General features: G+C 40.2%; 1 protein-coding gene across 4 annotated transcripts; it reads left to right on the top strand.

Moving 5' to 3' along the window:
* The first annotated feature begins 32,090 nt into the window (after positions 1 to 32,090).
* FBLN1 (fibulin 1) lies at positions 32,091 to 116,344 on the top strand. Of its 4 annotated transcripts, none has more exons than XM_074590407.1 (17): positions 32,091 to 32,876; positions 47,823 to 47,922; positions 55,742 to 55,877; positions 61,911 to 62,082; positions 64,768 to 64,827; positions 67,037 to 67,138; positions 68,451 to 68,588; positions 70,846 to 70,983; positions 73,280 to 73,423; positions 74,235 to 74,363; positions 74,862 to 74,987; positions 75,569 to 75,688; positions 76,535 to 76,666; positions 77,215 to 77,338; positions 90,683 to 90,825; positions 92,833 to 92,964; positions 113,909 to 116,344. In XM_074590407.1, exons 1-17 carry the CDS (start codon positions 32,801 to 32,803, stop codon positions 114,046 to 114,048), a joined length of 2,112 nt encoding a protein of 703 aa, XP_074446508.1. In that variant the 5' UTR covers positions 32,091 to 32,800; the 3' UTR covers positions 114,049 to 116,344. The 4 variants fall into 4 exon arrangements, with proteins under 4 accessions (XP_074446508.1, XP_074446518.1, XP_074446538.1 ...); XM_074590427.1 differs by lacking the exon at positions 32,091 to 32,876 and adding an exon at positions 33,105 to 33,232; XM_074590417.1 differs by lacking the exons at positions 90,683 to 90,825; positions 92,833 to 92,964; positions 113,909 to 116,344 and adding an exon at positions 85,191 to 85,637 and having other exon boundaries at positions 32,467 to 32,876.
* Positions 116,345 to 129,851: the final 13,507 nt, after the last annotated feature.

The raw sequence follows: 129,851 nt of genomic DNA, 5'->3' as shown, positions 1-129,851 counted from the left end.
GTGGGATTTTTTTTTTTTTGCTTCCACTGCTTCCGACACCAACCATTGGAGGTAGGACGGCATCCTTGAAAAAGTTTATTTTGTTGCCTAATGATACTTGGGGAAGTTTTGTTCTCTCTAAAGTCTTGGTAATTTTAATTTTACTTACGTTTCTTTTTTAATAGTTCTTTTCTTAACTAGGTATTTTCAAAATCTCTAGCAAATTATTTTAAAAGATCATGTTGTTAAAAAATATTTCCATTGGTTTTATTTTACTATATAGGTGAGAGAGACAAAATAAATGAAACAAACAAACAAAACCCCCTCATTCTCATGCCAATGGGCAGTTTATTTTCTTCCAAGAACATAAGAATTTTCTGGGTTTATCAGTTAATTAAAAGCTCAAAGAAAAAAAAGCCTGCTGTTTTATTTGCTATTTTACAAGAAGGAATGTCTGAGTTACTAAATTGTGATAATGTAATGCCATTTCTTTCTCCAACTTCTAAAACTCAGAAAAGCCTAGTAAGAGTTTTGCAGATATTAGTGAGCTTTGGATCAGAAGTGAGTAGGTAAGGTTCAGCTCTTTTGTGTTCAAAAATCAGAAATTACTGCAATTAAACATCACAGTACGTAGTGAAAGACAGCTTTGAAGTAAAATGCAGTACTTCTGTTAAGGTTAGGATATTTGCACGGAACAAGAACGGCGTTTAAAGTGTGCATCCAACTTAATCTAAACATGCTGAGAAACAAAGCAATTTTTCAGTTAAACCCAAGAGAACATCATAAATACAAAAGGAGTAAAAAGACCTTATAAAATAATTTCTTAGTGTTATTCTAGCTCAAGTTTGATCCTTCATTAAATTTTTCACCTTTTGAGTAAAATTAACCTCTGAATTGAACTAATCAGAATTGAGCCTATTATATCACTAAATTTTGTATGTGGATGGGTAAATGGCATTCTATTTATGTCATCACAAGTCATTAAATTCTACACAAGTGGAAGAAATGCCTACTGGAAGAGTGCAAATCCTTGTAAAATTGGTACGCTATATATGGATTTGAAGGAGTTCACAGTAAATTGCTGCTGTTATTTTGGCAAGCTGCATGAGCAAGTAGTGGAGACTCAAGTTACTGATATTGAAGTGATTTCTGCTCGTGTAAACTTAGCCATTTCAAATACTGAAATTTTATTATTGAATGAGAAAAAGGAATAATTCTCTTTATTCTGTTTCATATTTCTGTGAGGATCTTGATATTTCTCTTTTCAAATAATATTTTTAGAACACTTTCTCAGAGCTAGTTTTTAGCTACTTGTTTTAAATGGAAGATAGTGTTTAGTATCCAATTCAGAGGACATTAACCTCAAAACTTGGTAGCGTAGACAGATATGTTACATAATCACAAATTTAGTTTACAAATTAACAAGGTAAACTATTCATTGACAAAGAGCATATAGGTTTTAAAACTGGAAAAAAAATAGTCTCTGAATGGGGAGAAAAAAATCAATTTCTGAACAGATAAATACATTTTACTAAAATTTCCTGGGTTTCCTGCGTGCAAGTGCAAAGTTAAGTTCTATTTGCAGCTTTTAGTGACATGTTATTAGTATTTTCTTCTTATCTAATGTTGCTTTAGTAATGCTAATACACAAATAAAAGCATTTAATGAGGGAAGCCAGGTCAGTTCTGATTTTCCTACTGTAATTTTACTGTTCTTTATCTGATTCTTTTATACCTCCACACTTATTTCCTGAGGATACTATGTTTATTCCCAGCCCTGTAATATAAGAAAGCTGTACTTCAAATTCTTGAAGCAAGGAAATATTCTCTATAAATGAGGGAGATATTTGGTGTTAAGTCTGTTCCAGTAAATTGTATGTGTGATTTCTGCCATACCATGTTGCAGTTATTAATGGAGTGAAATCCTTTTCAGATGACAGCACACGGAACCACGAAAAACTGAATACCTAGCAGACGTTCTACTCAATTAAAGGCTGATGATGTATTAGGAGTATGAGGTGATCATTTAATCAGGACAGATATTGCTATTTGGAAGCAGAGTTTTATCTAAACATGAATTTATTTAAGGGTTGGTTTAGCTTATTGGTTTTTAGTTAACTTTATTAAATAGATTATCGCTACTGTTCTGTAAGTTTCTGTTGCTACAGATACATATGTGTGCCTATTTTTGCATGAATCTTTAAATATTTTTTTAGGTTTTTAGCATACTTTTTGTTGGTTTAAATACATCTTCAAATATATCGTCCTCCTCTTTTCTAGATTTATTACAAGATTTAGTAAATGGGACTGCATTACACAGCCAGACACCTTCCTGATAGTATGTACTACCTGCGTTTTATGCAGTCAGCTTCAGAAAGATACTCCTTACTGCAGTTCAAAGCCATAGTTGTTCTTGACTAACTACAAGCCAGGAGAATTGATCAAAATATACGCAGCAGACTAGACATGAAAAGTGAGTGCCATATGAATGTATATTTGTCCCAGGTCTAGAGAAAAGTGCACTAGTTACTTTGCTGATGAAGTATTTGCCAGTCAGGAGAGGAGGACGTTGCTGTTAGAATTTTTCTTGCTATTGATCCTCTAACTCGCAAATGTAGTGCTGCTTAGCAAAACTATAATGAACTCTGACCCTGAGAAATCTAATTCCTGTGGCTTCTTATTAGCAATCCTAATTCTTCACAGAAGAAACCACAAAAATCTTGTCTGTAGAAGAAACCACAGAAAACAAACAGCAGCCACTAGACGTCATAGCAGAAATTGCAAAACTGCAGTTAACACAGCAAAAATACTCATGCTAAGCTCCAGAAACTAATAGGCCCCTTCTTTCTATCCTTAGAAAAGATGGATAAGGGCAAGTAATTCTTTTGTAATAATACATGATCTAATCTAATTATGCCATTTTGCAACAATACAAGACAGTGGAAATACTGAGCATGTAGATACATCATCATCACACTAGCTTGAAACAAAACAGCACACTAATATGTGCTCTGGTTTTCTTAACAGAATATTTGCTATTACAGTGGTGGTGTTTGAAAAGTTAAAAAGAAAGAGTACTGTAAGTACTATCTATCTATGACACAGCATGTACAAATGAAAATTATTTAGCTTTGAGCTTTATTAAATTTTCTATGACCTTTTTCCATCAATACAATTAAAGAGTTAATTCATACTACTTCCTTAATTGAAAATGCGAGAAAGGAAGGGAGGATTGGAAAATACTGCATATACAGGAAAAATGACCAAAAGAAAGAGACAACTACATAAAGATACTACCATTTTTTAAAGCAAAAGATTTAATTGGTGGTATTAAAATATTAGTTGTTGTTTTAATGCTGTCACTGGCAATGAAGTGGTGAGATTAAAACATAGATATCACAAAAATTGGTTAAAATACTTGAAACCAATGACACTGCTCTGGAATCAGGATGGGTGAGGAAATTAGTGACAAGATAGATGAGAAAAGAGTAAAACTGGTGAATAGTTTAATGCTGTAGTACATGAGAAAACTCAGTTAAAAGAAACCGTGCAGACACGTAGTCATTGGAGTTGTATTATTTTACATATTTGCTACTCAGCAGTCTCCAGCAAATCCTCTAGCTGGAAAATGCTGTCTTCCTGATCACATGCAGAAGTATCCACTGTCATTTCCCAGGTTCATGCTCCTGCTGGGCCAATAGTCGGTCTGAGGCAATTAAAAGTCTGAGTTGTGAATTCCTGGGAGATTCAGGTCTCCCTGTATCTGTAGTTACCTGAGTCTAGCTCAGAGATCTGAGTACTAAGTCCGGGCTCAGGATAACTGAAATTGCAGTGGATCAATTTTTTAGCGTACCACTGCATATATGAGCATGTAATGTGTAAGCGTAGATGTATATACATAAATGAAAGTGCAATTTTCAAAGCCATCTGTTTAGCTCCTGCTGAGTTTAACAACAACAACAACAAAAAAAAAAGTAAAAAAACCTGGGCTCCTGGAAGGATGGCCAGCAACAGAGTTCATTCCAACAGAGATCATAAGCTTTTTTTCTAGAACGAAAATGTTTTTCATTGAAAGCTTAAATGACTGAAGAATGAGAGATTCTCCCAAGGATAGCCAAGTGTTATGCAGCTGGTGTAGAGCTGAGAAATACCTTGTTTCTTCACTAAACTGCATTAAGGCAGGGTCTAAAGGCTCTTAGCTTTTCTGTTGTTGAGACCTTAGAAGGACATATAACAGTTCTTGCAAAACTGAGAGCATTAATCATGTATGGTTCAAACACGTGAGCTCTGGTGGTGTATACCTGTGTATGTTTAAAAGGTATATAATATCTGAAAACCTAACCCGAGTGGAACCAAAATTTCATCCAGTATCTCCCTGTTATTTTTTGTTTTGTTTCTGCCCCCCCACACCCCCCCACCCCCTCCCCCACCAATATGCTCTAGGTAAGGCCTTCGGTAATATGTTTTATATAAATAAAAAGGAGGAGATGACATTACTAGAACCTCATTTATAAGACTGTCCATATCAAATGATGGAAGAAAACATAAAGAGTTAAAGACACGCACAGAGGGAAAAGGTTGTAAAGTCTTTTCTTTCCAGACCTATGTGACATTCTAAGATCTGGAAAGAATAGGAAACAGATCTAAACAATCAATAAATGGCAGTACAGTAAAAATGCAAGGATGTCTTGTAGCAGATTTGAAATGAAAAGTAAATGAAAAATCTCTAAAGCTTTCAAAATGCCACCAAATTAACATGAGCACTAATATTGTTAGTAGTAAGAGGTTTCTGTTACATAATGTGTACTTTAATTTTAAAAGCTCAAGAACACTTCATTCTCATTTAAAAAGTGTTTGCTTACTGCACATTTTTAGTTAGCAAAATTGTGTGCAGACATGAAAAGTATACATAAAGGACTTGCGTTTCCTGAAAAATACTAACGTACGCTGTGGAGTTAATGAAATAACAGGGTTATTCTCATTCCTGCTTGCCACCCAGTACTAGGATGATAAGCCATTGTTAGCATCTCATATAGAATATAACTATAGTTTTCTGCAAGAAGGTGGGATAGAATTTCACTCATACAAGGGTTAGCAGCAAGGTTTGTCTTAGTTAACCAAATCATCTGTGTTTTCAGCTATCTAACCAAGAAACAGAGTGGAAAAAAAATAGAAAAAGAATTAAGTAAATAATAATTAATGAAAAAACCAGAAACAGCAAACTATAGCTGTATGAAAATCTGAGTAAATTATGAAAGTAACAATTGATACTTCTAATTTTTGCACTTTTGAGCCTCTTGAGAAGTAATTTATGAACAAAATAGAGCAGAGGTCACTAAGGTTCTGGTCATGATTATGGACACTGTTGCTCACACCGCCCCATAAGCAAGTAGGCTGGGGGTGCACAAGAAGTTGGGAGGGGATACAGCCAGGACAGCTGACCCCAACTGACCAAAGGGATATCCCATAGCATATGACGTCATGCTCAGCATATATAGCTGGGGGAGGAAGGAGGAAGGGAGTGACGCTCAGAGTGATGGTGTTTGTCTTCCCAAGTAACCATTGTGTGTGACGGAGCCCTGCTTTCCTGGAGATGGCTGAACACCTGCCTGCTGATGGCAAGCAGTGAAAGAATTCCTTGTTTTGCTTTGCTTGTGTGCGTGGCTTTTGCTCTACCTATTAAACTGTCTTTATCTCAGCCCATAAGTTTACTCTTCTGAGTCTCTCCCCCATCCCAGCAGGAGGAGAGTGAATGAGCGGCTGTGTGGTGCTTAGTTGCCAGCTTGAGTTAAACCATGACAATGATCCAATACCTTATGCTTGGCTCTGATTGTCCTCTGTCAAAAAATCCTAAAGTAGAGAGAAGGGCATTTTGGAGATGAGAAAGGAAAAAAAAAAAAAAAGTTTGAATCTCAGAAAAAAAGCTAGTTTCTGCAATAGTTTAGAACAGTGGGAGACGATGATCGTGTATCCTTGGTCTGCCACACATTTCATGTCTGACCACAAGAGCATTCTTTAAGCTTTCTCCACTTTAGTTTCCAGTCTGCAAAATGAGAATAATTATGTAGAAAATAATATAAACAAATACTTAAATTGGATCTACTTCTACTTCCTATGCTCACTTGAAATTTGAAGAGACTATTTCACAGCACTTTCTGTCAAATTGTAAGATTACATAATTGCATCAAATTATAAAGATAGCTAAAATGGGAAAACTGAATAAAACAAGATAAATATACTTAAGATTTTATGTCACTAGATGAAGTCCATTGTACCTATCAAATTATTTTAAGTTGTAGTGGTCAACTGGTAGGCCTGAATGTCTCAGCTAATACATCCAGTCAATTACAGGTCTCGTATTCTTGGACTTACTAGTTTTGTAGTTCTTGTGGGCATCTTCTCAGGTTTGCTTATAATAAAGCTCCTAAATAAGAGATTTATTTACCTGACTTCTATGCCATGTGGTGACACGAACTGCTTCTGAAATGCAGCCAACCTTGAAAGTAGAGCAGTTGCATTCATGTAGAACTGCCATCTAAATCAGTCCTGGTTTGGGCTAGCTCAGGACATAGACAAAGTGAATGGGCCACTTTATTTATTTTCTGATAACATAGGACAATGAAACTGGAAGGCAATATGCTTAAAATTGTAGAAGGAAATGTCTGAAAGCAACACATAATGTAAGGAAATACAATCTTTGAGACAGTTTAATAAAATCTAAAATAATTTGTTTATATGGTAATGAGAATCTATTGAACTACTCTGGGGTATGAAAATTATTGTGTAAACAGTCATGTTTCAGGGCTTAAGCCAATTATTGAGACCACCACTTGATAAATCACTAAAGCATGTTAACAACATGTATGGTTTAATTCGAGGCAATGGCATTCATGCTTAGAGATGGTGTGCACTTAAGTGCTTTACTGGCTCAGGAGCTAGTAGTTCATTGTCAGAAAGATAATACAACTATGGGCACGTTCTTTTAAAGGTGTCTGTGATGTCTTTCTTTTACTTTCCCCTAAAACAAATAGTATAGGTTACTGCCAAAGGCAGGATCTTAGGACAGAGAGACTGATAGATGGTCTGATCCAATAGTTAGTTCATGTTCTTATTTTCCTGTAACAAGCAATTTTTTAATGCTAGGGTTGTTTTTGTTTTCCTTCTTCTGTGATGCATAGTGGAAAAAAAGAATTATGAGCCTTGTCTTCTGCATGACCTATCTGACCTCTCTAAAAATAGAAGAGGCGTACCCACTAGGAAATGTAAATTATTAGAAATGTACCTACTAGGAACAGATAATGGAGATTACCTTTTTTAAACATTATATAGCATCCAGGTTTTTTAAGTAGATGGGAAAATCATTTCATTCTTCAGCAATGATGTCACTAAGCTTGTAGCCCAAATCCTGCTCTCATTCTTGGCAAGTAACGTTAAACAAAGAATGTATGGTTTTTAAATGCTGCTCAGATTCAGTAAAAAGCATTTATGCAAACAAAAGCTGTTGTTGTGTCTAGAAACCATTGTTTATCTTTAGAATGGAGCCATGTTAATAGTTTTAATATGCTAAAACACGAGGTCCTAGATGTACAGAATAGTTAAAATCTGATCATCTGACTAAATAGCACCATCATACTGTGATCTGAATTAGGACTTTGTGCAAGAGAAAGAGAAGATTTGAATGCTGAAGCCTCAGGCCCTGAGTAAGTTGTGCACAAATTAGATACCATAGAAGTCTTTTTTGATTAATACTTTCCATGGAAAGTATATCTGTGTTTCTAAGTTTTAGACGTGTTTTCTTGAATGTCTAGAGAAAATATATGTATAATACATACAATAATCATTATGCTGCATCAACATACAAGGTTACTAATCTGATTAAACTGATGTCTTTCTTTTCTGCAATCTTGAAAAAGATGTACTTTGAAAAGACATTGTGAGTTTTGGTTCAAAGTGGTTAATGTCCACATCCAAAATCAGTAAATTCAATAGTGGGATCTCAGTGCTTTTGGTATCCTCTATTTTCTGATGAGTTCTTATAATTTTATCAAAGGATATGATGGTACCGAGTGTGAATGTATAATCTTCATATTCATTTTAGAGCGAATAACCAAGGACTGAAACTTTTTATTTGAGAATAGTATCCCTAATAGTAGATACGAATATACAAATAGATATAAAGTTGAATAAGCAGTGTATTCTTGTGATGATTTACTTGACTGCCAACACGAATTTTCAGTTTTAGCTTTTCTGGTTTTATCTAAACATTTACATTTCATTATAAAACAGCATATAGTGCCATTTTTGCATGGGCATGCCCATTTGTACTTGGGATGGAAGTCATTCCCATGAAGATGACAAACAACTGGAACAGGTTGCCCAGAGCAGTTGTTGAGTATATCCTTGGAGACATTCAAAAGCTGTCTGGACATGGTCCTGGGCAACCAGCTGTAGGTGTCCATGCTTCAATTAGGGAGTCTCCAGATGGTCTCCAGAGGTCCCTTCAGACCCTAATCATTCTGTGATTCTGTGATTTCATTTCTTGCCTCTACAAAAAGAAGGGAATACACGTGTTGGTGTGTAGATGAAGAATTTTGTTTATAGTAGCATTCAGAGCTATCTTTGTGAAGGTACTCAGCATGTGACAGCGAAAAGCTTTTAAAGTTTCCAATGTAGAAAAGTTAATATGGTTCTCAATTTTCTTCATTGTCCTTCAGTTCTTCTCTACCTATTAGTTGTTCGGGGGGGAGGAGGCAAATGACTCTACTGTACTCGATGTGTCTATAGTTGGGACCTGATAAGGACTGAGTGAAAGAACAGAGGAACAGCCTTACTTCTTCTAATTGGTGAGTGCAACCGAATAGACAGTAGGATATTCTAGCCAGGCAAAGATTTTGCAAGTGAGAATAAGAAGAATAGAGAAAATAATTTACAGGTCTCCTTTTGGGGAAAAGTGTATATGACTGTTCTGTGTGTCATTTTATCTGTATGGCTCCCCTAATAAATTGGCATTCCTTAGCCAATTTCAATCACATTTCACCAAAAGGGAAAGGTCTCAGCGAGAAGTTCCCATGAGTCTGAATATAGGTAACAGAGAAGGATTCATTATAGGTCTAGTTGAAGAAAAGCCTGCAGCTTTGCCAAAAAAACTGCATGGGAGAAAAAAAATGTTAATTTCTTCAGCCACAGGAAACACTTCAACTGGAGTTTGTATCTTTTTAAACATCTGTTTCAAATAATGACAGGAAAAATACTGTCAGGAACTAAGTGTTAGTATTGATATTTTAGTGTGACTTGTCTTAATATTTACCTAATGTCCAGGAAAAATGAGAAGAAAACAAGAAAGGAAGAGGAGAAAAGAAAAGAAATGGGAGCTATATGAAGTAGATTTTTTTTTTCTTAATTTAAAATGTTCATCTATGTATCTAAACATCTTTTCATCTCAATATCACTGTGACAGTCAGTGGAACTAAAAAGGAACATCTGTATGTCAGCTACATACCATACCATTGTAAAGCACAACCTCCGGACCATTTGGAAAATGTATAATTAGAATGGCAAGTGAGACATTGTAAGCCATTTCTGAAGTAATGTACAAGCAAAATAGATTGTTAGTTTCTCATTGCTTTCATTTTTCCTTCCATGTTATTAAATTAGTCTCAAGAGGTCTTGGAAAGAGAAAAGAGAAAGGAAAAACATAAAATAACAAAAAAGGAGGAAGAAAAAAAGGAAGTAAAGTGAAAGAAAAAGGAAAAAACAAAGGTTAAACGAATACCGTAATATAAGTAACAGCTATCCATTGAGAACAAAAAACTCCGATGTAGTAAAATTCTTCTATGCAAAACCAGAAAGTTTTAATCCCTTCTGGGAAGAGTTTAGGGTTCCAAAACTTACTCAGTAGTGTTTTCAAAATTTATTTGGTAGTGTTTTTGTGGACAGAGTTAATCGTTCTACGTTTATAATGAATCCACCCATATATATATGAAGTGTAGGTTTTGCAAAGACTCACAAATTGCACATTCTTGATAGTTGCAGGGAAGCAGAACCCATATTTTTCTGTCATTTAAATAAGAAAAAGCAGCCCAAGCTGCAGAAATAGTACCAATAGACTGCAATTGACGCATTCCTATGGGACAGAGAAAGAAATGTTTGGGAGACAGGGAAGGTGGTTCTTTGTCCTCTGCTGCTGTGAGACATTGCTCTCTCCCTGTTGAAGTACAATATTCCAGGTTATTTTGGAGTATGAAGAGCAAATCTATGACTCAGTGGATTCTTGCATTCTCAGGAATATGGCAACCATATCACTTACAATTTGAGGCAGCCATGGAGTTGTGTAGATGCCACACAACTCACCATTTAAAATTGTGAAAGAAAAACATGCGTCTTTCTTCTACCTTTTCAAATCACATGTTTTTTCTTACTTAGTGACAGAATCCAAGATATGGTTACTTATTTTTAGTTTTTATAGTAGGCCTATTCCATACAAAAATGTATATTTGCCAACATCACATTCCAGTTCACAGGCCCACTTCCAGTCATTAGGAATTAATAAGCTTTCCTACAGCGTGATACAAAAATCTCTTTATCATCTGTAATGCAATCTTCCTCATATAAACCTGAAATTCAGTGATCTGTCTGGATTATTTCTTCTATTTCTGAGAATCTCTGAGGCAACCGCGTATGATCATTTTGCAGCTTGCTATGCCAGTTACTAATTTATCACTAATATTTTTTGTAAAATTATGTCCAAAATAACAACTAATGATGCTTGCTTCATATGTATTTGTGTCTCAAATTTGGAGTCTAGGAAGTTCTAGCTGCTAATTTAACTTTGCCAAGGTTGAGAAATTTGTGTGTTCTTTCTCTCACCTGCTACCTCTCATGTAGTAATTCTTGGCATCTAATTAAGTAGTGAGCTGGCATCACATAAGGTCATTCTTTATCCAAGTACATGTTGTCACAAGCCTTACTGGAAGTTACATAAATGTGTGAAAGTTTATTATCTATAGAATTTGGCCCAGGCTGTGAAAATAATGTACAAGAGATGGAAGCATGAATGCACTAGAAAAACAAAAAAGCAATTTAATTTAGTTTTTAAAAAGTATTTTAGACAATCTAACCTGCTTTTTGCCTCTGTTTCTTTATTTTTTTTAGCCTTTAATGTTTGCCCTAGAAGACTTTTTATCTACAAAGGTTATAGTAGCTCAGCTAGATATCACGCAGGAGAGCTAAATGTAAAAGGAAATCACAGTAATGCAGTTGGAGTAAAACAGAGGAAGAATCAGCTGCAGGCAGGAAATTTTAACATGCTGAGGTAAGAACTGTTTTGCAAATTTGCCAGTGTGCTGAATAGACTGGTCTGATACCTTGTCCCCTTACATTAGCTCCCTAAGATGTGACACAGCCTAAGTGTACCCAGGGAAGGAGCAGTTCGCAGTGGGAAGTATTTGCCATTCATTGGTAAGGCAAGACATGATCATTTACCTATGGGGTTTCTATTGTGTAGAGAATAGTCTTTATCTGATGCTGTGGTGCAGTATATGTACTTCGAGTTACAGTGTTTGGATAGAGAAAGGAGGGATTTCTAATGGGATTCTTCACTGTTAAGAAGTTTCCTCTTAAGGAGATTTTTCTTTTTTGGAAAATTCTTGAATCTCACATTATATGGTGCACTGAAGAGGCAGGTAAATTAAATTTCAAACTTGCATTGGAGATAAGCCTCCCTTATCAGAGACAGCTAAGTATTCCTAACAGATCAGTTTAGCTAGAAGCATAACTATAGGTGCAGAATTGTAGTTTAGGTTTTGTGCTCACGAGGGTGTTAAAAGCAAATGATTTCCTTTCCACCACACAGTTCTTAAATCTAGGTATAAAAAGGTTATGGGGTACTGAATGTCTACTTGCTCTACATCAGATTGTGTGGGGAACAGACATTGCCCTGGCTATTTGAATTATTTGAATGAAGTGGAATTGATGTTGGGATTTGCTACTATTGTAGAGAAAAGAAAATGTATTTTTAAGATGTTTTTTGTTTGAGATGCCCTACAAACAAACCAAGCCTTCAACTCATTACAGTCTCAAATGATTACAGTACATTGTAAGTTCAAAAAACCCAAACAAGCCCACACTTTTTTTGTATGCAATAGTGTTTAATTGTAACTATTATTATTATAACCACTAAAGGCCAAAAAGTTCTTCACTCACGTGCACAGCTTCTATTGCCAAAGGACCCTGTAATTGACCCTAAAATATTCTAATTTTCATCTTGTTGCTATAGCTGCCTCTTTCATCCATGCTGACGAAGCTTACGGTAAGAATGCTGTAATTGTAACATGCTCCTTGCTGTCTTAAGCAGTTTTCACAGCAGTATTTTCAGAGTGTTTGTGAAGCTTACCATATGGTTTCCACACTTCAGTGCTGACCAGACTCTGGCTATTACCAACAGACACGAACAACACTTCTTCAGAAACTCATGTTCTTTACTCCTTCCATCAGTTCATTTTTGCAAAAGATCTGTAATAAACTAGTCTTCATTAAAACAGGAGAAACTGAAATCCATTGTTCTATATATGTTAAGCTGCTGACCACACACAGGACACTAATTTGTGGCTGCTCTATTAGCGCTGTTTGTCTTTGTACACCTCTTGAATTTACTTTATAGTTACTTTGACGAATGACTTATTACTGATAAAAGAAAAAAAGCTGAAAATCCTCACTAAGAGGTTACTAAGCAGCTCAGCTATTATGACAAACAAGACAACTAATTTATGTGAGCACCGCCATTCTTTTATTAGCTTGTCCTCCATTTGTGTGCTCACCTCTCACTGTAGTTTTCCGCCCTAAATTTTAATAAGGAACATTTTGGCACACATGGGCTTTTGTTTGCCCTCTAAAAAGAATTCTGTTTCCCACTTTGTCATGCGTGGTAGAGTTTTAAATATGTTTAGGTGCTAATTCATGTTGAATTCAGATAATTAAATGCCTTGACAGATATCTTTACAAATACTAATTAGATATGTGTCTACTACAGTGGGAATGCTATGATCCAGACAACATTTTTTCACTCATCTTTGATTTTGCACCATAGGGAGTTTTCAGGGGTGGGCCTAGAAGACTAGTCTTCTTCCAGACAGTAGAAAAAGAAAATATTTCTGTTAAGTTAGAGCTTTCTAGGGATTATGAGCCAATGCCATATACAGATGCTACAGAGTATCGCAGCTGTCCGTGGATATCACTTAAAATCACACTATTCTTAAAAGAACTAATGAAACTTTAGTTCATGCAGTTATTTTTAAATCAAATGCTATCATAGGGAAGGAAAATACAGTTAACTGCTGTATTTTTCTTTGAAGATTTTCCTAGGTACTTTAAGTCACCTTTCGTCTAGCTAGAAAGGGTTTAAATAATAACTATATGAGATTGCTTCCCAGACAACTTTAACTTTCCTGGTTTCTAGGTTTTCACAATTAATTGCTTAGTTCTGTTCTTTCTCATGAATTACAGAAAAAGAATGACTCATATGACTTTACATTTTTGGTAAAACCTGTCATTTTACCTTACAGAATGGTACATTCTGATGAAAGTAAAAGCCAAGCAATCTGGTTTACCGTTGATGTAAATCAATACAGCTTCATCAGCTGCCGCTTTGGCACACAAACAAACCTAATATTTTAGGAGCTTAAAGACTAGAAATAGCATGGCTATGTCCACTGCTAAGGCTACAGTAGTATAGACTGAAGATAGCAGAGCCGTTTCTCCACCCTGAAAGATGTTAGTGTCTTCTGTTTGAGCTGACTCTGCATGTTTCAGAAGCGCAGAATGACAGATTCCACTTTGTGAACCTCACTCACCGAGTAACAAGGCCTCTTTCATGTATTCTCAAACTTGGATGCAAGTTTAGAAGATAACAATTCAGCTGCACGTCTGAGCAAAGAAGTTAAAAGTAGTAACACCATTCTAGATCTTTCTCAGCTTTGGGATCTAACATGCAAAAGTAAAAGGTGCAACGTACTCTTTGGTTCCCCTTCCAGACCACGCAGCCTGAACATAAATGAGGAGGATTAAACATAACTTTGGTGAGCTACTTGCTGAGCTCAGCCACTATGCACATGATAGTGCAAATTTACAGCTAGCGCAGCCCGTAGGTCAGTTTGTATTCCTCAGATGTGCAAAGATGGCAAGAATATCTGATTTTCTGAACCATAATTACTTCCCCAGCAATCTAGCAGGACAATAAGGTATTACCCCATCCTTTATACATTGGGCCACTGGAACCATGGCAAGGATGCATTGTCTGACTCTCCTTAAGTCACTGCCTTTCTTTCTTTGCCTTATTGCCCCCATATTTGTAAAAACATTTCATGTTTGGGTTTGGAAATACTAATTTGTTAGTGTTTATAATGTGCAGTCATCTGTTCCATGCAGAATTCTGCTATAAATTCATGATAAAGATTCAAATGAGTGGAAACCTAACTAAATACGATCTACATAACAGACCCAATATGGCTTCTATAAAGGAAAGTTCTTTCTTACAGACCTGTGGGTGATCTTTCAGACGGTAAACACATTTGTGGACAATATTGTTCCAAGCAATATAGTCTTTGTAGACATGTAATGCATTTATTGAAGTCCCTCACTGAAAGCTTTTAAGAAAATTAGTCAGCCGTGGAATAAATAGGAAGGTCCTTACATAGCTAAACAGTTGACTAAAATATCCACTAAAGAGTTTTATAATGGACTGGTCTGCACTAGGATCTACTCTATTCAACGTACTCATAAATAACCTGGAAGCAGAGGTGAACATTGAGATTAAAAGTTTGTGGAAGATACTAGGTTATTCAGGATGGAAAGGAGGAGAGAAGACTGTGAAGAAGAACTTATAGAACTGAGTGACTGCACAATGAAATGGCAGTTGAAATTGATTGCAGATCAATGTGAAGTGATTCACGTGGTGAAAACAACTCTAGAGTTATATGTAAAATTGAACCAGCTGTTACCACTCAAGAGCAAGATTCTGAGGTTATGATCTTTAGTTTCATAAAACATTGATTCATTGCTCAATGACAGTCAAAAAAACAAATCATCTGTTAGGCATTTTCAGGATTGAAAACAAAACAGGGAGCGCCATTATGTCACACCATTATGCCACCATGTACATTTATAGTTCGTGTTTTGAATACTGTGCAAGTTCAGATCCCTTCATCTCAGAAAGGAGTATATTAAAACTGAAAAATGTTCAGAGAAGGCAAAAAAGGCAAGGAAGATGTGGAGTTTCTATAGAAGGGATGGGTTAGCAGGCTAGGCATTTTTAACTTGGAAAAGGGTAGTTTAGAGGGCTGATGACAGATGCACAGAATCCTGGCTTTCATGTTGATGCAGATCAGCTGTTCACTGTCTCTTCTCATAGAGAAATTAAGAACCATCAAACGAAGCTGGCTAAACCAACTTCAAAACAAATATAATATGGTAGTTCTTTATGCAATGTGCAGTAGGCCCATGGAACTGCTTGCCAAAAGGCATTGTAGATGCTCATATTTATGTGTATTTTAGGGGAGAGTGGACAAGCACTTCGAAAAGAAATCTACTGAAGGTTACTAAACAGAAAAACTCCTTTAAGCTCAGGAAATTGCATGACCTGAATATAATTGGAGACGGAGGGACTATTGAAGGGAAAGTCTGTTTTTTTCTCTGTTGCTCTTCACTGAACACGCACTTATGGCTGCTTTTAGAAAAAAGATGCTAGGCTAAATGGACCCCTGGTTTGAATCCATAGATGCATTTCTGATCTTATATGAGCCTTATTTGTTTTGCTCCGCTGCAGACGCTGAGCACTCATGCTGAGAATATAAGTGCAAATAATGTGTTTCTTTTTTAAAAACAATAAAGGCTGAAGTCTTCATTCAGTCTTTGAGTTAGACCGAATGTTGAGCATTCGGTATTCTGTGTTATTAGGCTATTTAGATATCCAAGTAAGAATTTAGAGCTGTTATTTTCATAAAACATCAAGGGAGCCTGGCTTCCAAATCTGATGGAATTGCAGACAGGTTTAGATATTTCATTGTATATGTTGTCCTTGAAAACTGGGACATAAAATAACATATAGGCAATATTAGAGAGTAATGATTATGGATAAAATTGTATTGACGTTTGCACTTTAATTAGGGATCCATCTCTTCTCATATTCTTTAAGATTATTAAGATGCCATACAGACTGTCAGTGCAGGGTGAGTAGACACTCATATTTCTGTTTTAAATTTTCATCCCCAAAGCCTAAAAAGACAAAAAAAACAGAGTTCAAAACCAAGCTGATGTTAATTGTGATTTTCCAGGAAACATGACGGTTCCATAAGTGTATTCTGTAGTTCATTCAAGAAGAATAGTGCTCTCTGCATTTGCTGATTCACTGAGGCTCCTGTAACACTCCAGAATGTGTAACCCCTTGGAACATCTTTTTCTGAAGAATCAAATGGGTGTTTTTTTTCAGCTAAGACTCAACAAAAATTATGTGGTTCCTTAATGCATATATTTCTTAAAACCTCAAACTAAACAGTTTAAGATCTAGAAGAATATTTCTGTTCAAGATTATATTAATGCTTTCAAATATTGCATCTGAGAATTTATGTATGAATGGACATTCCCAAAGCATATGCATTAGATTAACATTCAGTCCACCACAGCTACAATGCATAGCATTTTCTTTAATGAATTCCAGGGATTTAAGTATATTTTACATTATTAACTTCAGTTTAATGCTATTAACAGCAGTTAATCCTCCTTTTTGGTCAACTTCATGAAATTTAGGCAAGTTTAGGATTTTGAAAAGAATGTTGTTATATTAGCATAAAACTACTAATGAATGAATAATAGTGAAATCACTATTCACTGTCTATTCAGTGAAAATTCACTGTCTATCAAGGTGTTACCATGCTCTCCATCATTAATATGCTTACTCAGTTCTCAGTTAAGTTTTCTAGTTAGCACAGGAGGACTCTAAATTTGACCTGAAGACTCCTGCTGACTGATTAGAAAATTAATATATTATTTTATATATATACATGTATATAGTGTATCTAGCAATCTAGTACAAGATTTCTGATAAAATCAGGAATTTTTGTACTACATTAAGGCTTTTGCTTGTATTATTTGTTGCTTGCAGTGTGTATTAACCCTCAATAATCATAGTCTTCTGTAAGGTTAGCACATGACTTTAGTTCTTAATGTCAGATTAATGTGCAATAAAATACCAGGAAGTAGACAACAGCCTGTTTCTTGGTCTGCACATCTAGTAAATAATAAAGTGCAAAAAACTTAAAATTTTTGAGTTTGAATAAGAGTATTTTTTAAGTTTTGAATGAAGAAGGGAAAACTCGCTGAGAAAGTTGCTACCAACATCAGTGCATCCAAGACTCAAGTCTAAAAATAGAAGCAGTGTAGATCATAATTTGCAGAAGTTGCATTGCCTTCTTTTCTTTAGCCCTGTAGGACAGACTTGAGACCTCTGCCTGTGTGGATATCTTTTAATATGAACTGAATGTAGTCTGAAAATTATAATTCTGATCAGCGTAGTAGATTTATTTTTCCTGTTGCTCACCAGGAAGCCGAACTGGCTGTTTGAAAGGAGACACAGCAGGCACAAACAAAAAGATTTGCTCCTAAATTATTTTGGGATGTTACAGCCTCTCTCTTCTTCTCTTAGTACTTCTAGAAGATTGAGAAAACTGTAAAAATGCTATAATGTTGATTTTCATTCTCATTGTAATCTCAGTGTTTGTATTTAATTTCCATAATGAGTTTAATGTACAGCTCATAACTAACAGTAACTACCAGTAATGCTTTGAGCACACTATGGATGTCATAAAACCAGAAATAGCATTTGTACCTTTTGCTTCCAACTAACATTTTTCATTCTGACCCCTCCAAGGTCCATGATGAAATCATGTTCCACTTCTGATACTGTCTCTTAGACCCTTACGGACTTGATCCAGTCAGTCAGAGAGCTGGAAGGGAAGGCCTCAAATTCCAGTGCAGCAGAGCAAGTACTTCAGTGAGTTGCTCCTATCCCTTTGTATACCTGCATTACTAGTTATGAGACATCAGCCTTTGGTTATGCTGGATATGTCTGGCTATTACTTCATGGATTTCCAGCGTTTGGTCACATTGCGTGTATATAGTTACAACGTGATGGGAGCTGAGTAGCATATGTTGGTGTTTGCCTGCTCCAGTCCATGGGGGAAAAAACATTACTGCACTCTGTAACGATGTTGCCACCTCAGTGTTTTGTCTCATGAGGATCTGCTTTAAGTCTTCATGCGAGCTTGTTGCATGCACTGAAAATGTCTATGGCTGTGCCTGCTTCTGCCCCAGTCTGGTGTGGAGATGTATGGCTACATAACATAATATAAGGCACATACGGTGATTCCTATCTTCTTCCTTTTCTTGCCTCCACAAGCCAAAGTTGCCACTTCTGCCACTGTTCAGGGTGGATACCATTTTATTTCCACGCTAAATGTTGAAGATAAGACATTCTGAGCTTGAAAGAGTACTTTGGACACTTCCTTCAAGATCTTGAAATATTCCGTAAGACGAATTGCTGAAAACTTACTTGTGGCCTTACTTGCCTGTTTTGCACAATTGTTTTAAGAAGATGGCAGTTTGGTTTTCTCCTACATTTCGCCTACATTGTTAAGCCTTCTGAGCTCTGCTGTTTGGAGATTTTATATGAACCCGTTAAAGAAACCAGGGATGAAATGAATAGAAAAAACTACAGAATCTTTTTAAACCAACAGGAAGATGACTCCATATTAGAATTCAGGTGCAGCCAGTTAGACTAAGTGAAAAATTTACATCAATTTTATTTTAAATGAAAAACTCAATTTTTGTTGAAATTCAATTTTAAGTTCCGTCTCCCCTTTTCCTGAGCTGAGGCTTTCAAAGGGGATACACCTTCCTCAATATTCAGTGGTTGTCTGTTTCCCACAATACATCACAGTATGTCAGCGAGAGCAAAGACTACTATAACAGGAAAAAGAGTCAGACTTTCTAGTCTTGCATATGAGAATAATTATAATAAGCTACAGATCCAGCAATAAAGACTGATCTTGCAAAAGAAAATGGGATCTCGCTACTTAAAACCCATCTTTTCAGAACCAGTGTATCTCAACTGCAACTCAGCTGTATCTCAAATGCAGATCTTAATATTCAGAAGACCATGAAATTAGGAGTAAAAAGAATTTACACATTCATAATGACATCCTAGAATAATAACTATATGGTTGATTAATATATGTGTACATACCAGCTGCCTGCTACTTTTCATTTTCTTTGAAAGACAGAGTATGGCTGAAGTCATCTCCACAATACAAAATGTCTTACATAACTTGGATTGGATCCTATTTCCTATGAAGTCAAGGAGAATTTTGCCATAGACTTCAATGGACCTAACTCTTGCCCAGATGCTTATATAGTCATTTGGGACAAAGCAAAGAAAATGAAAGAAAAACCCCACTGTTATTCCGTCTTACTCACAATTAGCACCAGTGTTAATGACTAACATGAGACACAGGACAATGGATAATAAGGCGCACAAAATACTGTAACTTGGAGCATGCCAGAATTTATATGTTCGATTACATTGTATTGTAGGAAAAAGCATTATAAATATTAATTCAACATTTTTAATTGAGCATAAGTGCTAGTATCTTACTCAATTAAATAATTAGCAGATAGTAAGCCATATCAGGCAATGTCAACTAGATGAAATGTATTAAAAATCATTAGTTGACTTCAGCAGTCTTTGGACCAAGCTTGCATGTAAATGTACAAAACTGTCTTGATTTTGTAGTTAGATGCATTTATTTTTTTAAAGACGAGATTTCAAATTAAGTACAGTTTATTTTAACCCTGTGGGCAGTGAGTATTTCCGTTGATTTGTTTAGTGCAACTGTAATGTAGTTAGCTTGATCCTTCTACCATACCCTTGAAATTAATGGCAAAATTCCTGCTGATTCCAGCAGCAAAACCAAGTCTACATCATAACTAACCACAATTCCCTCTACTTCTCCTTCCCTCTCCAAATATCTTGTTTATTACAGAAAATTAAGTTTTAAATGTTCTTTAACTAATGATCTGCTGAAAGACATTTAACTTTCAATTTAAATTTACTTTTTAAATGTCAGAAGTTAAGAAACAGGTTGCCTGACAGGAGAAACAAAATACTTTGATTAATGGATTTGTTTTTCGATCTGCGCGTATGCCAAACCTATGGATAGAAAGGAGATGTTTACACAGTATATTGCATATTGCAAATACTAATAGCATTTAAAAAGACCTGTATTAATGCAATTTTTCTGCTTAAATGTATCCTCTGTGTTTTGCATGGTACTAGTTAAAGCTTATTATGATACAAACTAAATGAAAGAGCCTCGTGAAATAGGCAGTTGTCAGATCCCACATGATGAATTGTAACTTCAGGCATCTCTGTTTAAATCTCTCTGCTAACCTGTTCCCAATTAGTGACATCTGGGACCAGATTTTCTTTTATTTGAAGCAGGGGCTTTAAGAAGTTTTGACTCTGGAAAAAAAAGACATAAAAAAAGGAGACGGGAAATGTAATAACAGAGAGAACTTTAAATCCAAGTCCTATATATGATTTTACAAGGAGTGTCAGAATATTTTTAAGTATTACAGCTAAGTGTAGTGCTTTATACCATGATGTGTTAAAGGTCTGATTTTACAGTGACTGGTATTTTTCCAAGTCTAAGTTTCAAAACTAGGATCTCTTGAAAGGCTTTTCTTTTTCTTTTTTCTTTAATAATAGAGAGATGAACTAGAATATCTTTGAAGAGACACTAGTAAACTTCCTATCCTACATATAGACATACAGAAATATGTAGGATACTACACCTTTTTTCCCAAGGTTTGGAAATCCTTTTCTGCTGTAAATTGGCACAGTTTTGTTGAAATGAGTGGAACCATGAGGATTTACACATTTGAGAATCTTGACACATATATATTTATACTTCCTTTGCATTTTTGGTTATGATATCACTTCTGTTTTTCGTCATGCCATGGATGACTTTTTAGACTATGTATCTGTTCAGTCTTTACCTGAAATTATGGATGGAGTGCAGGAGTCCTGAGGCAAAAACATCTAACTTGCTGAAATGTACAAACAGTCTTTTAAACAAGAATTCTTCATTTTCAGAGACACTGAATGTTAACCTCCAGTGCATTTCAGCAGGAACTGGGGATGCATTGATCCAAAAAACAGGCCAGCATAAAAATGCATGCATATATACATAAATACACAAACAAGCAAAGAAATACATGCTCAAACTTAGCATTTTTGTGCTGTTTCACAAACAATTATGGGTGCTTTTCATATGTATTAGTGTCAAACGAGAACATGGTTATTTAAGTTAATTTAAGTACTTTTGTGTGTATGTCCCAGAAAATACATATCCTGTTATTGTGATAACTAAGAGTGCTTAAACAATTCATTGTATAAATGTAATCATACGTACTATAGTGACAGCTCCAATCCCACATTGCAAAGGAAATGTCAATCCACTGTCCTACGTACAATGGAAAGCAGCTATTCCTTTGCTTCAGAGGACTCACATAAAAGTAAGAGAGGAGCACCATGAAAATGCCTTCAAACAAAATACAACCTGGGTGGTAAATGGGAATGCCAAAGCCAAAAGTGGTACAGACTGAGTAAAATGTGAGGCAGACAAACTCACTCATATTCTAAAAAAATGAAGGTATAAATTTTGAACAGTGTCACATGGGACAGACAGAGATAGACAGACAGAAATCGTTATGTGCGTATCCTGGTTCTCAAGCAGCGTAAGGCCTTTCCAGGCATAATATATAACTCAAAATTGCTGCAGGCTGTTGTATGTGTTGCTCAACTGTGTCTGTTAATAAGAAAGAGATTGTAAACAAAACCCTTTTGCATTACTCTGAACAGAACAAAGGAGCTTTAAAGTGACTTTATTAAATCAGTGTGTCACAAAGGCAGAGAGTAACTGTGGCACACGACAGCCAAAGCAATCATCAAAATGACTGTAAAGAAAAAAAAAAATAGCAAAAACCCAAAGAATACCAGGTATGAAATAATTAAAACAACAGCCTGAGATGGAGAAAAGTACAAATGACTTGTCGTTCTTTGGCTGTATTCTTAAATTAAAGCTTTATAGATGGTTGTTCATACATATGACAGAAGCTTTCTCTAGGACCTATATTGGTTAAAAAAAATAAATTTTAGGAAGAGGTATTTTGAGGTTTCCCTGTCATCATATGTCTGGAGGTAAAGGCCATATAGGACATAATACAGTAGGAAAACATTTAGAAAATACTGTGAACGCTCACAATAAGCTTGAAAGAGCCCATGATGAAAGCAGTATAAAGGCTGATAAAGTCTTTCTGGTAAGTACTTTTTGACCTTGCTATCCTGCTAGCATAGAAGTGAGGACTGTATACGGTCACATACACAATTTAGTCTCGTGTCCATCCTGGCTGTGCTCTTAGGAGCAGACTTGTCCTTCCAGCAAGAAAGATCTCTAGGTAATCTTCCATCTCAAAAGCCCTCAATCGGATGAGAAGCTCTTAGCAAGTTTGATGGGTTAAAGCTCAAGTATTTTAACTGGCATCTAAGGCAAATATTAAGTATATTGTATAAGGAGGAGCTACGTAATGTAGGAAGAGAGAACAGATGAAAAGAATTCTTTAGGCTATCATCAAAAAGGGTTTCCCCTTGTTTTTTATTGAGAGTACATATACCATTATTAATATTATTAGTTACTGTTTATATCAAGACAATATCTAGGGATCTGTCTTGCAAATGGGATGCCACAGTGCCAGATGCCATTAGCAGCATACAACTAATGTCTGCGTAATCAAATAAAGGAGCGATTCTGCCATGTGTAACTGTGCCTGAAACAGCCTACGTTTGGCAAACACAATGAACAATAGCCATGGTGATGTGACAGTCTGTTTGCCTGTAGTCTACTGAAAGTCCCTGCTAGTGTGTCTTCACTCCTGATTAAGTGAATAGGGGATACACTCTCCTGAGATACAAACATACTCTTGTGTCTGCTCTCCAAGAAAGTGAAGTTCAATGACAAGCTAGCTAGTTCTTTAAAAAGGAGAAGAGTCATTGATGCCTTCACAGAAGAAATAAACTCAGAATACCAGAGAAGCAGACTGTTCCACCTTTTCAAAACCTAAGGTCAGTTTTAGACATATAAAAGCAATGCTGACGTTATTATTCATGTCCTCTTCCCCAATACTGAGCTGAATAGAAATCTAGCAATGAAAACTTCAGGAGCTCCAGCATGGATTTTGTTACTAGAAACAGAACAGCAAAACAGGAGAGAATTTACAGACATTTCTAGGAAGGCTGGCTTTTCTAAAAAAGGAAATAGATCACTGTAACAACAAATGAAGTCAAAAAGACCTCAAATTGTGTGAGCTGTCAGAAAATACAGAAGAAGGCATGAGTAGCATGAGAAAAAAGATTCTTTTGACCCATGATGGGGTCTGGCAAATGCTAGCTTTTAAATAGCACTCGTGAAACGGTAGTGAAAGACTACAATTCCCAACATGTACTTTGGAAAATAAAAAGCACGAGCGAGCTTTTCTGTTGAGGGTACTTTATATAACCCAGTTCAGTAAAGAATTTAAGGGCATATATAAATTAAGGTGTATGAGTAATCCCACTGTAGTTAATAAGACTATTAAAAAATGATGAAGTGTTTTGCTATATTGAAATCAGACTACATACCATCTCATGGGAACAAGTCTTAACAGCCCTCCAATAGAAATATTACCGTTTACTTCAGTGGCAGTTATTTGCAAAGTTAAAGCTATTCTTAGCTTTGCTGGTTCGGTGCACACAGTCAGATTTCTTTCACCTAGGAACAGAACGACAGTACTTTAACATCTATTGTAAAACTTCCTAGAGTTTGAAAGAAAAATGCATCTAAGTGTCTAGAAAGACTTATCAAGGGAACACAGAGATTTATTCCATGACCAATAGCATGTATTTGCATACAGCACATTTAGCAAAGCACTTTAAATATGGAAGATCCTCAGTACATTATTACAGAGAATTCTCCATGGTTGGATTTTTAGAGGTTTTGTCGGACGATGACAATGTTGCTGAATTTTCTGCTACATGTTGAATGCAGAGTTTCTTGTTACCTGGTGACAGTTCAGGGACCTGGCTTTCAATCCTTTTGTAGTGGTCAGAAAATGGGCACAATTAAGTTGCACACAATGTATCATATAAAACATAATGTGACCGGACCAGTGATGTTTGTAATGTACAGCTAAGTAGCAGAATATGCAGTATAAAGCCCAGTTATAATTGATACTAATGCCCTGGCTTCAGTAAATGAAGCAAACAAAACAGTGTTGGCTTTTGGTGTGGCTGCTGCTATGTGGAACATATCTGAGGAGCAAGGTACATTGTAAGTAAATGACTACAGAAATTTCAGTAGATTACTGAAGCACATTTGAAGTGTTCGATGGAAGGTGTGGAAGTGTTATCTGTGTGTCTCCATACTTTATGCATGTATGTCCTTTAAGTGCTTTTTTTTCTGTTCACAAAGTCGTCTTTATATTTGGATGGGAACAAGCAAGCTGAAAGATCCCAAGCATAGTAATGAATGGTCTGGTGTAAACATATATTTCAATCAGCCTTAATTCTGATAGCTTCAGGAGATACAAAATAATATACTAATATTTCACCAAATTTTGTATATTTTAGTGTATTTATAATGAAATGTTGGTCCCGAGGGCAAAACATTTCATCAGTGTTCATTTAAGGAACATGAGTTTCTTTCTGAAGCTGGGAACGAACTTTTTTATTTCTATGAAAGCAAAACTGTCAGTGAAACCATTGGAAGATATAAGTCTGCATAGGTGCTTTCGCTTATAAAGTGAGAAGGTTTGTTTTACTCCAGGGTAAAAGTTTGGGGATAATTTATGATGCTAGTTTTGTCTTAAGGATTTGGCAAATTCTCAAGAATAACAGCCTTAGTAATGGTACAAGGTCAGTTCAACTTGTAAGCAGTCTGGATTGTGGTCTTAACAGAGGCAGGTCAGTTTTGTAGGCAATCTGGATTTTCCTTGTAGGGAAGAGTTAACAGCAGTATTGGCCCCACTGAAGTCAGTGGGAATTTTGCCAATGATTTCCGTAGAGCCAAGATTTCACTCGTCTTTAGCAGAGCTATTAAATACAGTATATTGCATAAACTGAGGGAAAAAGTGAAAGCTACAAATAAAGAAACTTCTTTTGCTGGATTCATGTTAATGATTCTGCAAATGCTTTTCTTACTAGCTATCTGCTTTATGAGAGTTAAGACACAATTTATATTACTCCTGAATACACCTATTTAATGGGAAATCTAAAACTTTGAAAGAATCCCGTTTTCTGACTTGCAATGAAGCTATTACTTACATGCACGAGTTAGATTCTCATAATGACTCGTCTGTATGTTTGAGGAACATTTCAAAAGCAAAGTACAAATTATGGAATAACTATCAAAGCAAATGTATATATCTGCTATTCATCTGGAAATTTGGCTGCCTGTACATTTCTAAGTCTAGAGAAAAGAATACAAGAGATATTCTGAACACTAACATTATTCTAATATAGACGACTATATAGGATGCTGCTTTTAAACACGGGAAATAGAAGTTAAGCTAAAATTGGCCTAAATTACTTCATACCACATTCGTGGGAAGTTAATGGCTCAAGGTTGCTAGTTTATAACAGCTAACTCTTATGCAGCTTGTTTAATTTTATGGAGCTCAAAACATTTTACAAATCAGGTTATTCCCATAGATAAAATGAGGTACAGAGAGGTAAAGTATCTTGCCAAAAGACATCTCATAAGCCAGAGAGAGAGCTGGAAACAGACCCTCTGTTCAAGTCTGCTCAAACTTGCTGTTTAGCAGGCCACATTTCTCCCTGATAATTAATTTCTAAATAGTTAGGACTTGTGGGGGACAGGAGGTCATTTTTGAGAGGTGACTGAGCATGTTTTCTCTGCCTCCCTTTGGTGCAAGTTGCTGCTGTCTGTATGTCACATCCTCTTTTTTATACATTTCGCTGGGGACTGGTCTTCCCTCTCATATCAGTGGGAATATCCCACTGACCCAGTCCCAAACTCTATGACTAGTTGTAAGAACAGTTGTGAGATCACAGTTGAAAGGAAGAGTGGAAGTAAAGGGTTTTCTGGAATAAAAAGGGTAGTACAGGGCTGGCTGGTTTGAGGATTTTTTAGATGGAACCTAAATTCTGTTGCTAGCTCTGCTTCCAGAGTTCAATCAGGAGCTAAGAAAGGAATGTCAGAGTAGTCCCTGACAGACAGATAACTCAACTTTTATGAAAAACTTAAATTATGCTACAGCTCTTCTCCAAAACCTCTGAGCCAGTCTCCTCATCTGCATGGGTTGTGGCTAATGAAATGAAATGAAACTGTCTGCTCTGAGACTTGGGAGCCACAGGGCACATGCAGCATGGAACAACTTAACCCATTAGGTTCATTTAATAGGGCTAATTTGTTTCATTTTCTTTTTGCAGCTGTCCAAAGATATTATGATCCATCCATCCTTCCAATTAAGAGCCAGAGTCCACCAACTTCGCATATCCCAGATGTCAGCCAGTTTCTGCAGAGTCATGCCAGCAAATATGGTAAGTTTATAATATTTTTCTTCCAAACAGTTTGCTACACTATGACTTTTAAATTAATTTGTATTAAGGTGCCCTCCCATAGCCACCACTCCGAATTGTGTAAGCATTGTGTAAATGCAAGCCCCACTCCCTGTGTACAATATTATTAACATGTGTTTGTAGAATCAGGCCACCAAGGATGATCTTGGGTTCCTGGGGCAAATATATTACAGCCCAAGGCTGGAAAGTCTAAAAGATGTGGTACATGAGTAAATAAAGTTTGTGAAACTCTGTTAAAGAAACTGAGACTGAGGAAAAGAAACAGAGGCTGTCTGTGAGGCTGAGGGAAAAGGATGAAACCCAGTATACATGAATTTGTTGTAGAGCTTTATTAGTGTTCATACTCTTTCCGCTGACTGTCTGCTTACATTATACTGAGTTTAAATCGGAATTTCTACTGGTAAGATAAAAGTTTTCTGGCAGGCTGGGACTGTTTGCAGATGGATAGGACTGCTTCTTTCTTTAATAGGCTTATGGAAAAACATTTGTAAATAATACAACAAATTCATAAAACTATAATGAATGAATGCAGATTTTAAGTGACCATGAGGAAATATAGAAAACTGTGTGCTCCTGATTTTAAGCTATTAGATACAACAAACTCTGGAATTTTATTTATGCAAACCTGAAATGTCTTAGATTCACTTGTATATTTTCTCTTTTCCAAAGATCATTTGGTCACATATTTGGATATTATTTTCGTTTGACAGGGATGGAGCTCAGAGTTTTCAGGGATGTCAGGAAGGGAAATGGCTTTTTGCCAGAATAGCCATTTACTTTATTGATGGCTCTTCCCCACCCTTTATAATGAGATTTTATTTTTGTTTGAACAGTGAAAATAACTATTGGTACAGATGCTGACTGACAAATTTAAGAGTCACCCTCTGAGAGATGGCAGCTAAAATAATGACTGATCCTTGCTGTTGTTGAAGGCTCCAGGCAGAGCCTAAGGCAGATACCATTGTCCCCTCCAACCCATGTGAGCATGACTCACGCTGCCCTCCAGCTTATCCAAATGAAGCCCAGCCCTCCTAAGGTCTCAGGTCCTGGAAAACACCTTGCCTCTTCACACATAAGACTAGCTCTGCCTGCAGTGACATGAGAGACTCTAGGAGGAGAAAGGAAATTTATGGGAAGGGGGAGATCTGAAACACTGGGAGGATGCATCTCTAGAAGGAGAGGCAGGAAATACCCCATGAATGTCAGATTGAGTTATTCCTGAATTCTACAAGTAATGCCACAAGGGAAATTACATGGATCATCAAAGCATTCCTTTATGCCCAAATAAACTCCTCCTTGTCTTAGAAGCAGACCCTATACATATTAATAGAAAAACAGTGTGTGTTTTGAGTGTCCGGGATAGCTATATATATTTTTCTTGATCAGACAGGAAAGAAAAGAAAATGTAGGCAAGGCTCACAAAACAGATACAAACTCCAAACCGGGCAAAAACTCAAAATGCTTAGAAGCAATGATTTTGAAAAGGGCTCAGAATCCCAGTCTGGAATATTTAACTGATCCATGCAAAGAGGAAAAAAATGTTCAGAGATTAATCTAGCAGTGAAATGGTTTGTCTGTACAAGGAAAGCTCTATAAAGTAAGCCAAACCTGTTCTAAGAGTCCTTAAGTATTTGAAACATAGAGCCCAGGTAGATTCCCTGGTTTGGATACAAGCATCTGTATTGCTACCCATATGGTATAAGCAGCTTGGCTATTGGCATCCACATAATTATATATATGCATATATGTAATATTACTTATATATGTACTTTTATATATATAGTAATATTATTTATATAAAGAGCAGTCCAAATTTAGGATGGTTATACATTTAATCTGACACTGTAATTATTCTGGAAGGAGTTCTGAGCCAGCTTCTCTGCCTGACTTTAGCTACAAGATGCCATCATCAGCCAGATGGCATAAAGGTGGTGGCTAGGTCAGCCTTCTTGACTAGTCTTGGAGGCACAGTTTCATACACACTAGGGAACAGAGGAGGCTCTCAATCCGCCCGTCTTCCCTTGCTTAGCTAGGGCCTGGCACTGTTAAGGCTGGTATCCATTTGGTGTGGATAGGCGGTAGTTTGGGATCTGAGAATGAAGATTGGCCTGCAGCATGAGGGACAAACTGACTTCTCTAAGGGGAGGTTTTATTCCAAGCAAAACCCTAACAAGGACATGTTAGGTGCCTATGAAGTGTCCACAAGCTACACTACCCTAAGGTGCTTTGATGGTGACTGATGACGCACAAAGCACTGAGTACATAGTGGCAGTAACTTCAACATGAATAGAAGTCCAGAGATCTACTGAAAACTAAACCAGATTGATTTAGACTCAAAATAAGCCATGAATTGTTATCTGTAATGCCATTAACAGTTTCAAAAAATAACCAAGAATTATGGTGCATCCATCCCTGAAAACTCTGACAAGTTTTTTTGTGTGTTCTAGTTCAATCAGAAAACCTGCCTATACTATTCAGAAAGATGGGCAAGATAGTCACAATGGTGTCCATAAACCTTAAAAATCCATTTCCAACATTAAAATGCTAAAACCAAAAAATTTCAAAACTTCCAATATTAAAATGATTATAGGACAGAGTTGACAGACGTCTTCCTTATTATTCTAATTATTTTTTAATTCATAAAAGATTCAGATAGTATTTCTCCAGGAAAGAAGCCAAATGCCAATTGTACTTTGCACATACTAGTGTCTGGAGCTAAGCTGAGTGGATCATTTGTACTCCAATGGCTATGGATTCACCTACTGTAGAGTTTGGGGTCTTATTTTTATGGTGGGAGATGGCAAGATCCACACAGGCTTTTCTTAATCCCTGTGCGTCCGTAGCAGTCAGTGAAGTCTTCTTTCCACTAAGAAGGAAAAGGCCTTTTTATGCATCTTTAGTGTGGAACATTACCATCATAAGAGCCAAAAAGCAGCTTCATTTTTTGCCATAGGGGCCAAGGAGTTTCCCTTCAGTAACTATGGGTAGATTTCATTTCTAGATTAATCTATTTTCTTACTTGCAACATCCTTCCTGAAAACAAGGAAAACATAGCAATTTCTTTCCCCTCTCTTTTGCTCAACTTCTGGGATGGATGGGTGGAGGAAAAAAAAATAAATCAGGATTTGGGAGCTGCAGTAAAACAGAGGAGCTGGGAGGCACAACAGCTGGGACTTTGGGGCAGCTTTGTTCACTAGGCAGAGGCTGATGTCCTTACATAGGCTTATTCAGGCCATCTCAAGAATTTCTGTTCCCATGAAAACTAAGTAGCCGAATGACAACTGTGAACCTGCTGCCATAGATGGTAATGGATTTGTTAGAGTAATTCTAAATTCTTTGTCAGTCTACTTGCGTGTATCTACTCTCAACAAGACCCTTGGAAATTACTTGCGCAATGATTTGTTACGCTGTCATTACTCATTAATCTGAGCTTCTGCAAATGATTTTTTTTCTTCTGAAGTAAAAATAAAATCCTCATTAAAGAATTTGTTTGTTTTAAAAGCTACACAAAGGATTACAGGGCCTTTGCAAACAGATGTAAGAAAAAATGTGGTTATGCAAAATGTTCCCTCTCATAAGCCTTTACTTTCCATTGACTTCCAGGAGCTTTGAATTGAGCCCAAAGTGCATGGCTTAGCTCACTACAAAGCTTGGGGTCAGTAATTAGAATCACATGTACTCGAGGCCACTGAATCTGATTGTAGGTGAGAGTGCTGATTTATTCTGGAAATGTGTATTAATGTTATGCAAAAAAACCCACCCCAAACCAAGGAAAAACCTATTATCAGATCTGCAGATGACCAGAGCCGTGACAGTTTCTAGAAATATTTCTTAAGCTGTTACTTGAATTTGCCTCATTTCTGGTAAACAGTTTGTGGTGGCAAACTAAACAGCAACAAGGAATTCTTACTCTGGAGTAAGAATGTCCACACATGGTGTTAATCAGGGTAACTCCATGTGTGGACAGGCTGTTGTGTATGACTCTACACTGGTTTAGTCAAACTGGTGAACTTCTTTCTACCCGCCTTTAATCAATCAGGAGGGGGCTTAAAGTAAAGCAAAATAAGTGAAATATTGAACTGAATCCGGGGTTTCTATAGAGGGATTTCCACCAGTTCAGTTAAGCTGGTAGAAACTTTAGACAAGATGTGATCTTTAAGAGTTGCCTCCTGCAGCTGACTGATAGGTGAAAAACAGTAGCTTGGAGGCTGTGATGAAACACTGCCAAGGTCCCACTATCACTGATGTAAGATCCTTGTAAACTGAGTTAGGGCATTTAAAGAAGAGACAGAAATAGATGTGCATGTGTAGAAAAAGGAAGAAAGAAATACCTCTAAATGAAGTCACCCTTCTATCCTTCTTCTCCTTTTCTAGCTGCCCCTTCCCAATAAAATAGGGAAAAAAAACAACCCCAAACAAACAAAAAAGAAACAGCAGTCAAAAAAAGGTGACCTGGGCAGGATATGATAAAGGCATTAAGAGTGGGGATAGGGTCAGTTCTTTGATGTTTCTTCCTGCAGTAGAGTTAGGAGGCACCATGACAAGGTTGGTGGAGCCAGGTTCAAAAGGAACAAAAGGAAATGGCCCTTCATACAGTCAGTGGTAGATCCGTGAAACCTGTTGCCAAACGATATTGTGGATGATAAAGGTTTACAAGAACTCATGCGGAGATGGGATAAATACCTGGAACAGAAATTCATTGGGGGCTACACATTCCACTGAGGAAATGCTCCAAACTCATAGCAGCTGGAGGCTGGGAGTATTATCACATGTGTTTTCCTTGTTCATACTCTTCCTTTGGTGACCACTTATGATCATTGCTGAAAACAGGCTATTGGACTAGTTGGACCCTTGGCTGTATGGCCATTGTTATGTTCTCGCGTAAGAAAAGAAAAGAGCAAGTAACCTGGTGCAGAACAAAACATGCACACGTTCAACTCTTACTGCCTTAAATACTTTTTTCCAGTTGGACATTTTGACAAGAGATATTCAAACACTGAGTTATTGAGTAGTTACAAGAGGGATAGTCCAATCAGAGTCCATGTGGCACAACTACCGAGTAAACACAAACTAACTTCCAGCTGTTTTTCTGAGTTAAACAGAGGGCAAAGTATAGAAGGGTGATGAACTCTCCATTTGTTTCCATGTGCATTTGCCTGCAAATATTATCCCCCTGCTTTATCTTAAACATCTTGGCAACAGCATAGCCAACTGGGTGCTTTCAACTCCAGCTCTTCCTTTGACCGCTATCAGTGTTTTTGTTCCTGTTTAAATAAGATAAATAAGTTTAAAAAAAAGAAGGGAGGGAAGAGATAGAGCAGAGCTGACTGCCTCATTTGGGTTTAAATTCTCATCCTGACTTTTTAAGAGGAGGGGGAGGAAAGAAGGGAATTCTTTTTCCAGTGAATTTAATTGAAAGATTCTAAAATAGCTCTCCTTTGAAAAATTCTTTTTATTTACAAAAGTTGTGTTGGAGTGAAATCCACGGAAAGACCCAAGAACGGGGGTTGAAAAATAAATCTCCCCTCCGGAGGTTAAACCTTTCCTTCCCTGCTAGGTGGTTTCTTTTGTTTTGTTTTCCTTTGCTTTGCCTTTGTTTGTGGCTTTCTCCTACTTGGCAGCGAAGAGAAGTCGCTGCATTTCTCCCTCACAGGAATCAAGTCACGCCGTTCCTAGGTTCACGCTGAGCAGATCTGTAAAGTTTTCCGAGCGAAAGGGAGTCACTTTTCCAGCGTGTGTGGGGGTGGCGGGGAGAAGAAGAGGTAGGGGCATCAGAAGCAACAGGGTCCCTGCCTCCAAGCTGCGGCGGCGGCTCCGCAGTTCTGCTAAGCACTTGCAGGCTGTGTAATTAACTGGGTAGGCAGTGAATTAAATCTTTGTAAAGCCCACTGAGTCGGGGAAGGGGGGGGTTCCTGCAAGCTCTTTTTTTTCCAACCGGTCTTAGGCGGCTGGGATAACATCAGAAGCAGCAGCAGCGAGGGGAAAAAAAAAAAAAAAAGGGGGGAGCCCGCTGGACGCCGCAGGAGAGCCAAGCCCCCGCTCGGTGCGAGTGCTCCCGCCGGCGGGGAGCTGCGGGCGGCCGATGGACAACCTCCGCGGGGCCCGGCCGCTGCGGCTGCTCTTGCTCCTGGCGCTGATGCCTTCGCTCCGGGGCCAAGGTAAGTGCGGGGAGAGGCGCCGAGCCCAGCCCGGCGCCGCCGCCCGCGGGACCGGCTGTACCCCCGGGGCAGGCGGCGTGGGATCCCGGGGTCCCCTGGTGTGTGGGGTGTGTGTCCCCCGTTTCCCCGTGCCCTTGGACGTCCCGGGCAGGCTTTAAAGCACCGCTGCCACGTTCAAGTGAGCAGAAAGGCGTGGCGTGCACCGGCTCCGCTGCAGCCTCCGCTGCCACCGCCGGTTCCCATCTCGTCCCCCCCCGGACTCCGCTCCCCGGGGCCGCTGCTACCCGAGCAGATTAACTCTGACCCGGAGGGTCGATATGAGGCTCCGCCGGGACGGACTTTGCCGCTGGAAGTTGGTGAGTCGGAGCGCGTTTTCCGTCCGGTGGTCCCCCCACCGCCCCTGTATCCCTTCCCGGCACCGACACCCCCCCCCGGGCTCCTGGCGGCAGGGCCGGACGGACCCGCGGGGGCGGCTGCGGGGTTTCTGCAGCTCGGCGTCCCGGGAGTTGCGACATGTTGGGGCTGTCGCACGGTGTCCCCGTCCCCCCCCGCCCCGCGACGAAAGGCGGCCGGGGGTGGGTTAAATGGCAGAGCGCGGAGGTGGTGTGTCCCGGGAACGGTGTCGGGTCTGATCTGCTGGGGACCAAACTACACTACCCCCCCAAAAAAAAAAAACAAACGGGAAACGGGATCAGCAGTTAACTTGGAATCTCAGTGGAGCAGGAAGAATAGCGAAGCAAAGGCATGCAGGCTTTTTAAAGAGAAACGTGAAACGTTTATGAATGGTGTTGTGCGATGCGGTTGCTTTTGGAAGCAGGGATCTGGATTCGGGCCATGACTCCCTTGCCGTAACTGTGCTTTTTTTTTTTTTTCCCCCTTTTCTCTTCATACTGTATAAAAAGACGATATTAATTTGATTTAATGCAGTGTAGTAATCCAGTGCAAATATAACTGGTAAGATATGACAAAGAAACTACTTTTCATGTGATGGTAATGAATTTATCATTACTAACAGGTAAGTGACTTTTTCTATTAGAGTAACCCCAAGGGAGCCATTCAGAGTTAAGGCTTGATTATGCCATGCTCCAGGCAAACATTTACAAACGTATGGTCTCTGGCCTAGGCCTAACAATGGCAGACAAAAGCCTTTGAAGTAAATTATTTGTTACTATCACAGTATTCTGGCTCTTAGATTTTCACGTAGCAAAGCACTTGTCACAGATATCCTTTAAAATACTTGCTTTTGATAGAGAGATGTTAGCCACTCCTTTTAAAGAAGGAGGGACAGAATAAAGAAGGTTAGAAAAGCAACATTTAGTGCCAGAATCCCAAGGTAACCCTGCTTTCTCTCAGACAACAGGGTACATCAGCAAAACGCTGGCTTTGATGTATCACAGTGAACAGACATCGTAATTTTAAGCATTCAACATTATTATAAAACACTGAGTAATTCCATTTTATAATCTCAGTGTACATTTAACCTTAACTACTGGACTACCTGTTAGAAAACTGGTAAGTAATTAGATATATAAGTTCAGGTTTTCAAAGCTTTTTGTTAACACAAACTATAGTCAAATTTGGCAATAAAAGGTATATCAGATTTTTATTCTTAAATAAAAATCCATACTCTTAATTTCATCTAGAATTTTTACATCTCTAGAATTGTGAAAACAGTACATTGTATAAAAGTAGATTTAAATGTCTAAAAGCAGAATGAGGATCCTTGCTTAGGACACTACCTCTTGAAGAGTAGACTGCTCAGGTGAAATCATTACTAGTAATTAATAATTACTAGTAATTGTAATTGCTGTAAGAAATTGCTGTAAGAAATGTGCGTTATTTCACATGGCCATCTGTGTTTTGCAGGCAAATGAAGTAATTACTTTGTGAGATCATGTTACTTAAGTGCAGGCTCTTTGGGGCAGAGCTGGTGTTCCGTTGTGTGTGTGTGACTTGTCTAAAGGGGCTTGGGGCAAAGAGGAGCTCCCAAGGGGCTTTAGCGATACAGTTGCCAACTTGCTAGGAAATATATTTCTGAAATACAGCTACCCCCTAAGCTTGTTACCGTCAGTTTTCTTAATTGCTTTTCCTTATTAATGAATCACGAAATCATCAGTAGCTATTAATTAAAAGTCCGCATTCTGAAAAAACAGAAGGGACTGAGTCCACTGGAACTGCCATGTGAATATAGATATGCGCTTCATTCTCTGCAAAAGTAAAGGTCTTAAAAAAAACTTCTAAATTTTATAATGTAGCTTGGCTTTATTGTAAGCATTTCTTCTTTAAAAAAATTTTTTTGCTTATGATGTAAACTACCATCTACTGCAGAAGATGAATCACGCACATCATTATGTCCAGTGAGTGTATGAATAGTTCATCCCCTAGCTGTGTCTTTGGCATGTCTTGGTACTACAGGCACAGAGAGTTTAACTCACTAAACATCTGGAAACATGTCTTTTCAGGGTGAGCTTATAGTTCGTAATAAAAAAAAATGTTCCACTGACTTTGTGGAATGAGTTTTATTTTAAGATTATGATTTTTACATGTGCTTTTATAGCAGTAAATTTATAAGGAGTATATGGGTGGAGGTAGGACTTATAAAAGGCTAAATCTGTGCTTTCTTTTGCCCACTATCATAGATAAAATCTCCTCAAAAATCACATACTACCAAAAAATACAATTCTCAAATACGAGTGCTGTCTCTAAATTGGTTTTCAGTTGAGTTTCTTTTTAACAGTACATTTTCAGATGTGACATTTTATTGCAATCAGGGAAGAGCAAGATGTTAAACTCTTGTTTTTCATCTGTGTAATTGAAAGCAGACATGTTAGTGAAATCCAAGATGAAAATCCATAAACTAGCTTATCAAGTTACTGCAGTATATTTATACTGCTCTGTCACATTGCAGGCATTATCTGATAGCAGGTCAATACATTTTCTAAAGTTATTTATTTATTATTGCACTTTAGCCCATTCTACAAGTTTCATACCAACTTTACAGGTGTTTTTAATAAATAGTTGTGTTAAGACCAACTTGTTCTACAATACTTTTGTTAACGTTTTCTGAAATGAGAGATGAGCCTTAGACATCTGTGACTTGACAGAAATAGAGTTACCTGTGACCATAAAAGAATTTAAGTTTGGTTTTGTGAGTTCTGGATAGATCTAAAGAAGTTAGTTGCAAAATCAATTCAGTAAACAGACAGTATGGGTTTACTAGATGTAGTAAAATATCTGTAGAGAATAAAAGGGGAAGAGACTTTGAAGGTCAAGAAAGAGCAAGCTGAAATACAAATTAAAAAAGAATCAAGGCACAGGCAAGAATTTTAATGGTAGCATAGAGTGGTTTCATATGAAAGAGATAAATGAACAAAAGCTTTTGTGAAAAAGGTTGTAAAAAGTGAGGGTTGACAGTCACAGAATGAGGAAAATGAGCAAAGTTAAGAAAGACCGAAATAAGCAGAGCATTTTAGCCAGAACAGGCAAAAGTTTTTATAAAGCATTCAGGAAATGTCAGGCATATGTGTTTACGTGTAGATTTGATGGAAGGAAGTAGGCCACGTGTTAAGATTTTAATAGTTAAGTCATCACATATAATTAAACTAGGAGCGTGGACAACATTGCTGGAAGATAAAATGTGGAAGTAGAGGCAGAAGATTGAGAAGGCTTCACGGTGAGAAAGAATAGAAAAATTGTTCACAAAAAAGTCAATGAAGGAGTTGTCAAGAGCAAGAGGGAAAACAGTGGAAGAGGGCACATGAAGCGATATTACTGGCCGTAATATTTTATGAGTAAAAATCAGTTTAGAAACGCTCAGAGCAATGCCAGGTAAAGCGGAGAGGGAGCAATCAAAGTAGTATCTACAGAGGTGATGTCCTGGGTAATTTGCGGTGACAGGGAGAGTGTGTACAGTAAGGGAGAAATGGTGGCATTTGTGACAGTAGCCTGCCTATCAGACTGGGAGATGATTCTTGTCCTGCTGAAATCGTCTCTGGCAAGCCACTGGGACAGTCCAGTAAAAGTCATCTCTGATGAACAGGATGCAGCAGTTCTAAAGAAGGATCTCCAGTGCTAATGCTTTCCTGAATACACTGGCACATCTTTGGCTCACACAGTTAATGAAGCTTCTTGCCTTCACGTTTTTTAAACAAGTAACACTTTTTTTTCCCCCAGCACTCATGACTACTTTGTCTTTGCTTTGTACTTAGTACAATCTACGTTAGGCTTAAAAGTTTTGAGAAATTTCCCTTTGGATTTCAGATATGTGCTGTTGGGTTGCAAAATGGAACTGGATTTCTATATTCTCAGGCATTCTCATTCAAATTAACCAAATTAATTTGAAATTCTCATTAAAAGAAAGCTGAATGATATCTCTGGTGAAGTTTTGTGTGCTTGCCACACAAGTGTAGGAAGTACATTATTTTCTGGGTTATGGTAGCACCCACAAATGACCCACACTGAAAAAGCATGTAAGATGTTCCCTGCTAAAGGGTTCACTTTTGGGTCTAGTACTGTCAAAATCTGGATTGAAACCTTAAGCATAGTAATAAAGAAAGTAATGTCTAAAAAAGTCTTTTGTATGATGCTGACGTATGTGTATGGATATAGAAATACTTTGTCTGGTATATTCCAGCTTTTTAGGCTGTTTACTAGAATTTAGTAAGCACTGGAAGGATATCCTCTACAAAAGCTACCAGCTATACATCCATTTGAAATACTACCGTCTCCCAGGTTTGAAGTTCTTATCACTGACTAAATTCCAAGCTCGGAGTACTGAGTACTTCTAATATGAATACTTTGGCAGAAGATCTGTAAGAGATAGATATCAATTTGCAACTCAGTATACACAATTTCAATAATGAGGAAAATCTCCTGGAAGAGTTTTAGTAACAGTTTCTCCAAAAGAAAACCTTTCCTAAATCATTATTATATAAATATGTGCAAAAAAAGGATCTTTATTTCCTCCCTGCTTTGTAAAGTCTGCAGTTCCTTCTATGTTCATTAGTTACTGGAACCTTGTCCCGTTGTGCTATAATTTTATCCCATATACATAGTGTTTCCGGACTGTTCTTTCAATGTGGCAGTAGAATCATAGAATCATTTAGGTTGGAAAAGACCCTTGGGATCATCGAGTCCAACCATCAACCCCACTCTACAAAGTTCTCCCCTACACCACATGCCCCAACACCACATCTAAATGACTCTTAAACACATTTGGGGATGGTGACTCCACCACCTCCCTGGGCAGCCTATTCCAGTGTCTGACTGCTCTTTCTGTGAAGAATTTTTCCCTAATGTCCAGTCTAAACCTACAGTAGAGTATCAGAATCTTTCGTCATTGTCCATATATTTTTTTTTTCAAATTCAGCAATAAATATGCCTACACAGTAGATATGCGTTGCTTAAGCAGTATATAAAAGCATAGTTATTCTTGCTAATTTTCTGGTCAGATGAAAATGGAGAAATCCTAGTGTGAAAATGTTTTTCCTGTAACCATTTCACACGGGAAAGTTTAGAAATGCTTGAGCGTATGTATGGTTGATACTATGAGACATGCTGCTCTGTCATATTCTTGTATTCTTCCTATTTTGATTGCTTTAGTTTAAATACATACATATTTTTGGACTTGATCCAAAGCTCTTTAAGGGCTATCTAAGGACTGTCGTTTACTACAGTACTTTTTGGATCACAGCCTTCATACAAATGAACAGGACTAACAATAGATTAATTGTAACACCCTATATAAAACTTTCTAATCACACATTTTTTTAAAGATTTGAAATGTGAAGTCAAGAGAAGACAAAAACTTGTTCTTAAATGTGCCACTGGAGGCTATCAGTACCCTGTAAAGTAATTTCTTTATTTGCATGATTTTTTCGTACAGTGGGGAGCGAAGGACAAAATTTAGCACGTACTTGTCAGAAAGAGCAGTTCCCGTTCTTCTTCCAATTATTAGTCTTTTTTATAGGTTCACCCGTGTCATCTTGGTGGGACTGGGTTCTTTAGACCACCCGTGTCCATCAGAGCTTTTTCATGTTCTTGTGAATATATAAAGTCGAGGACAGCCTTACTTATACTAAGCTGTTTCTATGATGCTGACTCAGTGGACTCCAGTATTAAATTTCTCTCAATTTCTTCATGTCTTCTAGAAATCATCAGGACAGTCTTCAGTCTTCTAGTCTTAGTATCTTTCAATCTCCAGCCTCCTCATAGAAGTCCGGAAAATAACCTATCCAGAAAGATGAAAAAATTCAAGTTAATTTGGAAAGACAGGAAAGACATTCACGTGAAGTAGCAGTCCTCAGATACAGGTTGTGAAGTGTGTAAAAGGTAGCAACAAAGGAACGGGCTTAAATGGGCTTCTGGAGCAGACAGTGAGGTAATACATTATTAAAAATTCTCTGTCGTTAGGGACATTGGAGCACAAGAGCACATTGTCTAGAGAGGTTGTGAAATCAGCCTCACTTGATATCGTTATGAATAACTCTGCCTGAGAGTAGTGGGTAGGACAAGATAACCTCTTGAGGGCTCCTACATCCCTATCTTCTGTGGTATTTTGGCCCGTATATAGGATGCCTTATAGTCTTCCTGCAATAGGTGGAGTCTTCTTTTCTAATTTTTCAATAGCCAGTTGCCTTTTTTGAAGATTTCTTTCTATTAGGCAGAATAAAAACCCCCACAGTGAAGACTTGCTTTCCCCACCAGGGAAAATAAGACATGTTGCAACAGACCATTGCCTCCCTTAGGCCTGTCCTTATCACCAAACACAGCAGCTACCTCATCAGCACCTATTGCCATGAACTATTTTTAAGAGCTTCTTTTATTAACTGCAAACAGACACCTCATAAAATGAGGTTTGGCCATATCTGAAAAATCCCCCTAATTGTGCGATGGCCACTGCTGGTGCCACCAGAGCCGCATTCCCCATAAATGAGTGTTCTCCAGACCAAAGAAAATTTCCAGTAAAATGTTGGCTGTTTTAAAACCAACCACAAAGCACAGTAACATACCAGGCATTTCCTTTAGGGTGCTGCTACTTTAGTGAGAGTGCTAACTGGTTTTCTTCAGTGGTTTCAGCTATGCCGAAATAGCCAGACTCAGCTGAGAATTCATCTGAAGGTAAAGGTTCAAACCCTTTAAGCCTGTTTAGGGAGAATATTGTATTTCGTAGCAGCACGTGAACTGTGAGTGATTGTCAGTCCATAAAGGTGCAGTATGACCTCCACACGTGGGAGAGAGAAGCACCATTGTCATAGGCCCTCTCTGAGGGCAAAGAGTAGTCTAGAGCAGTACTGGAGAGGGGCAGCTGGTGATGAACACAGCCTTGCAGGCTGCAACAGATGCATTGGAGACTGCCTCCTGGCTTGTGCAGTTGTGGGGAAGACAAGAGAGAGCATTCTGGCTCCAAGTTTCATGCATTTGTTACGAAGTTCAAACTGGTCTTTTCTTTAAGGGAATCTATAAGAATGACCTAGTGGAATGACTAAGAACAGCTTACTGTCCAAAGGCGACCAATGCTACAGCTCAGCTGTGTCTATTCATCTTACCCCATCAGTACATTTGCATATTTGATGCACGGTCTTGAGGTAAACAAGAACATCTCTGCAGAAAAAGAAAAACTCCTGTTCGCTTTACTTCTTTCTTTGCATATAAAATGGAGGATGGGCATCTTCATTCCAACTCCAGCCTGAAGAGATCCAGCAAATACTCACGTCATCTCAGCTGGAGAATGTAATGCTTTCCTGCATCCCTCCGTTACTCCCAATTCAAAGTATTTTTTTCAGGGAATCATGAAGCCAGGTTTTCTGTTGTATGTCTTTCTCTCTCGTAGTTTCAGGTGTCCTTCACCCTTTCCTCTACTCTGTGTGCCTAATCCCTAGGCTGAGACATGAGATCAAGATGCAACAAGGCTGTACTTACGTTAGTCTATTACCCACTGGACCTTTGAAGTCAGCTGGCTTCCCTCTTGTCTAAACGCGTCTCTGGGTCTGTTTAATGCCTTAATTGGCTGTCCAGAGTGTATTTGCATTGCCAGGAAACAGCATTTCAACAGTTTGTTGTAAGGACAGCCAAAAAACCAAGACTACAAATCCCAGCTGCCAGCACTTGACCCACTTCCCTGCTACAAAGGCAGCTAACTCGTCCACCTAAAATTAGCCAGGTGTCATTGTTTCAAGAACAGTTGGTTTGGCGTAGCAGGCCAGGCATACTTTATCTGCCCTGAACCTATGGCGCGGTGGAGTCTTGGCCAAAGGGGTATGCAGTTGCTCTGGTTTTGTCTCAGGAGAGTGCGGATGGAAAGGGAGGTTGGAAGACAAAGAATATGACTCTGAATAATACGGATGGCCAGTCTGTCATTTTGAAGATCAAATTCTGTATGTAGACTTGGTGGGTTGTTTTTTTTCAGCCAACGGTTAGATGGATGAGCATCACTAGTAAGACAGTTTTCTCGACAGGACAGGAAAGATTTCGTCAGAAAGGTAGCTGTGATAGTTGATAGTATTTTCCTTACTGGAAACCTAAACTAGTGCATGTCTGTTGTAAGCATGGGTTCCAAAATTCTGGATGACGTACTGTTATTGAAACGTGTTGGACTAGTGCTGAGCTTTCACAGAGTCCATCTGCTGCCTGTATCTGCATATGCCGAGAAGTGATAATCATGTTCTGTTTTCTCACATTCCATAGTGCTGAGTACAGAGTAAATTGAGTGAAGGGCAAGACCTGCACCACATTTTCCAAACTTAATGAATTAATGTGCTTAAAAGATTGAAAACATCTTAATAAGGAGGTGTGACTTAGACCCCCTGACCTGGACTCCCTTCCAAATCCATAACCAACTATAGCTGGTTATGTGGGCTGGGAAGTTGGTGAATTAGACGGTCACATCACATATTGCACTGAAGAACTCAAAAGCTTTACTAGCACTAGCTAGATAAGACCACCTAGGCTTAGACGTGGCTTTGGTTTGGTATTATCATCAGCTTTGTAACTGTTCCGTAGATCAGCACTGAGTAATGAACAGCTGTCTCATCCGGGATTGTACATAGGCTCTTCCATCATCAGCAGCTGTACACAATGCCTGCCATTGTAGATTGTTACTTAAAAAAAATCTGTTCCTTTTTGATCTAGCTGGAATGCTACTGCCATGAAAATTATCCAGTCCTTTTTACTTTTGCTTATTTTTTGCACAATTCCCAGAAACAATTCAGGGTTTCTCATTCCAGGAATCATACTTTTGGGTAACATTCTTAAGCTTATCTTTCTTTTGCAGAAAATATTCACTGTAGCAGCTGAATAAGCAATTATTACATCATAGAAGTCTAAGGTTATACAGATTTCAACCACATTTCTTGCTTTGAACTCCCACACAGTATGGCAATCCTGTTAAGATTAGCAAACTACCTTTTTTTTTTTTTTTAAAAACAACCATATGCTCGTACACATTTTGTCTACGTAAGCATAGTTCATAGCTAGCACATGAATGCGTCACGTGCAAAAAATGTTTTCATTTGCGTGACCTTTAATCACGTCTTATCTGATAGGTCTTCTTCATGACAGCTTTTGTAAAATTAGAGTTCTGAGTTCTAGGTGTCTTTCTACTGTCCTCTTCTGAAATCACTCTCAGAATACTGCATATACCACCTTAACATCAGGACAGGCATCCTTGCTGTTACCATATTAACGCGACTCAAGTTCTTTTGGATGCCCTGCTGCACATACTTTTTTACAGGGACAAAGTAGTGATGAAGTTGCATTTATCTTATCCAAAATAGACTTGGATTTTCTCAATTAGTCAATTAGCATGCAAAAATACTTTATCTGAGTGAAAAGGAATTAAACACGCTACCATCTTAACAGATCTCAGATTTATCTTCATATTTTTCTGTCTCACAATACCAAAAAGCTGAACAAATGCTTCACAAACTTACAAAAAGGACCAGGCAGTGTATTCCTGATGTTACAGCTTTCCTCTAGCGTTTCTCCCTCCAAATAAAAAAGTGACATTTCAGCTGAACAAAGACAATATAATCAGCCTTTCCCAAAAGTGTTTTGTCTGTCAGATGCCTGATATTTCTCTGGCTGATCTGCATGAAACATTATGCACTTGGCAAAACAGTTGAAGGGGCATCAGGTTCAGAAGAGCAGTACTGTAATTCCTATTTGATTATCTTTGGAACTCAGCTCTGAGGGGTGCTACGAGCCCATCAACTGCAGTAAAAGGCACATGGTCACATTCAGAGAAAAAAGGAACGATTGCTTTCTGCCCAGTAAGTGAGATTCTTCAAGATGTTGTAATCCGAGTAGTTTCTACCATCTGCTTTCCACTACCCCGTCGTTTCAGATGCCCTGCATTACAGGCTTCTAGTTATGAGAAACTGAGGAGAGGCCACGGCCCCCCCCCATGCTGTTGGTCCCCTGAGGAGGGTGTGAGGAGGCACAAATGGCCTCAGCATGAACTGCTTGCCCAAAGATTTCCAACTGGGAACCACATGAATATGCACATGTACAGTTGAATCCACAACACTGGAAAAATACGGTTATGAGACGGTAAGTCTGTCCTGCTTCTAAATACTCGTTAACAACTCTTGATGCCAAAATAGTCAGAATCGATTCCAGTGCAATCGGGAGTTGACACCTGAAGTGTGAGACGTGTACTTTCTGAGATTTTGAAAGAGCAGAGGTTTGTCAACGAACGACCATTTTTGAAAGCAAACTGCAAAGCCAAGCTAGAGAAAATGTTTTTCACTGTTTTATTGTTATATTTTAGAAGAATGGCCTTGAGGGTGGAGTCCTTTTTTTACTGCTTGTTTTTCACTTCCCTCTATTCTCAAGAGGTTTTTGGCAGGATCTTTGGAGGATATGAATTGTGATGTCACCAAAAAAATGAGCCTGGACCACAGTTCTCCCTCAGCGAACTATCCGAAATCCTTCTTTGTCTGGATACACTCCTACAGACGAGCTTGCTTAGCTTGGCCTGCTTTGAATTCTTGAGTTATTTGGTTGGAGTGGAGGTGTGTTGCCAGAGCTGGGAGGGAAGAACTGGTGTCCAGAGCCAGGGATTGTCCTTCTGGGGAGGAACTTGGCTAAAGACCCATTTGTACAAAGCCCTGCAAAAACCTGCAGCCAGTTCTGCACTTCAGTTAAACGTGTATCATTTTTCAACACGGTTAAGATTAATTGCAGACAACAGCACTAAAAATATGGTTATTTGTAACACATTGTATGAAATTTGATGGATATAATGTTTGTTAGCAGTACACTGGCAGACAGAGAGCACCAGACAGGGTCCCTATTCCCAAAGAAGAGATCAGGCACAAATTCATGTCTTTCACCACAGACAGATATTTATTTACAAGACTGATTTTCTCTGTAGCATTATAAACTACAATTAGCTTTCAGACACTGGCATGAATTCTGGACACACTGAGGAATTCAAGAGAAATATTGCCTTGACTTCATAATGACAGAATTTTGACCATTGTTTTGGGTATGTAAGTAAGACTAGAAGGGTGACCTGGGTCATAGAGTACAAAGCTCTGTTATAAACTAACATTTAATGTCATTCCGTTTATAAGTGTAATGATTTTCTTATTAAAAAATGTTTGGCTTACTTGACCCATAATTTTGATTATTGTTTACTGCTGTAGCATTTGTTGACAGAAACCACATCCTTTCACAAGCTTTACTTATCTAGGCTTAGAAAGGTCTATTTCTTCCAGTTTCTCCTCATATAATAGGGCTTTGGTTGCCCTGCCTTTCTTTACGCATTTTCCATTTTGATGTAATAGTTCCTAAAGAGACATAGCCAGAATTATGCTCAGTACTGCCGAGCTTAGCGCTTTAGAATTGATAACTACCTTAAGAGTGCCTACATTAAGATGATTGATACATCCTAAAATCTCCTTTAACTCTTTCCTTTTTGCTTTGAATTTTTGAGTTATAATCGCTAGTCGGGAATATAGGTTGTTCCCTGCAAACAACTGAGTTACAGGAGGGGGGTTGTCTTCTCTACTTGCTTTCAGCTGCTTTTTACTTTCCTGCATACGAAGATCTGCCAGTTGAGGTACTCCTGTAAACTCTGTCTGATGCATGTCAAAGTAAGTGTGATTATGAACGGAACGGGTTAGGAGGTAGATACATGGACAGATAGAAGGAGGCTGTAACCCTCATACATCAGGAGCACCTGGGGAATGATGGGGTTGTAACTGGTATAGGTAGAGCCAGAGGAGACAGATGCCTATCCTTACTAGACTCTGCAGGAAGTGATTTGCGAAGATGGATAGTATTGAATATCATGCTGCTGCTTATTGAAGTTTGCTCCCTCTAGATGTGCTTGGAGCAAAACTAAGAATGAGAATTATGTGAGGCATTTTATGATCCAGTGGAGAGAGATGGTCTGGGAATAACTGTATGCGCTCCCTGTTCTACCATCAGCTTGCTTTGTAAATTGGGCAAGTCATTTCATCCTTCTATGCTTCAGCTTCCCCATCAAAAAGAAGTAAATGAGATTTGCCTTTCCCTGTGCAACACAGACCTACAGTTGAAAGGGTCTTACTTATTTTTGATTAAGTAATCAGTCACAGAATCGTTTAGGTTGGAAGGGACCTCTTGAGATCATCCAGTGTTTGAACACTCTCACAGTAAAGTGGTGTTTTCTTCTGTTCAGATGGAACATCGTATGGTCTAATTTATGCCAATTGCCTCTTGTCCTGTCAGTGGACAGTATTGAGAGGAGTCTGGCTCCCTCTTTTTCATCCCCTCCCATCAGGCATTTATAAACATCAATCAGATTCCCTCTGAGCCTTCTCTTCTGCAGGCTAAACAGTCCCAGCTCTCAGTCTCTCCTCATATGAAACATACTCCAGTACATAAATTGTCTTGGTGGCCCTGCACTGGACTCACTCCAGTAAGTCCGTATCTTTCTTGAACTGGGGAGCCCAGGACCGGACATAGCACTCCAGGTGGGACTTCCTTGATGCTGAGCAGAGGGGAAGGATCACCTCGTTCAATGTGGTGCTGTCTATTGCAGCCTGAGATGGCGTTGGTCTTTGTTGCTGCGAAGGTGCATTTCTGGATTATGATTAGCTTGGTGTCCCCCAGGACACTCAGGTCCTTCTCTGCAGACCTCCTTTCTAGCTGGTAAGCGCCCAGTGTGTACTGATGTGTAGGGCTTATTCCTCCCCAGATGAAGGACTTTGCATTTCCCTTTGCTGAATTTCACAAGGTTCCTCACTGCCCATTTCTCCAGCCTGTTGAGATCTGTCTGGATGGCAGCACAACCATGTGGTGCATCAGCAACTCCTCCCAGTGTTGTATCTGTGAACGTGTTGAGGATGCACTCTTTCCCAGTGTCCAGGTCATCAATGAAAATGCTGAACAGCGTTGGAACCAGTTTTGACCCCCTGAGGTACGCTACTAGTGATTTGCCTCCAACTGGACTTCGTGCCACTGATCGCACCCCTCTGGGCCTGGCTGTTCCACCTGTTTTCAGTCCCTTTCGCTGTCCACTTACCTAACCTGTTCGCTGTCAGCTTGTCTGTGAGGGTGTTACAGGAGACAGTGTAAAAAGCCTTAATGAAGTCAAGGTAAATGACATCCACTGCTCTCCCCTCATCCACCATGCTAGCCACCTCATTGTAGAAGGCTATGGGGTTGGTTAAGCATGATGTCCCCTTCATAAATCCAGTCTGACTTCTCCTGATCACCTTCCTGTCCTTCATGTGTTTGGGCATTGTTCCCAGGAGGATTTTCGCTGTCATCTTACCAGACAGAAGAGGTTGACCAGCCTTGTAGTTTCCCAGATCTTCTCTCTTATCCTTCTTGAAGACAGGGGGGGCATTTGTTCTCTTCCATTCTTTAGGAGCTTCTCTCATTCACCATGACCTCTCAAAGATAATTGTGAGTAGTCAGCTCACAGCCCCTCAGCACTCATGGGTGCAGCCTGTCAGGGCCATCAGTCAAAAAACTTAGGAAACAAAGAGAAAACATTAGAAAGCTGTCTCCCTTGATAATCAGATGGGTTTTACACAGATTGCATATTTGTTATACAAGGAGCTGTTCAGTGTCCAGACTACGAGATAATTAATAGGAAAATGTGACTCATGTTTTATTCCAAGTTCTGATACACCTGCTGTGCAGTGAACTTTTGCACTTGGAGTATCAAGTAGTGCTTGTCAGTTCATTAGCAGTATTTAGTTTTATTAAATTAGAGACTTTTGCCAAAATCATACTCTGCACAAATAATTACCTTCAGTATGCTTTTCCCTTTAGTTTCAGGGTTGGTATCAGTTGCTATCTGTATTAATTTTTCTTTCATACGTTAAGTGATCAAAATACCGTATGCCTTTCTGTCTCTCTGTACAATACTTTTGCATTTGCAGACATACTTTTGAGTAAAACAGATTGATTGGATGATGTTGGAAAAAATAGTTCTGCAAATTAACTTGTAATGAGATTCATCTGGTTTTCGTATCAGACAGTTATTTGATTTATCCTGTATTCTTCATGATTTTAAAAGGTTGCTTGTTGCTGCTGACGCTTTCAATAATAAAGGAGTGCAATCTGACAGATCCCTTTATTGTGCAGGACTGTCTATCATCTGAACTGTGTTCTGCTGGAGTATCAGTCCCTAGGCTGTGTCTTTATGTGGAAGGTTAAGGGAGACTGCAGTTTGCTTCACTGAGGAAGGAATACCTCCAGCACGTGGGCTGATTGCAAGGTGCTAACGAACGGATGCGTCATTTGGCCATGGCGGCCTTTTGGATGGGTGCACTATTCTGTGTGTAGATTAGGGAGGGGTAAACAAACTGACTCTGTTTTGTTTTGTTGTTTGTTGTTTTGGTTTGGTTTTGTTTTTTTTTTTTTTTAACTGGCAGATGCCATACCATTTACTAAGGTTGTACTAAATATATTGTTGTGTTTTTCTTTCTTCCCTGATTTCTGCAGATCCTTCAATGGAAGAATGCTGTGACAAGGGTATTGAATGGGCAAATAAAAACAGAATATGTACTTCTCTACCGTTAATATCCGAGTCCAGAGAATGCAGGTATATAGTTGTGTATTATATATTAAACTAGAGTTTATATGTTCATGTAAAACCACAGGAATGGCAGGTATGAGAGCTGATTTAGAAGGTGAAGCACCCAGCTTTTAAATCCAAGTCTTTCAGATCCATATCTAGCCTTGGGGAGTACCTACTGACTACCTACTTTTCTTCCATTAAGTCCTTTAAATGCTTCCTGTTGGTCTGGTGTAGAGTCACCCAGCTTTAATCTGCTTGACATGTACTGTCTCTTACTCAGAAGTTTTTCTACTGTACTCTACTCGTAGGGCTTGGACTCTGCCTACAGTCAGTGTACCTCAGCATGGCTCCACTAATATCAGCAAAGCTTCTTCATTTTATGCTGGTTATGAATCTAGCCCAGTGATGATCAAAATTCTTGGGCAAAAGTTTATCAGGAAACAGAACAGATCCTGTACATGAATAATCTTTGGATTAAATATGTACATATGTGTGTATGGAAGACAGCCTTTTAAAACTGTTTCTCCTGTGTGGTGCCACCCAGAAATTGTCCTGCAATTCTTAGTTGAATTGCTGGGGGGTAGAATTTAAAGCTTAAGTCAAGGAGATTCCTAGTTATGTAGAATATCTGACCTCTGTCAAATGGATTTGACCGTAGAAAATAGTAACCTTTGGTTAATAAATACATTTCTTAATTCTACTGACATTTAATAGGATACTAATGTCTGTTACGTAATCTAGAAAATGAAATAATGAAGTTAAATGATAAATCATTTGCACAGTGATACTTTGGTTATACTGAATCTCTTGTATGGTTGGGGCATTCGTAGTTTTTATGTCGATTTGTGTTATTTTGCTGTTAAGTGCACTTGTTAAATTTAATTTGTGGAGCTAACAATTTGTGATTGGTAGTTTAGGGGCAGTTTCATATGGGACTTTGTATTTAAAATACATTACATTGCTCCCTTCTGTCTTTTCAAATGGATTGCAAAGTGATTTAAACTTGGTAATTGTAGAAGTGTTGGATTGATCTTTATTACGGAAAGAATGCGTCTTGCAGGCAAGTCTGTCCATGTTTTCTGACTTTGGCATTTATATTGGCATTGAAAGCACTCTCTTACGCAGAAGAATTGACAGATAGAACTTGAATCCCAATTTAGGAAATACTTGGAGAGTCTCAGAAGAGTTACAGACAAAACAGAGGCAGGAAAAACAGGAAACCAAGGTTATTGAACAATCTGGGAGTGAGAATCTTGATGATTTAATGATCATTTGATTAATGTGAGTTGTGATTCTGCTGTAAATATAATTTATCCTTTTAAAGATTGCCATTTTAGAGAGTCTTTACGACTTCATAGGAAATGAAAAAAAGCTTACTAATACTTCATCTAGCTTTTGTGCATAACTGATAGTAATGAAGAAAATTATAGTGATGTAATGGTAAATAAGAAATGGGTAAAGGCGCACATTCTGTGAGAGGCGTGAGTACTTATTGACAAAAAAAAAGTGGATAAATGCAGTTCAGTGGCATGTATTCATGACTGTACGATATATAAACATAGCTCCCCCTGAAGCTTGCCTTCACTCTAAAAATGACTAAGTAAAATTGGCACCCTTGACTGCTTTCTTTAATGGCAATATTACTTTTACTCCAGTTATGATTGAAAACTGGCATATCTGTGAGAGGTACAGAAAACTCACTTTATGATGCTGTTTTAGACACAAAAGTAAGGATCAAACTCTACTCCTAACGGCTGGTGTAACTGGCGCCAGCATGAATAGTGAGGGAGCATGCTTCCCTATGCAAGCACATGAGGATAATGACGCTGGTTTTCTGCATTTTTTCCTGCCGCAGAGAGATGCGAGCAAAACCAGGTTCCTTGCACTTGCTCAGGTCTAAGCAGGTGAGAATATGGCACAGGATGCCTTATTGGTGTTGGATTCTCAAGAGAACTTGCTTCCTATTTAGACACCTACATGCAGTGGGAGCTGCTGGGGGACAGATATTTATCATTTACATGGTTGTTTAAACCCCAGCTGGGATCTTTTGGCTGTCCACGGCAACACAGTGTTGGGCAGTGTAGACTTGAGTGCTCCAAAAAAACATAGCCTCTTGAGTGTACAAGCCCATATTACTTCATGCCAGATGGAGCTGTTTGCCCCGCGTATTTCAGCTTGGATTTGCAAGGTTAGCAGTGGGATGCAAGGGAAAAATACATTGTGAAGTGAGCAGATTTGATGAAGTTGCTGAAGTAAAAATGATTTTGTGCAGTTACATTGCAAGGACTGTGCAACACAGAACAGATTGGATGTGAGTACTTTACCCCACACGCTTTACAAGAATTTACATGCTGCTGTTGAATCCTCTGCTTAGAATAGTAATAACAAGAACAGCATCTCAGATTCAGTCCTTCCCTCAAAGCAAGCCCACTGCTACAGAGTTTCTTTTGCTTTTCTTTTGTTCATGTGAGAAACAAGCTGCCTTATTGAATTAGAATTGCACCCCCTTGGCCTCTTCCCAACCATTTAAAGCACATTCATGGTAATCAAGAAGGGCTTCCATGCAAGCACTGACATTCTCATATGTATTGTGCGTCCTAGAAACAAGCTGACAGTTATGGGTTTCAACATCCCCTCTTTGGGAGATCCTTCCCCCAAAGTCTCTTGTGGTTCTTGAGGGACTTGCCATTTGCGTGAGCATCACTTGTCGTAGAATCATAGAATACCAGGTTGGAAGGGACCTCAAGGATCATCTGGTCCAACCTTTCTTGGCAAAAATATGCTGAATATGTTACAGATGTGCTCGCTTTTTTGTCCTGCTCCACAGGTGAGCCAGCCCTCTGTCTGAAGTTCACATGAATTTGGAAAGTCTATCTGGCTACTGTTACTCAGCTGCGTTTAAGTTGAAACAAGGCTCCTGGCTCAACCTCCAGTCACTTCTGCAATCTCTTATTGTGGTTGCTTGTCCCACAAATAAGTGGGACGTTATATTATCACTCAGGACAATGACAGTATTTTTCTCTGTGTCTTCATGACTCAGTAAATACAAGCGTAGCATTTTAATGAATAATATCTTTGGCTGTCATAACAGCAGCTTTTTGCCCATTCATCCATTTTCTTGTGATGCGGTTAAACTCACAGCAGCTGGAAACAGCTGCTGTTTATTTTTGGAACTCAACCTGCCCAGTAAATCTTCTTCCATTCAAAATGAAGAGTTTCCCCTGCCCAGAGCTCTTAGCAAGTGAACTTAATTCCTGGGCCAGAAGCAGCGTATCTCCATATGAGAACTGCATGCCTTTAGCACTGTGTAAAGTCTTTCTGGAGCTGCATTGGAAATAACATTATTTATTATTAGTGTTGCAAAAATGCATAAAAGAAGAAGCTACAGAACGCTCTGCTAGGTGCTGTGCAAAAACAGAACAAAAAGATGATCTGTGTTCCCAAGCAGAGACAAGTGGCAGCACTTGGATACAGATTCAGGAGGGAACACAAGGAAGTAATAAGACAGGAGTGTGTGGAGTGATAGGCACCAGATGCTTAACTGCTGATAGATGTTTATTGATTTATGCCATTGTAAGTCTGGAAGAGCCTGAGATTTTGGACATCGAAGTTGTGACAGTTTTCTGTGTGAAAAAGCTGTTTAAAGTTATTTTTGGAGAAGTTGTCTTTATTAATTATTATCTCTTCTCTGCAGCCCGCTAAGTGTGCCTCACAGTCACTTAAGATTTTTGGCTTCCCAGTCAGAGGGACAGAAGAACAGTCTGCTATGTTGTCAGGGTTTTATTGCCACTCATTTAGGATAACTTGTTTACTTCGCTTTGTGAATATTGTCAAACTCAGTTCTTTCTCTGCCACAATGTTATCAGTATTGTTCCTCTACATAATATATGATCTCAATATAATTTTACTCTTGACCTTCAAGAAATTTTTTTTTTAAGTAAACAACAAAGTTGTTTATGGATTGCAGCTGATTAATTTTGAGGTTTGAATCAATTGTTTTTGCTTGAGTCCCTTGCTAATTTATAATGCTCGTTCAAATACATGTTTTTCATTGTTGAGGCACGCTTTATTATTTTCATATTGTCATATTGTGTCACTCATAATACCAGATCTTGCTCTTAATTTTCCTAAGTTCATTTCTGTTGCATGTTAAACTGCAAACTGAAAGGACTAAGGGTGGAAGGCCCAGCTTCTTTTTTGCAAAATAATTCTGAAGTGGAATCATCCACTTTTTAATTTTAGTATTTTTTGCGAAAAAGTCTTCTGCTGTGCTCATGAATAGCACTGACATAGTTTGAAGACAGGCTAATAAGCAGAAGGAGAGAGGCAGAGGGTAATGAAATTAGGCTGACAACAAATACACTGTTTTCAGAGCAAAGTTAAATGTTAATGCTTTTATGGAAAGAAATGAAAAATTGGTAATTATGAAATCTGTGCTGGTTTAGGAGTGTATTGTCTGGGAAGGAGAATAATAAATGTGAAAGGATTGTGGAGGTAAATGGACGTGTAGCTTTTCAGGTGGAAATTTATTCCATGAAAACATTGGTTGAATTTTAACAGAAAGTAAAAGTGAGAATATAAACCATGATTTCTTAACTTGATTTACAATCAAATTACGTAGTAATGAAATAACTTTCATTTTTAGACCAGCATGTGCAACAAAGAATAAGGTTTTTTTTAAATGTCTGAGTGATTTCTGTTCACTAGTGAGCCATGAATAAAACTACTTTCAGAGAAACCAGAAAATGCATGATTTTACCCAAAATATCCGAGTGAACTTCAGTTATGAGGCCTTATGCTCCTAGAGATTCTGTATTTAGTGTTATAAGATTTCAGTCAAATTGTAAATACCTATTCAATAAACTTCTGTTGCACTGTTTTAACTGAAAATCAGAATGTGACAGATAAGGAAGAATATGGCTTTTTAATTACTAGGAGTAATTAAAAAAAAAAAAAAACCAAAACAAAAAACCACAGGAAAGTACTCCTCTACTTTCTCTCTTTTGTAAGCTGTCCGTAGAAATGAAGTTAATAGGAATGCTACACAGGAAGAGTTGAAAGGTTTTATGCGAAGAGACAACTCTAGCTGGCTTATGAGCCATTAGAGATGGCTCCTTTACTCTGCTATGAAGTAGAGAGTGGGAATGTATTGGAGTCTGAGCCAGGGAGACACGCATAACTTAGCAAAGGCAGGGAGAGATACTCTTCATCTCCAAAATCTTGGAGTCTGAGGAGTTTGAGGTGGCATGTTCTAGCGACCGTCAGCATGTGGGCTGGTGTGCAAAGGGAAAAGTTTTGATGGTCAGCTGGGCAGGCTAAGCTGCAGCTGGAAGACCAGTACTGTGTGGATTTTTCAACCATTTTTCTCCACCATCTTTCAAGGATTTCTACCTCTGCCACAGCCGCACCGGTGTTTACAGGCTCAAGCGGTATTTGCTACCAGTGCAACTTCACTGTAGGATTTGGGCAATGAAGTATGATTTTATTGTTGTTGCTCTGAGAATGAACAAATGGTATTTTAATCTAGTGTTCAATTGACGTTTAATTCCTTATTACAGTTGGGGTGGCCCACATGACTTATGAATACAGCTGTGAGAAACATTTTAAGAAACTTTTTTGTTTTGGTTGAAATTGCCAATTTGTCAGAGATTTCAAAGACATGACTTGTATTTGCAAAAAAAAAAAAAAAAGCCACACTGGAAATCAAACAGATTTACTGAAAGACTGCTGTTGTTTGTTTGTTTGTCTGTGGCTAACATATCTAGCTCCTCCGCAGGACATGGAGGGCTAAAGGAGCTGGAAAGTCTCAACTCCCACACACTTGGGCTTGAAGTTCAGGTTTTATAGGCTTCCAAAGTCCTGACAGTCAGACCACCCCAGAGCTGGGCAGGGAATGGAAATTCTGCTTCAGAGCGAATTTCAGCAACAAAAAAGCTACGTATTCTTCCAAACTGGAACTGACTCAAATATCAAAAACTTCAAATATTCAGCCAAATAAAGTTACTGTCCTGGGCTTAACTTCTTGCTATGACTTTAGAGTCTATTTTTGAACAATCTGTTCATGAATGTACCTGGGTTTTGTTCCTATGCATTGAAATCCCATGGCTGTTTTTGTCCAAGTGTAAACTGCACAGTCAGACCATTACAAAATCCAGTAAATAAGAACTGAGAATCTTCAGGAGTGTAGCTTGACAGCCTTGCCTCGCCAATACGCACAGAATCTCAGCCCGGTACCCAAGTGTCCCCTGCTTTTAGTGGGCTGGACTGGATGGCCTGGCCTTAAAGCTGAGGGAGTCCCTCACGCTGCCTGGGAGCTGAAAGCTCATCCTATGGTCATCGAGAGCAGGGAAGCTCCTCCAGAGGTGATGCATGGGAATCCACTTATCTCAGATGTCAGCAGGAGACGCCTGTAGCTCAGGAGTGCAACTAACCCACCCCTCTTCCTTATACTTGCAAAATATCCAACAGTGTAAATAAAGGATTTTTAAGAGTAAAGGGTATGGGTTTGCTGCGTATCTTTGCGTATTTTTATGTATTTCTAGGTAACCTTTGAAAAGATTTGAGTCATCAGTTCAAAGAACTGGAGTTGAGGAAAAAACATAGGTGAATACTCTTAAGAGCAAAGAGAATGTGTTCAATATTATTGGTGTGTAAGATGCGTAAGATTTCCTGTGGTGATGGGTATAAAAACGCATTTATAGGGTTTTTTCTGTGCATTTCATAGGGCTCTAATATATTGGTCTATGCCTTTTAGGTGCGCCTGTTTTACTATAAATAGACTTTATTAGCTTGGATTGCCTTTGGGATAGTTTCCTTTCGCCCTAGCAACTTGGGTAACATTATTCCTAGTGAAATTATCGCAAAACACATGGATATGTTTACATCCTTGTATGTGCAATCTGATTTGTTACTCTTCAACTTTTTTCCCTCTGTTTCCCAGTGTCTCTTACAGGTGGTAGTTGTGGAAGAGCCGTAAACTGCAAGCTCCGCCCACGATGCTACCCAACAAGGCAGAGCTGCGTGTAGAAACAGTGGAGAGAGGGGAGATACCCTCTTCAGTGGGCTTTGCATGCAAGCGACAGTAGCAACAGGAATGGAGGATTTTAAAGCCTCCTTTCACAGATTTTTTTTTTTTTTTTTTCCCATGGGAAGGAGTTTTAAATTTATTCACTGAAACAGAGATAAAACAGAATTATTTTATGAGCAGTGGAACTAACAAAGCTGAGTTTCCCGCAGATTTTGATCCTGTCTCCTCTCTGCACCTTCCTGCCCTGTAATACTCTTCTCTCCCTTGTCTTTCTTTGTCTCTTGCTTGCAATACACTCTATTTCTCGCTGTGACTTTCCTTGGTATCTTCAGTTCTCCCCGTATCTCTGGTTGTCCCACAGAGCAACAATCTGAGCTTCCTTCAACATGCTGTACCTGCCAGGGTAGGCTGGCCATGGGATTGCAGATTCTCACAATGCCTCAGGACTGGCTTCTCCCTTCCGTCAGTCAGAGCACCGATTTGGTTCTTGCCATCCTCTCTGCAGCCACCAGCTGTCACAAAATATGCAAGAATGCAAGTCCTGGAGACCTTGGGCCCTGTGGCAAACGTGGTTGAAGTTAGCCATTTGCTTAAAAAAATTGTTAGGACAGACTACAAGGTAGACAGGTAGTTAAACTGCATTAAACCTAGACATTCTGCCTACTTCTAGAGAATATTTTTTTACTGTGTAACTAAAATGGGTGCCCACAGGAACTTCTTTCCATGGCGCTAGTACAAGTGCTAATTGTCAAAACTTGGATTATCTGTTCTTGCCCTAAATATGACATTCTTCTATTGCTTCCATCCTTTTGTCAGCATGACTCAGGTACAGTGCTGCCGCAGCCAGTTGGAGAAGCAGTACTGTTCAGATGGGATTGAATTTGCCAATGTGCGTGAGGAGTGTGACTCAAATATTGGTGAAAATTCCACCTGCAAAGCTGAATACTTCAAGGTGAGCCATCAGAGCTATTCCTGTTCATCTTTTAAAAAATGGTATTGACTGTCTGGATTGGTGTTAAGGGTTGACCCTGAAGGTTGCTGTACTCAGTTTGTTGCACACAGACAGTTTTTTTCCCACCTACACCTCATGTCTCTGTTAAGGCTCGCCACTTCGTGCTTCTTTGAGAGAAACAGTTCCTCATTGAGTGAAGCAGACTGTCTCATTATATTTTAGCAGAGGTAGAGGGTAGAATGCAAAGGGGTGAAGAAGTCTTGAACAGGTAATTGGCTAGTAAACTACTTTGGCATGAAGAGAAGACATCAACGCCGTAGGAAGGGATGGGTGAGAAACTCAGATGCGTTTCAGACTTTAGCTTTCATTATACCCTCATGGCCTAAGGTCAAACTCAGTGGTTTTCAGTATTGGTGGTCCAAAAACATAGGACTGAAGTTAATCCTCTCAGTGTACTTATAATTCCAGCTTGTGTATGTGTCCTTAGTTAACATGGCTTTGATTTACAATTGAATGGAGACGTCTATAAGCTCGTGATAATAGCATTTGATATTAGAATAAAAATGCCTGTTGTTGGCATCTTTAATTAATCTGTGCCCTGCCCTCCACCTTTATTACTGCCTTTGTCTCTCATTTCTTGAAAGGGAGCATATTCATACCAGTCCGCAGAGTGCTTTTGGATGAAAGTTCCACCAGTAAGATCATGACCTTGACCATGACCCAGGCATGAACGGCTCTGGTCCTATTACAGATTTCTTTCAGTGGTGATGAAAATAGGTGACAATGATTTTAATTCTTCCCGTTGCTCAAAGATGCTGAATGCTCCAGTTCATTCAGTTAAAAAACTATCTACTATATAGAAGATGGCAGACGATGTCTGACTCACAGGTTTTATATGTCTTCAAAATGCTGGCTTGATCACGTTCCTGGCAGTAGGGTGTTGCTGATGCCAGGGCTGTGAAGTGATCCACGTTCTCGCTGTGAGTAGAAGAAAGGTAACATGATGATGAGGCTGGCGTTGTTGGGTTGTCACAAACTTGTCTGCATGTGCAGCGTGATTTTGTCCCACGGTGGAGCATGTTCCATAGAGGGGACATACCTCCCCTCTCGACCACGTCCAGGGTGTGCCCTCTCTTGGCATGGAGATTCCTCTCTGCAGCCTGTAGCACTAGAAGCATGTCCACCCCAATCTGGATGTGGCGTGAAAAAATATTTAGCCCTTTGTGTCAATACTTTGTGAAGGGCTGTGAACAGATGAACAAGGACCGAGATGGCGAGTACTCTGACATCACGTTTATAACAGCAGCGCTATTTTAAACACGTGCCATGGGACACCTTTTAAACAGAATGCAACTGTTCAAGGAAACCCACTTTCTCATTGATTGACTGATGTTTCCCTATGTGCGCCTGTCAGTATGAGGAAGAAGAAGAGTTAATGGTGTTGTTTTTTAAAATGGCCAGATTTCTTCAAAGATGGCAGGTTTTCGTGGTGACAGCTGTATCATTAAACAAAGTGGACTGGGCCTTGATCTCTGGCCCTGAGAATAAATGGCTCAGCACAGCTCATGTCACGCAACTGACGTCTTTCCCCTGCAAAACACAGTGCATGAGGGCAGTTGGGAACACTCGCTGGCCTGTGCTAACCCCAAATATGCTTCAGCATTGTCTGAGGGATGTTAATTGCCATTAGAGCTTGCTAATATTTAAACATTAGAGACGATTGCGGGACAATGCCTGACCGCATATTCTGTCCCTGTTTAATTTACTGGTATAAACACAGTCAGTGTTATTTCATCTTTGTGAGCCACGTTCTGCCCCTCCACTCCCTCATAGAAATATCCTACACCTAATAACTGTACTGAGGTACCTGTAGGAGTATCTTTGTAGATAACCTCTTTGATCCATGGTGGACACAGAGGATTTATGATCTAATATCAGTGAACAAGTATAATTTCTTTTGTTGAATACATTTTTAATCCGATGACCTTGAGACATACAGTTTATCTGGCAATTTTCTCCTGGTGTGGTAAACTTTTACATTCACACCAGCCCCATCTCACATGGGCTTGAATCTCATTTTGCCTAAGTTGGTTCATTTTATTTTAGCTTAGGTAGCATGGGAAATCTTTTGGATCCTCTTTGTCTCCTTCAAGGAAGCAGAAAGAATGATTTAGTAATTCAATTAGTAAGATTAATCACAGCACTTCACAGCAAATGAGGCAGCTAATCTTGCTTCTGAATCCAAAACTTGCGATTGGAAAGAAGATAAAAAGAGCATATTTTGAAAACACTTGCCTTAGCTTTTACGCTTAAAGGCAATAGGCATAGGTAATAATCAACATAATTTTACTCCTCTGTTTTCTTGGAAGCACAGATTTTCTTGCCTTGAAAAAAAGGATGCAAAATTCATCATTAATCTTTAAAATGTTTGTCAAAAGACAGTAATCAATTTCCAGATTTGTTCCTGATACAGGAGACGTTGAAATGTTTTTATTAAACTTTCTACCACAACAGCCCTGCAGAAGGGAGTACAGCTTCTAGAAATTTGGCCTTCTTTAAGGTGCTTGGACTTTTTCCCCAAAATTTGTCATAGGTGCTTTTTTTTTCCAAAGATCGAGATACGGCCTTATCTCCCCAGTTTTTTCAAGAATACTTTGGTTGTGTATATTAGGTGAGCACAAAGTTTTGTTGCTTTGAACTGTTGAAATATTCTTTATTTTTATTCAGATCTTCAAAAGTTCAGAAAAATTCTGCTATTTGTATTTTTTTCAGTCAATTTTTCTAGCTTGTGCTAGTTAGTCTGGATTTCAGCAAGTGAGAGACCTCTTGTGGACAGATACACAAAAGCAATGTTAATACACGGTTCACCCTTCCAGATCCGGTAACTTAAACGGAGGCATAAATAATAAAGAACTATTATAAAATCTAACTAATTAGGAGAGCTTATTGATTAAAGGAATTTCAGGTGCTTCCTAATCACACCAAAGATAGATCTTCAACACTTTCTCACATGTAATGATTTATTCCTTTATTCCTTACATCTTTATTCCTTTCTGTGAGGAGGCACGGTATAAGAGTAGTCAGGGGATCATAGGACTTCAAGTAGGACACAACTTTCTATCCAAAAGCAAAGATCAAGGCATGGCTTTGAAGCTGCATGGGCTTTTGCTAATAACAGGGGAGAGGCGAAGGAAAAAATGTTTGAGATTATTATCGGGATCACTTAAGAAGCAAAGGTTTCCAGGCAGTGAAAGTGTGTAATAACAACTCAATCATTAGGTTGTACCATCCATGAGGGCAGCGATGGTTCTAGCAAATGGGCGAATGGTCATCGCAGCATGCTTCCGGGAAGCTGGCAACCTTTGGAAAATGGCTACAAACACATCAAGAACTAATATGGAGTCTAGACTGCACTCCAGACTAAAGGATCAAAGTCTTTCAGAATAGGCTAACCCTGAAAAAATTAGCGTGAAAAAGGAAATGTTGAGATTAATCTTACCAGGATATTGATGTAATGACATACTGCTTTATGTCTCAGAATGCCAGAGTGCTCCGTGAACATGAGTTAAACTAGCCTTATACCATTCCACAGTGGGAGAACTGGAAGAAAAGGTGACTTTACAAGTTCACAGGTGAGGTATGTGGAGATGTATGCAGGTCTAGAGAGTCCTTGGTGTGCTCTGAGCACAAGGCCATTCATCAGCTTCGCCATCTTTTTTCTTTAGTTGAACAGGAAATGTTAGCCTTTAGGACTGCCAGTGCAGAATCTTCCAGGGTCAATCTTAAAGCCACTTACCATAAATATCAGTTAAGAAAACATTTGACACTTTCCATCTCTGGATCATTTTGGCTGTGGTATAGCAACATAAATTATTATCAAGATGTTAAATCAGGATGCATCATGCACAGGTAGAATAAATACAGGTTGGAACAAATGGTTCAATGCATTCAATTATGTTAAATGAAGATACAGTTTCTTACAGGCATTGCAAGACTTAGCAAGCTCTGTACTTGAAGATTCACATTAGCGGGAGACAGAGGTCTTTCAAGTTTTGGCTGAACCTGGAAGAAATAAAGAACATAAGGTTATTCAGCACTTCGAGAACAGCAAGATTGATGATTGCTCTTTAAAAAAAAAAAAAAATCCAGAGAAAGTCTGTAACTCCCATTTTGAGCATTGTGTGACAAGACAATGAAACAGATTGAGTCAATTCACATGCCTAACAGTAGAAGCCAGTGAGGATATCCAGAAGTATATAATGACAAAATTTGGCAAGGCATCAGCTGTCTTCAGTAACTTAAATAAGGTCTGGTTATCAAAAATACACAAGCTTAAGTCAAACAATGAATCTTCAGCTCAGTTTTCATTTCTGTCTTGTAGTTTATGGTTGTGAAAATTGGAAATCTAACAAAATTATAGACAGATGTTAAAAGCTTTGAGAAGGATGCCTCAGGAAAATGTTAGATGTGTTAGACAGAATAAATATTCAGAAATGTTGCAATTCTTGGAAGAGACTTCTAAAGTGATCCAGAAAAGCCAGAAAAGATGGAAATATCACAGACATACTAGTGATGAAATCAGAGCATCCGCCACTGTATGGAAGTAGTTGGAGAGCCACGTAAAAAAAAGGTAGTAGTGAGGAACCATCCCACCAAACAGCAGTTAATAAGGAAAAACGTGTATCTTAACATTATGGTGGGCGTGAAAACAACACCCCAGCACTGGCCAGGAGGGAAGAGTTCCTGCCATACAGCATTCTGCAGCAGGGAGAGGATTCAGTTGTGTATTTAAAGACAAAGTACAAAATATCATGCTTGCGTACTTCAAAATGCTATAAAGTAAAACGAGATTGAAGAAACAAGGAAAAAGGATTTTATTATTTTACTTCCACGCTGCTCTAGGTTTTAAAAGAACCTTTCATTGCAGTGTGGAGAGAGAAACATAAAGAATACCTTATAAGGGAAAGCTTATAATATAGGCAGGGGTATGCATCTCCCAGTAGTGAAAGAAATGTAATAGTTGCCTTCTTTTCAATAGGTGTGGTGCTTAAAGCACCAAATTACAGAAATGTAGTTCAATGTTTAGTTATTTTATATTCCATCTGCTCTGTTTAATGGCGCATGCTATTTTCTTCAAGCAAAATGAACAATAAAAGCTTAAATCTGCTTTTACATGACAGTAGCAATTGGCAGGCACCAGCTCCACAGAACCAAACATCTTCACTGCTTTCTAACCACAAGAAAGGAAAACGGAATAAATCATAGTGTCCCCTCAATTTGAAATTAAAAGGAAACCTCCATGGGATTAACTTGTCCTGTGTTCGCTTCTATGGTGTATTCCGGGGCTGTAGTTCAGAAGGTCTGGAAAACGCGGATCATGTTTCATTGCTGGAAGCCATGTCCAGACTGTGATGGTTTTAAATAGTGATTGACTTTATAGTCTGTTTTTCAGAGCAGAATACCTTCTCTTTATGACCTGTTAACACTAACCTTGGATGAATCATGTTTATTCACTTGTCTGTTAGTTCAGAGAGGGGTATTTTTTGCTGGGAAGTTGAGTAGGCAGTTACTTATCAACCGAGTCATGGACTTCATTGATCGTGTCCCAGTTTAATTGAACTGGACACAAAAGGGAAGCAGAGGTGTTAAGAGTTCCCACTGCTCGCTGGTGTTTGAAACAGGGCTATGCAGGCAGCCCAGCATGAGAGCCGTGAAACTCCATATACATACGTGGACCATTCTGGTTCTCCACATCACCCTGCACATGCATTCACGCATACACAAGATTTGTGAGAAATGGATCCAGGTTCTGTGCTTGGCTCTATGTAGGTCAGATGCAGAGCTCACTGAACTCAACTGCAGATTAAAATGTCTTTAAAAAAACATGAGTTCTTAAGGAGTTTGCAGAAAATATTTCATCAGTTTGCCAAGGTGAGATAACAGTATTGACGCTACTGACAAAATTTGCATTGAAGTGTTCAGGGTTAGGATTTGACCTTTTTTTCTTTTTTTCTTTTCTTTTTTTTTTAACAGGTATGTTGTTACTGTTGTTTGCTGGGAAAAGCTGCCCAAGTTCAAGGACAGAGTTGTGAACCCAACCCAAAGGTAGGATACCAGTGTGGAATTGTCTTCAGAGATTGCTGTGTGAAGGGTCAGGAAGGCATTGATGTGTCCATCAGCGATGATGCTCCTAAAAAGGAACAAGGTAATTTATGTTGCCAGTTATAAAAGAGTGAGACACAAAATTATATGGGATAGAAGGAGTGCCTGTACTTTAAATTATTTCTGTTGGAATTCTTCTAACTTGAGATCTCCTCTGAGTAATATAATGATGCATGTTTTGGAGCTCATTTTTTTTGGCTGGTGATAGCTGATATGTTGTATACCACAAAAGAAGGCTAAAAGAGCTGGAAAGTGGTCACTCAGTTCCTGGTGTGAGAACTTAACTATAAGACAGATTATTTTGGCTGCTAATGATCTGATCTTGGAAATTGAGTATAAGCTATTAATGTTTCATAGCATTTTGCCCACTGATAAATTCTTAATTAAAAAGAAAATCGAAAACTGATTCTTTTAATTAGATTTAAAAACCAGATGGCCTTTGCTAGCTCTGCAGAATTCAAATGTTGCCTTTTGTGTGAGAGGCAAATGCGCACAAACTGGGGGCGTTTGAAATGCCTGGACCGTCTGGGAACATTTCAGGGAAACATGGTATCTGCATTTCTTTCAACATTTTTGGAAGAGAGGTGAATCTAGATTGCAGCAGCTCCTGACACCCTTCTCCATACCTAGTCCATGGAGCTGAAGAGGATGAGTGTGGACACGCTGAACCTTACAGATCCAGGTGTTGGATTTTTTTGACTTTTTCACTTAGCAGACAGACCTGAAACTGCAGAAAAGTCACACTGTATAGTGTTGCCTCCTTCATGGGCAGTTGAGCACTGAAAACATGCAGTCTGGCTTGCAGAACACCATGGACAGACTTTGGGAGACTTAATCCTAATGAATCACTTAAACTCAAACTCAAACCCCACCACAAGAGCTTGCATTGGTCTGCATGAGCCAGTGTGTTATCAGACTTGTTTCTAATAACTTATGTCAGCCAAGTAATGTTTAGAAATGCCCTGCCAGTTTCTTCGCGTACCACTGTCTCAGCAGGGGAATTCCCCTTCTCCATTAGCACTGGCTGAAGTGACTGGACTGGTATATATTTTGTATGTAGACCACTCTGCTAATAGCAAAATTTGCAGGCTTGTGCATGGCATGAGAAATCTAGCAACACCTGAAAATCCAGAATTGTGAGCACAGCATACAGTATTTCCCCACTTACCCTTGTGGGCAAGTGGCACGCATAATAACCATTATGCATATATGGGGTTGTTCAGCCCGGAGAAGAGAAGGCTCCGGGGAGACCTTATAGCAGCCTTCCAGTACCTGAAGGGGGCCTAAAAGAAAGCTGGGGAGGGGCTGTTTGCAAGGGCATGGAGCGACAGGACGAGGGGCAATGGCTTTAAACTAGAGCAGGGTGGGTTTAGATTAGGCATTAGGAAGAAGTTCTTTACAATGAGAGTGGTGAGACACTGGAACAGGTTGCCCAGAGAGGTGGTGGAGGCCCCGTCCCTGGAGACATTCAAGGCCAGGCTTGATGAGGCTCTGAGCAACCTAATCTAGTTGAAGATGTCCCTGCTTACTGCAGGGGGATTGGACTAGATGACCTTTAAATGTCATCTAGTCCAACCCAACACATTCTATGATTCTATGAAATATCACTATTGACAATAAAAATTGCCTGTAGAAAGGCAAGGTAAGCAACATGAAGAGACAGCTGTGTTAGTCGTGAAGGGGAGATCAGTCTCCCTTTCGTGAGGCAGCTTTTTGGACTAGCACCCTGTGTTTGTGTTATGCAATAGCAAGGCATTCTGCTGCAGAGGGTAAGGCAAGCTGACTCCCTGTGTAGCGCTTTCTTAGTCACGTAAAGAGTAATCTCTGGTACTGTGACCCCAGAGACCTACAAAATCAGGCCAGGCTTGGGCAAAATGATTTCATTAGCTTCTGTGTGACCAACATGTACCCCTAGAACTCAGTGCACCAACCCAGCCTTGTGCCATTGCACAAAAACTTGCATTCCCATCTGTGATGTATTATTTGCTTGTAAGTGACCACCGGTTGAATAGGCTTATGGACGGTCACTGAAATAAGGCTAAGCTTCCTATTTAATAACCAGAGTGTTTAGAGATTGTGGTGGGATTGGAGGAAGTCCATTAGCTAGTCCTTTGGGCAAGCAATGGCTTCAGGCAGCGTATATATTCAGCCTTTATATGTCCTCCATGTGGAGAGAAAGAACTCTCAGGACACATGCATGTAGCAGAAGTACCGCTGATCAAATCTCTGCAAGTTAAGGTATATGAAGTACATTTGAAAGAATGCCATAAGAAGATGCCCAAAAGTTGGGTGTGGAGTTCTTTTTGGAATGAAGTCTAAATAAATAACTGAGGTTAATCTGATTTTCATTAAAACTAGGAGTACCCCAAGCTACTATAAAGTCAGTGGAAGCCAAGCATGCCTCAACAACATGTCTTATGAAAATGAGGTTAAGCTCTGTTTAAAAGCCTAATGTTAAGAACCTGCATTTGAAAATCTCAGCCCATATGTAATCTATGATCACAGTGTGATTTTCATATTGAATCAGTCAGATGGAAATTGCCCCATGGCCATGTGCATTTGAATGTCAAATTTAAGCATGAAATAGCTGTAAAATATGTAAATAATGCTCTTTAATTTTGTCCTGGTTTATCCAAAACCCTGTTCTGAGTCCCATTGCAAGCAGGCAACTTTTTACTGTGAGAAGAAAAGTGCTTTCTCTTCTAATGCCTATCTCTCCTCTTTTTAGTTGAAATTTCAAAGGAGGAACTAGACCAAGAAGATCCTTATCTGCATGATGGCTGCAGAGGTAAGTCAGGTGACTAGTCCTGTTAGCCAGCTCTTTTGTGATTGCCTCCAATAAAAGCGAAGCAAACTTAGATCTAGAGATTAGCCAAAAACTTTTGCCTAGGCTAGTTATGGGTAAAAATAACAGAATGAAGATCCTTTCTAAGAAATAATGGGCCATTATATGATGCCTCAATAGTTCTTAAATACAAGGGAGGTATTGTCTCCTATAGAGGAGTTTGTCTTACTCAACTGAAGCTTAGACTATACATTTAACTTCTATTTAACTTCCAGTGGGTAATACCTCAGAGGTGTTACTCATTGAACCCGTGGAGTACTCCAGATTCTTCAGAAGATGGGGATCCTATATTAAATATGTGCATTCTTTTATTCTCCTCTTGGGGTGATCAGGGTGATTAAATATGAAATGAAACTTGTTTCCTTTTGAGATGCATCACCTGAAAAAAAGGAAGAAAAGTGGCTATTGTCCTCATTAGTCAGGCTGTTCTGCCTCCTGGGAAGAATGTGTTACTGGAATATTGTTCTGATTTATTGCTTGTCACATGTGATTTACATGTCTATAAACTTAAAACAGCAGTGATTTATTATTTTCTACAAGCATTTCATAACTAAGTAATGTATTTAGGATAAAATCAATTTAATAGACTTATATTCCAGTTGAGAGATGATTTACTGTGCTGCATGTTGTATAGCTATTACACTCTAGAGAGGATGGAAATGTCTGCTAGGTCATTAGCTAGTCAAAGCCAACACTGGCTCTCCTCCTTGTCTCCAGCTGCTAATTACAAGAGATGACATCGAAAAATGTGTTATATATTTTCCTAGCATTATTTCTTTATGTAATCAGTTGTTGCATTCGTCAGTTAATCAGCTGCCTGCAAGAGATGGATTGGTATGACTAATTACAAATTAGAGTTTCTGTCTACAGTATATTTTCTGATAAACTTGGCATGCCAGAATTACTTGTGATTTTACAGTCTTCACAAGGGGAAACTTACATTTCCTAGGCAGTGGAACTTCCAGCAGTTTGTTACGGAGCACCTTCATGGTGTATGGGGAAATTAATTCTGTTGTTCCAACACCTCCACAATAGGATTCACTGCGGCTGACAGGAGCTCGCAGTATTAGTAGATGTTCGGAAAGTGTTAGCTGTTCATCTCAACCGCAAGACTATGGTTCCTTCTAATGTCATTTCCTTTCCCGGTACTGTGTACAGACCTGATTGTCTGTTGTGTATTAATGGCTCTGTCCTCATTAGAAGTTGTTGCACTTCAAAAAGTTATTTTAATTCACTCAAAAGTATTACAGCTGCATTTCCTGGAGATTGTGCTTATCTCAAACCTCTTTTTTTCTAATGCCTATCCAGCCATTCTGAAAAGTGGAAGAAGACAGGTTCTATTTGTACTAATATCAGTACTCTTTTGTACTAATATCAATGGTCTTACAACAAATAGTGGGAAGTATATAACTTTTTCTCTATTGTGAGAATATTAAATGTTTTTAATATTATTTTCAATAGGATTAGAAAAACTAAGTTTTCTTAATGATGAGCCAAATTTTTTGTAAATTTCCTATAGTATCCTCTCTTTCTGTCTGCCAGACTAACCCCAGCTCTCTTTCACATCCTTTGTGACTCCTGCACACACCTCACTAGCTCTTTAGTATCCCAATAGTAAGTCTTGGTTCCTTTAGGTTCTCTGAAGCCTTTGTCACCCACAATACCCTCTTCTCCCTTTTGTGTTTCCTGCCTCCTAAGTAGGAAAAGAGCACATGCTATAGCTAATTCAGGAGTATGGTCCTAACAATGATGGGCTAGAAATAAAGCCTAATGCAGTTAATAGTGAAAACGTTTCATTAACTTATGGTGATGCATCTTGTCTTCCTTATTTTATAGTAATCACCATACAAAGTTTTAACTTCCTAGCCAAAATGTCTGAGCTCATCAGCATTTTCCCTTCAACTTCTAACAATGATGAGCTATGACTGACTCCTTAATTTACTTCCTTCTTGTATTCATTTTTAGAGCTAAAAGAATCCAGTGATTCTAAACACTTCTTTCAGTATTTAGTCCTTTCCTTCTTTTCTGTATGTGTGTGTTTAGTTATCTGCTTTTCTAAATAAATCAGTAAACATCCTGTAAATGAATGGTTTGTTTCAGTTCCTGTGAAAAGCCTCTTTATTGTATAAGACTTGTTAAAATATCCAATTAGGTGGTGGTCCCTGCTCTCAGCAGTGCAGAGACACAGGATCCAGTTACGTCTGCTCCTGCTTTGTTGGGTATCAGCTTCAACCAGATGGTGTCAACTGTGAAGGTAAAAGAAAGAAAACCATTGCCTTGGTTATCTACATCCTTGTTTTGAAAGAGCAAGAAGAGATAAAAAAAGATGGAGACAGAAGAGATCAGAATAAGCTTAGGCCAGCTGGGGAAAGAGTTGAGATAATAAAAAAGTTGATTTAAATGGTGTCTTGGAATAAGAGTTGTGGGAAGATGGAGTTAAGAAAGAATTAGTAGAAGAGACTGATTTAGAGTGGAGAAGAGACAGAAGTTCTTGAATTTATTGTTGTGAATAAAACCAAAATAAAATACCTATTCTCTTTTATAATAGTAGGTAGTAATTGATAAGGCAGATGAAGTAGAATAAGATTCTTCAGCTTGTTAAGGAGACAACTGACAGAAAGCATGAAAGTTTTGGATATGGTGAGTCAAGGGGGAAGAGCTGTTAAGTTTCTCCCAGAAGAAGAACTAAAGGAACATAAAATGAAATGGTCTGGAATAGAGCTCATCACCCTTGGCTTCAGACATGTGCAATGTAGATATTTGCTTTTGAGCTAGTCAGCCTGGGCTCCTTTTGTTGTTAACTGAGAGAAACAAGCACTTCCAGGGCACAGTTCATCTTGCCTGTTCTGCGTAGCTATTCTAGGATGAAAAACATTACTCTTCAGGAGTGCCTTTTTCTGTCGTTGACTGAAAAGGGAGTCTAGGTAAGTATCTCGGATACAAACTTCACAATATAAATTAAATATTGATGATTGGACAGACTAACACCAACCTAGTGTGAAATATAAAAAGAAAGAACTTTTACATTTGATACACATGGATGCCAAATTTTCGTATGCATTCAAAGAGAAAATGAAAACAATCACAAAAGAAATGTCTATCAGTAGCTATAAAGTAGAAAGTTGCAACTTGTGGCTTGGGGAGTGCCTAAGCCATATGTTGGTGGGAGGCAGAAGCAAGGGAAGGATTTCTGAAAGTTTCCCTCATTAATATAGTCACTATAATCATCTGCTGCTGGTCTCAATCAGATGACGTTGGCCCTTTGCTGTCACTCAGCACAACTTCTTCCTTTCTTATGTAAGGTGAATCAGCAGTCATAAGCCATGTTACCAACGGGGTCAAAATGTCTTTACTGGTTGATGCTCTGACAACAGAGATGAGTAGCCACGTTGTGGGTGGGTGAGTGTGAGGCCAAATCCACACTGTTCATTCTGTGCTGATGCTCAAAGTAATGACTGGTTGGAGGTGTGCCCACAGCTAGCCTTTGACCTCATCTCTTTTCAGTGATTTCATGTTTCTTATTTACTCTTTTTTTTTTTTTCCCCAAATCATTTTGCATATTCTAGATATTAATGAGTGTATCACTGGGACACACAGCTGTGGGATTGGACAAACCTGTGTCAATACATTAGGATCCTTTCGCTGTCAGCGGGACACGAGCTGTGGAACTGGTTATGAACTAACGGATGACAGTCGTTGCAAAGGTATGTCTTGTGCAGAGAAACTGAAGTCTTCCGGACTTAAGTAAAAAAAATAAGTACATTGTCATGTCATACTCTTTTACTTTTGGTAAATACACGTGTAAGCTGTAGTTACACAGGGACGCACAGACAGTGCTAGTTCTTCCGAGACCGTAGTTTCCCACCTGTCACCTTGCAGATACCAGATCAGACTGTCTATGGACTGCTACAAAGACTTCCAGGAGAGATAACTAAGTTTATTTTACACTAGCAATTTGTGTTGTGTGGTAGGATCTGGTCTGGGGACTGAAGCAGCTGATTTTGAAGGCCTAGCACTCACGCTATACACATTTTCCTGGTGTTTACTTCTGGCTAGCTCTAGTCTGATCCTGTGAATTGGTCGCTTGTTAGTGAGTAGAGTGTTTAAGTCCTGCTCCTGGAGCATGTCTAATGGTTTAGTTTCACCTGAAAGAATCAAGTTTGCGCATTCTGGAGTGTGAAATGAAGTGTTGCAAGTGGAGTGACCAAGTGATTCAATTTGAAAATGCTAAGGTAGATGCATCATTTAAAAAAGTAAGCCTTTATCCTCAGGAGGTTTAAATTTGTTACAAAGGGATTAATTTCATTCTTAAGGATTTAAAAATGGAAAAGGATTAAAACCAGTGTCCTTGACTATGTTTGAACACAAAGTTAATAGTCTTTTTTTTTTTTTTTACTAAAGCAATGACTGATTTCAAGTTGCATCTAGCTCAAAGTATGCTGTTATGTGCATCCATAACTTCACCTGACATGCTACCTTCACAGAGATAGAGATTAGCATCAAACTCCATTTGAATGTGGAATTGGTTTCCACTATGAGAAAGTCTGTTCCCTCAGACCTTAGAGTTGTTTATAAACAGACTGATTTCATTCCACTGAGCAAATTAACTTAAGCAAAATTCTGGGTAAGGTTTTATTGTAGGAACTGATCAGTGATGAATAACAGATTGAATGAAAAAGCTGACGAACCAACTCCAACGCAAAACCTGTAGAACATGCAGACAATGTTTTTCAAAGTATCATGGCCTAACTTTGATTTCTTTGAAGTAAAGTTTCTGCTGATTTGAATGACATCAGATTTAGGCCAACAAACAAATAGCTTACCAGCAAGTATTAACAATCTTTCTCTGGTGGAAAAAAAGGAGTACAGACAGTAAATTATGCATGCCGTTAATGTTAGAAATTTCTTATTTGGATAAGATATGTTAATAATGTTAATTATTAATGTTATGTTCATAGTGATGAAAATAGAAAATGAATACTCTTCATGTATGATTTTTAAATGCCAAGTAAAATGACTGAGTTGTGCAACATGTAGAACCCAGCTGAACCCAATGCAGTATTAACCCATCCTAAAATTAAAACGGGCTCCACAATCATTATTTAAGTCTCACAAAGCTCAAGGGATAAGCAGTTGCATCTACTATTGTGTCAGCTGCATAAATGGAAAAGCTGAGGCATCCTATTGCTAGAAAGTTTCTGTATTTTAATAGCTTTAGGAGATTTAATCCCATCGCAAGGTGGCAAACATTAAATTTTAGTTGCTTTTACGTGGACAGGGCTACATTCATGAATGAAGCTCCGTTAGCCCTTGTCTGCTTTATGCCTTGTCTCCCTTATGTCTCTGAAACATAATATATTCACAAATACTTATTGTCTATTCTGAACTGGAACGGAATATTAAAATGAGCAGAAATCATATTTATGTGCATTTTAAAGCACAATAATGCAAGGATATTGCAAGCCTTAATATGGATGAGAATCAAGGCCGATTAATTCCCTTATGAAAGAAATGAACAATGTCTGCATTGGATCTAAGGCTAAGATTAAAGTTGCACTTGGACATGTAATTAAATCTTGCTGACTTCAAAGCTGGGCCCACGTACGAGCACACTGCTGAATCAAGGCTGAACACTGCTGAACATGATGCTTCAAGTGCTCTATAATTTGGAATCATTTAGTTGTGAGAGCTAAACTTGTAAAGCATAATAGTCATACTCGCCCCTATATATAATGTTCATGATGAAATAATAAAAAAACCTTAACTTATTCTACCTGCTTTTACTGAGATTCTGAGGTAGTAAGTCAGGTTGATCCTGGGTCCTGCATTGAATTGCATGAAGGTATGTGGAGGATTAATCTGTGTGACTTTTTAAACTATGTCTTATGTTTTAGGTGTGATGTGAAAGCTTCTGTCAAACTCCTGCTAATGATTTTTTTTTTTTTTTTTGTGATGTACCAGATATTGACGAATGTGAGACTGGTACTCATAACTGCCCCCCCGATTTTATCTGTCAGAATACTCCAGGATCTTTCCGTTGCCGACCCAAGCTACAGTGCATGAATGGGTTTATACAAGATGCGCTAGGCAACTGTATTGGTAAGACATATTCTTATCTCAGTGAATGCTTAAGTGAGATAAGTTGTAGTTTCACTGGGTGATTTCTGAGCTTCTCAAGTTATTCCTTTTGCATGTATGCATTGTTCTGCTATGTGTTTTTTCTGCTCCTTTAAAGGCAGGCTTGGTCCTGCAGGTAAGATTTACAGATGAAAAACCATTTAAATAAAAGACTTAAATACTAGATCTCTATTTTTAATGAGATTTGGTTACCTAAGGCACTTAGCTGCATTTGAACATTTCCCCTAAGTCTTTGGGCATTTTATCGGAAACAAAATTTGCAAAAAATTTGTGATGTGTTTTATCTCCCTCTATCCGAAAGGTTTTAGCTAAAGGTTAGTATAAAAAGCTGTAATTTATGACATCCTGTGTAACACGCTTTGTTGTTGTTAGTATACGTGGGTTTACAGGTATGTAGGTCTTTCCAGACCTGTCTCCCGTTAGTTATAGCCTATCAAGAATCTTATATTTATGAGAATGATGGGCCAGTTATAACACACTGTGGAGGGGAGTTTTATTTTAAAGGCTGATTACAATCTGTCGGGCTAATGCCTTGTTTCCAAGACTCCTACAAAACAGAATTATAACCTTTATATAAATATGTTAGAATTACTGGTTTCCAGCAGACTCTAAATGGAATTGTCTAATGTGACCTACAAATCTATCAGTTATTCCCTTGAGTAGTGTTTTCAAGTCTCAACTTAACTTTGAATTTCCCCATCGGCGTAGCGTGTCTTGGACTTGTGGAACTGGCTGAGCGGCAGCAGCTGCCAAGTCTGGCTCACTGTCAACCCCTCGATCTCCTGACCATATCATACCCTGTAGTGCCGAAATCTGACACTGGAAACACTGAGACTGAAAAAAAAATTTGCAGCTTTTAAAATGAAGGGGGGCAGCGCTTGCACACAACAAACGCTTTGAAGACTTCTATCTGCCATAGCTAGTATCAGGTCCGTGGCAGTTAGTAGCTAGCTTGTCTTCACTGACATTAGTAAAGTCCCATCAATTTGCAGCAGCAATAGTTATGTCCCCTAAAATGCATTTGCTCAAAATATTTACCAAAACAATTTCACAGGCTGATTTTACACACTGAACAAAATGCTGCCCTTTGGGTTGAGGGGAAGAAGTATGAAAACTTTCCTGTCTTTCCAGTGTCTTTGTAAGTAGAAAATTTTACACTTTAGTGAGCTGGGATAGGCCTGACTGAAATGTTTCACGTTATACTATGTTCCCTTCCCCATCTTCAGGCAGACAACATTTTGCAAGCTGGATGCTCTACTTAATACCATATCATACCGTACCAACTGGAAAACAGTAACTATTCAACAGTTAACAGTACCACTGTGTAAAATGATGATAATATCCCAGTGAAACAGTTGGGAAAATTTTAGGCAGAGAAGTACTGATGTGAAGCTGGGCTTTGCTGAAGCTTATGGGACGCAAGCCCATACATTCAAACCCTGCTGCTCCTGCAAACTGTCAGATTTTAGTTACATTAACATTGCCAGGTAGCCAAGGCTGCCTCAGTAGCTACCGATTCCCAACTCTGAAGTTCCTTTCCCTCAAACTAATAGCACATGATAACCTTGCATAACAGTGAGCTCCTTACCTTCTTGGCTAGATACACCGTACCAGCTCATACAGCTTAGTCTCATCTCATTACATTTTCTGAGATTTTATTTTACAGCAGGTTCTTACTAGGCAAAGAATATCTTTGTCACAAAGTGATATGATGTCCGGTTTGTAAAAAAACAGACACATGTTTGATGGATGATAGAGGGCTGTATAGTCTTGTCAATATATAATTCAGATTCTTATGTGTTTACATGGACCACTTACCGAAAGACAAGGTAAGGTATTCATGGCGAATACCTGTGAGAAGCAGTTTATCTCTCTGTAAAAATGGAGTCAGACTGCAGCATAACTGGTTGAGCTGGTGAACTGAATTGTTGATCATCTCTTTGTAGGTTTAGGGAAGACTTTTAAAGGGCTTTAAACAAATGCAAGTTCTATACCCGATTTCCTCTGCTTTTCAGTGGGATCTGGGTGTCTCATACCTCTCCCGATCTTCACCCTTAGATCTTCACCCTTACACCCTTCACCTTATATCGGTAAAGCTAAATGGCACAAATAGTTGTATTCTCCCATGGGCAGAACTTTTCAGTCTCTGAAGGATTATGTCAGGATGTAATCCTCTGAAGGATTACACAAGGAAAGCATCTTACCTTAAACATCTTCAGGCAGCAGATGGTTACACTGACTTCTTGTGCCCTTGTAGATATCAATGAATGCCTGAGCACCAACATGCCATGCCCAGCTGGACAGATATGTATTAACACTGATGGCTCGTACACCTGCCAGCGAATCTCACCCAGCTGTGGCCGAGGTTATCATCTCAATGAAGATGGAACTAGATGCGTAGGTAAGTAAGTTTGGAAGAAAAAAACCGTTGGAAGAAAATAAGTCACATCTATTGTTTACGTAGACCAATTTCTTGCACTTTGCCCAAGTTTTTCTCATTCCCACAGTCAATTCCTGATCCTGTTCTTTCCCTCATGGCAGTCCCAACAAGTGAAGAATGACAAGGATCCACTCTTTGCCCTTCATATAACTCATGAAACCCTGTATTCTAAGAAGAGGAGATATTATAATCACCCCCAAAAAATACCATTGTCTGTGACTATATTATTGTATTGGAATAATACTGTGTGGTCTCAAACCTCCCCAATACAGAGGTATAACACAAGGCCCACATAATGTCCCACAGAAGCCATTCAAGTGTTGAAAGGCATATATGCCATTGGCTGGCTTTTAGCTAAGGTGGCTTTTGCAAAGAGAGGTATTTTTGCATGTGTTTTCAATTTTTGTAAATGGCTTATCAAAGCACTACAGACTGTGGGTCTCTGGCATCTTACTCTAGCTGAAGATCTGATCCATAAATATGGGGTGTGCATCATAAAACAATTTTGCACCTGATTTCCTCCAGAGACTGATTTCCTGATTCCTTTTCCCTCCCAAGTCCATCAAGATTAACAGGACACCCAAGATAACCTGTTTCAGCTTGGATTTATGACTCTGATCTTATGGAAGCTGAGAGCTAGATCAAAATCTTGCTTTCTGTTTCAAAACACTTTATAACTACTAGGGGTCATAGAAATATGTTAAGATGTTGCTCTTCTCTCAACTGGCATGCTCAGAAGTGTACTTTCAATCATTTCTCTCCTTTTTTTTAGATGTGGATGAGTGCTCATCCTCTAATCAGCCTTGTGGAGAAGGACATGTTTGTATAAATGCCCCAGGCAATTACCGTTGTGAGTGCAAATCTGGCTATTCTTTTGATGTCATCAGTAGAACTTGTATCGGTAAGTTGCACCTATCGACTTAAATACATGCAGCCATGGCATTGTGAAAAATGATCCTGTGTAAATAATGTTATTGCTCTCTGCATAACCTCTTTCATCTGAATGTAAAATTGACTACTATGTTATTTGTATAAATCTAATACCATATTAAAGAGCTGCTGGTACTTCAAAGGAAGCTGTATTAGTATTGTCAATGTGTTATCTGTTATCCTGTTAAAAGGTAAGATTATGAGAGTGTGTGTAATTGTTTTCTGTGATATTTTTATATGCACCTACAGCAAAACATTCCTTTGGAAGATCAAAGCAACTTTCTTCTTTATAGATCTAATTCAATTATGCACGGGGTGCTTCTAAATGAGCATTTTGAGCAAGTCCTTTCCTCTCTAGTATGAAATTTAGATCTGAAAAATAAAACTTTTATGACCACATTCTTGTCCAGACTACTACTGCAGTGAAGCCAGCAAATATGTAGACCTCTGTATATATTTATCATTGCAGATATCAATGAATGCAGACGCTATCCAGGCCGCCTTTGTGCTCACAAGTGTGAGAATACTCCTGGCTCCTATTACTGCACATGTACCATGGGATTCAAACTTTCAACTGATGGCAGGTCGTGTGAAGGTATGTCTGTCATATGCTTTGGTCATAAAGTGTGAGATACAGCTTGTTGCTATTTAGCTATTTCTGTTTGATTTTAGCTTGTAAGACTGCACTGGAACGGCATGAGAAATCAACCCAGTGTGGTCTCTCTGATTACATGAAAGCTGTTATGATTAATCAAGACCATGGTAGCCCACAGTTCCAGTATATTGCCCTTTGGTGGAATCACACAGAAGTGTATGGTTCTGCATTTGCTGTATTTTGAAGGGTGATTCAGGTACATCAGGTTCAAGGCCTTCAAAACCAGCCTTGCTGGTATCCAGATATAAAAATGCAAGTGTGGTCCTAAGGACTTCCTCCAAGTCACACACCTTGAAGAACAATGGGAAATAATGGCACACTGCAGATTAACCTATACTGCCAGACTTTGTTGAGAGTAACACACCCAAAGCCCCCCTATTTTCCAGCTTACTCAGTGACATGCATACCATCCTTTTTTAATGAAAAAAAAATTGTCTTCCAAACTTTTGCCTTATTCCTGTAATAGGAGTGACGAACATAGCAAGAAATTGGGGATTCAGGTGTATAATTTTGTGTTTCAGATTTAAATGAGTGTGAGAGCAGCCCCTGTAGTCAAGAGTGTGCCAACGTGTATGGCTCCTATCAGTGTTACTGCCGCCGTGGCTTTCAACTCAGTGACATAGATGGGATTTCATGTGAAGGTAAGCATAATCGATTTGCAGCTCGAGGATGAGTGATCATTTCTTATTCTCACTGTAACATGCATGAACAGTTCCATGGACCTGTAATTGTTTCCTTTTAACGTGTGAGTCTCTTTGGTATTTTCCTGTGAAACTATGAAACTGTATTTAATGAAGGTCTCCACCCATGTCCTAGGCTAGAAATAGCTCTACTTGTGTGGTGTCAGTTTTGCTGTTTACACTGAATTGTAGCTTGGCATACTTCTGTAACTTGCCAGAAATGTTTTGGGTTTGTTTTTTTTTTTTTTCTGAGGAGCTAACAGAATTTCTAGTCTTCAGCAAGTGAAAATACAAACACATTTATGTTACATATGTAAGATATAATATTGCTAGGTAGTATTTTATATATCCTCTTTTTGTGGCTGGTTCTGAACTAATGTGTAAGTAGGAGGATGTGGGTGTGATCTCATGGACAAGATCTTCAATTTTGACTTAGGTTTCAAGAACTTACTAGACCGTAAGGCCTTAGGCAGAACACTTCATCTCGGTTTCCTTTTTGAAAGAACAGGGATAAAACTATTCCTCTCCCTTTCGTAAAGTACTACGATACATGTCACTGTAAAGTGTTTGCTCTTATCCATTTACTTTATCTCTTGGGCCCTTGTATTGCTTTTTGTTTTCTTCACACCTCCATTTATTCCTGGCAGCCTTTATTGACTAGAGCCACCCCTATCTGATGCACCTTTTCCTTGGCCAGCAATTAGAATCATGAAATTGTATTTGAAGCTCGCAGTGGGAGCACCGTATGTGTGCACTTGTTTGAATGTCATGAACATATAGTAAATCAGTGGTGTTTTCTTCTTGCAGATATCGATGAATGTGCTTTACCTACTGGAGGGCATATCTGTTCCTTTCGATGTGTTAATATTCCCGGGAGCTTTCAATGTACTTGTCCCTCCACTGGTTACAGGTTGGCACCCAATGCACGCAACTGCCAAGGTGAGTTCAATAACTGTAGGGAGACTTGACTGGATTGTGGACTTGTAAAAAATTTCTAGCAAGTTTTTATGTTTAAGAATCTGTCTTTCCTACAACAATATAGGTAAAGCAGTAAACATCAGCTTGAAATCTGAAGAAACCAGTATTTTATAATAAATATACAGGAAATTTCTCTTATAATCTATAGAATGCAGTGGAGAATATTTTTTTATAACATTATTAAAGAATTCTACCAAATTCTGAAGATTCCCACTGCGAAATGGCATGAGTTAGTTTAGCCATTAAAATGAAATATCATGCCATAAACATTTCAGCAAATATTTAGGTCTTGTCCACTTAGTGGCACTGCTGCTCTTCCTTATCCTATTCTTGCCTGTTTGGGTTAGTTTTCGTCTTTTTTTGTTCTCCTGCCCTCCCCTTCCAATGCTGTAACAATGTTTAATTGCATCCCATGTTCTGTAGTACCTAATATGATACTTTCATCATCTGGCACCTGCAAGTAGAGAAAAGGCATGTGTTTAATCCACTCACCTTTTTCCATTTGGCAGATATCGATGAGTGTGTTGCAGAAAGCCACAACTGCTCTTTCAATGAGACCTGCTTCAACATCCAGGGGGGCTTTCGCTGTCTGTCTTTGGAATGTCCAGAAAATTACCGCAAGTCGGGAGATACGTAAGTACTTTCTTTTTCAAGGTTGAACAGGTTTTTGGTGACGTGATCTCCTTTATGTCATGCCACTGCCGAATGAATACATAATGGATTCTGGCAAACATATACTTTGTTGGTAGGCCTACCCTGTATTTTGCACACACAGGTCTGGTCCCTTTCTCATGCTCCTGTTTCAGTCTAAGGAAAAAGTATTCCCTTAAAAAATGCCACATGTCAGTGGTTTGCATCCTAATGATCTCTAGAGCCATAAGCTGACGTTCTCTCTTGGGCTACCTTGCAGGCATCCTGTTAGGAGGGTCACATTCAGCTTCAAAGTTCTGACTTTCACTTCCTTTCACACGTAGTCTTTCCTTACTATTATACTCCAACGGAAGGGTTATTTTTAGCTCCCTCTCTGAAGTCTTACCAGTGCTGTTGCAAAGCATTGCAAGAATGTCTTACTACTTAGAATGTCTTCCCCAATTCCACCTCTGTTAAAAAAGCTGGGAATCCTAGCAAGGGTGATACATTAGCTGTTGCCCATGTACCTAGCTCAGAGAAAGTTTGTGCATTCAGGTGTTGAAAATACAGTATGGGAGAGGGGCAGCTGGCAACTCATTTATACCCATCAAATGGTGGTAGAAAAGTGCAGAAGTTGTTGCAAAATTTCAGTCGCGTAGCTGGAGTTTATGGCTGATGCGGATGAGTGCTTTTTCCTCCCGCCCTGTGGCTTTATGGCCACCCTGTACTCCTGCGATTCTTCCAAAGGCTGCTCCATGGTCCCCCGCCATGTACCCCATACCCAGGTAGGCGTACGGTCCACATTTGTCATCAGCCTGCTATTGCTTTTCACAGCCAGTGTTCATATACCCACCATCTTTTAGATAAAATTGAGTACTCTGTGCCTCCTCCGTACAATGAAGCCAACGCTGATCTTCATCGGAGGGACTCTGTGGGGATTAGTTAGTCTCCATTTAAACCTTTAGCTGTGAAATGCCATATAAGTGGCACAGCAGAAGTATTTGATGAGAATGCTGTAGAGGGAGTTCAAGGTATAAAACCAGATATTTATAAAACACGCTTGTATTCTGAGAAGTGTCAATAATAATTAAACTTCAAATTATATTTGTCACATCAATAAACAAGCAGTGCCTTGGGATGCAGATGTTCTCTTTATTTGTAATATTGTGGGTTCATTTGCATCCTAATTCAAAAAAGTCATTTGCAATGGGACACTAAGCAGAATTAGCAGATTTCTACTTTTATGGACATCCCTGAGTTACAAAGTTCAGTTTATAAAATATGCATCGCACACACGCATTCCACTTCATATTCTTTCTTATCTATATTTCTATGCATGTGTTGAAATTAATGGCTATTTGAGATGTAAGGGATCTTTTGGGGAAGGAGTAGAATGTCTGAATAGTTTTTCTGTGTCTGGGTTGTTGGGGCCTTGTAATGGCTTACTCTGCCTAACTTGAACAGACTCATAGGGAGAGATTCTTCTGATGTGCTAGGGCTATAATTAGGCTATGAGTCAGACACAAATCCTGCAGCTGCTCAGCGAAGTTCTAATTATTTTAATTCCTTGAGTTATTATCTTGTTGGATTTATTAGGTTTTCCCCTCTCAACAGCTACAGACACAGTTACTAAATTTATTGTCGAAAATGCGTTTGCATAAAACAGAGAATATGAGTTCATTGTCTTTATTGCAAAAAGTCCAAGTTAGTTCAATAGGGAGATAGGTACTCATACTTAGCCAGTATACAAGTATTATACCAACATGCCGGTATCAGAGTTTAGGTAGTGGGTTACCTTGTGGCCATTGGGGAACAGTTCCATAAGACAACTCTTTAGCAGCCTTTTGATATCCAAACTAATTTACACGTTCTTGAATCACTTATTTTTGGTGTATATAACCCATCATAGCTGATAGCTAGCATATCTTCATTAGCTTTTGCATGATAATGACATTAAATCACTATTTCACCCAACCTTGTGCCAGGACTCTAAAATCAAAACAGTTGGCTTCTCATAACATCGTATCTATTACAGATACCATTTTCCTCTCCTTTTTATTCAAAACACATTCCAGTTTCACCAACTTGGCACGTCATAAGAAAGACAACACATTTTCCATTCTCATCAAGTTGGCACTTTATGGGATTTTTTTTACCCTATTCTCCAATATTTTCTTTGGAACAGCTATAATTTCATAGGCCTCATTCCTGCAAATCCAAGTTTGTTCATTCTTATTTTTCCTTAAAATCCTTACGTACAAGCAAGAGCCCTCAGTGACCCAGAAGCTTCCTTACCTAATACCTTTGAAGGAAAGATTTTTGCGTGACTGTTGCAGTGGTGATTGTCATCAGGTGAAATAATCGCAGGATCGTCCCATGCTACAGGCTGAAAGCTCAGGGCGCTGTATAGATACTCTGAGCTTCAGGAGCAAACAGCCTGTGTAACCTTCCCCAAAGACCAGCAAAGTGCCTGGCATGGTCTGATCCTTAATGGTAACAATTTTATTGAAGGTCTTATCTCTTTTGCTTAAATTCTGCATTTTTTTAAAACTTGATCAGCCTATAGGCTTGGTATTTTTCCAAGGATAATTAAGATCTACTGCTGCTCACAATAGGACTTAACTTGCTGTACTGCCTTGCCAAACACTTTTTGTTTTCAAATTGCATAACAATTAAATTCTCTTTATGCGACACTGAAGTCAAACATTTGTAATATTTAAGCCAAGAAAAATAGTAGAAAAGATAAAGAAGTGGTTATGGCGGTGTGTCAGAAATGTGTGCTGCACTGAGCCAGACTGGGAAATATTTTTATATTCTAGACATGTCTGCGTATTATTAAGATTGCCTGTCGCTTCTCGTTATAAGGACCTGTTTTTAACTGCTTAGAATTTTGCCAAAACATAACCAACGGCTGAAATTTTACATGCCAGGTGTCTGACTCAGGCTTAAGTGTTGGCAAATTTCAGCCAAAGCAGTTTACTCATTTCCAAGTGTGTGTTTAAGACATTTTGATGATTTTTTTTTTCTTTTAACAGTTGTCTGTCATGTTTTGCAGTAGAGATCTGAAATTCGTTAGATTACTTTTGCGCTTTTTGTCATCCTTTCCAAAACCCTCTGAAACTTTTGAAATTATGAACTTTGTAAAATTGTATTTTGCCTTTTTTCATAAACTGTAGGAAATTAGGACCTTGATGGGTAATCTTAATCCACTCCTGTATGCCAAAACAGAATCAGGTCTACCTGGAGTATTTCTGAGTTGTTTAACTTTTGCTTCAAGTCCTTGAATAAGGATTTCATAGCCTCAGTGTCAATCTGTCTTTGTGTTTGACTATCTTCCTCAGTGCAATTTAATTCTTCATAGAAAGTAGAGAGGTCTTTCTTTTTTAGCAACAAAAAATCCTCTTCTGATTTAGCAGACCTGAGCTTCTTCCAGCTCTTTAAAGCAGTCTGAAATGTGCAGGTACCGACTCCACAGCCTGCTTGACCCCACTCTCACATATGGCCACAGGAAAGAAGCCCGATCTTACCCATAATGTTAGCTCTGATTTGTCCTGGGCCAGGTTCTGCTGGCCCTGACAACCCCAGAGCATGTTTCTTCTGTGATTTCAAGGACTACCCACATGCCGTGGGTAAGAAAGCTGTTCCTAGCATGGGTGAGATAAAAGCCGACTCGGTAAGAAGGAAAGGCGTACTTAGGGATAAGGAGGCTGAATGTAGCAAGGGGAGGATCTGAAGGTATAAGCAGGTGAGGAGAATGAATATGGGAGACGCTTGAGGGGTAGGAAGTAAAATTGGCTAAAAGAATTTAGAGGTAAGGGGGAAAACAACCACAGGCGTCAGGAGCTTATGGTTAAGGGTGATTGATGCCAGATTTGGGTGAAGACCATCAGAGCAAGGAATAATTTGGGATGGCTGCACAAAGATACTGACGGAAGGGGTGTATGCTTTGGGACTAGGGCTGTAAGGTAGCAACGGAGAGAACCAAGTGTCAGCCAGGAGAGGATGGAGCAAGAAGAGAATCATTGGCACTGGCTGAGTGGGCAGTCCTGATGCCAAATGTTTGAGGAGGAAGGGCAGTAGGCAAGGAAAGGGGATAGGAAGAAGGAGCCAGGTTGGGGAAGGCAGATGAAGGAGACAAGGACAGGACATACAGGCTCAGTGCTGAGGGCAATATGAAGATGGGTCTGTCTTTTCTATAGCTTGAAAACTCCTTGAGACTTTCCAGCTCCATCCTGTCTACTGTACTGCTGTGTACTGTATTCCCACCTGAGCCCGAAATGGGACTCCAGATTCTACTCTGGTTAAGAAATATCTGTGAATACCATCAGTTGGTTTCATTCCCTTTAAGTCTCATCTGTTTAAGACAAAAACCACCTTTCCTACACAGCTGCTCTGTTAACATAAATGTAGAGATCCATGATGTGGTGGTACAGCCCGGCTGACCGCTCATCTGGGCCTCAAGGTGTGGTGCAACCTGCTGAAAAGAAATACACACTAATGACAGCATGAGCAAGTGCCTTTGTAGTGGAGTATATTTTAGGAGGTCTGGAATATTGTTCGGGAAATCTACTGGGTCAAATTTCAGAGAAGTGTAATTTAGAGTTTGGTAATAACACTTGGTCAGTTGTTCAGCATATCGAGATGGTTTACCTGTATGAAATAAACTACAAAGCCATAAATCCTGCTAATAAAAAGTTCTTTTCCCTTCATCGCATGAGGATTGTTGTATACCACTCAATGCCTTTGGGCACAATGGAGTGAAAACCAGGCTCAGAAATCAACAGGAGGGAAGGCAGAAGATATTTTACCCTCATTTCTCTGTTAGGAAATGCTGTATTCATTATCTAAAATGGAATTGCACTAGTTTTGGTAGTGTTCGTTTCCTTTATGAGTAACCAGGGTTTGGTGCATGAAATTCAAACTATGAGTAATTCTTTGAAACCAGTATTTCAGCCACATAAGTAAACCTAAGAGAACAGGGTAGTGAGCAAGGTAAAATATTCAGGAACAAATTCAGGAATAAGCATTTAGCAGCAGTACATGCTTATTTTTCTAGCCCATGTGCCTAATTTTAGAGGTTTGCAAAGATGCCTGTAAAACTGCCTCACTGCAAAGCAGTGCGTGTTTTACTTGGGCTCTGGGTTGGGTTTCTCTGGTAGCCTCTCGCTGCCTCCTCAGCACTGCCCTTCTCCCGCCGGGTCCCCCGTGCTCTCTCCCACAGCGACACGGCGTGGTGGCAGGGCGCGGTAGCCCTACGGCCAGCTCATCCCTCCTAAGATGCCACCAAGCTGGAGCAGCACCTGGGGTCTTGGGCTGCTCACTCACTAGGAGTAGATTGTCGGATTCCCCCGTTGTATAATTTTCTGCTGCCCATTGAAGAGAAGCACTTAAATAAGGTTTAGAGAGTACACTGGGATTTAAAAGCTCAGTGCTTATTGCCTTTGTGGTGCATGACCCCAGAATGAACTCTGGTTCTTGAAAGCAATAATACTTGCTATCTCTCCTTTGTGGTTATTTGATGGAACAATTAGTGCATATTAACTAAACCTGTAGTGAAGTGTGCAGTGTGAAGTGTGCACCACCAAAGAATAAGATAAAAGATGATGAATTTTGAATAATTCTAGCTCCTAGCCGCAGGCACACCTGTCTCCACAAATAACTTTCTGAATCAGCAGAATGTCCTTTTTCAAATCTTAGGAAGCTGGGAGCTTTGGCTTTTTGTTCTCTTAAAAAAATCTGGCTATTATTATAAAATGTATCTTTTATAAAAGAATAAATCAGGATATCTTTCTGAGCATGTGAGTGCTCATGAGTGTGTACATGCTTCCAGAAAGATTTACGTGAAGAAAACATTTCCAACTAAGAAATTAACTGTCTTGACTTGCTTCATGATTGCAGCAAAACTAAGTAGCCTCATGATTGCAGCAAAACCAAGTAATTCTCTTTAGAGTAGTTATTGATGACATTTCAGAAAAGAATGCAGAACTCACTATACCTGAAAATATTCCAGGAGTATCCACACCTAATTAGCCGGCCATCCTGTGAAGACTTGTGCGTGCTCTTTACGCACATGAATAAAATTAAGAACGCATTTAAGTCTTCAAAGAATTGCTTTGTACTTTCGTTTGCAAGTGGTATTAAAAGAAAACATAGAACACATTAACTGAAGAACTGAGGGTGCTTTTAACTACTCTTTTTGAAAATACTTATTTTGCATATAATGAGAAGTTCCTGGAATTCAGGTCACTATGCACGGGAAACAACGTGGGGCTTGCTTATGAGCCAGAGTTCTGTTGATACCAGATACTCCTGATAGGAGCTCAATTTTATATGCCAAAAAAAAAATAAATGGGATGGGCACTCAAGTTTCCTTGAGGTAGTAAGAATCAAACCATGTTTTCATGCTGGAGCATTTCTTGGTAAAGAAATGAATAAATAGTTTAGGTTCGCAAACCTCAGACTGTGGACTGAATATTGCTTTTAAGTGGAAAGACTCTTGTATGTAACTTAATTGATTCCTAGTTGCACATGAAGCAAGTTTGGAGCTAAATGCACAACCTGATCATCCCCAAATTTTGCAAAGTCAACATCCATCTGAGATCGTCATGTCTACCTCCACTTCTTTGCACCTGTCTGAGAGGATGTTTGGATACCAAATTGAATGTGGTGATTTGGGCATATCTTTAATCTGAAAGTCACATAAACTTTCCTTGTATGCAATTCTTTAAACACTTCTCAAACCCACCAGGTATCATGACATGTCAGATCTTCATTAATGTGCTGGTAAACTACATCATTCTTTAATAGCAGTGACTTTAATGCCCGTACCTGTCTGTGCCATGTTTTACTGGACAAACTTCACTTCTCTCAGTAACAGAAAGGGAGGAGCTTGTTTCCTCCATGCAGATCATGATTTCTAGTGCTGATGTTCATTGTTCACTTTTGGCCTGTATGGATGATCTTTTCCTAGTTCTCTGGATTTGACGCTGTAATAGGTGCCTAGTGATAAGGGAAGGGAACAGCAGAGAGCGACTTACCAGCATCATTCCTGTGGCTCAAGGCTGCGTAAGAGTGGACTGAATGTGTAGGGCACATGCTGGAGACATCAGGCCATTGGATCTTGTGTTCAGTGCTCGCCTAGATGGGTGTTAGTCCTACTCAGGTTGATTCTCCTGGTGGCACGGGGAACTACCGTGCCACATGAGGAGGAAGAAGGTTTGTCTTCAAAGCAAATAAACCTTAACATACAGGCAGTATTGGAAATAAGCTTTACATTCCTCTGTATGCTGTCAGATGATGAACATACATAGTGCAGTATCTAGAGTGCCTCTTCTTTCTCAGAAAGACCAGCTCCTTGTACATTTGTGATTTTCAGAATACTTTGCTCAGGCTTAAAATCCAGCCAGACATCCCATATAGGACACAGTCAACTCACTAACCACTTAGGATCTCTTCCTTTATTTAACATGTGTCCAATCAACAAAAGAATAACACTTGGGGGGCATAAAAACAACACAAGAATAAAACTTGGCTCTCCCTAGGAAGAGCTTAGCTCATCTAAATGCAAATAAACTCTCAGCCACAGTGAGGTGCCAGACTCAATCCATCTGTGCGCGCAAAGAAAGGGCAGCACTTCTGAAAACGGCAACGCTTCTCCAAAAGCACCAACTACAGACAAATTCATCCTTATTTAATAAATGTCCCTTTGCAATATGACTGAGGTGCCAGGCTGAAGAGTGGATAGAGTATGCAAGTCAACGTATCTTTTCCCACCCCCACTGCCCTTGCTCTCCTATCACGCTTGCTAAATGTACGCTAATCTTCCTCTTGTCTTGTGTTCTCACTTTTCTTGCAGTCGCTGTGAGCGCTTGCCTTGTAATGAAAATAAGGAGTGCCAGAGCCTGCCTCTGAGAATAACCTACTATCACCTCTCTTTTCCCACCAACATTCAAGTACCCACCGACATTTTCCGCATGGGCCCTTCCAATGCTGTCCCTGGGGATAAAATTCTGCTGTCCATCATCAGCGGGAACCAGGAGGGTTTTTTCACCACAAAAAAAGTGAACAACCACAGTGGCATTGTGGTCATGCAGCGGCAAATCACAGAGCCCAGAGACCTTCTTCTGACAATTCAAATGCAACTTTCCCGCCATGGAACTGTCAACACGTTTATTGCCAAACTTTTTATCTTTGTCTCTGCACAGCTTTGATCCCTAACTTACAGGCATCATTGGCTACTCTTTCTCTTCTAAGAGTAGCTTTTTTTTCCCAATTTCAATAAAGTTTTAGTTCATCGGTTGCACGCTGCACTTGCATTTTATTTACCATCATCATTACAGTTCTCTGCTTTCCCCTATCACTGAACGGCTCAATTTGGGGAGATCCTTATGTGTACCTTGCATCATTATAAAAAGCAGAAATTGATGTCCAAGAGCTTATTACCTGAACATACTGAGGACCGAAAGCTATTAATTTACTTCACACAGTAGTGGAGTTGGTCTCATTTGATGATGCACAGTTGCATATGTTTAGGTCTAAATTTTCAAAACAGAAGAGGTACCTAATTTGAGTGGTCTCAACAGATGCATCTTTAGGGACTTTCATCACTTACGGGGCAAATACTATGCATTTTCTGAAAATCTGTTAAAAGGGCACAACTTAGGCCCTTAGGACCTCAGAGGTGCACCAGAACACAATGCACTTTGGAAGTGTAGAACCAGATTTCCAGGCTGTGCTAGTTGTCATTGCTCTCTGCCAGTGCAACTGGCACTGTTGTAGCCAGTGAGCTTGTGCTGATTTCCACCAGGTACAGATCGCAGTTCTAGCCTTTAAGGATGGTAGAAAAGAGAATCTTGTCTAAAGAACATTTATTTTAAAGACTTTTGATCTTCCTTTCAGTGGAATTTCCACTAATGATGGGAAAACATCAATGAACTTCCTAACAGCATTCAGCTAGTAGCAGAGAGCTCCTTTCTGTTTCACAGGCTATATCCTGAGATGTGTATACAAGAACATTTGAGAAAGATATTTAATTGGTCTTATAACATTTTTGTCTCTCCAACTTCCATATCAAAGGTGATATGTTTTTAACTGTAAAGACTTTACCCACGACCACCACCCAAAAAACCCCAATCAAACCCTAGCAGCCCTGAAAAGTCAGCCACAATTCCAATATCCAGATCTTTCTTCCTTTACTTCTATGACTTTCTTCCTTTACTTTTATGCTGTCAAGAACAATGTAGACAATAAAACTGGAAATTCTTCGGAATAATTTTGTTTTGTGAGCTGGAACAGGATTTATCTTACTTTTCAGTCCTTGTATTGATACATATTAAAAGCTCAGTCCCAGAGGTATGATCTAAAAATTAATGTTTACACCATTCTGGGCTCAGATATCTCTGCTGCCCGTTACATAGGCAGAATAATCAGTCCATAGATGAATGAGGAATAATCCATGTGAATGCACGTATAAAAAACATGCTTTACCATATAAATACAGACAGCACAGGCAAGATACAAGGTTAGAAACTGGGAAACTTCTAAATGGAGATCACAAGCCTTAATCACCTGAACATAAGGAATTACTCTATTAACTATAAGCTGCGGGCTCTCGGGCTCATCATCAGCCAAGGACTAGATTGTGGCATGATCGCAGCACTCTGCCAGAGTATTACATGTTCCCTAAGGCAAAGTTTATCCCAGCTGGCTGACAGGAGTTCAAGTCTCGTGAGGAATGCCAATGTTTAATAAGTCTGTTGACACATACTTATAAAGCTGCCAGAAGTTGCCAGTGGGGATAGAGTCCCAGCTTTAAATATTTAAAGCACAAGCCCATGCTACTTGAGCTAACGGGGTTTCTTACCACCACAGAAGATGCTTGTATATAAATGCCCTCTGGCTACCAGTTCATTATGAGGCCATAATTAAGTAGGATAAAGATTCAAAAATAAACTTCATTTTTGCAAGCATTAATATATATTTGTTTGGCAGGAAAAGAAGGGAGCGTGAGAATTTGGCCCTCAGTATTGTAAAATGCTACCATATTAATTGCATTTTCAGCAAGTAATTCAAGAACACGGAGCTCAGATTCTCCTCTATTAGAAGCTTTATTGCTGCAGTGTAGCTTGAACTTTCAAGTTCAATGTATGTAATTATGTAGCGCCATTTAAGTGCATGGTTCTTTCCAAATGAAAATGAAATCATGGCTCCTGGTCCAAAGAACTTACTAATTGAATCCAACAGAGAATATGAAAAGGAATGACACCAGGACCCAAGAAGAAAGAAAAAATTACATTCAGGAAAGGATTATTTGCAAAATATTTAGAGCAACTGAGCTGTTTCTTAACTTTTTTCTCTTTTAAATGAAAAAGGCCTGGAGGAGGTACCAGCTCCAAAGCTGTAATTTTTGTTAGAGCAGGAAAACTTGAAGGAAAGATTTGAATAAAGGAAGTTCTCGGTACTTAGGAAGAAACTTTTGTCAGTCAGAGTCCGCACTATAGGAAGACAGGAGCAAAAAGGAAAACGTCAGCTAATTGGAAGATCAAATGCAAAGATGATGGTATGGATAAAATTAAGAAGTATTTTGAGGTCAGAGCACATCATTAATAACAAGTACCAGGATTTGAAATAGATACTAGTTGTCAAAGAAATTACGGCAGAAGATGTCTAAAGATGTGCCATCGAAGCAATGAGAGAACAAAGTGTGACCAGCTGCACTTTGAATATGCTGAAGCAATTAGCAGGGATATCAAAAGAAAGGAGATCAGAAAATGAATATTTACACAGGGTAAAATGAAAGCACAAACTCAACTTTAGCAGTGGATAGAACATGCAAAAAGAATAAAAGGTTGTGGGATTTATAAGAGGAGAGAGAAACGACGCAAAGAAACCAAGCTGACGCAAACATGCATCTGTCACATGTATGGTTGCAGGCTGGATGGATCTAGAAACTAATTTTAGTTAGGAACTAACACAAATCACCTGTGATCATTGTGGTCCTCCGTTTCTGTAGGCAGGGTACCCAATTCATGTCAGAATGCTTTACTCCACGGAATTGGAAGTGAGAATTATGAATGCAAATCTTACCTAGGACTTGCATCTGAAACAAATTAATGGCTTTATTGGATGAGAATTTCAGAAATGTTTGTATTCGCCAAATTTTGTTCCAGCTGAAATTGGGAGTAAAGCTCTCTTTTCTTCCAAGGAAGGGGCGAAGACAGACCAATATTGAACACTTCAGATGCTCCCACCACAATGTTTTTTGCATGCAAATTCTATTACCTAAATACAGCTATGAAAATTTAGGATGCTGTATATATTCTGTCAGTACTTCATTTGTAAAAATGTCCCAAAATGAGTTATGCAAGCTACTTTAGGTGTCCCTAAAGCCTTTAGATGATGCTATAGTTATTATTTATGTATTATATAAGGCAAAGAGGAAAAGCTTTTGAAGAACTTTTTCAGAATTTGTAAACACGTCATTGGAAGTAAAACCAGCCTGACTTGGCTGTTGTGACCCTGTCTCAGCAGGATCCGGAGGAAAGGTGTAGTGTTTGTTTGTATGGCTGCATAGATGTAAATGTCTACTAAACTCCTCTATACAGAATAAGGAAAAAAAAGGAGAGCAGCAAACAAACACAAACTATGTGCATTTTGCTTCAATTGTATTTGTTATCTATTTTGAAATAGCGTATTTTACACTGGAACTAGACTGCGTAATTTAGCTGATCCTTGTTGCACAGACGTGAGGGTCAGCTAGCTGGAAGTCCTTTCTTAATTTGGCATCTGAGGTTTAAAATAAGGGGATGGAATCTGTTATTGTAGGTCAGAATATATCCAAATATAACCAGAATTAATTTGTTCTAAAATGACCAGCATGAGGCATTTCAGTAGAAAGCCCTATTCTGTTCCCTGTGAGATGTCTAGGAAATGACGAGATTTTGTACCCAGATAATAGTGGGAAGTAAAAGGGCTCTCCTGGCCTGTATCTCCTGGCCAGTCTCAAAACGTCAACTACAGAGTGAGAATAACAAGCCAGACTCAGCTGGTGTAAATTAGCCCAGCTTCATTGCCTTCCCGTGGACTATGCCAGTTCACATCTGTTGAAGCATGATTTCCTTAATGTTGATTCATGTTTTCTCTTTTATCTTTATTTTAGCTTCATACAATATCAGCGTGTTTGGCTTTGTTTTCTTTGATGAGCAAATGTGGATAGCATATAATAAGAAGTTACTGATGTATTTATTATTAATAGAGCCATAAAGTCCCTTTGAACATCTAAAAAAAGATGGCTTGTAGGTGTGGACTTGGGTAACACATTTTGAAAAGAGCAAGAACCATTTGTTTCTAGAAGTATCTGACAAAGTAAAGCTTCCATTTTTGTTTCCCTTTTACTCAGTGAATTTTTCTTCCTTTTAATCTTTTAATTGCCCCCCTCTGACACTGCAGTCTTTTCTTTTTCCCACTTAGAAATATGAAGAAATGGGCAGGTCAAAGTTGAGACCATTTGTGGGGCTTAGTCACATTGTAAGTCCCAGCATAGCCCTTTCATCTCTCATGAGCACAGACCGGGTATTGTGTGAAGTTCTTGAACTGTAAGTGACTTTAAATTCACTCTAGTGGACAAGGGTGAGAAGAAGTCATTTAACTTTTAATAGACTTTCAAGGACGAATGAGCAGCTGGTTGAGATGGAATATGAAATGACCCTTACCATTTCCCCAAACTCAGAATTCAATCTTTGAGGTTTTAAATAGTGTGGTTAACTTTTTTCCTCCCCTGGTTTCCATTCCTCTCTGTTTTCTCAGTTTAGATGGAAAGGGGGTGTGTGAAAAAAAAAGACTTAAGACAGGCTCTTCTGGCTCTTGCTGCACTGAAACTCTTGAAAGAAAGTTGTCCCTTAGGATATTTCCTGCCAGATTTCCAGAATGGAAACAATTGCTTCTGCTTTATATGACTGATATCATCACATGGAGTACAAAAAGGCTTGTGCAAGTAAGCGTAGCTCCACTGAAATTGGTGAGACCACGCCAGTGCACTGCAGCTGAGGATCTGGTCCAGACAGCCTTTTGATCCTGTTTGTGCTTGGAAAGTGACTTTACATGGCATCTTATGCACTACAGTTCTCTCTATTTTTTACATGCCTGGCTTTGAGGGGGTTTTGACTGCAACTTTTAGACAACCCAAATTTTTCAGTGGTTCAGCAGGTCTGATGATCTGCCTTTGTCTAAGTTTTTGAGGCAAAGAATGAACACTTACATCACTTATAGTTGCTAGCTCCCCAGATTGGAAAACACAAAGTAATTAACTTCCAGGATATATATGCATCTCTCTCTCGTTTCTCTTCTTAGTGTCAGACTCGAAAAGACAGATACGATCCGTTGCATTAAGTCTTGTCGACCAAATGATGTCAACTGTGTGTTGGATCCAGTCCACACAATTTCCCACACTGTCATTTCACTGCCCACGTTCAGAGAATTTACAAGACCTGAAGGTAAGTGGTTTGTTCCTTGTTCCATTTAATAGACTACAACATATAAAACCTCCACCGGAAATCCTTGCCTAAAGCCAGACTAGCTACCAGTTGCAGTAAAATGTTTGCACAGTTCCAAATTATAGTGTACTATTCATTTAATTAAAACCTTCAGTATCCAGGAGTTTTAATTTTATGGGGCAAAGAAAGTCATTCTGAGCTCTAACTTACACAGCTTCCTGGTCTAAGGAAGTACTGAGTCTGAATTCCCATTTACCACATTTACCCACATAATAGCTGTGTGCCACATGACATTTTTCTTCCCTTTTTTTGCAGATTTTGCCATAGGAAGTAGGTGCTCATTATATTTCTCTCATCTGTTTATGGTCTGTTGTTCGCTATTGACAGGTGGCTCGTTCCAAGAATATGGCCTTTATCTACATGCAGATGTTAATCACAAAATACATTATATTGAGTACACTATCTAGTACTGCAATTTGCCTATTTTTTGCCCTATGAAAACAATAAGTGTTGTTTTTTTAAAGTATAGAATAAAGGAAGGGACATTCCAAGGACTGTCCGGAAAGCTTTTAAGCTAAGATCTTCAAAAAGCATCCAAGTGAGTGGCTGTCCAGTCATCCAAACTGAGTTTTCCAGCCCCAGATGCTGCACTCCCATGGGCACTCCTGCATTTCTTTAGTTCCTTCAGCCTCTGTAGTACCTGTGAGTTTTTAATCCTGCAGTTTCACAAGGATTGTGCTCACTTTCCTTAGTTCACAGATAAATTTACTGATCAAGAGCCAATTTTTGCTCCTTGGCATTTGTACTTGTTTTCTGGCAGCTTCACTGGGGATTGCCTACACATCCAGAGGTGGGATGGCTGCCTTCAGCCCTGCTTCGCTGAAGGATGGGCCACTCAGCAACTTGCTGCGTGGCACAGACACAGAGAGAGAAGAAGGGGACGGAGGAAAGGAAGATCATTTTGGAGGGGTTTTTGAAGATCTTAAATCCCAGTTTCTGAGGCACCCAGAGTCTCAGCCTTGTGACCTCAGAAAGTTGTCCTAAATGAAAGCCAAAGCTGATTCTTCACTTCTGCACCAGGCCATACAAGTAGGGCAAGAGACATCCCAAGTCTTGTTCATATAGGAACAATTTAAACGCCAATAACTTAGATGCATAGAGCTGCTGTAGATTGCGTCAGGCCTGTTTCAGGCCTTGGCTGGCCCTACTTCACAGGGAACGGAGGAATGCCCCATAGCCACTTCTGCTGCCATACACACCCCTTCAGCTTCACCAGGTGTACTGGCAGCAGAGCTAAGTATTTGGCCCAGGATGCTTCCCAAACCGTTCCCTCATTAGTCCATCCTCATGATTTAATAAAAAGAGATGAGACCTAGCAATCTGAGAGTACTGCTGAAGCCCAGAAGACGTTCCTAAACTGTAATTCAGCGCATGGCCTTGGGTGAATTCTTACAGCCTCATGGTTTAGTTTCATCATCTGTAGAGCACGGATAATAATGAGAATAATAATACTTACCTCCCTCACAAGAGGCTTGAAAAATAGTCTCACTTTTTTTTTTCTTCTTTTTTTTTTTAACCTAAAACCCTTCTCCGATGCTCAAAAGGGCTCTGTAATTTGTAATAGCAATACTTTGTGTATCTGCCTAAGGGAGTCAGAGTTCAGGGGTTTACCTGCTTGGTGCCCCTCCACTGCCCACCCTGTGGATCCTCAGTGTGATCCTCTAGGTATCTGCTGGAAATCCTGCTGGTTTCTAACAGTGGTCTTTCTGGACTCTCAAAGTAATAGTGTTTGGCTTCAGGGCTGCTTGGATGGTGCAGGAGGAGAAAATAAATCCAAATCCTCCCTTCCCCAAAATGTTCTTTCTTTCCATTTTAAAAGACAAACTCGGGGTGGGGTTGTGTCCTCCACCAGCTTTGGGGACAAGTAATTTTGTCAAATTCTGTCAGGTTCTTCAGTGATGTTTTCAAATACTTCTCAGTACATTCTGCAATACTCTTTGTTTGCAGAGATTATTTTTCTTCGTGCCATCACACCTACATATCCAGCCAACCAGGCAGATATCATATTTGACATAACAGAAGGAAATTTAAGAGATTCCTTTGATATCATCAAGCGTTACATGGATGGTATGACAGTGGGTGAGTAGAGTGTTCTTCGTACTTCTCTCAATAATATTTTTGAACAAGGTCAAAGAAATTAACTCAAGTAATTAATTCCCACCTTGATTTTCAAGCCTCTATTGATTTAATATTCTCCAGTCCAACATGTGTAATCTGAACTAATATCACAAATAATTTTTTAGTCAAAATACCAGAGGCCTAAACTTTAATTTGAGAAGTATTTTAACTTTTTTCAGAACTAGGTCTAATTACAAATGCAAATGGCTTAGCTTTAAAATGATGAGGTTTGCCCATTATAATCAAACCAAATATGAAATATGCAGTATGTCAGCAAAGAGACTGTAAATTTAATTAACTGTTCTTTCTTGTTTAAACAGCATTGCACCAATTTTTGGATAATAATCAAATTTTTAAAGCAGGACTGAATATACTAAAACTGTTACCTGTTTTAATATTTAACGAGAGGCTGGTTCAGTTTTAAATAAATACCTCTGTTGAGAGTAAAAGGAATCTGTCAAATGCTGTGGGTTAGAAGAAACTTCAGAATGGATCATGGTCTCAACTTGGCAGGGAGGAGACGTGGAAGGAGATATACCTGTGTATACAGGTTATACGCTAGACCTTCATCTCCTCGTATAGCAGGGAGGGGCTGCAACACAACCTGGGGTCATACTTTCTGGTAGGTTTCTTTCAGAGCAGGGCCCTTTGGGCGGATATCACACAGACTATCCAGCATGTAATGCATATAGTGCACATACTATCTATACATAGATGCATACGGGTACACATTTCCAGCATATACAGTGGCTTGGCTCTCACTCGGGGACCCGGCATACCCAGGAGTAGCTGGCAAATTATGTGAAGGTTGCAGAGCAGGAGCAGATCCCAACTGATGTGCTGCTCTGCCCAATATGAGTTGCTAGTGCAGTGTCAGGGGAACATGCAGTGATTCTCATGCTTAGAGAATGAATATGCCAGGTATTAAAAAGTAGTATTTGATTGCTCTTTATTAATGTTTATTTATGAAAATAAAGGACTGCTGTTCCCAGTGAGCATTTGTGCTTCAGAATGTGAATGTGCAGGTTCTGCTCAGGTTTATACATGTGCTTCTGGGCTTTCTAGCAGGACTTGTCTGGATGAAAAGAAAAATCGCTGCTGTGCTTCTTTCATACAGATGGTTTGTGAAAAAGTCATATTTAGCATGATCTGAAGGTGGCACTGTTGCATTTCAGAAGCATGATAGTACAGCGTCAGCTGTGCAAAGGTTCTATGAACTGTAGATAAAAATCATAAGTCATTAGGTTTATATTTCTTTCTTTATCAAACAAGTATACATGTGAATACTGAGAAAGAGGGAGAGTCTGTTAAAGCAGGATGATAAGATTACAGATTTCAGGTATTGGGTTGATTCTTTAGAAGAGTATAAATGTTATCAGATCCCACAGTAGTTACAGTAGCTTGCTTTTCCTGCTGTGTTCTTCTTTCTGTCTGAAATAAGAAAGAAGGATGTGTTTAGAAATTTGACTGGCCAAGTTATTCGCCTGAGGGAAGCATTTCCATTTTGAATAATAGGACTGCGTGTCAATGGTATTTTACTTGGTAAACTGGATATCTGCCTCACAATATTAGGAGAGAAAGGATATTCATATACGCCAGGTTGAGAGGATATGATATATGCCTAAGTACATTTCCAGCTCTGCAAAAGAATTGGGCAGCTCTTTCTTCACCTCAGTTCCCCCATGCGCAACATGGAGATGATAAAACATGCCTACTACTGTCTTAATTAATTCTTGTATGTAAGAGTCTTAATTAATTCCTCTATGTAAAAGTACTTTGAGATTAATGGATGGAAGCTGCAAAGTAAACTGCCTGCAGCAGAATTGGAAAAGGAAAAACAAAACAAAACCCCAGCTGATATTACCTGGAGGGAAGAGGTTCAGGACAGCATGTTGTATGCGTGAAATTAGGATTGCAAATAATTCTGCCAGCAGCTGTTCTGCTGCTCTCATCATAATATAATTTTTCTTGTTATTAATAATCAGAATGTTAGGTGTTCCCATAAAAGTGCTGGGAAGTTTTCAACACAAATAAATAAGATGGGATCCTAGTCCACAGGAGTTCACAAAGTGAGTCCCTCTTGTAAAGAAAGGGGAAGAGTTTGTATGAGGATGGAAAAAGACAAAGGGCATAGACAATATTAGAAAGATGTGGATGCCCCATCCCTAGAAATGTTCAAGGCCAGGCTGGATGAGGCATTGAGTAACCTGGTCTAGTGGGAGGTGTCCCTGGCCATGGCAGGGGGGTGGAACTAGATGGTCTTTAACCATTCTATGATTCTGTGATTTTAAGATTTGTGGGTCATCAGAAAGATGTATTGGTTATTCCATTAAGTCATAGGAACATAAGAACTGTGGGGATGTAACACAGGGACTTTAGCAGAGTAAATGCCCAACTAGCCCAGTAACCAGTGTCCAACATACGGGCCAGTAACAGACAGGTATACAGGAGTCGTTCTCCAAATATAATGTTTCAACCTGCTGCAATCATCAGTTTATACATTTCTGGGAAAGCACACCTGGACTGTCATGCTTGATGACCACTGATGGACATACGACTCTCAAATCTGTATAATCTTTTTTTAAGTCTTTTTTGCTGCCTATATTGTAGAGGAAATAATAAATTTGATCATAAATCATAGATGCATGGGTAAAAGGAATAATAAGCACATTTTATTCTGTTGTAATATTTCAGGAGAAATGATCAGAGTATTAAAGCTATTTTCTCTGTGAATGGAAATTAAATCACCAAAAATATTTTCTCTACAAGACAAATTTTCTCTCCAAAAGAAAATACAGAAAACCTCTACAGGAGGTGGTAAAACAGTTTTATGCTAGGTTGTCACAAACAAGAAGAGAGATGATGCCTTAAGAAGGGACCTGCGTCTAAACTGTGTTTGTGTGAATGCAAAGGAACAAGATGCTCTCAAAAGTGTGACATTAAAAAAAAGTGAAAAGGTACAGATTTCTTTTGGTAAAGGTTTAGAGAGTGGGAGGAGCGGTTAGAGATGGAGTTATAGAAGGAAAGTGAGGACTTCAACACTGTCAGAGAATTGTGGACTGAAGAGAGTCACGTCATCTGCTTTAGCCACTATCCCTTTAAGTAGACACTGAGACATCAAGGAGAAGGTGTTGGTGAAGGTGGGAAATATGTAGGATTGGATGGAGAGTGGCTGATCAGGCTGGTTTGTGATTTGTTGATGGAGAAATAGCAGCTGAGGTCATAGGAGGAGATGAGAGTGTGTAGGAGCAGGTTGTGAGGAAAGTAAAAGACACTAGAAACAGAGGAAAGAGCTGCCCCAGGGAATGTTAGAAAAAGAAAGAACATGGTCTCTCAAAGGAGATGTAGGAGAAGCAGCCACAAAGGTAGGAGAAGAAAGAGGCAAGGACAGTATTGCAAAATCAAGGAAAGAAAATACATGAAATGGGAATCAATGATCAGCAGTATCAGTCATGGAGGAGCCAAAAGAAATAAGAACAGACTCCAAAACTAGCGAGGCTGCCCAACAGAAAGTATCTTCCAGTGGAAGAGAAGGAACAAAAGCCAGCCTGCTGGAGTGGCAGTGTGTAGGCTTGTGCAAGCTGAAGAAAAAGAATTGTGCAAAAAGTTGCCTCCAATTTTTCTACCCTATCGTCTTAAAAAGAGATGCAAACTCCCATTCTTTCCTGGTTCAAGAAGTGCTGTAGACTCTCTGTTGCCTAGTGTGGTTACAGGCCAAGGTGGCACCGAATCCAAAAGATACTGTTAACAACTGCACATCACTTACTAGCATGGGCGGGAGAAAAACAGAAGTGCAGACCTATCCAGGGGGTTTTTTAAAAGCTTTTATAGACTTTTCACTGCATTCCTCCGTTAACCAGCTGTCAGTGAAAAATGAAGAATGCATTTTCAACCTGTACAAAAATGTCCTATCAATGCCTAAGGTATTATCAGATACTATAAAACATTTTCCCCCTCAGCTATACATTCATTTCCTTAGGTGACTGCAATACCACCTTGTAGTCTGGCAAACTTCAGGAAAGTTTTAAAATTTCTTAATGCAGCTTCAAGTAGTTTTGATAGGCTGAAATCTTCCATATCGCATTTGGTACTAACCTGAGCATATATTCTTGCCTATTAAGCAGAATGGTACTATTCTTATCAAAAACATCCAGAGCCATTACAGTTATAAAATTTTACTTGGACCTGTAGAGATTCTCGTGGGTGTTGTGCTGGTGCTGGTTGCTTTTAATTTTACAGATATGTACTACTGTTGTCCATTATTATTTGCAAGGATTTCACTGCTATCTCTGTCCTGAATTTCCAGCCTCTTCCACATGTCTTCATGATGTTACCTTTGCACCTTTACAGAAAGTGTCTCAACTACTGATAGCGCAACACTGGATTTATTGGTAGTCTAATTTCTACTATGGTATCATGATTGTTTAGTATGTTCCAGAAGCTGGGAAGAGACTTTTAAAAAATGGTCGGAAGGTTAACAAAAACAGATACCGTAAGAAAGTGTGCTTGTGGGATGCCATATTGGTTGGGGGCAGCAGAAGGAGACTGGAGATTTATTTGGCTTTTTGGGAAACCTGTCCTTAGCACAGGGGTAGTAGTTCTGCATCTCCTAAGTGTGGCCATTCCCAGTGTGCCAAAGTCTTTTCACAGTCCGCTACACAAATGTTTGTGTGCTCTGACATTAAATTCAGAGTCACTGCATTGCAGAAGATTTGGTTCTGAACTTTGTCCCTGGCTGGGCAAGTACCTTCACATTCCTCTCTGCTTCTCCCTTATCCTCTGTTGCTCTAGAGTCTTTATCTTTGGGCCAGAGGCTGGCTGGCTCTTACCGTGCATTTGTTACGGTGTTTAGCATAATGAGATCCCTGGACTGATTTGGGCTTCCTGGCACGGCTGTGATGCTGAAAGTAGCAGTTCACCTACACTTGCTTTCTGTGGGGAAATGGAGTCTAGGTGTAGGCATCCAGGAGAGCTCCGCTGTTCACAGGGGTGAGGATTTCAGCACAAACGTTATCTCCCCTTGTGGACGCTCTTACTCGAAAGTAAGCAACAATAGCCACCTTTTGTCATGACTATAATGTCATTAGCATGAAACGACAATAGTGTCTGGCAATACAAAACCGATGCTGTCCAGTCATTCACAGTGAGCACACAGAGCAGGGACATAATTCAGCAGGTTTTTCGACAGGCTCTTGCAGCCTTACATTAAAAAAGGCACAGTCCCTTTCAGTATCTTTGTTCTGGTTTCATCTAGGCTTGCCCCTTTCACAGGAGGAGCCCCTCAGCGAAGAGTATTTTGGGAGTTTTTTCTCTATGCCAGCTTGCCCTGTCGAAATTAGTAGCTCCGCATTTGAGACGAGGGTGCCCAGAAGCCATATGGTAAACGGGATCCTGGATTTATTGCCTGAACCTGCCCTTTCGGGGTGCTGATGACTGCGCTGTTCAGTAGTCAAATCTCTCAACACCCTCCCTCCCCTCCAGAAAAAAATGTCAGGCTGGAGAGCTCTTCTGGAGGCAAACAAGCAACTCGAGCAGGAGGTGAATTTTCATTTCATAGGTGAGAAATGCTGAAGGTGCTTTTCTGGTGAGAATGAGTCTCGTGCTCGAGTGGAACAACCTTCCTCATGCCAAATTTCACTGTAGCACATCGCAAGTATCTGGTTAATCAGACACTCCTCCTTGATCAATGTTCATCTCGCCCCTTGGATGGGAAGGTGTAACGTGTGACTAAAACATTCATAGAGACCACCTTCGGTTACAGTTTCCATAAAGCCAGCAGACAAATAAATCACACTGCCACTCTGCTGAAGTTTTGTGAACTGTGGCGTGAAGTGTAAAACCTAAACTTGGGAAAGAAATGGAATGAGTCAGGGAACAGCTAAGGGGACCGCCGAAGGTCCTTGGTTCACATTATGTAGTATGCATTTTCTGGTATTAATTTTAAACTGTGGGCTGAGATATTACATAAATGAGCAAATAAAGCCAGATTTGGAATGCAGTACACTGAGAAACATACTGTAGCAATTCCCCTGAAACACGTCTGTCTGAATTCAGTCCTCTGAGGTGCTTTGCCCTGGTTTAGAGTAGTCAGAGACCTGCTTTTCTGAGGACCTCCAAGTGTGAAATATTTGTGCCACTCATTCAGCGGCTTCTGCTGCTGCTCCTGAGTTTATGTGTTGGTGGCAGGCTTCTCATTCCTGCAGTAGCGCCTGCACACCCTATAAAACTGGAAACGGAAGATAAGAGACTGAAGGCATACCATAAATCTTTCCCAGTACGATGCACAGATGCATGGCTCACTTAAAAAACAACCACCCTAACTTTTCTTTTTAAAGGGGTCAAATGTGGTGAAGTGACCCCTTATTTCAGCCTTGTTTTGAGAATTTGGTCAGGGATTAACGCACATTAAAATTCAGAAAGCTTTCCTCGTCAGAAGTTCTGCTAACAATACCAGCAGAGCTGTCGCCTCTAGGTGATGACTGAGCGGCTATATAAGGGCTTTCATGCCAAATCCTCAGGATTAGGTACTTTTTCTTCCATGGTGAATTGAATCACAGAGCCATATCGTGCTGGGTGCCATAATGTGGCTCTTTGCCAAGAAATGCTTAAGGTCACAATAATTAATTGCCCAGGTGTCATGGATATGCTACTGTATCAAAGCTTGGCTGAAACCGAATAATGTGGTTGTGGGACAGGTAGGGTAAACTAAAGCACTCTCACTAAATGGAGAGATTGCGTGTAAGTGATGATGTGCCCTGATGGACGCTAAACCCCTGTAAATAAGATAGTGGGAATAAAGTCTCAGGAGGCTGATATATGTGATTTTGCACATGTTGGACATTCAGCCTTTGAAGTTTTTCCACCTGTTTTTGTAGTATGTAAGATTCTTATACTACATAAAGCATGTCACGTTCTCAAAGGTGGAACAGGAAGGATTAAAAAATATATGGTGGAAACTATTTTTTAATGAGGCTACTTCAAGTACAGTTATTGCATTTTAGGCATGAGTGATTTCGCAGCATTGTCAACATTAAAACCCATTGCGAGGTTTGGCTGGAAGGCAAACCAGAGATCTAAAAGCACTTCAAGTTTGCCAAACCAAGATAAGAGCACATCTCTCTGAAGTTATTTGGTATCCTTAATAAAGATCATAGTATTTGTAAACTAGCCAAACCTCAGTAAAATCAAAGGTTGTTTTTAATTCTTTAATAATACCAAGGCTCCATATGATCCAACATGACAGATAATAGCTTTGAAAATATTTACCATTTGTTTCTGGCCAAAAAATGTATTAATACCATGAGGCCTCTTTATTGCCTCTTTATTTGATGCATTTCAGCAATCAAAGCTTTCTAGAGAAGCCTAAGTGTTAATGAAATTAAACTTTGTTGAGTGGTTGAAGGACAGCATTTATAATAAATTGAATCCCAAATTTCTGATCCATTGAATAAGGCTATTCAGAAAGGTCCTTTCTCATGCTGAAATGTAACTCCTGTACTGTAGTTTCCTTTTTCTTTTTTCTTCAGAGGTGAAGTGAAAGGCAAAAAAAGAAGTAGATTCAAACAGTTTTAGCTAAACTTAAACTGAGACTTATACCCTAGGTGAAAACTTCAAGGGCTGGAGATTTTTAGATGTAGTTGTTTGGACAGTCTTTAAATGAGAGCTTTGTCTCTATGTGATTTGTAAATGATTACTGTGGGCAACAGATATTGTGAGCATGGAAGAGGTCTGAGCTGTTGCTTACAGTCGCAGGCCCACCTCTTTTTTTCGGAGACGTGTCGTACCCTACCTCTGATCCCCTTTTACACCTCTCAGTAAAGGCAGAGTACCGCTCTGAGCTGCACTGTTGGGAAGCAGTTATTGAATTGCTCTGGGGATGCAGGCATTTTTGCCCCTTCCTGAGGTAATGTGCCACGGGGGCCAGCACTGCACCAACTGGCCCAGGTCGCTGGGAGTCCCGTTTATGCCACTGGTGCAATACTCACTGTTACAGTACCTAAATCACCGTTGCCTTTCTGTTCCCTAATAGGGAGCATTGGGATTGTATTAAGGGATCAGGAGCTTTGTTGGTGCTCAAAAGGGAAATCCCCCTCTCCTGCCTACCTCTGAAAAAACGCTCCAGCCCTTTACCTGTTGCCAGCATTAGTGCTTGTGTGGCAAGCTACATTTTTTGTTTGTTTGTTTGTTTGTTTTTCTTTTGGGTGTTAATCCAAGGGAAGGGGTGGAGGATATAGCAGGACAACTATTTTTGATCAGCTTAAACCAACAGTGAAATTGCCCTGAGTGTCATGTAGCTTATGAAAGTGCGATTTTATGTGTCCAAACTTGACTTCTAAAGCATTTTATAAGCACTCGGTTGCTCAACAGTTGAAAATTAGGCCATTTTCTTAGAATTTGAATAAAGATCTGTGAGGTTCATGTTTGAAAAGTACATGGTTTTGAAAATCTTGTCCCCAGGTACTTCAGCGAAGATATGTATAGCCAGCCACATTCCTGTGAAGCAGTTCTCCATCAGCATGGAAACCTTGTTAACATCCAACTCTAACTTGATTCTCCAAATCTATTATTTTGTGAAGTGTTCACCATCAAACTTGAATGAAGGTCTAATTCACAATGTTATGAGGGCAATACACTTCAAAGCAAGAGGAAATCTATTTCAGTACTTGTATTTTGATTAATGAGTTTTCTGAATCCTTTAACCATATTTATGTTTGTCAGGTGTGGCAGCTCAAGGATTAATGATATCTTCAGAGCTATTTTTCTGTATATGATTTGATGCCTGCAGTGATGATTACCAAGAAATATTTCATTTTCCAAAGAGCAGCCACTTATTAATAAAACAGATTATATCAGAAACTATAGAACACTACATAGCAGGAGCCTACATTGTTATTGTCACAAATAATTGAGAGAAATATAGATAGCTTTCACAAAAAAAAAAAAAAAAAGGAGAAAATGAAAAGGACTATTTAGCTTTTGAGAGATGGAGGAATCTAAGGTGTACATTAACTTTCTGAAGTCAGCAGACATCTGGTGGTCTGGGAAATGCCTGCAATTTGACAGCTAGATTATGCCTTTAGGCACAGTCATGAACTAGAGAGGACTGGAAGAACATAATGCCTGTGAGGCTACCTATGGAGGCACAGCCCCCTGCTGTGAAGGGCAACAGGAAGGGCTTCTAGAATTGCATCAACAGCAAAAGAAAGACTGGGAAAAATGTAGGCCTGCTTCTGAATGGGGCAGGAGACCTGGTGACAAAAGACATGGAGAAAGCTGAAGTGCTTAGTGCCTTCTTTACGTCATTCTTTACTGGTAAGACTGGTCTTCAGGAGTCCCGGGGCCCTCAGAGCAATAGGAAGGTCTGGAGCAAGAAATACTCAGTCTTGGTGGAAAAGGATCAGGTTAGGGAACATTTAAACAAACTGCACATACCCAAGTCCATGGGACCTGATGGGGTGCCCCTACAAGTGCTGAGAGAACTGGCTGATGTCATTGTGAGGCCACTCTCAATTATCTTTGAAAGACTGTGGTGATTGGAAGTTCCTGTGGACTGGAAGAAGGCAGATGTCAATCCAAACTTCAAGAAGGCCAGGAAGGAGGATCTGGGGAACTACAGGCTGTTAAGCCTCACATCAATTCCTGGGAAGGTGATGGAGTAAATCCACCAGGGAAACATTTCCAAACATATTAAGGACATGAGAGTGACTGGGAGTAGTTAGCAAGGATTTATGAAGGGGAAATCAGGTCTGACCAACCTGACAGCCTTCTACAAAGAGATGACTGGATTAGTGGTTGAGAGAAGAAGAGTGGATGTTGCTTACTTGACTTTAGTAAGGCTTTCACCACTGTCTCCCTTAATATCCTCATAGGCAATCTGAGGAAATGTACACTAGATAAGTGGACAGTGAGGTGGATTGAAAAACAGCTGAATGGACAGGTTCAAAGGGTTGTGATCAGCAGCACGGCTAGCAGCCCGTCACCAGTGATGTACGTGAAGGATCAATACCGGGTCCAATTTCTTCATTAATTACCTAGATGATGGGACAGACTGCACCTTAACAGGTTTGAAGAGGAAACAAAACCATGATGAGTGGTTGATACACCAGAGGGTTGTGCTGCCATTCAGAGGGACCTCAACAGGCTGGAGTAATGGTCTGACAGGAACCTCATGAAGTTTAGCAAAGGGAAATGCAAATCCCAGCCCCAGGGGAGCTATAACCCTATGTGCCAGTACACACTGGTGGCTTACCAGCTGGAAATCAGCTCTACAGGGAAAGACCTAGGGTTCCTGGTGGACAGCAGGTTGATCATGAGCCAATGATGTTTCCTTGTGCCAAAAGCAGCTAATGGGCTGCATTAGGAAGAGCACTGCCAGCAGGCTGAAGGAGGTCATCCTTCCCCTCTCCTCAGCACTGGTGAGGTCACCATTGGAGTGCTATGTCCAGTTCTAGGCTTCCTGGTATAAGAAAGACATGGACATAGTGGAGAGAGTCCAGAAGAGGGTAATGAAGATGATTAAGGCACTGGAGGATCTGTCATATGAGGAGAGACTGAGAGAGTTGGGACTGTTCAGCCTGGAGAAGAGGAGGCCCAGGGGAAATCTGATCAATGTAATGGGAGGGAGTAAAGACGACAGAGACAGACTCTTCTCAGTGGTGTGGAAAGGACAAGAGTCAATGGGCACAAATTGAAATACAGGACATTCCATTTAAACATATGAAAAAACATCTTTTCTTTATTGGAATGGTGGTTGAACACTGGAACAGGTTGTCTAGAGCTGTGGAGTCTCCATACTTAGAGATATTCTGTGGTGGGTTGACTCTGGCTGGACACCACGTGTCCACCAAGCCGCTCTGTGATTCCCCCTCTTCAGCTGGACAGGGGGACAAAAATACGATGAAAGGCTCGTGGGTCGAGATAAGGACAGGGAGAGATGACTTACCAATTACCGACATGGGCAAAACAGACTTGACATGGGTAAATTAGTTTAATTTATTACCAATCAAATCAGTGTGGGCTAATGAGAAATAAAACCAAATCTTAAAACACCTTCCCCCACCCCTCCCTTCTTCCTGGGCTCAACTTCACTCCTGATTTTTTTTGCCTCCACCCCCTGAGTGGCACAGGGAGATGGGGAATGGGGCTTGTGGTCAGTTCATCACACGTTGTCTCTCGCACTCCTTCCTCCTCACAACCTTCCCCTGCTCCAGCATGAAGTCCCTCCCATGGGAGACAGTCCTCCCCACAGGCTGCAGTTCTTCACAAACTGCTCCAGCATGGGTCCTTTCCATGGAGTGGGATCACAAGTCCTGCCAGCAAACCTGCTCCAGCGTAGGCTCTCCAGGGGGTCACAGCCTCCTTCAGGCATCCGCCTGCTCTGGCGTGGGATCCTCCGTGCACTGCAGGTAGATAATTGCTCCACTGTTAACCTCCATGGGCTGCAGGGGCACAGCCTGCCTCACCATGGCCTCCACCATGGGCTGCAGGGGAATCTCTGTTCCAGTGCCTGGAGCACCTCCTCCCCCTACTTCTTCACTGACCTTGATGTCTGCAGAGTTATTCCTCTCATATTTTCTCACTCTGCTCCTCTGGCTGCTGTTTCACAGCAATTTTTTCTCCGTCCCTTCTTAAATACATTATTACAGAGGTGCTACCACCGTTGCTGATGGGCTCAGCTTTGGCCAGTGGTGGGTCCATCTTGGAGCTGTCTAGCATTGGCTCTATTGGACACGGGGGAAGCTTCTAGCATCTTCTCACAGAAGCCACCCCTGTAGCCCCCCCCACTACAAAACCTTGCTATGCAAACCAGACTGAACACAGCCCAGAGCAACATGCTCTGTGTGACTCTGCTTTGAGCAAGAAGTTGTATAGATGGTCTTCAGAGCTGCTTCCTGCCTCAACTGTTCCTGTGATTCTGATTCTGGATGGTGGCGATGTTGGGGACTGGATTGCCACAAAAGGAAAAACTTTTCTGCTTTCACTCTACCAAATGCAGTAAGACACTGCCTAATGTGCAATGTTTGACGCATTATATTTTCAAAGCTAGGGATACAGTAGGCAATTACCAAACAGTTGATTCACTTCCCTTCTCCCCTGGCATGGTATCGGTCAGTAAGTACTCTAGTAACTATGTTGGCAGAGCCATTTAAGTACCGAAAATCATTACTTTGGCATAATGTTTTGGAATACAAAGCAGCCTTTAGGAAAGGAATGTAATTAAATTTTAACGTATGCAGAGCCCCAAAGCTTTCTACAGAAAAAAAATAATTGGATAAAATAGCCTAAAATATATGTTTTCTACTTGTGACCAGGATGTGAATTATTTTTTAACCTTACTGATGAACTTTTTATATTTGTAATGAATCCTGAATAAGAAATAACTTTTTTCTTACAAATCTTAACATGACTTCTTTGAGTTGAGGTCTACAGAGCCAAAAAACATTTTGGCTACATAGTTTTGGCTTCACAGTATAGATATGTATTTACATGTTGTAGACTGAGATAGTCTGGTATTCAAGCTTAACCTGCAACTCATTGCCTATGGTTTGATCCAAGGAAGCATTTATTCATGGCTGGATTTTTTTTTCTCTTGCTCATTTCTGGAATGATCCTATCAGCTTTGCCTTTTAAAATAGCCACTGCAATGATCATTTCCCTAGTCCTAAACTTCCTAATTGCCTGAACATCTCTTTTGAAACTGTGACTAGGCTCTTAAGTAACACCGATGCATCTGAGATGTTTACTCTTAATTTTGAAAATCTTGGCCAGCAGTATAAAGCAAGAGGCCTTGAGGAGAAAAGCAAACTTGAAATTATAGTCCAGGATCTTGCATTAACATGAGGAGATCAGTCTTCTTGCATTGCTTAAGGGAAACTCATAAACATGCCTTTCCCCTACAAAAAGTTGTTCACCACACATTACTGCTGGTGTGCTGGTGTTTCGGGCTACTTTCCTTTTAATAGCCATGCAATGGCTTTAGGTCCCAGGAGGCCGAGATCACCTCTCGGCTTCACTACTGCAGCACACACATGGGATTAAAGAAGTTTGCCAACATTAGGGGAGAGCCTGTGTCCGTCCTTTGCACATAGTCATACATACCCATGGCCTGGCACAGCCTAGCAGGCTATTTAAAGGCTATTTTTCTGATTCCCAAAGATCCACCGCTTAAAAAAGGGTAGTTACTGTTGCGTCGTGGCAGCTAGGACTGCTCGTCTCTGACAAGGCTGGAAAAGGGACCAGAGTGGGTTTTGTGGTGGAACAGAGATCCAAGAGGAGCCAAATGTAGGACTGCAGAACACAGGCTGAGATTACTTGGAAGTTAATATAAACCCCAATGAATTACCTGAGTTTCAATTGAGTTTAGGCTCCAGCTCCACAGCTCTCATCGCATTCCCTGGTACTTGAATTTTTCCAAATTAATCATTTCACGTTCCAAGTATCCATTTAGAGCACAAGGAAAAGAGGTAGAGGAAAAATTATTAGGTGGGTTTTATGTCATTGAAATCTCTTTCTTGTAGGTGTCACTAGCAGCTCATCCCAAAAGTTCCCTGTCTGTGAAAACAGACAGCACTGCCTCTCACTGTGTAACAGCACGTCCTCTGGGCGAGCCTTCCTGTGATCCTTTTCCAAGGGGGCACGTTTAACGATGGATTTTAGCTTTCACTTACAATGAGATCTGTAGACTCATAGATTGAGGATTAGGAAACTGAGGGGGAAAACGCATTTGCTTGCGCTCTTACGCATCTCGCATGGGATTTTATTTATCTCATAAGGAACAGAAATGAGTGTATTGCTACCAATATGTCATACATGCTGCATGAAAACAGTCCGCATTTTTCAGCCCTAGTATGTATTCCTGCCTCTTACCTGCTAAGCCTCATACCCTCCTCAGCTTTTCGGCCCTGCTCTCCTGCCTGCCTTGCTGGCGTGTACTTGACCAGAAGTTGCCTGGGGCAACAGAGCTAGGCAGCCAGTGGAACAGGCTGTGCGTCGGGGGCAAAGAAACATCATCACACATAAGAACTACCAAGAAGATCCCAGGAGATTCTTAAGTTCTCCTCATTCCCAGACTTTTTGCTGTCTATGACTGTATTTCCCAATGGACCTGATAATAACATTCTTACGGAGCCTTATTCCACACAATAATTCAAATCATATTTCTTATAGCAAGTTTCTGTTAATTCTAGCTAGTGGAAAATATTCTTTTTATATATATATATATTTATATGGTCGGTAGTTCCACTTGCAGTCAAGTGAATGAAAACTAATTCTCAGTTGTCCTGTTAGTTTCTGATTTGTGAAAGTTAATTTTAATAATGCATGACCAGGACGCAAACACGAAAGAAAAATAATTAATAGCAGTGTGTGCATATTTTGAAGGAAAAGCAAACAATGAGCTATGCTCAGACTTGTCTGACTGCCTTTGGTATTTCAAATGTATATCCCATTCTTATTATTTTAGATACTTTTTACAGAGTATTAAATTTAAAATAGATCTCAGAATGAATAAAAAGATGTGTTTTGTTCTATTTAGGACCGGATTAATACGTTTACTATAGATTAATGATTCGGAAAAGTGGATTTTCTTCTTTTTACCACTTCATGCTCTCCCAGTAACTCCACACCATCCGTCCCAAGTTTAGCCAGTTTGTGGTCAGTTTTGAGCTGACCACAGATGATACAATTAAACAATGTGAAAAAAAAAAAAATGCAGCAAATTTTCCTAAATAAATCGTTTGTTCCCAGAAAAAACGGGCTAAATTGGTGCCTGCCCATATTGTCAAGGGTTATGTCTTGCACTAATGAAAAAGGGGCAATACTGTTGGATTCGACTGAGAGTAAAAAACCACATGTCTCTCTGTTAACTTGCCACCTGAGGAGAATCACAGAAAGGAGACAGTGTGCTCGCTGTGAGCCCAAAGGGGAAAAAAAACCCCAAGGTAGTTTTGTTACTATCCTTTGGCATGTGGTGACCAGAACAAAACAATACAGCTGTAACCCCGTGCACGGGGGAAAAGATGAGAAAGTGGTAAGAGGAAAAGAGCTCTTCTGCTTGTTACTTAACACAGAGCTTGAAATGCGGTTGAGGGGATTGATCACGTTTTTGATAACTGTGTTTATTGTATTTTCCTGAGCATAGCCCACAGGTTATTTGGAAGAACAACTCTTGATTTGGCAGTAGTTTTGGTTGTTTATATATACACAAACACATATGCCTGCGTATGCATATGCAGGTAAGGCAAGAGGAGGTTTACTTCAGCACATCCCCTCTTCTTCCAGCAGTCAGCAGATAGAGCTCCCCAGTAATCAGCAGTCCCTCTTGCCTCTCCCTTCAGCCCCTGATTCCTTGCCTGCTCCACTAACATTTCCCAGCTCGATTTTGGGGGAGTCCTCAAAAGTTTAGGTTATCTGCGGCTCTCTTTTTGAGGAATGGGTGCAACTTACGTCTGCGCCGAGTTCTTACGATGATATAGATTTAAACATTTGTCTAGACTCCAGAATCAATCCCTGTGGAAAATCTTGCGACTCTCACCCCTGGAACAGAAAACATAACATAATGCATGTCTCTACCAACCCAAACCAGCCATTTCTAATGGCAGTGTGAAAATAAGCTTTGTTGATTCTGCTTTCTGGCAAACTGTGGAGGTCTCTGTTAGAGGAACTCTCTCTAGAGAAAATGCAAATGCCGTGTTCAGCAACAGGTGTAAGGAGCGCAATAACCCAGATTCATTGCAAGTGTAATTGTTGCAGATTTTGTAGTTAGTAGTGGAAAAAAAAGAAGAGAAGGGTTTTTTTTAAAAAAAGTGGTTTAAAGAGTTTTGCAAGTGCTTTTTCGGCATACTGGGCAGTGAGCTTAGCACAGAAGTCAGAATGAGGAGTCTGGATTTCTGGAGACAAAATGTTAATACACGATAACATGGGGACTTGTCATCCAGAATGGGTTAACGTGCTGACAAAACAGCAGTGTTTCTCCTAAGTTCGAAATGGAGCTTCTTAGCAAATCAGCTGCATGATGCAAAAATACAAGCAGAAACCAGACACAGAGGTGAATTGCCTGAGGGTCTCACATATTTCAAAGCAGAGAAATGTAATGATATCTTAAAGAGGTATAGACAAGCCAAGGAATACCTGTGGCATCTGATTACAATAATAGAAATTCTGCTGAAAGGCTTAGGAAGATTAACAATATTAACCTTGCTGTCTTATTTATCCCATCTTCTTTGATAAGCAAAGCATCAGTAATCCAATGACAGTGGCTCTAAAATACTGCTTGTTGTCATTATTCTTATTCTTGAAAATATGCGTTCTATATTATTTAGGTTAATGCCTTCACATGGTGACATACTTTTACCTTAGACAAAATGGAAATACGAAACACAAAAGAAGAAGAAAGAGGGCAAGGGAGCAGCTTAGTGTATTAATTACAGAGCTTTAAAAGTTCTGGGCCATGGTCAGACAATCACTGCAGAAATAACTGTGACATCCAAAAACTTACTGCCTCTCAAGCCAGGGCTGTTTGCTTACACAGATCAGCAGGTGGAAAGGATTGGCGTAGATCCTGTTTACAATAAGGGCAAAGTGTGCAAGAAGTCTTATAAATGTTTTCTAAAAGGAGAAGGTCAGCAAACCATGAAGATACCCAAGCAGATTTGGGACCTGCCATAACATCTCTGCTCAGTTAACAACAAAGCAAAACCAAACAAAGGCGAGCTGATGGAAAGTAGTCTGCCTGGCCTGTGACATGTGGGGTTTTCTGTAAGTTGAGTCTGTGTTTGGGTCACAGATTATGAACTGAAGAGTACAAACAGCAGCAACAGCAGCACATCGGAGTGGAGGGTAGTATCGCACGCTTGCATAGGTGTGCCTGTAGGCAAGACAACACAGATGCTCGAGATTGCCTGGCACATGGGATTCAGCAGCAGCGCAAATGTCCTTTATCGGTGATTCACCCTGTTTTAGTATAGGCAAATATTCTCCTGGCTTATTTTTTTGTGCTAACCTAGCTGAAATCTAATTTTGTTGGAAAAGGGTTTGGATGAACTTGCTTAAATAAACTCACCCCACTTACCAACTGTAGAGTCTGCAGCTTTGGTCCCAGAGAGCACCAGTTGATGGTGGTATTGGAGAGCACTCCGTTGTCAGGTCACTTAATGAGCAACACCATTGTTCTTCTGGCATCCTCTGGAGGGTAACTCACAGGACAGTGTGTACTGCTACAGTGATCCAGGACCAAGTCCCAGGCTTCAGTTACCCCCGTGTCAAATTGGAGTGGCTCCATCCAGCTACTTTGGATTTAGACTGGTAAAAAAGAGATCAAAAAGCAGCTGCCTAATTTCTACATTTCCTGACTTTTAAGTACATTTAAAAATTGTAACCTTCCTGTTACTATAAAAGTACATTTTTGTACTCAATATTCATCTATAAGTGCTGAAGGATGCCAGACCACAAATCTGGACCCAGCCAGTCTGCCAAAAGGCATAGTGGAACAACATGTTTATGCAAATGTTGCAGTAACTGATAAAGCCACGTCGCTTAAAAACATCCAGAATTATCACACATGGCATCTTCAAATGTGTCCTGTGCTAAAGGCTCTCAAGATGCCGACTGATTCGTTGAGCCGTGTATGTGAATTACACGTGCCAGGCCCAAATCTGAAGCTTTTTCTGTAGACGTCCATTTGTGAGAGTAGGCACAAGGCACTGCTGGCCTTGTTTGGGTACAGAATAGCTGTGCCTCCCGCGTACCTGACATGACAGGCGCAAGGCATTAGAGAATCAGGCACAGGTAGCGTCAGAAGGCAGTGACAGGTTATAGCAGGTAGCCTTTGACAGCATTTCTGAGACAAGTCCTAGGCCCACTGCAACAGCATCACTGGGAAGTGAGTAAATGTGTAGCCAGGTTTCAGGGTCTGAGCAGCTTTGCTATTGCATGGTTTCCACCCACATTTGTCCCTGAGGCTGGTGGATAAAAATGCTCAGGTTTTCCATTTTAGCACTTTTCACCAAAAAAATGGGAGAGCTCTCGATGACTAAGTCTTCCAAGAGCTGAAAACCTGTCCTGTGCTTTTGTCCAGTAGAACATTTCAAGGGTTTTGTCTTTTTTTTCTTTTTTTTTTTCTTCTGCCCATTTAGAATGACTGCATCCTTATACGCATGCTGTAGTGCGAACCCATCTGGCTGCAACATCCTGTTTATTTAATAGGAGAGGAAGGGAAATAGTTCTTTTGCACTGGTGGTCATTTCAGGAACATCTAGGACATTGCCACAACAAACTGGATAAATAAATGTTGTGGGAGTATTGTGTTTCTTTGCACATTCCTGCAATTTCTTGCTTCAGTGTAGCTGTCTTAACGTGTGCAGCTTTTGCTTCTCAGACCATTATTAGGCTTGATTTTAAAACTGCAGCAAAAGAACTGTGTGGAAAAGTACTGCCACATGGATCGCAGTGTATTCGCCCGTTCCACCTTGAAAGTAAGTAAGTGTTCCATTTTTTCTGCCTATTAGCAGAATGCATCCAAACAAGAATGAGAAAGTCACTAATTGCTTTGAATGCGACATCAATAATGTATGGTTAGACGCCATACTGTGGCATAAGCCATCTTGAGAGGAATTGTGTCACGTCAGAAAAAAACACAATTTGCAACCCCACTTCTAGACTAGAGCAGACTCCACTGGAGCAGAGGAAGAAAGCGTAGAACACTGTGAAAGGTTGCTAAATGGAAACAGGAACCTTTGCCATCTGAGGCTTGGTGATCACTGCAGGAGCCGCTAACAGGGTGGGTTAAACAGCTTGCCAATACTGAATGATTCCAATGCTGCGTGTTTCCGTGGTTGTCAGTTAAAGCACTGCCTGCAATAATGTGATGTGTTGTTACCAAAATGCTTTAAATGCTACCCTAAAGGGAGGGCAATTTTAGCAAGGCTTTTCTTTTTCAATATATCATCTGCCAAGCCCAGTCATTTTTACAAGGTGCAGGAGAGTAGCCAAGAAAACTAAAAAAAAATATGTGTGTGTGTGTGTATATATATATATATATGTATGTATGTACATATAAATTGTAGGGGGAAGGATGCTTAAAAAGTGTATTCATCAAATATGGCAAGCAAAGTGAATGTGGTGAAAAGTTTGCAATTTTAGTGCATGCTGAAGATATTAGTTGGTATTTAAACAGAACAAAACTGTAATGTCATCACTGCCCTAGAAAAAGGTGCTGACAGCCTGCATAAGCAAACGTTTATCTCTCCCATCAGATCTCAAGCCAACGTGTTCGTAGGGGACTGCTGTAGGAGTTCGGCTGGGGCTCTGGGAAGGCGCTGGTGTGCTGCCTGCTTGTGAAACATAACCCCCAGCATGCAGAAGGGATACGTCTTAAAGAATCCTTTCTTAAACTGAGTATTTCCCTCCGAATCAAACGCCTTGCCAGTTAAGTCAGTTGTCAGAAGGAGGGGTCTGAGGAGGGGGTCTCTGCCAGACCCCCGATGCCTGCTGGCTGACCCCAGGTTTACGTGATTTTGACCTTTTGGATACATCCTTTCAGATGTCAGCCATTTGGTAGCCCCCTACTCTAATTACACCGGGCCTAGGAAATAACTGTGAAGCGAGAACACGTTTATGGGCTGATCCCAAGCCTTTGGAGTCAGCGGCAAAGCTCCCGTTGACTTTCTTTTGTGTAGGTCTGAAGCTGTAACACTATTTGGTTTAGCCACATCGTGTCAAGGTGCCGACAAAACCTATATGGCCCAGATGGGCTTCCCCAGGGTCCTCCCCCACACTCTGCCCAGCGGCCACGAGCCCCATTTCAGTCAGCTGCAGTCGCTGCCTGAGCTGTGCTGGAAGAGAGCTGGTCTCTGGCTCCATCACAGCTGTGGGTCCTCTTATTCTGGACCTGGCCCATATGCCGCCTTCCTAGTTTGACTTCATCCCTGCGTCATCACCATGAACTTGCCCAGTGATCTGGACCCTTGCTTGAACCCGGCTGTCCCCTGGCCTGCCCTGCTGCCTGGCTGGGGTGGTGGGACATGCCCTGGCTGAAGAAGCCCTGCCCTGCAGCCCCCCTGAGGACCTCACCACTCAGCCCCCAGCAGTCCCCGTCCTGCTGCGCCCCAGCACTGGGTCTCCTCTGTGTAAAACAAACTGAAGGACCGGAGCTCTAAAAGACACAGCTCGCTTTGCCTTTACCTCTTCTTTCCTCATTATCAGCCCCTGCTGGTGGGGAGGGAATGGCCACCATCCGTGTGAGGAATGACACAGGGACAGACAGTGTGATAGCCTCCCTTCCCTCGTTAAACTCGCCTGCTTTTATTCCGATTGCTTTTAGTGGGGTTATCCGCCCACGATGCAACACACTGTCAATTTTCAAATTAGTGTTACGAGATATTTATAGGGAAGGTGCTGATTTTATTGCTGCGTCGTAATTGCTGTTACAAATAGTTTCTACTGTTCCAAATGAAAAGTGGTTTTCAACACGGTACCAGAAATTGCATGGCATTCCCAGGTGCGCGTGCTTATGTACTCCTCAGGGCAGTGTGTGTGCTGGCTTAGCTAGGCAAAGTCTCCTTACGTCCTATGTAAAAAGCAATGTCGCAGGCCTTGAAGAGTTTATCGCTCTGAATACAAGGTAAAAAAAAATTTCTCGTTTCAGAATATATATCTTTTCTGCCATTGGCAACATTTTAGTGCTCTTTCTAGATCTTCCGCAAAATATTTTGATTCAAAAGTTTTATTTTATTCTTATTCTGTGAACTTTCTTTATGCCATTTACAGGTCCAGTAGATGAAATAACTTTCCATCAGCAATACTGAAAATGAAGGGCAATTTTTCTCTTGCTGAGGTGGAGCAGGGTGGAGTGCATCCAAGCCCTTCTGATTCCCCTACTAGTCTCAGCAACCTATTTCTACCCCAACAGGTGTAGTTCGCCAGGTGAGGCCCATCGTTGGACCTTTCCATGCCATCCTGAAACTGGAGATGAACTACGTCATGGGTGGAGTGGTATCTCATCGTAACATTGTCAACGTTCACATCTTTGTCTCTGAGTACTGGTTCTGAGAAAGTGTTTAAAATCCCAGGCAAGCGAGCCACTCCAACCTAAATCATTACCACAAGCTATTATGTCATATACTTGTTTGTAAAACCCAATAGTGTTTTTTTTTTGTTTGTTTTATTTTTAAATATTTGGTTTATAGTTTAAGACAAATAACAAGCTATTATGTTGATTAGAGACATAGGGTGGAGCAAATTAAGTGAGCCTGATGTAGTAGTTGTCTGTATAAATAAGTAGCGTGTAAAAGTGCTCAGCTGCCTAGTGAAATTTAAAACTTTTCTAAATGTTTAGGCAGATCTTAACTATTGCTCCTTGGCCAGATAACCAGAGCGACTGAGGATGTGGAACAAAGTAGATGTCGGAGTTGATTGGGATGAATATATGGTATCTTTGGATGGAAGAAGTTTGGTAAGAATTAGTAATTTCACCTCAATATTAACTACCTTGAAGGAGTCAGAGTGTCAGAAAGTGCCAAATATTCGCTTTCGGGCCCCAGTAGCGTAACTCTGAATAGGCGCCCAGAATTGCTAATCATTTCTGAGAAGTTTAGCCTAGGTATTTAAAAAGCGCCATTCAGCTACGGCTCCAAGAGGAAGTGCAAAAGGAATCAGAAATAGTAAGAGAGCAGCAAGCTATTGCACACATTAAGAAAATACTCCTTTTTTGTACTTATTATTTGATTGTAAGATTATGTTTGATTCTAATTAAATAAATACCTCTCATTGAAATTAACCTCGTACAAGGATAAGGCATATTGCTTAAATTCCAGTCTCATCCCTACTCAGCGATATACAGGAAACTCAGACCTGTATCACCTCTCTGTAACAGAGTAAAGCTCCATACCTTTTTAAAATGGGTAATAAAATCAGCATGTTAAACTGCACGCTTCCTATGCACCAAACCAAGGTATATGTAATAATATCACAAAAACTCTCACAAATAAATGAATGTTTTAATGTATCTTCTGGGCATCAAAGTAACCTATCTTTTTTATTACGGAACGGAAAATAACTAGCTCCATGTTTCGGTTTGTTGTGTTTGTTAAGATGTGAGGAAATAAAGAAAGTCAGATGGGAAATACTCAAACACATGCTATGGTTTCTGCTTACCAGAAAAATTGTATAATATACAAAAATACGTCTCCTGCAAGCAAATTAACTCTATGGATATATCACACATTCCCCACTCAAAACAGCCTGCTGTTTTGTTGGTCATTATTGGCGCATTTGTTGCTTCCTTTTACACAAAAGCCGCTGAAGCTTAAGGAAATCTTTCCATTGACCTGAACGATCTTTGAATAAGACTAATAAAGATCCGCCTCTCTGCTCCTTGCAAATAAAAGACCATAACAACTTTACTGGGTACATACAGAAGTCTTCATTCCATTCTCTGTGGCAGGGAAGCTTCTCTGCCTGCAGCATTCTCGCTCCTTAAATGAAAGTTTTATGATATTCTCATGACTAGAATTTGACTAAAGGATAGCCTCTTGACGGTGTTTGTTCCCCCGGCACAGAGCATCCCAACACCATACGTAGCCAGGTTTTCAGGATGCCATCAGCTTAAAACATGTTCAGTGTTGTCAGTGGCTGCCTCTATGGTCTTTATCTTTTCAATAAATATTTACATATTGGCGTAGAAAAATGCTATCAAGCAGGTAATACTTATAGCAGGTGACCTTTGTCATTCAACTAACGGAGATGTTGGAAAACTCGAAAGTACAAGAGATACTGTTGACTTCAGGGATTACTGGCCTATGTAATTCCCATTCAGATTGGAAAGTAAAACATTTTATTATGTCAACAAAGTCCAAGAAAAGGAGGACAGAAGACTCTACTTAAACGTCAAGTTCTTTTCCTTGCCAGTGTAGGAAAAGTAATTAGCCTTAGTACCAAAAATACAAAAACTGTTTCCATCTGATTTTCTAGACTGTCATTTTTGATCTTTTATTTCCTCTGTAAGTGGTATTTAGTTGCACTGGAAAGAACGTTGGGACAGCAGAAATCTAATTTTAGGATCAAACTGATGAACAAACTAATTTACAAACTTTTTTTCTGTAAAGGAGAAACCACACACCACCACACACACACCCCTGTCCCCTTCTTCTGTCTGCATTTTTGAGTAAAAATAGGACAGAAGAAGGATTACCACTACTTCCTGGAAAACTGTTTTCCTACATTGTCCCAAATAATCTTCGAAAATTGCAAGCAGCTTTTTAAATAGTCCTGATGTCATATGAGAACGTTGATCCAGTAGATGATTTTATGTTTTGTGTATAATAAAATTAAAGAGCGCTTAATGCCATGGTCACTGTGACGTGTCTTAACTTTTAATAGATCAGCATAGAAAAACTAGATAATTCAGTAATGATAGGAAAGATTAAATATTTCTCTCATCCAAACCTGTGACAATGAAGATTCATTTGTTGCAAATGGGGCAAAGTAAAACTATTTGTAATTTTTACTGGCAAATCATTAAAGCTGTTCAAGTGGGAGAACGTGCTGATGAAATTGTCGCCGAGATCCGCTCACTTTGCGGGCTTTGCTTTTGCTGTGCTTTCTTTGGAATGATTAGATCTAAGTTCAAGTCATTTTAATTGTGGGGAAACAGAATCACAAGTAAATGAGCATTTAGAAGAAAATGACGAGAACGAGTACAGACTGCCGAGTGCCCATTAGTCTGCTTTTTTTAAGTCATCTGCTCAGTCACACACAGAATGATGTCACGTGCCTCGGAAAAACAATCACACACCATTAAAAGAATGAGTAATGATAACAGGCAATTACGGATACTACACAGGATCAAATTACCTGATAAACTATCTCATTTGACACTAGATGAGTACGGAGAGGCAAAAATCACTCGAATGAGCGAAGGCTCACAGGTGCCAGCCAGATTCCCAACGGGAGGAGCAGCCGGGCTCGGGTTGTTCTGCTGAGTGAGGCATCCTCCATAGATTGCACGACTTCTTGTATGCTACAGGGACTGCTGCTAGGACGAGCCTTATGGCAGGAAAAATTGCCTCAAGAGTGATTTCTAGTGGGATTAGCACAGTTTTGCCTGAGTAAGCATTCAGTGTACGTAGATGGTTCTGAGTAATTGGGCCATAGCCTTAGTCAAATAAAATAATAACACGCCAGGAATATTTCAGATAAATTTGCTGATAGACTGATCTACTTTCTTCTTCTTCAGTTTAAAAATCACTTCCTGATGGATCTGTAATTTATCAGCAGATAGAGAAGGCAAAATAGCATAGTGCAGGTAATCCTAGCGTAGTTACTCCTGTTACAGAAGAAGGGCACGACAGCCAAGGACAATAGCAATGAAGAACAAACAAGTTTCGTAACAGTCTTCAAATCAGTACCTTCCACATTTGATAGCTGGGTAAGCTTGTGCAGCGATGACAAAAGTTATTTCGTGGAGAGAAATACCATGTGCCTTTCCAGGGTAGCTGTCCTAACTACAGTGACTTAACTTCCAAGTAACTCTTGGAAGCCGCCGCTGACTGACTGCAGCGCTCCAACACGGCAAATTGCTTCTCAGCACTGTGGATACCCCCATTATTTGGAGCTTGTGCAGCATTAATGTGTTCTTGTCTCCACCACAAAATCACACTGCGCCTGAGTTTGGCCCACGAGAAATATTATGGTCTCCACTTCGTCCATCCAGTTCGTGACCGCTTCGGTGCCTCCACACACGCAGTCAATCCGTGCTGCCAACGTGGCCCTGGTGAAGTCTCCCGCCTCGTGCAACGCCGGGTGGCGTGAAAAGCGTGGCACAAGGTGACTTCTGGAGCAGAGCGAGTTACACCAGCCAGCTTGGATTTAGTATTCCATAACAGACTTTTACAGGGATGCTGACATATGACTTTTCTGTATTTTGTGGTGGTGTTAATCCATATTGCATAGGAAAATTGCGTATATGTATATATATTAGGTGTAGCTTGCTAGATAGGCTCTTTAGAACAAGAAATCCTGACGCCTGAAGAGCAATTCACAGCTGCTGGAACGGAGAAGATGTTCGTGCCGTGACCACATTGGCTTTGTATTACCTGTCTGAGCTTGACGGCTCATCTCCCAGGTCTCTTGTTCTTGACACTACTGAGATCACTAACGCCCTGGGAGGAGAAACCCACCCCAGGGATGCTGCCTGTGGGCTATGTAGGTAGTCCTTCATGGAAGTTAAACAAAGGATCGGCTCCCTTTGCAATCAGGTGTGTTACATACAGAGCCATTTTAATGATGTCGTGTATATCCCAAACTTCCCATGAAATTACAGCAAAGTCTAGCTTGTGTCCAGTCGGGAGTAACTGCTATTAACAGATGAGCTGGGGGAAGCTCATTCTGAGTTTTTCCTGTTACATTCCAGGCTTAGAGGCACTTACGTAAAAATTCCTTTCATCAGAAGTGAGCGTGGCACACTTAGTGCTGTCCCTGTTAAATATACTGCCAGATTATTATCTTTTTTTGAACATGACAATAATCTTAGTTGACAGCTTGATGCATTTACTGGCCAGCGGAATCCAAGACATTAAAGCCTGGCCTGGAAAACCCCGTATTGCTGCTGTTGGAAGCGCCAAGGCCGAGCCCAGGCGGTGGGGAGGACCAGCTCTCCGCAGGCTGCCTCTGTGGGAAGTCCCCAGGGCTCGCAACCCACGGCCCGCAACAGCCCGCGTATGTCCCGGGGCTCGGGGCCCCACCTTGCCACGCATGTCAGGTGAGCACAGATTCCTCCGCATCCTCTCAAGTAGTAATTCCCCTGCCGTCATGTCCCCGTGACTTCTTTCAGGGAGCTTTTGTGAATGTTAAATACAGCTCGCTCTTCCTCTACGGAAATGGCCAAATGGCTGCAGGATGCTGCAAGCGCGTGCCTTGTCTGCATTGTGTCTTTGTCTACATGAGATTGTAAAGCATCTGGAAAATTATCTCGGCTTTCGTATATGATCCGTGTGCTGCATTAGATCAGTACAAAAGTAAGAATTAATGTAGGAAATTGTTTAGTTGCTCCCCCCGCCTCCTTCCCCCCCCACCCCGCCCCGATCTGTTTCATTTAACTTTTTTTGCTAGTGAATTTTGAGGATACTATTTTTAAGAACGGCAGGAAAAATATTCATGCAGTGGAAAAACTGTACTTTTGTCTACTTTGTGCATAACGATGTAGTGCATCTCAAAATAAGTAAACGATGCTAAGGACAGCAGAGGAATTTATTTTTGGGGGTTCAAAATGGATCCGAGGTAGTTCCAAGCAGAATTTAAGACATAGCTGTTGGAATTCAGTAGAATCAAAATAAATAAATGTGCTCCTTAATATTATTTTCTTTTGTCTTTTTGAGAAAATCAAAAACTGCTTATAAAAGCATTCTGCAATTTTTTTCTACTGTGGCCATACCTACTGTCTTGATATTATGTCTTCTCTATTTGTTTTCCATAGCAAGGTTCGAGTTTGGGTCCATTGGCTGCCGCTTTGCTTTTGTTTTTTAGTACATTTAACACCCAGTCAGAACTAATTAAACATACTTCTTTAGATTTGTGGAAAAGGCCATTCTCTCTGAAAGGGAAAAAAAATAATATAAAAATCCTTCTCTTCCCCTAAGCTGGGATTTTTGCTAGCTCTTTAAAAGATGTCAGCTGAGGTCTCGCAAGGATGCTCATTCCAAGGGCGTGCAGTCAGTCACCCTCGAAAATAGCGCTTGATTGTTCTCTCTTGGCCGAGTCTGAAGCGAGCACAGTTTTGAGAAAAGTGCCAGAGCCACTTCTGGTTGGCCAGCATGCGCTTAGCCATGAGTTAAGAAACACCCTTTCTCCTAAGGAGAAAGAACGAGATGGACCACAACCTGATTTATATCTCGGGGTCCCGAGGTTGGCTGAGGTTTCGAACCTGCCTGCCAGCAGCCCTGCACCCTCCCTTGCCCCCTGCCCACCTCAGCTTCTGCCCATGGTCACGGCCGGGGCTCCCCGGGCGGCCCCGCGTGCCTGTGGAGGACGCCCTTCCCTCAAATTACCCGTCTGGTCTGATGCTGAACCGTCCTCCCGGCTCTGCAACGGCAAGGAATGCCAGAGCCCTTCCCAACATCACTTCTGCTTTCTGAGCGCCTTTTGTTCCCTGCTGCCTGCGGTGAGCGCAGGAGGTGTGAGGCTGCGTGGAAATTGCTGCTGCTAGACAAGAGAGGCATAAAGTACACCCACCAAGTCTCCAAAGTCATTGATCTGATGAAAGATTTTTCATTCTTGCTGCAGCTAAGAATGCGCTATCTGTTCTGTAATGAGCCTTTTTTTTTGCTTTCACCTTATCCTATTTCATCTTTTTTTTTCCTCTCCATTTCCCTTTATTGGATTCTCTTCTCCCTCTCCGTATTTTCACTCCCTGCATCCATCTTCCTCTTTTTCTTCTAGCACTGAGTGTTTACTTGTAACTGAGCAACCGAAGTTAAACATGTTCACCAGACCCCGAAGGGAGATCTTGAAGAGCTACAGAAAGAAGACCTTTCCTGGGGTCACTGCAGACAGAGGCAGGCACGCCGTGCTTTCGTACCCAAGATGTTTTACCGTGGCACTCTGTACCACATCTAGATTATGCCCAGGTGGACACCTGCACGGGACAGTTAATGGCCACCCGCTTTTAAATTTACTTCTAACAGTTAAGTCCATGTACCTCATTACTTCAAGGTGCAAGAGCCAATGTGAAGTATGGGGCAACAGAGAAGACTGGGCCCAGAGTAATGAATTGCAGCAAGAGGCAGTGCGTCAGGGGTGTGGGGAGCCACCCCGTGGAGGCTGGACCACTTGCCGACACAGGTTCCCTGCACTAATTCCCATGTCCGACTGATAGCGTGTTCTTACTTGCCACCAAATGGCATGGCCTCTCCATTAACTCACGCCACGATCGGGTTCTTAGAATACATTCAGGGTCTGCCTGTGTTAAAAGACAACTGGCAGAGCTGGCTTGTCCCATCAGACGGCCTGGGACTTTGAACAACAGCAAGGCGGGACGTTCCCTCCCCTCCTGCAACCCGTGCTGATCGCTCGCTGGGTAGATAGGGGTCCAGAAGCACAGGGATGGCTCTTCTCTGGAACTGCACTTCATCACTGAACTGGGTTAACTAACGTCGTGGAGGTAACTATGAACCACTTGGAATTTTTATGATTATATCATTAAGTTATGCCCCGTCTCATGCTGAAGAGATGTTTGGCAGTGATAAAAAGTGAGGATTAAGGTTCTGGGCTGTTTGATGCTCTTCTGGTAACTGGGTATATCATATCCAGCCCCTCCATGCCTTCACTGCTAGTGGCTCTAGTAAGCTCGTAACTTCACTGGGCCACCGACCACGAGGAGCAAGGAGACAGGAGTCACAACTCGCTCCCCTTTGCTTCATCAGTGGTGACTGGGCTAGAGGAGTTCCTCCGCTCTGCGGTGAGAGGAGCAGGTCACCAGTCCAGCACGTGACGATTCACGTGGCACCAAGGTGCAATGTGGGCTTTAACAGTACGCAAAGTGTTTGGGATCCCATGAGGGCAACACGCTGTTATTTTATTTTAGACTTAAGACAGCTTAAGTCTGGCGTTGGTACTGCTCTGATGGAAATGGATTCCCTCACCCCATTTAAATTTAATTAAAAAAAAAAAAAAAAGAAAGAAAAGCGGTTGTGTCCGACACCATGGGTGACAAATATCTTGGCCTGGCACTTCTCGGAGAATGACCTTTGCAGGTTGCTGACGGAGATGGTGATTAGCTCTTTTGTTTTGCCGTTAGCTGATGGCTCTCACATGAGCGAGGTGCGGTGCAGGTCACACAGTGGTGGTGGGAGAGAGCTGATGAAAGAGAAATGCTTTTGGGTTCCCCTGCTCAGACTGACCCTGGCAAAGGCAGGAGCCACTTTCTCTGAACCTGCCCCATCAGTGACCTCGGACCTGATCAGAGGGACCACCCTCAACTCTGGATGCGAGGTAAGTTAAATTACATGCTGCCGAATCGTCTTAATACTGCCAACATTTTGGGCAGAAGTTGTAATAATGATAAAAAAGCACCAGTGTAATGGATACCATCATAACTCCGTAACTACAGTTTAGGTTTTGAAAATTACAAATATGTGTTTAAGTAAGCTAACCAGAAAGTACTAGATGGTGCTTTAACTGTGGCCAGCTGTCTAGTATTTAGAAATTAGAAAAGAATGTTTTTTCCCTTCCAAAGTGGAAAAATTGCTGTACATTTGTACATATTGAGCTGGTGACCATTCGTCCAGCTCTACCAGGAAGCATCAGGTTATCTGTGGTATTGACAGATGGCAAAGTTCTGTGTGAAACAACTGCACAAAACCTAAGGAAAAATGGACTTTGTAGCCTTCAATTTATGTGCTTCACTTCTTATGGATTAGAGGCCTCATTTGCAGCTACTAAATTTCATACATTTTTTTTAATCAGACCCCATCAGTTCACAGGTCATGGTAAACTTCACTTTCTTTAATGACAGTGAGATTCATTTTGTCTTGAATTATACTTGTGAGGCTTATTTTGGTGATGTCTCTTCATGCAGGCAACTCCCTTCTTTCCAATTCATACTTTTGGCTACTGATCTCTTTATAAATGTTTATGACTATAATTCCTTTTTACCCCTACCCAGAGTAAGCTTCCCACCTTCCCCCTTATTCCACCTCCCTCTCCTTAGGTTTCTCAGATGTGGAACAGCTGGGAACATGGAAAGAGTATTTCAGCTGCCGATGTCTGTGTTGGTAAAACTGAAACGAGATGTTCTGCCCCCATAAGCCAATGTGTTTGTAGAGCTTCTGGCTGTGTGTCAGACAGAGACCCAGGGAAGAAGGTTACGTGGATGAGACCAGCAGATAGACACAGGAAAGCATCCATCTTAGCAAGCCAAGAAGTGGGTATTAATGCAGTCTGAAAACATGTGGGCTTCCCTGAACTCCTCCTAAGGCGAAGGTTAGACTGAAATCATTGGTGGTTCAGGCTTGACTGTGTTTTTGATGTCTGGCCAAGCACAGTTAGCTGATAGGCGTGGGTGGCTGAAAGATTGCTCTCATTGAAGGGCACTGACAAAATGAGTTTGTTTTTTTTTTTCTAAACCCACAAGATTTCCCAGATTTGCAGATGAACAGCTTACTGAGACAGCATTAGAAAGGAGCTAAAGCAGAGGTCCATGTCTAGGCTGGAGGTGGGCTTACCTAGGCAGCAGTAGAAGGACTCTGAACTGGCACAACACGTCAACTGAGGCTGGATCCAAATATCTGCGCTTCACTGGTGGCTTTGTCCTTGATGCTTGGTCTAGAGGCTGCCTCTGCAGGAGCCTTTCTGTAAGGATACAGGAGGGAAAATGAGCAGTCCAAAGAGCAGTTTGGTCAGCAGGTTATCTCCAATATCTCTGCAGTAAAACTCGCCCCCCGTCTCCTCTGAAACATGGAGGCATTGGGTTGGCAAGACAGACTGGGAAGCACCTGCTTCAGCCTCTCTTGCATGGTAGTCAGTTGTGTTCTAGTGAAATGGGAAAACACTCCTACTGAAGAAAGGAGGAGGAAAAAGGGCAACAAGAATAGCTTCTACGGGTATGTTGGTGTTAAAAGAAGGACTAGGGAAAATGTGAGCCCGCTCTGTAAGGAAACCTGGACACCTGGGCTATGGAGAAGGCTGGGGTACTCAATGACATTTTTTGCCTCAGTCTTCACTGGCAAGTGCTCCAGCCACTTCACCCAAGTCACAGAAGGCAAAGGCAGGGACTGGGAGAATGACAAACTGCCCACTGTTGGAGAAGACCAGGTTTGAGACCATCTAAGGAAACCCTGGACACAAGTCCAGGGGACCTGCTGAGATTCATCCACAGGTCCTGAAGGAACTGGTGGATGAAGTCGCTAAGCCACTATTCACCATGTTTGAGAAGTTGTGGCAGTCCAGTGAAATTCACGCTGACTGGAAAAGGGGAAACATAACTCCCGTTTTTAAAAAGGAAGACCTGGGGAACTATACCTCTGTGCCCAGCAAGATCATGGAGCAGATCCTCCTGGAAACTACGCTGAGGCCCATGGAAAATAAGGAGATGACTGGCGACAGCCAACATGGCTTCACTAAGGGCAAATCATGCCTGACAAATTTGGTGGCCTGCTATGACAGTGTTACAGCATTGGTGGAGAAGGGAAGAGCAACTGTTGTCACCTACCTGGACTTATGCAAAGCATTTGACGCTGTCCTGCACCATGTTTCACCCACTTCTTCTGTCTGTGGAGACTATGTAGATGGGTACCTCAAAAAATCCACGTTTCGTTGTCTTTTTAATAAATGCAAGTTGTACTGAACCCTTGGGTGGCAGAGACTCCACAGAACAAGAAAATTTTATTAATTGGTTTATCTTAATATGTAGCTTTAGCTATATATAAAAAAAAGAAACCTTAAGACAGCTTGTGGAAATATTTTAAATTCATAAGCGGAAACTTCGCAGAAACAGTGGAAAGGCTGCCTGGGACCACTGCAAGGTGGTAACAGTAATTGGGGAGGCCGAAAAGAGAAGTATCTTCTGCAGTTCTGAGCTCTGTGTAGAGACCACAGCTCTGCACTCATGTTGCTGAGGGGTGCTCATCAACATGTGCTAATGGGTGGCTGATGTGGGCTCCTGTGGTCTGCAGTGGGACATGCTGAGCTGGAAGGGTCCCGAGGGGGTGGTTTGATCCTGCAGAGCCCATCTAATGGCACAATGCCCTGTAGTGTCATGCTCTTGGTCCCTCTTTCCTGGAACTGACTGAAGCTTTTAAAATGACATAAACACCTGCTTTTGGGGTGGGAGAGGTAGTTTTCTTCTTGTGAACAGGTTGTGAAGCAAAGGTCTACCAAGCAGCAGAGCTGGTTTGGTGGAGTGTGAAGGCAGGAGGGAGGAGAGGCAGCGACAGCCTGGGAGACCAGAGAGCATGTTGTCAAATCACCTCCTAAAGAAACAACGGCTCCCTGGAACAGCCACCTCTCTTCAGTCTGAAAACACCTACTGATGAAGGTGCAGGTCTACCTGAAATGCAACTGTCTGAAGTAAGACAGGGCTGTTAATCTGTAAGGAGTGGTCTGGGGTCTCTAGACAATTTGGTGAGTTGGTCACTCATGGTGCCCAGCTGCAGAGGCTCTTCCCCAACATACCAGTCCCTGTACATTAGCCCCCTGTGGCCTTCAGCTAGCCCACCCAGTTCTGTCACGATGACCCCAGGCAGACCGGTAAGCAAAAGAGTCTTGTTTGCATTTGTCCTGCTACAAGGCCACATGTTGTGAAGGTGGATGTCCAGTCAGAAATGCCACTGTCAGCAAAGACCTGACAGGTGGGATTCAGTTGCTTTCATCATGGGCTCCTAGTGCTATTTTTAGATGTCTCATAGCGTCCAAGACATCTGTGTGTGGCTTGGGATACGACAGAGGACTTCCAGGAGACCTGCACCCTTCTGGAAGAGGATGGAGACCAGGGGGCACCAAGGCTGTCACTAACTGCCTGGATTTCAGCACCTGAACCCCCCCAGTGCCAGGTCCAGGGCATCCTAAAGCACTGAGCCTTCCTGGGGCCTGCCCTGGTGGGGAGACACAAGGTGGGCACAGCTGGTATGGCCACATCTAAACTGGTGGTGCTCTTCTCAGTCTCCAATAGGCAAGAGCTGGCTTTACTTATGCAGGACTGGATCCAGTCGTTTGTGTCAACAGGAATTTCACCACTGAATTCAGCAGAATAAAAGCCAGCACAGCTTCATGCTGATGGGCTTTCATAACCATTTGTTTACAAGCCACTGTAAAAGGGAAAATGAGGTTTAATCTGACAGAGATAACATGAGAATACAGAATTGTGTAGACAAAAAAAAAAAAATAATCTGTTTTCCGTCATCTCACCATGCTCTTCAGAGAGGATAAGCAAAAGCATATGCTACTAGTAGAGGAAGGTGTCTATAAGCAATGGAGCAAATCTGGAGCGGAAGATTTTTCAGTATTATCTTACTTAGCTGGAGGATGAAAACTGCAGACCGTGAAGTGACTGGGCAAAGAAGTGGAAAATGTTCAACCAAGAACTGTCCAAAATGGAAGAACAACGTAGGCAGAAAGAAAGATTGAACAAGGAGCTGGGAAGAGATGGGAGTCTATGGGTTTACTTTTCCCTTTTTCATCTGATTAAAGTAATTTCAGCCCAGTGGGTTTACATCGAAGTGGTTCAGTGGCTGCCAGATAATATCAGTGCACTGCTCGGATGAGAGAAGAGCATTTGATAGCTACCTGTATGTAAATCAGATAACGAGTTATTTATAGACCACAAACTCCAGTGTATGAATGAGAGGTGCTATCACTTGACTGATTCTTGTCATAAAAAAAACAGAGAGACCTCCTGGTCTGCAAAGAGCTGTACCCAGGGAGACCTCTGTCTAAAGTACCTCTGAGGGTCTCGTGGGATCCATCTTTGTGGATCTATCAGTAGGAACTACTAACAGCAGGCTAGGAAGTTTAAATCCTATTGTTTTTCTGTTATGTATGAAAAAGCAGAGTTAAGTTACTATATTTTCCCACCACCATTACACAGAAAGCACAGAGAGAATATGGTTCGGGATGATTTATCGATGAAGCCGGAATTAAACAAATCTCCATCTTCTTTTAAGTCATTCTCTATTAGTCTCAATTAACCTGCACGTCTTCATTAAAATAACATTATTTTAAATATACATAAAAAATAACATAGGTACATTTTACGAAAATAAGGTATAATGAATAGAACCATATAGGAAACCACATAAACTGTATGCCATAAATAAATAAAGACCATCAATGTCTTGTCAGAGGAAATTGTCATTGAAGAATCTCAACTCTATCTCTAATCTCTGTTGTCCAGTGCATCTTACCAGAGGGCCAGCAACGGTCTGTAACTGAATCCTCTTAAAAAGGCTGTTGAACTGAATTCACTTCAATATCAAAGTGTCCTTGCAAAAACTGGTGTGATCTCTAAATGCAAGACTTTAAAATACCCTATTCTGCTCCATTTGGCTGGAATTTGAGGACTTCAGTCTGAAAAAATAATGTTATTCTATTGACGGATCCCCAGACTGGGAGGGAGGCTGCAGGCTTGATTTGACAGGGTGGTGGTGGTGGTGGGGAAGAGTTAAAAATACCTGTTTTCTTGTCGTTGTTAATAGTGGTTGGGAAATGGCTGGAAGTCTAAATGGTTCTCTGTGCTCACAGCTCAGGTGAAGGGAACAGGGTTCACTTCTGCTCTAGATCATGAACTCTTGGAAAAGTAAACACAGATGAGGTAAGTGCAATGAGGATAGTGCTCATTCTGAGACGGAGGATGTCATAATGAAAAAAAAAAGAGATAAAACATAGTTATAACAAAATTAGCCACGACTAATTTACAACGCTGTGTCAGTGACTATCAGATACAGATAAGTTCAACAGATCAGCTTCAAACCACAGGTGCCTCACTCAAAGTTTTAAGTCCCACACATGTGAGATTAAAGGAAATCCAAGAATGCAATTATTTGCAGTATGTTAAAGAGTTTACATCAGATTTTTTTGAAGGCGGAGTTTGTAAAAGCAGGTATATTATAGCCTGTTTACAGGCTAAATACCAACCTGGCAATTATGCTCTGCTTACTTAATTTCCTCTGCAAGTCTAATTGCATACACAAGTCGCCTTCCTCCTTGCCTTCCACGGCTCTTTAGTACCTGCCACGCTCTTTGGTATTTCTTTGGAATATCGTCTAAGCTACGGTGTCAATGTAAACAAGCCCTGCTCTGCTCTGCAGCTAGTAAAAGCTATATAAACCTGAATTCGCACTCGAATAAGGAGCGCTTAGGCTTTGGCTCATAAATGCAGCATGCCAAAATAACTGAGTAGCATCCGTCTCTGAACTTACACTACACATATGTCTTGTTCAGGCAACATGCTTTTATTCTCTTCTTCGGATTAGAGTTCATGGCCTGAATTTGTTTTCCTGAAGTCAATTGCCATTGGTTTTGACCAGAGAATTTCATTACTGATTGAACCTCTTTCTCTGTCTCTCTCTCCCCGACCCCTGTTTTCTTTTTGTTTGATTCTTCTACCTAAATGCATTATGCCCTCTATAACACATGAATCTTATTTTATTTACCAGAACGGAAACTCTTGGCGGGGGGAAAAGTCCCCAATAAATATTTGATAGGCTCTGTGGATCCAAACCCATTTTCCACGTGGTCAGATTTCTGAAGATCTGCAGATCCCTACTGAGATTGTCATAAGAGTCAAGACAGATTAGCTATCTGTGATATTTAGGTATGTCAATGCTTTTTAAATCTAGTCCTTAATCTCCTCAATATTTGGCTGTATAACAAATTAGAAAGTATGTGCTAAGGTATTCACAGAAAGGCATTTTTTTTAAATACCGTTCTTTCCTGACTAGAACATGAAAATAAAACATAGTGGACTTGCTGGAAAGTCACGTGGCACTTTCCCACTGCCCACCCTTAAATTTAAACCAGAGATTATATACATAAAATTGACAATGGTGTTGGCCCTTCAACTGAGACTGAGGAACAGCAATGCTGGTATTCTGTAAGATACCACTGACGGTAAACCACCTACGCAGCAGAGCAAATAATCACTTGTTAAACAGTGGAAGAAAGTCTACTGATGGAATGACTTGCAGCCTCTTCACCTTCAGTTTACGGTCAATAAATCTCATTTGAAAAGCAATACTGCCCGCTTAGCCTTTCAGCACCAGCAGACTGTCATCACCATGCCATATTATTTCTGGCCTCACGGTATTTGCACTGCTGACCTATTATTAGTCAAGTTATATCATCACCCATGTCTAAGTTGGTTTGTCAGAAGCTGGTGGGTGGAATTGTCCCAGGTCGTTGTGGAGCTCACTGATGGAAATAAAAGCACTTTTCTGTGGGAAAGCAAGCCAGCAGAGAGGGACAGGCCCATGCAATGGGGGAGCATCTTGTCTGACTGCAGCTGGTGAGAGATCAGATGCGCATCCTGATATGAGGTTATATGTAGCCTGAGATGTTCAGAAGCAATAGGTTATAACTGCACACTTAATTGTGTTACACGTCTCGAAGAGGTCAGAAGCAGCTCGGGATGGCTGAGCTTTATCTTCACTCTGCCCGTGATGTTCTCTACTGCCTTGAGCATACAGGCTTTGTCTACACTAGCAAGCAGTGAAGCATAAAAGGATCAGATCTGGACACTGAAAAGGTTGAAGGTAAGGAGGTGATGTTCACACTGCAAACACACAAACCCTACAGGGGTGTTTTTCCAAAAAATGTCTAGTCTGATCTTTAGTACCGAACATCCATGACGCTGGAGCACCTTAGGAGCCCTCTTGGTACGCACCTTGATTTAGTTTCATCCAGGGTGAATCCAGCTGTTGCTCTCCAACCTCTCCACAGTCTAAACCAAAGCACAGAAGGTGGGGTACAACCAGGAGATTAATTTCAGAAGTGCACTAAGGTGCAGATGAACCTTTTGCTGTCTCATAGGGATATTGCCATACGAGATTCATTTATGTGTGGCCTGTTTAGCTACTATGATAATGACAGTAGATGTGATAGCATATTTTATTTCAGCATTAACTTGACAATATGCAAGCAAAGATTAGATGATGTTTATTTAGTAGGTGCATAATTAGCAGAGGTTAGACTGAAAATAAACAAGGAGGAGGTGGTTCTTCACACAATGGGTAAGTAAGCTGCGGGGTTCCTTGCTACAGAATATTGTAGACGCTAAAACTTCACAAGGCTACAACAGTGGCTGCAGATTCTCAGAAGTGAAATTAATGGAGGGATATTTTCTTCAAAGACTTTTCCTGTGTGTCGGG

This window comes from Larus michahellis, chromosome 1 (genome assembly GCF_964199755.1).
Source record: "Larus michahellis chromosome 1, bLarMic1.1, whole genome shotgun sequence".
Lineage (NCBI taxonomy): Eukaryota > Metazoa > Chordata > Aves > Charadriiformes > Laridae > Larus > Larus michahellis.
Note: the sequence above shows the minus strand (reverse complement) of the source record. Positions and strands in the feature narration are given on the sequence as shown.

Coding starts and splice junctions, on each gene's coding strand:
- FBLN1 (XM_074590407.1), top strand. CDS start 32,801: ATGGACAACCTCCGCGGGGCCCGGCCGCTGCGGCTGCTCTTGCTCCTG. Junction 64,828..67,036: donor TCTGCATGATGGCTGCAGAG/GTAAGTCAGGTG, acceptor ATATCCAATTAG/GTGGTGGTCCCTGCTCTCAG. Junction 75,689..76,534: donor AGATGGGATTTCATGTGAAG/GTAAGCATAATC, acceptor TTCTTCTTGCAG/ATATCGATGAATGTGCTTTA.